At 38.9% G+C, this 115190-nt stretch overlaps 1 protein-coding gene across 3 annotated transcripts; it reads left to right on the top strand.

Annotated features, from left to right (window-relative positions):
- Positions 1-6730: 6730 nt before the first annotated feature.
- On the top strand, positions 6731-88901 carry OLA1 (Obg like ATPase 1). Of its 3 annotated transcripts, XM_015868445.2 has the most exons (11): positions 6731-6829; positions 7057-7157; positions 7514-7657; positions 11661-11788; positions 39571-39746; positions 52079-52159; positions 52418-52515; positions 81100-81240; positions 81988-82084; positions 84181-84303; positions 88376-88901. In XM_015868445.2, the coding sequence occupies exons 2-11, from the start codon at positions 7057-7059 to the stop codon at positions 88475-88477; spliced, it is 1191 nt and encodes a 396-aa protein (XP_015723931.1). In that variant the 5' UTR covers positions 6731-6829; the 3' UTR covers positions 88478-88901. The 3 variants fall into 3 exon arrangements, with proteins under 3 accessions (XP_015723931.1, XP_085408682.1, XP_085408683.1); XM_085552556.1 differs by lacking the exon at positions 11661-11788; XM_085552557.1 differs by lacking the exon at positions 39571-39746.
- Positions 88902-115190: the final 26289 nt, after the last annotated feature.

The raw sequence follows: 115190 nt of genomic DNA, 5'->3' as shown, positions 1-115190 counted from the left end.
TAGTTTATAGACAAGATGTTTAAAATAGTAACATGAGTGTTTTTTATATCTAATTATCTATTTATGTCTTAAATGAATCTTATGTATCTCCAGGTATTAATCTTTAACTGTAACCACGTGTCAAGCATAGGATCTCCCTTAGCTAGAAGCTGAGCAGGTGAGTGCCTCTCTTGACAAACACTGTTCTTCCTGAGGCACTCTGTGTCTGAGGCTGACTCTCAGCATCATAGAGACCCAATCAATTTGGCGGTTTCCCTTATATAAAAAATCAACCTGCTAAAGGTTTTCCATCTAACACAGAAGTGGCTGCACACTTTCCCTTCCTCTCATAGTAGGTTATTGGTGTTATCTCGGTGCCTTCCCTCAGCCCCACAGCAGCTGTTGCTTCCACTCCAAGGCTTGTACTGCCCTGGCTGTGAATATGCTGACCCTTGTTACCCTGTAGTAAAGGCATGATTATCTGTGTGAAGCAATAAAGCTACTTCCCAAGGCAAAGTTTCCCTTTAATCATGAAATAGGTGAATAAAATGTCTGTATAAATGCATATAAAGACATAGATCAGATGTGGCAAAAGAACAGCACTTTGTGGAAGGCCATGCTCTTATTTTTCTTTGGTACAGAGGCACTGCAAGCAACAGACCATAACTAAACTCTGGTTGAAAATCTCTCTGTCGTCTTTAAGGCATAAAATACTTTGTGAAACCTGTATGCAAGCATGCATGCTTAAATCATGCTGTGGTTGTATCCACAGAAAATCAGAATAGTGAGTCTGCTAATAGCTTTGCAATTGCTGTGCATTTTTGATTTGTGCTGCATCTGCCAATAGTACGTAGATACACATTGTTTCCTTCAGACCTTGGAGGTGAACTAAGTAGGTCAGCTGGAAGGATTTTACTGTTGGTTTATGCAGGTCTTTGTCAAGTGTGGGGAATACCTGGGTGCCTATGTTTAATTCATAAATTAAGGTTGCAATTTATACTCATATTTCTGTGTTCTGGAATAGAATGTCACAGAAGAAGTTATGAAGTAGCTAAGAGGTCCTCTTTTGAATGCTGAAATGTAGCTGTGCTGCAGGCTGCAGCTTTTACCAGAGCATAAGGAAATTTCTAGTATTTTGTGAATGATGTTTTCAAACTTTCTGTGAGTAACATTTTTCCCAGGCTCTAGAAAAGTAAATGAATAGTATTAAGGTAATAATTAGTTTTATTGGAACACTTTAGGTTGCAAAAAGTAATAAGCATGTTAAATTAAAAATCCCTGCATGGTGATCTTCATAGTTTTGTTTCCATTTTTCATCATTTTGCAAATTAGACATAGTGTGCAAAAATGTGCAGTTTTCATTTTGCTTTGAGGTTTTCCAGGTAGCTCTATCAGCCTGTTCTTTCATTAAAATAGACTACCAGCCTGGGAAGTAGCTTAATATGCATTATGGTAGGCCCGGAGTGAGATCTGTGGCTTTTTCTGATAGGACATTTTTGAGGTCAATAATCCAGATCTATCAGAACATTTTTGTACTGTAGAGAATGTTGTCTTTTTTTCTCTACAACTTGTTTCTAAACTTGACTTTTTGGGTGAGGTATGAATTGGACGTCACAGCATAGTAACCAAAGCCAATATCAGCTTTGGCATTTAGTCTGGTCTCTTAACTGCTTGCAGCTAAGTCCATTCAAGGAGAGTGGAGTTAGGCCAGTTTGCAAAGACATTTTCTGTTCCTGTTCTAGGGCATAAGAACATTCGTGATGTGTTCCATAGTTCAACTTCTGAGTATGATTTACTTTTCAGTACAGTCACCCCCAGCACTAAGTAACATGGGGTCTAAGCTTTCTTGTAGATCACTACTGTATCTTTCTAGCAGCCTTTTCAGGTCTTAGGGTTTCATTTGTAGAAAGGAGAAAAAAAGGGCTATGCTAGGATGGTCCTAGAATCTGTAAAGCCTGGAATAAGTCTCTTAGACAGTACTGCATGATCAGTCCAAATTTAAAATACCTTCCTCTGTTTTTAGTAGTAGAAATCACAGAAGTGTTTTTATTTTAGGTTGGTACTTGCTTTTACGCTGCCTCTTTGTCTGGGATCAAATCTGTCTTTAGCACCCACCTCTCAGCATGGAAATCTCAGTACTTATTATACCTGTTAGCCTCATCATCCATGCCGAAGTTACAAAATTTGGCTGAAATATCCAGACTCATAGTCTAGGACTAAAATGTTAATGTGGTGGATCAGACTTATGCTTCTGAGCCATTTAAGTCTGTGGCATTGCAGAAAGTGGTAAGAGGTACTTTCTGCCACCGCAGTGACCAGCTGTGGAGCAGTGCTAACATCGTTGACTATCTCCTACATTCTGCCAATCCTTAAGCAAGAGGAGTGAGAATGAATAAATACAAGTTGCAAAGGATAGTATAAATTCATGAATATGGATGATGGTATAAGGCTAGATTCTCTATGGACTTGGATGAATATACACTTTAAAGAAAAAAAACAAAGCAACAACAACCTATCGAATCCTACCAAGCCTAGTGTTTTAAAACGTTGTATAAAAGTACTGTTCAGCTGGACGATGAGAGCCCTTAAATTCTGCAGAACAGCATTTAGTTTAACTGTGCCCTTGGGCAGCATTTCTTTTCAGGGCTGTCCTGTTGCCTCCCAGTGGCAAGGACCCAGGCAACCCTGGGTTGCTGATGTGGAAAAGCAACTTTGTTCTTCTAACCCCCTGGGTTGCGCTGAACATTGCCCAGTCACAGCGAGGATCAAGGGCTCTGTGTTTATTCCTTCAGTTCTCCAAAACCACTTATTTTTGCAGTTAACGGTGGCTTTGCAGTAAATATATGTTCTGGGAAGAAGAAAGCAAAGAGTATGTTGGTGGCACAAACCACAAGGTGTTTGTTTTATTACTCTGCCTTAAATATTGTTTTTAATCGGGTAGAGTTGCTCTAGGGCTGTTTGACTTCTGCACACATTCAGGCTGTACAGTAAGCTATATTTTGGCAGTATGTTTGTGTTGGAGAGTTAAGCTGACATAATTGCATTCTAGGTGCTTTTTTCTGTTAAACTTACAGAATATATTTCAAGTATCAGTTAGAGTCATTATGGTATAAGCTATGTTGGCCAGTTTGAAGTGAGATTTTTCACCTTTATGATAGATCTGGATAGAAACGTTCAACCAAGTAAGGCAAACTGTGACTCCAGGTGCAACTCAAAAATAAGGATATGTTGGGTGAAGTTTTACATTGCCAAGAGAGGGTTTCTAGTGGATGGAATCAAATGCTTTAAAATCCTTTACCTGTAGTGAAGTGGCCATGCCTAATGGTAATTTAGGTGTGGAAGCTGAGATGAATAGCAGGAATTGTTACAGTTAATTGCATGATGAGGTATGAAGAGCATAAGTTAAACTGTATTAAATCCTGCACAGCTCTTGGATGCACAGCACTGGTTTTTGTCCTGTATTAAACACACTGGAGTAGGGGCAGCAGAAGTGATCAAGATCTTAACAATAGTGTTTTCCTCTTCCAGATTTCAGCTGTTTTCTCAGATATCTAAAATCAGAATTACACATGCTGCAGGCTCTCTCTCTCTTTCTCTCTCTCTCTCTCTCTATATATATATATAAATATGTACACACATAGAAATTATTTACACATTCTAAATACATTCCTTCACATAGCAAACTGCAGATACCTGTATTGTGCTCATGAGAAGAATAAATAAAAGTTAAGCTTAACTGGCTACTAGGTAAATAGCAACCTTCTTGTCACACACAAATATTCATCTAAGTAAATTATTTTTGTTTTAAGGAGATGGTCAAAATGTTTATCTTTTGACAGATACGCCTAAATTAAAAGGATGGACAGCAAAATTGACTGACAAAACATTAGGAGGGTGAGGAAATGTATTTAATGGAAGTGTTTCTCCTGTGGAGCCTTTCGGGATGTTTGTGGTCTTTATAACTCAAGCTAGGTGAATTCAATCTTCATTTTTTGCAATGAAATAGCTTTGCATGACCCCACTTTCAGGACACAGAATAGTATGGGAAGAGTGCACTGTCTAGATCTTTAGAAGGGTGGGAAACCAAGATGTATTTATTCCATGCTGAAAAAAACCAATATGCTCATTTTGTTTACCAAAAAGTTTTATTTGTGAATGTGAAGGCGTGTTACCAGCAAGAACAGACTATTGGTGGTTATCATTATACTAATAGGAAAGCTCTGAGTGGATACAATAGTCTTCTTGTCAGTCAGAGTGTAACAAAATCTTTTGTTAATCAGGAAGGAAATAAGTTGTAACTTTTTTTAAAAATTATTTTTGGTATCTAATTCTACATTACATATGAAAACAGGGAAACAGTCTCCTTTCCTACATTCTTTTTTCTCATGTTCAAGATTATATTCCTCTTATTGTGACCTAGATGATATATAATCTGATGATACTCTCACCTTGACTCCTTCACTCTGGTGTTTTTCAAGTTCTGAGAATTTAATCTTGCGGACTTAAAATAGGACGTGTCGTAAGAACAGTTTTTACAGTCTTCTCTCCTTCAATTTTCTTAGCAGGCAAACACTTGATGGTCTCTGTCTGTAATGGTTCAGAGGAACAGAGAGCCTGAGTTGGAGAAAATGTCTTTAAATTAAAAGCCTTGGTCTGAATTCTGTGACTTTCCACAATTTATTTATTTATTTATTAATGGTTTCTAAATGCACCCTCTTTTTTTTTTTCTTCCCCTTGAATTCTCTGCTGTGTTTCCAGATGGGTACTCTGAAGAGGGTTACCTTGTTATTTATTAAGTTACCATATGAATAGTTGTAAATAAATCCTCATGCATTCTTGTTGGGCTCCTCTTGAGCATTTGCCACCTTTATTAATGTAAATAAGCACAAACAAGATTGTATCAGTATGCCTGTTTCTCAGTGCTCCTTCCATCCAAAAGGGATGTTGATGTGCGCTGCATATCCATGGATGCTGGGTGTTCTACCTTACCATTGCCTTCTCCAGTGCAGGATTGTTGGGTCAGGAAGAAGGCAACCAGGAAAAGTGAACCCCCACCTCTACTTGCAATGAACAGGATTTCTCTTTGCACCTCAATGTTTACCTTTCACTCACATTATTTCCAGAAGGGTCTTGCTCACCATTCACTTACAAGCAGAAATCACCCCAGAAAGCTTTTGGAGATCACATTTGACAAAGAAGCCTCTATGGGAGGACATCCTAGATAACGGCATGACATCTTTTGACAGATCCAATTTAGGCTGAGAGAACTGTTGTTTTCTTGCTGATTTATTTATTTTTGGCATGCTGTTTTAACAGAAATTAGATGAAGTTAGATGAAAAATCCCAGGAGGGGAGTAAACGCTTCGAAAGGGCTGACAATAGCAGGACTAGGGGAAATGGTTTTAAGTTAAAAGAGGGAAGATTTAGGTTGGATGTTAGGGGGAAGTTCTTCATTAAGAGAGTGGTTAGGCCCTGGAACAGGCTGCCCAGGGAGGTTGTGGATGCCCCGTCCTTGGAGGTGTTCAAGGCCAGGTTGGACGGGGCCCTGGGCAACCTGATCTAGTAAAGGTGTATGTTTGGTGGCCCTGCCAGGCAGGGGGGTTGGAACTACATTATCCTTGAGGTCCCTTCCAACCCGGGTCATTCTGTGATTCTGTGAAAAATGAATTGTTCTTTGGTTAAAATAGTTTTAAAAACCCACTAAAACTACACGTGCAGCTAAGGTAAATATTTGCATTCCTCTAAGTGTCTGAAGACAACACGAACAAAGATGTATGACCCAAGAAAATAATGATCTGGGCATATAATGCAGCCTGAGTCTAATTATTATGGAATCATTTTCAAATCTTCCTTTTTTTATGCTCAGAAAATGATGCAATCAAAGTAATTTGATTGGGGAATTAGTGGTCTTGATGTCTCTTGTAGGTAGTTAACCACCTTCAGTGCATTCTCAGATTAAAATTATATATTTGTTTCTTTGAAAGAGAAAATTGAAAAATTCTTTGGAGCTACTCTGGTAGTTATAAGAATGAAGTATCCAGGCTGTGTTGCCTTATGCCCTGTAGAAATACTGACTTTGAAAGTCATCCTCTTCTTCCCAGAACTGAGCAGAGGGTCACATCCAGTCCTGCATCTGGAGGTTGAAGGGTCTCTGTATTCCTGCATTCTCCTTCATAGGAACAGTGGAGCTGATTCTGTAGAGTCATTGCTGAAGCAGCGAAGACGTGGATTATTATACTAATGATCACTCATTATAGACTAAACTCCTGTTTACAGGTTAAATGGGACCCCTGCGTGGAGGTAATTTTTCTAGCACAACCGTAACATCTTGCACATCCCTTTTGCTTCTTTCTGCCTTGCCCAGCCCATTTTGGCAGGCCGTGCTGCACAAACCACTCAGTGCTCAATGCTCCATTGCAGGAAGGTAGGGCTGGGGCCTGCAGGCTCTTCTCCCACCTCCTGCTGAGCCTCTGACTCCTCAGGCTTGGGCTGCCTGATACGTGAAACCAAGGTCGTCTTTTGTTTTTATTTGTTAACCAGCCCATTTCTTTGACTCTTTGCTGAGTTCTCTGGGAGGAGGATGCCTGTTTCATCCTGTCAGGAGGATAACCCGTACTGGTTGGTGGCTATGCGAGCTCAGCAAGCTGCTGCCTGTCAGCACTAGGAAGCCGCCCCGCTCCGCCCTCCTCCCTCCGCCGACCTTTCCCCTCTCGTGTGCCCGGCCAATGGGCGAAGCGGCCCCGCCTGTTCCGCCGCCGGCAGCTTCAGGGCCGGCGTGTCCGCCTCCGCGTGTCAGTGCTGCCGTTCCGCTCCGCTGGGCCCCGGCCGCCGCTTCGTCCCGTCCCGCGAGGTGAGTCCGCCCACCCGTCCTCCTGTCTCTCAGACCCTGCCTCTCTGTCCCCCTCCTCCCTTTCCCCTCCCTTCCCTTCCCCTCCCGTGGCGGCGCGGCAGGCCCGGCAGCAGCAGGAGGCAGCAGGCCGCACTGCGCCCCGCACAGCCGGGGGCTGCCGGGCACCTCCTGGGGGTGTCGGCAGGGGAGGTGCGAGTCCCTCACCGAGCGCTGCTCTGCGTCCTCAGATGGCCCCGAAGAAGGCAGGCGATGGGGTGAAGGCTCATCCGATTATCGGCAGGTTCGGGACGTCCCTGAAGATCGGGATCGTCGGGCTGCCCAACGTTGGGTAGGTGCCCGCCTGCCGCTTCCTGCCCGCCGGGTTGTTTGCTTATGGGGAGGAGGGGTGAGTGGCACTGGTAGCAGCAGCGAAGAGGGCTGCCCCTCTTGGAACTTGTGGAGGGATGGTGAGGACAGAGCTCGCGTTTGAAGCGGGGGTGTGTGGGGGAGAGGTGGTGGAAGGTGGCTCCGGTGTGTGCAGGGAGTTGTAAGCGTGTGTATTTTACTAGGGGCGGTGCAATGGGCCCTGCTGCTGAAGTAGAGGAGCTACAATTATAGCTCAGTACTGAGTGTGGTTTGAGGAAAGATGTGTTTCTACCTTGTAAATTCTGCTAATTCGGAATTGTTGAACAACATTTCTTACAGGAAATCCACGTTTTTCAATGTGTTAACAAAGAGCCAAGCGGCAGCAGAGAATTTTCCTTTCTGTACTATTGACCCAAATGAGAGTCGAGTTCCTGTGCCTGATGACAGGTTTGACTTCCTGTGTCAGTACCACAAGCCTCCAAGGTAACTTGAGTTCTAAGTTTGTTCTTTCTTGCTTAAGTGCTTGAAGTAGCGTTACTGAAAACAAACTTTTCACAGATGTTTACTGTATATACAACACTTTTGTTTTTACTGGTGTCTCCTTTAATATGTGTGGAAACTGGATTCTTGTTTGGAAATGAAAGTGTAAGGTGCTATCAGATCCATCATTGATCAGGAGTACGTTTGTTAGCTTGCTTCCATCTATAGTTCCTGTGTACTTTTTTATTGATTGAAAAAATACACTGACACGGAGCTGATTACTTAAGCGAGTTATTGTAACTTACTTTTCAGTCCCAAGTGAGTATTAAGCTTGTTTGCTAATATACAGGTTAAAAATGAGACAAAGCTTTCGGGCTGTTGGTTGTGAAGAAATAATGATGTGGTTTATCAAGTTATTTTTTTTTTAAGACCAAGTTATAAATTATGGTATTATTACTGCTTGGCTACATGAACACTCTTCTTGTTTAGCTGTCATCAGCTACTTATAAATCAGTGAAGTGACCAAGAGATAAGTATTTCTTCCTGCTCACCTCCTGTTGCCATCCTAAAGGAATTCATGGCCTCCCTCTCTGGGGGAAAAAGAAAATAAACACATCAGCAGCACAAAACACCCTTAAGTATTATTGAATATTGTCATTGGATAGTAAGTTGGGTACAAGAAGTAAATCTACTTTCACTTGAATGGTATTTAGGCTTTTATTTTAAAAATAGAGTGTTTGTTACTTAAAATGAATGAGTGTGGGGGTTAGTGGGTAGCTCCTCTGGGTTTAGTTACTTACAGAAGCAGTAATGGTGAGTACAGCCTCCAGTAGCCAGGAGAGATGTTGTGCTGCTTTGCTCTGTCAGGAAACAAGCCAGAATTGGCTTTCTAAGAAGTTGTCATGTTGTAGGTATTTTGTGTTGCTACTTTTATATTTCTGACTTGTCAAGTCCTGAGAGGGTGACTCCTGCTTAAAGCATACAAATGCTTGGGAAGTTGCTCTTTCTCAAACAGATCTGATGTAAAGTTTTTAAAGGCAGAAGAGGCTGTACTGGAACCTGGAGATGAGTAACATCTGTTTTTAACAAAGAGAAAAGAGATGGGCATTTTACCCTGATGCTGATTAATCTGTTCTGTTGCTGTGTCAGACTGTGGAACAGGCAGAACTTGAAATGGTAGATAAATTTATTGAGCTGTTTGGGAAATGAGCACAAAGCAAGAGCTGAGAGAATTTTCAAGCAGGTGTGTTGGAGAAGATCTGCATTATGAGCTTAGTTGGACCTTTCACGTGTCTTTTTGGGGTCTTCTGGTGCGTGTGAGGTTTTGTTACACTGTACTTAATACAGGGAAATTGTTGGGGTGGTGTTGGAGAAGAAAGTTTGGAAATACAGAATAGAAATGAAAGTAGAGCTTTCTGGCTGTGATGCTTCAATGTGAAGTCAAAGCCTTAGGTGCATGATGCCTGCAAAGTCTCACAACTGCATGACTAGTTGTACTGAATGGTTGCTCATGGAAGCTTAGGAAATAAACGTATGCCTTCCTTCCTCTCAAATTTTTGCATAAATACATTTATACAACATTGCAGGCTGTGTGCATGTGTTTGTCTAAAAAAGCAAGAGAAGAAAGTGGTGTTTGTTACCTGGGATCTTCTTATACCTTGGGCTGGAAAATAAAGCGCGCTTAAGATCCAAGAAACTCTTAAACCACCACTGCTTGAGAAATAGACATTGCCTTTTAAAAAACTCAGTTTTTAATAGGAACTTGAAACAAATTGGTAGGAAAGATGCCTATTTTAAATGAATAAGCCTTTGGATGCATCACTCTGTTCTTGATGTAATACACTGACCATCAAATTACAAAGCTGCTCCTCCTTTGCCCCAGCGATTGTTGTGATCTTTGCTATAGTGTATGTTGTACAGTGAGGACAGTGTGCTGGCACTGTTGCTGGATTTCTCAGCGAGGTTAATAAATAAATAGAAATCCTTGCTCCAAGATTGTGTGTGCTTAAAATATAGAGGCACTTCTGGATGCTGCGGTGTTTCGTGTTACAAATCACTGTGACATGCTTCGTGGTAGATCAGTGTTGCACTGATGTGTGCAAATGATCTGTTGGTGCCACCTGTTCCTGGTGATCATGTGAAGCTCAGTGACATTCATCTAATGCTGGCTAACAAATCTTAAGAAATGGAAATTAATCTGTTTAGGGAAGGGTGGAAAAAAATCCAGGAGTTTTTCTTCTTTGAAAGTATTGAAGCACTTGATACGTGTGGCACTTTCTCCCCTGTTTTTGTAGCATTTGTTTGCTTAATTTCATGATGTTTGCTGTCTTTCAGAGCATAGGCAAGTGTGAATAGTTCTTGCATTTTTCTCTTGTGTTTATCTGTGATGAAATAGAGCTTCAGGTTTAGGTAGTGGGCTACTGGGAGCAGTGATGTTTTGCTTTGCTTAGGGTGTTAGTTTTGAGATGGAGAAACCATCCTGGGAACCTGGATATTCTTTGAAGACCTTTGAAAGTCTCTTTTCTATTAGTCAGTTGTGAAATAAATATGCTGGTGTTTGGCTTCCACTGTCTGACAAGTGCAGTTGATTCAGGCGATAGTGGTCTATCTGCATATGAAGAAGGCTGTTTTGCTCTCGTGTGCCATCGCTGTAGTGAAGAGTTCTTCTCATGTTTGGCCAGGAAGCTAATTGTACAGAATTGGTAGAGGAAAGAAAACATTCCTAACACAACCTTTGTTTTTCTTAAAATAGTTTAAAATCGCAATGGGGAAGTGCTTTACAGAGTGGTGTTTCTGTACCTTGCTGTTAAGTTAGTTACCAGAAAGCAAGGAATTCTGATAATTCTGATGGATAAGTTGCTGCTATTTGTAGTGAGGGTTTTATTAGCTCTGTATTTCTATCAGGTGAAAGGAATTAATTACTGTGTTAATGCATTTATGGGATTATTGGTTTCTGCCTTCAGAACGTGTGTTACCTTCGGTAGCACCTTAATGGTCACTGATTGCTGTTTCCATCTGAGCTTATGTACTGGTTATTTATTTAAAAAAAAAAAAAGATGGAATTTGCTAAGAAAACCATTGTGGGACAAAAGTGTGAGGCTTTCAAAGTTTATTTACTTCAAAAGGTATTTAATTTCTTTCTCAAGCTATGTTGTAATATTTTCTTCCGTATTTTCTAACCTCACCATTTTGAGTATTGTGCTGTGTTGTGCTGGTTTCTAATCACATCACGAAGTTACAAATGGTGTAAAACATATCATTAAGTTCCTGCCTAACCCGGCAGGTTTAGTGATGCTTTGAACTTCACCTTAGTGAAGATGATGATTTTATCCAGATCCTGTACTATGAGGTCAGTTTATTACTGAAGAAATCATTTTTCTTGTGGAGTGTTAGAGGAATGTTGAAGACAAAAATGAGAGGCTTCATAGCTTTAGTCACACCTTTTCATCAGCATTATGAAGACTGTGGATTTGGACACCTTCTGTTTCATCTGTGGTTGATAAGATGGTTAACTATTGTATTTATCTTAGCATGGTACTTATGAAATATAAGGGTGACAATTTAAGTCATTAGATGGAAATTAAGTACTGTACCTTTTGTTGACATGTGTTTTGAAGCCACTGGGTTGGAGGTCCTGATGCCTAAGGCTTGATTTTTGTAGCTTTTCCAATGAGGAATTGGCAGCATTTCAGCAGGATTCTCTCTGCCACTGTTAAGGGTTGTATGGCCATCTGCGCAGGTTACATGAAGGTGCTCTCAGTCTGTTTTATCGCAGTTTTGGTGGACGCTTTTCCTCAGATGGATTTTGAGATTGTTTGAAAGAACCAGCTTTACTTGAAGGAGGGGTGGGAAATCTTGGTGCTTTGTAACATGGGTATAGAGTTATAAAGATATTGTTATGTTCAACTTGTCATAGGGAAAAAAGCTTATTTTCATATTCTGGATTTGTGTTGAACATTTTGACCAATGTGCTTCAATAAAGAGACTTTCAACTTTTATCTTCCAGCAAAATTCCAGCCTTTCTGAACGTAGTGGATATTGCTGGCCTTGTGAAAGGAGCCCATACCGGCCAAGGCTTAGGAAATTCCTTTTTGTCTCATATTAACGCCTGTGATGGGATCTTTCATCTGATGCGTACGTAAACTCCATTTTTTAAGTTGACTCTATAGCTTAAGGATAGTATTGCTGTACTTTAACAACTGTTGAACAGTTAGCCAATAAATTATAACTGTTTTTACTTGTCAACCCAAAGTCATCAAGTTCAGGGTTCTCCCTATTCAGTCTCTCCCCCAAAAAGCCCAAAAACACTACAACGAACTTGAAAATAACTAAAGAACCTCATCTTCTGCTAAATAGTGAGTATATCTTTGTTTATGGTCATTGTGCTGAAGACTTAAAAGTGAACTGAATTTTTGGAAAAATTAAGGCTATTCTGAAAGTAATGCCTCCAATTTTATTATATTGGCCCATGACATCAGAAGCAGACATGGGCAGTGTGACAGCAGAGTTTGAACCTTCCCATCAGTATTCCAATACATGCTGTGTGACAGCTGGCAGCAGAGTGGTGGTGTGACAGAGTGGCCTCTGACATCGAAATGTGGGTGAAGAGTGGGTGTGCCCTTGAACTTCTCCATGTGGAATAATTGACACCAGTTGATGTTTATCGATTCTTGTTTAGTGTGTAAGGAGACCAGACAGTGGATGTAGTACATGAGGTGGTGGATGGTGTTTTGGCAATGATGCTGTGCCATAGCACCTGTTGGACAGTGATCACCTCCACTGCTGCAGATTTTTAGGAATGCAGTGTTCACCTGTTCATCACTGGCAAAAAAGTGTAACTGATGATGGTGACTATATTTAAAAACAGGGTTTTGTAGCTGAGGTGCTTTTTGTATGTGTGATAATTTCTGTGGAAGTAAATAGGAGGCATTACTTTTGGAGCAATGTACATAGAAATGGTTGGTAGAAAAAGAAAATGCTGAGTTAGTAGCAAATTCTAGAGCTTTGTTCTTAAGGTCAAGCCTCGCGTCTGTCCTTGTGCTGATTTTTCTGTGACTTTTCCCGAATCCCTGTGACTTCTGAGTACTTTTCATTTAGACCAACACAAAACCTAAAGGCGTGGAATATTACGGTAGTGATTTAGATGGCTAGAACCGTTGCTCCCTTGAATGCAAACATATACTTTGAATAGAATAGAAAATCATGGCACACTGATTGCAGCCAAGCACTTAACGTTATTTAAAATATTGTGAGAAAGTGAGGACAGTTCTTCAGTTGGATAGAGTGAAGTAAGTACTTTGATCTTCTGTATTGCATTAGGAAGTAGTTCCACATGTGAAGGCTGTACCAATATATTCGTGTATTCTGAATGTTCATGTTCTGATATCTGAGAACTGTTACTACAGTATCATTAGGATAAAGGTGAAATAGGGCTCTCTAGTGTCTTGCTGGGTTTTTAATTACTGTTTTGTCTGATGTATGTAAGTTGAGACCAAGTGATGAACTGTTTAGACTTGCTCTCTTTCATATTTGTCATATTTGGTGCTTGCAAAGGAACAAGTTGATATATTATCCAGTACAGAAAATGCTTTTATATATATTTATATATATAGTGTAATCCTATGTGTCTGTTTCAGGCAGCTATTAAAAAGGTTAATGTTATTTGTCATCATTTTTGGGATTTGAAAAAGCAACAAGACTGTTTCTAGACAGAACAATTATCTACAATTTACACAACACAAACTCACGTTAGAATTGATAACTCAGTCAAATTGTTTTATATGTCATGCCAGAGCATAAAAATGTATAAACCTTTTCTATATGTCGAAATGTTTTTTATTCTCTCCCAGCTTTCAAAATTATTTCCACTTTAAAAATTCTTTCTTATGAGTCTGTGGCATGTCTGGTACATGCACTATTTGTCAAAGTTTACAAACCACACAAACTTTGTGTGAATCCTTAAACTTTACAGGTCCTGAGAGAATGAAGCTTCTTTGTTGCCTTTTATTGGAGCTCAGTCCACATTCTTAATGGGCTATCTGCTGTAAGGAGCCAGTGTCCTGGGAGTGGCCATCAGTTCTGAGCCCAGCTCGTAGGCACTGGGTTTCTGTAACAGTGCAGAAGGTGTCTTGACAGCAATCCAAACAGATTGCTTCTGTTATAGGGAGAAGGCTGTGGACTGGTCAGTGGGCCTTTGTGTGCCAGCAAGAAGGGATGTAGGTGTTACTGAAGGTTGAGAAATGCAGGTGACAGAAATGCTCTTGGGGAGAGATGCACTAAAAAGTGATCTGGGGAAATAAGCAGGAAGTACTAAGAAGCTGCTGGGCTATTGCATGGCATTGTCAGGTAAAAATGAGAACAAACCAGTCAGCAACAGGGAGATGACTTCAAAATGGAAAGAGATTTTTAGGTCATCACTTTTCAAAGCGTCAAAAATTTAGTGTTTGCCTTCACTTTTGCTCTGAGTTATCTGGAACAAATTTTCACCTCAGAGCACTGAAACCATTGCTCACAATCTTTAGCCTGTTTTGTCATGCATCACTGCTGCATGTGTTAATGGCTAGCATGTGCAGCAGAGCCTCTCAGAGAATTGGCCTTTTCTTCTCTTTGCATGGCAGGCAGAAGGTCAAAAGTGGGTCACTGTGGGGTCTTCAGTATATTCAGGTATGCAGATCTTGAAGAAAGGCTTGTTGGGCAAACTGATGGGTGCATCATCCTGAAACTGAAAACGTGGTGGCCCAGATGGGTTTGGGTTTTAGGAAACTTACTGGCCATTATCAGCGTAATCATCTAATTTCTCCAAGAGTAAGTAGATAGGTGTGACTTCACTGCAGAAATATATCCTTACCCAGCCATGCAGTTGTGGAGAACAATGAGAGGAGAAGCAGAAAAAAACTTATGGGAACAAAAAGGCTTATCAGCTTCTCTAAAGATGGGATTTATATTACCAGACACCATAGGAACAGGATTGGTGGAAAAATTGTTTTCTTTAGGTAGTGTTTTGCATTTCCCGGGTAGCGTAGGTTTACTCTAGACAAATAAACTTAGAAAGATGTTAAGAGTCATATTGCTGAAGTTCCTGTATGATTGCCATATTTCTTTGATTAAGCATCACAGGTATTTTGAGATATGACTTTATGTGTGTGCTTGAATTTGTAGCAAATGTAGCTTTCTTTACTTGGAAAAATGTGTTAATCCTGGAAAGAAAAACCAGATATCCCATGTTTATAAATAGCTTTTTATGCAGATCTTGCCAGGCTCATTTTATCTTTGTATTGATGAACCCCATTCAGGAGGATTGTCCTTTGCACTGAATTTCTGTTCCTTTTAATTGACTTGCATAATAGGTAATGCAACGAGACAAACTTCAGGCAACTCACTAAAGTCCTAGCGTAATGGTTTGGGTCCTGTTTTTCTTTATTCACTGGGAATATATTGAAAATCTATATTTGTTTTTACATTAAGACAGGAGTTTTGTCTGTAGCTGTTAGCTCCCATAACAGCATTCCCTGGTGCTTCCCCTGAGGTTTCCAAAGAAAGTTGTTGGGTATCAGTTTGCCTACCACCAGGCATTTAGGCTTGACAGCTGCAGCTGTGATACCCGCGTCAGTAATTACAGTTACCTTTCTCTTGAAACTGGAAGTTGTGCATGATGTTCACCTGTGTTGTTTCTTGCATAGTGTTAAGCTGGGATGAAAAGAGATTTCTCTAATTCTTAAGTTTCCTTACTTCATTTCAATACAGGCAAGTACGCTGTGGGCCTTGAAATGGCCCTGGGTTTTCAGTCTTCATATGTCCATATCGTAGGTACACTGTTACCTTTCACTGAAACATGGTATTTGTTTAAATCAACGAATACAATGTTTTCATGTTTTAGCTACACTTTATCTACAATGAAGCAGCAACAAATGGGAGGTAGAGTAATTGGATAAGTAGAAGCCCATCTGTTAGAGCGTGGCTGTATTTCTGTGTGATTCTGCATGAAGGGGTTTCTCTTAGTTCAGCAAATGAGGCATCAAGAGGAGAGCTGTATATATTTCTTGTTTAATATTTCTTATAGTTTTTTTTCCCCCCTATTTAAGAGCACAAACTGAAATTGAATTACATTGAGGTAAATGAGTTGATTTCAATACCTTTATTGTGATTTCAGAGATTATCTCTGGAGGAAAAGGAATATATTTTTTTTTTTATTTCTGGCCAAATCCAAGTGTGATAACATTGGTCCAAACAGTTATACTTGCTTTACTTGCTTATTGTTGGCTGAATGAATGGGGAATTTAATTTCTCTTTTTCCTGTCCTGGTTAATAGTACATACAACATTATTACCAAAATAACCTGGTGTGTGCCCTGGACTGGTTAAGGCCTGTTCCGTTTGTTGAATTTCATTGCTTGGTTTGAAGTGGCTCTGTTGGTTCTGTTGTCTAGGTTTCAGGTGGATTTATAGTTTTAACTGTGGTGGGAATGTTTTCATGGTGGCATGAGGCAGGCTGGGGTGGGCTGTTGTGGTGTTTCTTCCCAGTTATACGGCCTTAATTGCTTTAAACTTTTATGGCGGATCTGTCATGGGTACTTGTAGAAAAGAAAATGACTTCCTTTGAATGGTGGATTAAAAATGGCAACCGTACTAGAAGTGCAAATTTAAGAATTGTCCTTAACAAATACTTCATTGAGGAAATAGTAGGTGCCAGTTATGTCTGTGCTACACCACTCTCAGTCAGTTATTGAGTATTCTGGATGTTACACAGCCCTGTACAGCTCTTGATGTTTTCAGGGTTCCTTTCCTTATGAACAAGCTTGCTTATCATTAGTTCTTTCTCATATAAAAATAAACTGTGATGTGGGAGAGGAGGATATTTTTTCCAGAGTATTATTATTTTTATTTTATTCCAGACTCTTTTTGTATGGATGATATGAGCAGGGGTGCTAGATTTCTTCTTTCTACCTTACTGTGGTTCTGTATCTGCAAGCAGAACTTGAGCACATGGGTAACAACCACATCTGGCCTGTGTAACATTGTTGATCCTGCAATTTGGCCAGCTGTGGAAAACTGCTTAAACTTCCCAAACTTTTCACTTAGATGAATAAAATTAATACTGGAAGGTCAGCAACCTCTTAAGTTAAAGATGGACAGCAGAGGAGTAAAATGTCTTAAGCCATTGCAGAAGAATTTTGCAAGACCTCTCTACCATTAACTTTAAGTAAGAACAGTACTAGTCTCACAGGTCAAGGAAATCACCCTCATCTCCAGTGTTATGACTTATCTTTCTTTCATTTTGGTGAACAAATATGTGTAAAATTCACATTTGTGCCTTAGAACTGTTTGCTGTATGCTCTTCTGCTTTGTCTTCCACAGAAAAATGAGCCTCCTTTTCTGGGCACATGGGTGAGGGCTGTGGAAAAGGTGCTGGAAATTTGTCAGTGCGATAATGACTTATTCTTGGTCTTTGGTGAATAATGTGTCACCAGGCAGAGAGAAAGTGACACCTGAGCTGTAAGCTCTAAGCCCAGGTAACTATGGTTTAAAACAGAAACAAACTCAAGTAAGGTCTTTATTCTTAAATTTTGGCACAAGTAGTTGTTCTTTGAGAGCTGGATGAGCCTGGGTTAGGAAGCAAAAGTTTTGCATTGCTGAGCAGTGTTCTTTTACTCCGTGATGATTAAATAAATGTCCCTCAGAGAAATTTTCTTTCTTCAGACATAGAATGGGAGCTGTGACCATTCACATGTTTTTATTACTTTTCAAAAACTCCAGTTTCTTTTGCACTGAGGTTGCCTCTTGCTGTCCCAGGTTAAGTTTTGATTGTAATGTACCTAGGGAGGAGTACTTTTCAATCTCAGGTATGGTAAATTCTGCAGATTTAGTTAATTACATATGCTCATTGAGAAGGAAATGTATTGTGCTTAAGTTCTTTTCTAGCCTTTATTACAGTTTGATAATGCTAGAATTCAAAGTCTGATGGTACTTGAAGTTACAAAGGATTTTGGATCCTGTTTTGCCATTCATCTTTAGCCTAATACATTGTGTCTCTCTGCATCCAATGTCTTTTTCTCATCAGAAGAGATGAAAACATAAAAATTTCTTATCTAAAGGCACCACCCTTGTTGGAGTAGTAGCATCTAATGCTGTTCTATCTATAGATGGAACTTGTTACATTTCCTCAGCAGGGACTTAAAGTTATGACCTTATAGGCCAGAAGCAGGAGAGCTACCTACTGAGCTACAAGGGCAATCTCTCAATTCTAAAGAATACATAGAAAAATTTCTAATATACTGCACTGTGAGTCATAAAGTACTCGACCAGTAAACCCTCCCTCCCCTGAGAATAAAGACCAGGCAGGTTATCTTGACTGAATCATTGCTATTATTTGACCTACAACTACTTTTGTTATAGATCTGTGTGTCGTGTGGCAGTATATAATTGCTATTTAGGCAATAGAGGTGCGACTTATGGTTTTCCCTGTAGTGTCTTTACGAAATTATCAGGATGTGACAGTGTGTCCAAAAAGAGTCACCTAAACACACTCAAACATTTATCTCCTTAACTGAATGTTGTTATTGTTGGGGTAAGGTTGGCCTTATGTATGGTTTAATATTTTGTAAGTTATTTCTTTGCTGTGGACTTGCTTGAAAATAGCAGTCCTGCAGTATTTAATTTTATTATTTAAGTTCTTGCTATATTATGAAGTGTAAAAAAATAGTTTTTCTTTGGTTGGAGGAATGCCACATTAGAAAACATAAAATCAAGAATTCCTTGCAAAAATTTGGGATTAGATAACTAGCTGGATGTTGATAAGCATCACTTGGTTAGGTACAGCAACTGTGTTAGGAGGGCGAGTAGTTGGTAGACTGAGAACGTTATAGTTTCACATCCAAGAAGTTGCTTTCTCTCAAGAAGCTGTTTCTTTTTTAACAAGTTAAGTTTTCATTAGAACATTTCATTTAATTCTTGGAAGCACTTCTTGTTTCCTAGTTCATCTGTGGACTTCCCAGAAGGAAAGGATGGCTGTGTTTCCTAACCCATCTGAAGACATAGGTTTGTGTTTGTTCTGAAAAGAGCAAAACGTGGGTCATCACTATACCTTGTCAATATGGCAAGGGAGTTTGCGAGTGTGCCAATATCAAATGAGTTGGTTTAGTTATTGCTGAGGCTGCTGTGAAATTAGGTGTCTTCACAGTAAGTGGACAAGGAGCAATTGTGAAAGAGACCAAACTGCAGCATCTGTGGGAGCAGCGGCCTGTAGGTGGGGGAAACTAATGTATTAGCTCCTGCTAGGTTTACAAGCAGTGTGTGTAGGTTTTTTTTGTGCCTTGGTGCCTCTTTTTCTCTACTCAAATAAGCACTAAAGTATAAGATTTTTAAGTCAGAAAAAAAAACCGGAACGGCAGTAATGTAGCTGAAGAAGACAGAAAATGTTTTTTGAAGTACTTGTTAAGAAGGGCTGTGGTAAGCACTGTGAACACTCTTTTGGTCTGGACCATTGTATTTTATGTAAAAGAACTTTGCTGTGTCATGGGCTTGTGTTCAGTTCGTATTCTTAAAACACATGTGTACATCATTGGACATAGGTTCACTGTATTTTCATTTGAATAAGATTTATGCTTACAAGTTGCTATGAGTACAGTTAATGTTTTGCTACATCATCTTGTCCTCAAAAAATGAGTTCTCTGAGTTGTCTGTACTTGCTGGTACAACCAATACATGGTATATTACCTGCAATGCTACTATCTTATGCATGTTCTGTTGTTTGCAGCTATACTTGTGTGCATAACTGTTTTCAGATTTCTCCAACTTGATCACCTCAATTTCTTCCTGATATTGTCTTTGTGCAGGTGAAGTCAAGCAGTATTTCCCTTATATAGAACAGTGAGACTGCTTTGAACTGAGTGGTAGGGAAAAAAATCCTCTAAATGAAGCCCAGTAAATAAATGGATGTATTTATTGTTCTGGCAAGAAGTTACATGTCTTAGACAAACTAAAATTGGGTTAATGTCTTAGTTGGCATATGTAATTGCAAGTCTTAATTAAAGTACAGTTAGGCAAATCTGTCTGAGGTTTTGTGTAATGTCAATTTAATGCTTCCTTTTTCTTTGCCTTTGTTTCTGTGAGTGCTTGAAAGTCACTGACAGCAGTTACTGCACATTATAAAGCCAAACTACATATTTACCCTTACCAAAGGTAAAGCATTAGGAGGTGTATCCAAACAAAATCTCTGCACGGTAATCCAGTTTGTATGCAGCCTTTTTTTTTCCAGTATGAGACTGTTTAATAAGCTGACAGAAAAACCTTTGCTTAAGTTTTCTTTCAGAATTGCTGTTTATTGGAGCAGTCCTGATTCCTACAGTGACCAAAATGCCACTTCCAGAAAAACAAGTGCTTGCCTTACTTTGTGCCTAACTTACACAACTTGATAAGTCTGTCTTTTGGTAGTGTTAACAGCTCCATATTCAAATACATTTTCTCATTTGTTCGCTGCCACTTTCTTGTGTGCTGATGGAACTGGTTGCAGAACCACACAGTAACATGGCTTTGGAAACCAATTTGGTCTTAAAAAATAACCATATTCTTTCTGGTGGGTTATTTTAAACATAGATCACTTTTCTAATCAGATTTAAAGTGTAACTCAGTGAACTGTTGCGCTGTTCTGGCTGAGGGAGCATTAAGCTCATTTGGTGAGTTGAAAAAATGCCCCTAAAAAGTCAACTATAGGAAATCCCTGATGCAAATTGCATACTTTAGTTTTTTTTTTTGTTTTTTTTTTTGTTTGTTTTTTTTTTTTAACTTCCCGAAGCATTAAGCTTTCTCCATGCTCTCTCTCATACATCCAGGGTAGGGATTCCCAAGGGGCAATCCTAGCAGTAAAGACTTGAAGCAAAGGAGTTGTTCAGTAACTGCTTTCTCAATGTCTTCCATTACCAGGCAACCCAGATCATTCAGCTGCAGACCCACATTTTTCCTACTCTTCCTTTTGCTGTTGACATACTAAAATAATTCTTTCCTGTTGTACTTGACCTCCCTTGCCAGATTTAATTCCAAGTTGACTTCAGCCTTCTTGGTTGCATCTCTGTGTGCACGTTCCTATATTCCTCCCAAGAGGCCAAATCCCTTTTCCACGTTCCGTAGACTTTCTTCTTCCATTTGAGCTTACCTGTGAGCTATTTGTTCATCCATGCAGGTCTCCTGTCTGGTTTTGCACTGTTCTGAATGCACCCATCTTGAGCTTGAAAAAGCAGTGCTTGAATGTCAACCAAATCTCTTGGGCCTCCTACCTTCCAGTGCTCTAACCTGCAGGAATACATCTAAATAGGCCCTTAAAGAGTTCAAAACTGTCTCTCCTGAAGTTCAGGGCTGCAAGCCTTACTTTTCTTCTTAGGTTTACAAGTGATTTTTTTCTAATTAATCATTTCTCTATGGTATATTAGCAGAGATTTTGGTGAATTGATTTCACTCCCTCTCTTCCTGCTTTGGAAGTTGTCTGTCCTGCAGTGTAAGGTTTCCTGAAATTATTTCTTAGTGTATTTCTGATTAGACTTTTATTTCAGAATATATTTTTATCCTGTAATCCTGTGTGGAAGAACACAACAAGCATTGGGCTGGATTTAAGTGTTGGATGTTAGCAGCAGTTGCTTGAGCAGCTTTGAAAGCTGTTGTTTTCATATTGATGCCAAGGGGATTCTCTAGCCTCAGATAACACCCTGAAGTCTCATTGCTTGCAGGCAATTAGCAAACACATTAAAATAATAACCCACAAGTGACCATCTGTTGTTGTGGAATACGTCAGAAATGCTACTTTTGGTTGTTAGTTTGGGTTTTGCAGTTAAAACGAAGCTTCAGTATTAGTACAAGGTTTTCAGAACCTCTTTGATATGGAATCTGTGTTCTGAGAATTCAAGCATTATGTGGTTAATTTAATCCCTGCTAAAGGTAGTTTAAAAAAACTTGATGAAATCAATCACTGCCCATCTTCTATCGCTGTTCTTTTTTCCCAGCCCTCTTCCTCCTATTCCCTTACCCCCCACCCCCCTCTTCTCCCCCAAAGGACTCAAAGTACTGTCAGGCAGGTTTTTCTTCCAGTAATGACAATGGCAGATATGCTCCTGTGCCTCAAACCCAGTTTTCTAGTTAAAGTTATAAAAATTGTTTGAACATAGGTTTGCATTTCAGTACTTACTGAGATAGCTGTTCACGAGATAACAGTTACTTGAGACTTACTGAATATTTTTATGCATCAAGCTTTGGTAATTCGATGTGAAATTTCATGTTCAAAAACTAAATAGCAATAGGAATGAGAAGTCATGAGTGTGAAAGAGCTGCAAACAGGGAGGAAGCACATAGTAAGAATGTGCACTACATGGGAGGGGTTGCTCGCATTCAGGGGAAATATGGGAAGATAGGCAGCACTGAGGCTCCAGGGTGAGCTCTGAAGTATTGTAGCACAGAAAGATGGAGTGAGCATCACCATAGAAATTGTGTGTATGTGTATATTTTGTATGCAAGATAAAAAATATTGATGTGTCATGTTTTTTAATTGGTAGGGATGGTATGGCAAAATTGCCATGCAGAGGAAAAGTCTAATATCTTGGTATGTGCATTTAATCTGTCCACAAGAGCAAGTGCTTAAGTGTTTTAATGATAAGCAGACAGTTATTTCACAGTTTAATTACAAGGCAGACTATAAAGATTGTTTCAGTCTGCTTATTGCATTTTTTGCCTTCTCAATTTGTCTTTCAAGTTGTTCTAACATAGCTGAGCCAGTCAATACCACTCCACCTCTATTTTAATCTGAATTAACTGCATGCTTATAGTGTCTTTTTGCTTGGAATACTTTTGTGCTTAAATTCAAGTGAGAAGTTTATCCTGCATTACACAATGTGGACGTTGTAATTATTTTTTAATATCAATTTGTGTAAAGGAAAAAAAATAAAACTTTATTGGACTGTGCCATGTTTAAGGGAAAAAAACACACCCATGTTTCTGTAGTGCTTCTCATGGTCCAGAACTGCACCAAGGAAGAGCTGAAGCATATGGCTGTCAGTTGTTTTAGAGACTTGAAAATGAAGAATTTCCTTCAACTGCTTTGCAATATTCCATTCCTGTTTGAGATGGAATAGAAAAGACAGAAAGAAAAAAGTAGTCTTACGTTAAATTGATGTAATTTATATGTAACAAACTAGTGCTTAAATACGGAGTGCTTTGTGCAGTTAGAGGACGTTCTGAGTACATGCAGAATGCCCGAGTGATGGGATCTAGCCTGAGCTCACTTTTTGGCTTTATCAAAATAATAAGTAATTTTCCCTGAGACATGATCAATCTTTGTAGATAGTACGTTGAGCTTTTATTTGTAGCGATTACGTTTAGTCATTATGATAAAAAGTATAATACAAATTTTGCTAGAGAAGAGTTAAAAAGAGCTCTGTTTTCTTTTTATAAGCCACCTGTTGCCTTAGATGCATAAGTACATAAATTCGAACAAAGTGCTCATCACTTGTCAGCCATCAGTGGCAGCATAGAAATTACTTGTGGTGCTTGCTTTGCAAGAAGTTCTTTTGTGTTTGTGACATCAGCTTTGTTTTATACAATTAAAGTATTACACGCTAGAATAATCTAAATTGCAACCACTAAATGGTGATGTAGTTCTTTTTTCATAGAGCTGAATTTGTTTACTGATTGTATGCAGCTATTGACTACTGTTTAACATGACATGTCCCTTTCGCCTTGAACAGTCTTTGGAAAAGGTGTTTTTTTGTGTCCTGTTCTCGTCTGCCACCCTCCCCATTCCCTTTCTCTTCTCCATTGTGGTAGGCTTTTCGCATGCATTTTTTTCTAAACAAGTAGATATCAATATGTATTAGGCTTCAGTATATATATATAGGTAGCATATGAATTGTACGTAGTGATATTGTGACTGATCTGGACCGCAGGAGATGTTTAGTTCCATAGGAACAGTTTTAGTCATTATTATAGCAGTTATTGTTTGCGTGCTTTAAAATAAAATCCCAAATCAAACCTCAATTTTGGTAATATGCCTTTTTTTGCTTGTGTCCCCACTGTACTAATGGCTGTACAGATAAGATATCTAGGTCTGAGCCTAAACTGATCAGTATTGTGTTTATAAAAACCAAAACCAACCAACCTCTCCTTTCCCTTATTGATTACTTAATGACTTCAATACCTGTGCCATAGAAAAGGAGTAATTTAATTCATCATTTACAAATACACATTCTTGTGTGAAAAGAGAGATTGTTTCCTGGTAGTTGATTTGTCCTGTACTGAAACAAAATAACACTGCTATGCTTGCTTAAATAAAATTGTTTTTCTTCTCTGTGTTTTCACTTTGAGTGGTTTTGAGTATTAATGGCATGCAATTGTGTTCTGTGAGTAAATAATTGGAGACGTTTGTTACATGTATATATTTTCTTTTATACAGAAGCTTTTAACATCTCACTGTTATTCACAGGAGCTGGAAAGGACTGTGTGATTGCGTGGTGGGATGCAGGTGCCCCTCCAGCCCAGTGTGCCAGGCAGCTTGTCAAGCATCTCGCTTGCTGAGCCTCAGTGGGGTTTTAGTTATTAACACAAGGAAAGAACATCCAGAATTATGTTCTAATATGGTTTTAATGAAACCTTCTGGCAGACTCTTCAGAAAATAGGTGCATCATTGTTCTGACCTTCCTGACCGACAGGCTGTGCAGCCAGAAATATATCACAGCTACTCCTAGGCTTGCTGTAGTGGGAAGTGTTCTTGCTCTGTGTTGAATAAGGGCAACCAGCCTAGTCTAGGAACATGGTGACAGTCAGTGGGGTCTGGCCAGAATTTTGTACGTCAGCAGTGTTATTTCCTAGGGCGGTGTTAGTATTTTACACTAGAGTAAGGAAAATGTGGCAGTTTGTTTGCAAACTTGGTTAGAGACGTAAAGACCTCTTTACTGGAAAGGTTTCTTTTGGACCACTACAGCTGTGAGAAACCGAAATGTTAAATTTGGTGGAATTTAATACTTTGATTATCAGTTTAACACAGAAAAACTTCTCATCTCACTTGAAAACCAGCGCAGGTTTATTTTTTTTTTTCCTGTTTTAAGCTTAGATTTTGGAACAAATGGCTGTTCTTTGTTTTAGAATGAGTGTAATTATGTAGAAGTTCATTATTTCTGCATTATGCGAGTGCTGCATGGAAATATTTCCATGTAACTAGAATGAAATATTCAGCATGTTTAAAAAGAAAGAGCCTTTTGGAAGCCTTTGGTAAGGGAAAAATTACTCCTCTGATGCAGTTTGAATGCATAAATCAGTCTCATATGTACAGTATGCCCCCAGTTTTGATTTCGTGATGGAGTGAGCAGACAAGGAAGCAGGACATGTGCATGTCAGCGTGAGAAGGAATGCAGATGGGGAGCGAGGCAGCATTTCCCTGGAATGTAAATGGCTCTAAAGGCCCTTCCTAGGAGGAGATATTGTACGTAATGTTACCAGCCAAGTAGTGCTGAGGGCTGAAAAGCAGTAACTGAAAGCTCATTGTGAAGAAACAGACAATTTTAGTAACTTGGAAAACATTTTTAAGGTTAATAATTGACAAACAGCAAAGAAAATTATGTTGTTAATTGGGTTCTGATTTTTTATTTTCATCAGAATCAAAAGTCCAGTCAAAGGTAATCCGTCTTTGGTTCATTCAACCTGCTTTTTCTTGAATGTATTGCCTATTGGATTCTATAAAGCAAAGGAGTTTATATTTGTATGTACTAGTAAATAAATGATGGAATAGAAGCTTAACAGTCTTACAGCTCTTTGGGAGTAACTGTTTTTTGCAGTGAACATCTCTTAAAGCTTCAGAAAATGATTTCATAGAAGCAAAGTACTTGAAAAATCAGTGTTGAGTAAACACTAGCTTGTTGGTGATGAAACGTGGCCTCTTCATACCATTGCAGCAGCTATACTTCCCCCCTCCCTTTTTTTATGCGGAAAAGTCTTCTGTTGATTTATAGTGGATTTCTAACCTTCTTGAAGTTTCTCTGAGATTTTTGTAAGCTCTGAGCTTCAGGGTTTTCCTGCCAAACAAAAGTGAAAGAATCCAAGATGGATAACATTTACTTTTCTGTATTACATTGTATTAGGTGATACTAAATGTTTTTTATTCCTCATCAAATTTAGGTTAGAATGTTTCATTATGTAATGTATGTATGGTTTTCTTTGTCAGGGTTGGAAATCAAGGGAAAAAATGAGCAGTGAGGTACATCTTCATGCCAAAGTTAAGTGGTTAGAAATCATAAGATTGCTGAAACATTGGATGCGACGTGTAAGAGAACTTTTCCATCAGGTTCTTCTGTCTATCAGGTGAAGTGGAGCGGTGATGTAGTCTGCTAGGACAGGACGGTTGCCTGCCCTGTGGCTCACTCCTTACAGCCCTTTTTGCCATGGTTAAGAGTGCAGGCAACAAGGGGCACAAAACCTATGAGCTGACAGTGCTGTTTGAAACAGAACTGGGGCTGCCTGTAGCAGTAGTGTCAGAAGTGGTTGTGCATGTTATTAAATGTTGTTTATGTCTTCCTCATATCTTTTGGCTGGCATTTGTTTGCTTTTGTCAGCTTGTTTTCATCTAATGTAAAGAAAAATAAGTGTTGTAATTCAGCAGTTTCTGTTTAGAGAGTCTATGAGTTAGAAACCCTGAAGTTAGACCACATATTGCCCACATTCAAACTAAACAGTACGTGATAGCATTTAGCTTGTGAATGGGGGGGGGAAAAAAAAGCAAGGAACCTCATTAAAGTAATTGGGTGAAGATTTTAGTGTATGTTTAAGTGTTGATGGAAGAGGACATCCTAGAAGTGTTTTCAGGTACGTGCTTCCTTGTGCAAAAGGACAGTTTCTGTTGAACTGCCTAACTCTGTTGCCACACAATACACATGTGACATCTGCATGTAAAGGCCTGCAGACCTTAAGGATTTTGAGCAATCCTTTATGTAAGTACTGCTTTCAGATTTCAAAACTAAAACCTGTAGATGGATGTGCATACCATTTCTGGCTTATAGCCATTAGGAATGCTGGTGAGATGGGTGCTCTGCCATCTATTGGGTGGTGCCCATGTCTTGGGGCTTGTGCACTGTCCTGTTTCTGTCTGGCAGCCCCCAAATGCCTGTGGCTGGGTGCCAAACTTTATGGAATGCCTGACCCTTTTATTACTAACCATCAATGAATTCATGGTTCAGTGTATACCCATTTAGTAATCGTGAAGTTACAGTGGAAGTTAATGCACCTTTATATGTCCTGTAATTTGAAAGATTTTAATGTTAAATAAAAAAGAAAAATAATGAGAGTAGAATATATAGAAGCAGGTGAATAGTGGTAGGATACAAATAGAAGGTTAAAAATCAGAAGGGGTTATCACGTGAAAGTATCAATGCATGCATTTTTAGGTTTTTTTTAAGCACTACTGTTAACATGTACTATGAATTAGGATGTTACAAGTAGAAGTTGGGTTTAAAAAGAGCATAGAAAGGGAATTGCTGCTGTTTATGAATTATAATTTAACTGCAAAACATAAAACAATTATCTGACAAAGTGTGCAGCTGAGGTGATGCTCACTGCCAAGCAGAGCACTTAGGAGGACACTGCATGTGTCTTGGCAGCTGTCTCCTTGCTGAAGCCCATGGTGGCATAGCTGCAGCGAGGCTTGTGCTCTGCTGCTTGGCCTGCCAGGAGCCCAGCACGTGCTGGTGGTGGCTGAATATGTCTCAATGCCATGATAACAGCAGAAGTTCCTGCTGAAACTCTGCATCAATGAGGATATAATGTAAGAGGTTAGATGTTTTTAAATGCTGAGCCCTGTTTAGGGGTGCAACTATCTGCGATAGCAGTGCTTGTCCTATGTTAATCATGTGGTGAAAGGGGGGTCCCTAAACCACTTAGCTAACAATTTATTTTTTAGCTGGGAGTTTTTAATTGACAAACTACTGCAATTTCAGATTGCTTAGTTGAGGTTTTTAACATTGTTGACAAAAAGGTTTGTAGCAAACTGTTTCTTATGCTGCTGTACTTTATAACATCTTTGTCTTTTTCTATCATTAAGAAAAGTGTTTCTGTAATGTTAATTAGCTAGTAACTGCTGTTTTCGGTGTGCTTTAATTACCGTATGTTGCTTGATTATATGTTATGAAATAAACTTAAGGTTATCCTAGATTGTTAAATGGTGAGCTAATATGGAACTACTTTGCTTAAGGTGAGGTTTTTTGGGTATGGTGGTAGGGATATTGGGAGGAGGAGTAGCTGGAGAAATGCAGCCTCATTCTTGAGTATTTGCAGACAATTTTAAGAATTGCCTCCTCGATTTTAAAATTACTATTTACGAGAAATATCTGGTAAAATACTTTGAATCATAATTGTGCATAATCATAAGAAAGATTGTAAAGAGGTAACTCTTGGTTGATTTACGCGTGTGTTACTAATAGGCATCCTTTTCTGACAGTCTAATTGTACAATCCAAGATACTTATCATTTACCATCACTTAAGAATTTTGTTCAAATGCTCCTGTTAGATTACGTTTAGTAATAGGTACATTACAAGTGGATAAATTACGGATGTGAACCTCTGACAGTGCATCTGAGTAGCATTGCAGTGATAGCTGTACTTTTTAATTAGTAAATTTTTAACCAACTTTGTGTTCCTAGCCGGTTTTACATTCAATTTCTGATAGAACAGTGAAGCCTGTACTTAAAGATAGTCATGCTTGTTCAATAGTTATTATTAAAAACACTAAAAATTTATAGATGTCCCAAAGCTTCTGATAAGGTACATTTGAGTTTTTTACATACTAAAATGAAAAAGTTGAAAAACAGTTTTTGAGCAGAATTTTTAGTTTTGTTAAATTTATTCTATAACTACTTTAAATCCTGGAGGAGGTTATTTAATTTCTATATTAGCCACTGATATAACTCATCCAATTCTGAAGACCACTATGAATTTTAGTATTGTTCATGTATAATATTTTTCACATGCTTTAATCTCTGTTCTTTGCAGACAGAGGTGTTTTAAATACTCAAGAGCTTTTCCCCCCTCATTTCTTTCTCACATTGCAAGAATAGAATCGGTAGTTGTTTCAGTTAATTGTACACAGAAATAACCAGCCTTCAGTTTTAGCTGATGTATGACTTCTTCATTTTCTTCTCTATATCTGAAATTTTAGCTTTATTCATAGTCAGATTTTGTGCTTATGTTAACATCCCTTCAGCCTAGTAAAATGTGGCATTTTAAGTGCTGTAAGAAAGAATAGGAGTTGTGGATGCTGTCTCAGCTAACTAACTGCTTAGGAACTCTGAATTTGCACTTATTTGATTTTAGAAAATAATAGAATTAAGTGTTCTTACCTCCACAAATACTGTAAAGGAAATTAACAACTATGTTAGACTTTATTTTACTGTTTATCAAAGCTCCAGTGGTCTATTATACAAGCGGGTCCTTATGTTGCTTATTTTAAGAGTTATACCCATTGCCATTGTTGTTGTCTTAAGTCTCATTGTCAAGCTGTTAAATAGTGATTAAATATATATATATATGTACACATTATTGTTTACTAACTAAACTTACTGCAGATCTTTTAAAATACTATTGGTGGCAGTTTTTATATTGAAAGCTGTAAGTCTCTTGAATTCTGTAGCCACTAGATATATTCTGTCTGGGTATTTAGTATTTTTTTTCAGTTTTAAGCATTTTAATGCTGTGTACTTTGACTATGTAGTTGCAAGAATAAAGTATTTCTAGAGTTAACTTTAAAGGGTTGCTTTTGGGGGTGGGACAGAGTGAATAAGTGAATAAGACTGGAGTTTAAGCGAAAAGATTTAAAGCTGCTGTACCCCTAATAGCACTTGTGATTATTTAAGTGACCGACTGAAACATTTAAGTGACAGAAAATGTTTCTTTGAACACAGGGAATTGGGTTTGGGAACAGGGAGGGGAAAATAAAACTTTCTATCTCCCTCTGATTATGATTATCAAACTGAGCTTTGTTTCAAGATCTTAACTGATGCTATGCTTTCATAATTTAATTGATATTTATTTTCTCAGACTTAGCTGATTTGATTTTGTTAGAAGGTGTCTGTAACAAACTGGATCCATCAATAAGTAACTTACGGTGTTATTGTACTCAGTCGTGAGAAGTTTAATTGCAGTTTGCTTCCATCATTTTTTGTGACAGCTGTTGAAAATAATGTGATAAGATTGGATTTATAGTGACTTTAGGAAGCAGATATTTGTTCAAAAGCAGTCGGGGAGTGCAAAGATCCATGCCAATATTCAGAATTCATATTTCCCTTGAATGGAAGGTTGTGATAAAATGGTACATGGTGTGTTTTCATTGCCTGTTGAAAGACTTTCATGCAGTTAAAATAAGCATTTTGATAGTGGTTGAATTAAGAGTTTTTGTCAGTCTCTTCTCATCATGGATGATTAGACTAAAACGTCTGCTTGTCTTGACTTGAGATCACCACAGCTTCAGATAACATGCTTTGTGATTGAAGGTCGAAATATTTTGAATTCTAATAGGCTGCCAGATGAATTGCTTGAAATAGACTGTAAAATTTCAAGGCTTCCTTTTCCATCTGCTGTGAAAAGAACCATTGGGAATGGTTGAGCTTGATGATCATAGAATTACGGGATGGTGATTCTAAAACCCTCAAAGGGAAGTTGCTATGGAGATCTAGTTCCAAACTGTGAAATGATTCACCTCTGAAAGGCTTCAGGGTCTGAGAAGCTGAACACATCATTGTTCAGGTGGTCATTGGTTAGGAAATTGCTGGTGCCTGTGTAATCAGCACTCCTGTGGTAGTTAACGATCTAAAAAGGTTTGTTCTGAATGATGTGGGACAACAGCAATGTGCATAAGATGGCTTCTCTCAATCATAGTTTGCTCAGCCTGGTGCTTGTAAAAATACAGTGAGCTAAATGGCAGAGAAATGAACTGCTTCGTTGAGGAAGTCTTTTAAAAACAACATTTTTTCCTGTGATGGGTTTGACATTTGAAGTAAAAGGAGAAGAAGCATTTCAGCTTAAAAAGCGGTGGTTAGATGTTGCAGAAGTACCACGTTTATATATTTATTTTGCAGGGAGCAGAATGGTGGGGCTGTGTACTTGTGTTTGCACATTAAAGGAGCAGTACTGTCGGAAAGGGGAGATTTCTACCAATTTGCATCTTGGGAGTGTAATGAAGTAGCCTCAATATGCTGATATTTCTCCTGTCTTGTTTTCGGGCCTATCAACTGTTCTGCTTAAACATCTGCAGAAAAGAAGTAGCACCCCCTATGTCCAGAATTAAAATTAATCAAAGCATATGTTTTCCTTCATGGTTTTTAACTTACATGAGGCTCTTCAGGAGAGCATAAAGAAATGAACAGAAACTACTTGCCATATACATGAATAGAGGAATGTAGTAGCGAAGCATTGCTAAAATCTGTGAGCTGGTTCTTAAATTACCAAACAACGTAAAAATACACAAGTATTTAAAGTGCTTTTTCAGGAAAGGCAAAAGGATGTGATTAGATTACTAGATTACTCTAGATTACTGTCTAGAGTTATAAGTACCTCATTCTATGTAAAACACGTTTGACTATGTGAGATTCAGGTAGTAAGAGGGAATTCTGTTCTATTCATTGCACATCTGTTCAGTATCATCTCTTGTCGTAGGTTCTCTTAATGGAATTGTGTAAAGGCAATGCCACTGGCTACTAGATGGTGCCAGATAGTTACAGAACAACTGAAATGTTCCACAGCATAGTTGTCATTGAAATAAAGGCTTGCTAAGAAGAAAAGCAAATCCTTGAGTGTTCAGGATTTCTTCTCAGAAATAACGTATAAGAAAGTGAGTTCTTCACTTTCCATGGAATAAGTGTATACAAGTAACATGCTTAGTTTTGGTGAAAAGTAATTGTTGCACATGAAAAATACTATATGAAGAACAAGGAGTCTCTGAACCAGCTAATGATTTTTTGTTTGTTTTCAATTCTGTTAATATAAACTAGGTGAGCAGAACTCTGAAAATTTAAGTTGTTTTACAGTAGAGATATTTGGATGAACCGTCTTAACATTACATTGTGTATTATGTTCTGAATGTGGACTGGAATGACCAGAAGGGAGGTTGTATGATAAGGCACATTTTTATATAGTAAACTTACTGATAAACTTCTTGTTTTTATTTTTTGGATGGCACTGGTCAAACAATTTTTGCTTGCTTAAGTCTTCATCAGCTGTTGTTTCTGTTATAATTTAATCGGCCTTTCCACAGCTTATGTTTATTCTTCTTCCCTTTCACTGTGTACAGACAGAGATCCTCAAAGGATAAATATTCTCATACATACAATAAGGTTTTATGTCAGCATGTCATAAATTGAGATTGTAACTCCTTATGAATGCTATTTGTAGAAAAAAGAAAGCAGCTATTCTGTTTATAGACGACTCATTGTTTGCCTACAGGTTGCCTTTTTCACTGTGCTTACCTGTGTAATTTTTTGATAGCATTTTGTTAGGCCTTGCATGAAAGTTTGATGCTTTTGTAGTACTCTTGTTTTACTGTAACAACAGTATAATTTTAAGTTTCAGAATGTTTGGGAACTGCTTAGATAACTAAGCTCTCATAGCTGAAATTTTTTTGCCTTACTGAGTTTTGTCTGGGTATTTATACAACTTAAGGTTACTTCAAACATTTCTGAAGTGAAGTTGCTTCATTTGAAATAATTTTTCAGTAATTCTTTATAGTTTTCACCGTGGGTTCCAGGAGGTTTGTAATTTCATGTTCTGTGCTGAACTGAGCTGTTCATTCTCTATTTATTATGTTACAAAGGTTAATAGCACTCCAATGTGTTGAGGACTGTAGAACTGCCTGGACTTTGCAGTGTTAAGGATCCAAAGTGCTTCAGTAGGAGTTGTGGTAACTGCTATGCGGTGCTGTACCATACCCGAGAGGAACTTGAAGGCTCAAGTGTTTTTAGATATCTGCATGATTGGTTTTAAAAAAAAAAAATAAAAAATCAGTCTGTGACCCGAGTGAACTGTGTGTGTGTAAGTAGAATATATGTCTGGTCATTTGAGGATAACAAAGAGTTGTCCTGTGGGTTTCTGCTGATGATTGCTAGTTGGTGTTTGTGACTTTCCAAATAATGTTGTATTAAAAATGAAATTATTAGTAATTAGATTTTGTTACGGTGACTCCAAGGAATTCCAGTTCAGCCTGACTCTCTAGAGACTGGCACATTCATACAGAGAAGTCCCAAGAGACTGACCTTTGGTCAGCAAAAGTGCGTAAAATGTCTTGGAGGTGGTGGTGGTGAGGTTAATATGATCATGCACTTTGGAGCCATTTTCTGTACATTGTAGATGCCATCAAATCACAAATATGTGAATTGCAGTCTCTTCTAGAGTAGAAACATTGTCTTATGTGAAATGTCTGGAAATGTGGCTCCCAGAGGTGTATAAGAAGCTGTCTGAAGGTTTGTAGGAGGATCTTTCCAAGCATGTTGTCTTTTTTTTTTTTTTTAATGGATGATGCTGTTGTGGGAATGCTGAGTAGTGAGGGTGATGCTGTGGAGACTCTCCCTTGTTGCTTTTTATTTCTATTCAAGACTATTCATAGAGAAATTTTTCAATCATTAGAATGTAAAATGAAACATGGCTGAACTCAGGATGACAAGAGCACTCACCAAACATTAGCATTTTTCAGTCTTTTTGGTTTTTGGAAATTTTGCAGTGATCCAGGCTAGATTCCAGGCTTCCCTTGTTCTGATTAACACAGTTGTGTTTTGAAAAACAGTGAATAGAGTTTATTTTTTCCTATGGAATCCTCAAAATTTGTGTGGTGTAACATCTATCTCACAGTTTTACTTTGAGCGCTGCCCTTCATAGAATCTTACGGCAATGAATCCATGCAACTTGCTGCATAATGCAGTCCTAAACAAAGTATCTTGCAAGTTGTTTGTCCCAGACGCTACTTGGTGGACAGTGCAGTGATTGTATTTCAAATATGTGATCAAGGGCAATAAGAGCGAGCCCTCCGCAAATGGAGGCACGAAGGGCTCAAAGATTATTCCTTCAGCTTTCAAATAATGTTCTTTACCCAGTGTGGCCAAGTTGATAGCAAATCTCAGCAGGTAGAAGGTTTTGCCTGTGGAGTGTTGACTACATCCCAGTGGTGCCAGGATGAAAGAGCAATGGCAGGTAAACACATTTTACATCAGAAATAAATCACTAATATTTGTCGCAGGTTTCTGAGGATATGGCCTCTGGAACAGTTTTTATAGATAAGCTCAGTGGAACTACTTTCCTGGTAACAACTTTTCTCTGTTAAAGTTGCTTCCACTAGGAACCAAACTGTGGTTTCCTCTGTTAACTTACACATTCTTAAGAGAATTGCTTTGCTTCAGGTTTTTCTCTGGAGGTTGTAATTCTCATAGTGATTTGGTGAAGTACCTACTTGACAAGTACTTTTATGTAAATATAAATTCTTTGTGTGCTCAAGAAGTTGATACTACAGTCATTTATAATCCTGCGTTGCTGCTACACGCTCTCATTGTGTGTGTGTCTGCAGGAATAGACTTGCCTTTTTTTGTTAGATACTCCCGATAGACTTGATATTGAAAGGATTGCTATTCAACTGTGATTTCAGACTTTTGGGGAGGGGGTCTAGCTTAGCACCCCCTTGACTGGTGCGGTACTAGGGCTCAATAAGGGAAATGTAGCCACTCATCTTTTGTATGGGTAAGTAGTGAATTTGAGTCCTAATACTGCACCAGCCGAGAGAGCCCAAAGCAGCTGCTTTTACCGTCCCATGTCTGTACAGACATATGGTGTGCATAAAATATAACCTCGTGTTCGAGGTAATTAATGCTATGACTAATATTCTGAACTGTTTTTCTCTTACTGGAAATCATCTAAACTTGAGAATAAAAACAAGTGTTTTTAATGGGAATTAAAACCTATTCTTGTTTTTCTGCAGCGCAGGTAAAACAAAATAATTATTGCTACAGTGTCTGCTTGCATTTTAAATACATTTATACATTATTTTTTTACAAAAATCTAGTTAACTTTAAAATATGTAAGTTTTCTTGTCATTTAGGGTTCTGTGAAGCTGATCATCAAGAGGGTTGCAAATCATTGGTGGTTTCTATTTTCAGAGTTCCACATCCCAGAGTAATTTGCTTTAATTTCACCCAATTTAACCTATACTTCACACCATCACCATTCAGCTTTAATAGCTATGTTCTATGCATAAGAAAAGCAGATAAATGTCCACAATTAGACTGTGAGTGATTACAACTAGTTAGGGCTGTATGAAGACAAAACTTAAAGCGCTGTGGTGCAAAACAAAGCCACAAAAGATGTCTGAAAAAATTCTTTCTTCAGAAGTCAAGGTTTACTACAGCATTTTATTTAATGTTTTTTTTTGTAGTTGATTTTGCTTACGTTGACGACGTAGGCAGGTGCATCTTCTTCAACTGAAAATTACTCTGCTTAAGGAATATTGGGTTTGTGTTACAGGTGATTAATTTTACTTGAAATTAGCTTGCAAGGGAAAACATGCTAAACCTACTTTATTTGTTGGTTCTTTATTAATGCTTGTTGCATTTAAGAATCCGTAAATTGTGTTGACTCTGACTGTGTTCTTTTGCCCTTGTAATTGTGAGTACACAGGGTAAAATGTATCGTCAACAACATTTAAAAATGTTAAATATACCTCAGCTAGAAATGGTGGTATCTTTTTTACCATTTAAATCTTCATACCATCAAGGATAATGCCAGACAAGATTAAGTAGAGATGTTGTTTACAACTTTGTTTTTGACATTTGTGATCTTGTTTTGTTCGATAGCTCAAACAAATATTCTGCTTCTATGCCTCCACTCAAGGTACTCTGTTTTGTTTCATTTTGTTCACTCCTCAATTTGTACCCCAGTGAATGGCCGCTAGGTATCACTGCTCGTTTATTTCAGGGCTTATAACAGGGTATGTATCCATATTGTGATGTATGCTCTCTGATGAGCAACTCTTTTTGATAATAGTCATTGAATGTATGTTTTTGCAAGGAAGGGCAAGTATCAATTATTCTCTTGATCTGGTTTTTGGTGGTGTTATTAAACATTCTTTTATAGCTTACTGGAAAAAAAAAAAAAAAGCAAGCTGGCTGTTACCCTAAATGCTGATGGGAGTTTCAGCTTGTAATGCAGTTCAGATTCTGATCAAGTTATGAATATCCCTCTTAATTATAACATAGCATAAACCAATGCAGTTACCTGCCTTTTGCAGATGAATAGAAGACACCAAAATGCTGTTATGTGGGGCTTAATATTCGCCAAATATTTTGTTTTAAGGATAAGAGTAATTAAATAAATGAAGCAACTGACATATCAAGTATAAATTAATCCTGGAGATATTAATTAATTTCCATAATTGCAATTAGGACTGGAATCGGATCTGTCTTGTAGTATCATTTTGATTAGTATTTTTAGCAGCTTGGGGTAGATAGGAACAATAAAGTTCAGATCGTGGTCAGCTTCGTTTTTGCATCAAACTAGTTTGATATATGCTATATCATAAAACTTTCAGTCCAATCAGCAACTACATTTAAATACTGCAAATTGTGGCAGCAAAACAATAATTCTGCTGATTAGCCCCTTTCCATTTCTTGTAAGTGAGCTGTTTATGCTGTTGAGTACCTTTTGAAAAAAGAAAAAGCCAAAACAGCCTTGATTAGTCAAGGAGTAATTGGATGACTTGATTTTAGCAAGAGAATGAATTGGTTGATGATAGCCTGTAACTAAGTGTAGTGGTTCTGTTCAGATGAATACATAACATACAGTCATCAGATCTTGACAGGTATAACATAAGCAATGCAAAAATCTTGGGAGGCTGAGAGGTAAATTTTGTCAAAGAATTTTGAAGCTGATTCTTGAAAGAAATGGAAAAAAACGTGCATGCCATTAGATGATACTGTTGAAAATGTGACTGTTATTACTTCTGAGCCGTATACATATTTATCTGTTATTACTTTTGCATGTGAAGAAGAGATGATGCAGCCTGTGGCCTCACTCCTGGCAGATAGGCAGACCCTTTGCCTTGCCAGTACAAAACCAGTCTGTCTTCCATATCTCCAGGCAGTCATCCTGTTTTCCCAACCTTAGTTGTTCTGTGTTACTTGGAACCAAAGCACAGAATCATCTGTCACTGTGTTACTTCTTTAACATGTCTTTAATACTAGGAGGGAAAAAATAGTTGTATATCTGAACACCTGTAAATAGATGCCATCACTAAGTGCATACTCTAAAGAGTCCTGCCCATGCAAAGCTCCTTGGCTGTTAGGAAAGGGTCTGCACTTCTTGTTCACATAGTTCAGACTTTCCAAGATTGCTTCCTCCCACCCTGTCCCCTCTGCCCTTCTCATTATGAATGCATTGGAGAACAAGATCATTGTCATTTTGGGATTGTTATTTTTTTTTCCTCTCAAAGGTTTCAATCAGGGGTTTTAATTTTAGTTATGATGTGGAATATGGATAGCAAAATTACAAAACCATGACATTCTGAGATGTTTCTTTTGGAAGTTTCTTTTGGAACTTTCTTGAGCAAACCTGTTTTCTGCACTTACCTTTTCCTACCTCTGAAGTAAGCAGATTCCTTTTCTTCATGAAAGACAATACTGGCATTTCCCAGAGAGCATAAAACCGTCTGAAGCAGATTTAGATTCCTAGCTGCTGTTTTTTGCTTTGGAAGGGAGCTTCCTTAAAACCTAAATAATCCATCTGCCTTTTATTTTTATGTTTAAAATATGGAATCTTGAGGCATAGAGCTTTTCTCCTGACTTCAACAGAGTGAGATTTTTATTTTTATTTTTTTAAAAAAACACTAAATGCAGTAGGAAGATGTGAACAACTTGAAAATGTGTTATTTAGATGGCAGTGTAGTCTTTTTTCTTAATACAAGGATGAAAGACGAACTTTTTCCTGTTTTAGCCAGCTAGATACACTTTATCTGTTGAGAAAGCTGGGCTGGTAGAAGAGCTCTTTATCTGTATGGTTACATCTTATTTAGCTTTTTTTTTATTCAGTAATTTCCTTGTAAATCTAAACAGATCTGTAGAATGATGTTTTCTTCTGTTTGTGCACCCAGACATCCCATGTCCTGTTGCTGACTTCTGTGCGCAAATAGGGTTTATGGAAGATGACTATTATGTGCCTTTTTCTTAGCTGCTTTGTACTGGTATGAGTTAGTGTGACAGGCTTTCATTTGACAGAGCAGCCTGTTCTCCCATCACAGCCAGCCTCAGGATTGCATCTGTTGCAGAGGTGCTTTTCTTTGTACCAGGGTACTCTGGGATCATTCTTGCAGAGTGACAGCTGATGGGCAAGGAGGGAGCTTCCCCTTGCTGCTGTTTTAAAGGCTTTTTGTGTATTTGTCTGAAAATGATTTTGATGTTTGACTGCCAGCAACGTTTTAAACCTGTGTATCGTCTGTTTTGCTGTTGAAATCTTTATTGCTAAAACCACTACTTTCACTAAGTTGGAAAGAAAACCAAAGTTTAAGATGTGTGTCAATGAAGAATCTCAGCTGCCTGTCAGTTAAGGAGTTGCTTGCAGTTTACCTTTTTTTTCTATCTTACAGTTAGTACAAAAATTGCCTTTTTTTTTCCTTCCAGAAAAACAGTTTATTTTCATTTGGTAATATTTAAATAAAGTTCTCATAATGACTTTTATTTCTGAGACATATTTAATGTTATGGGTTAGGTGCACAAATACTCTGAAAATGGTTCAAGGAATGAGTAATAACTGTTCATATTTCTATTTTAAAAATATTTATTGATGTTTTTTCATGCTTTTTATCCGATAATTTAAACCCTAGTTGAATTATGTTGCCACGTTGTCTTCAGAAGGGCATGAAGTCAGCACACATGCTTCAGTAATATCTGGTTGTTTTACCCTTATGTTTCCAGTTGGCAATTTGAAATTATGGCTTCAACTGCACTTTAAATATGTGATAATAGCATGTGTTTCTAATAAGGGCCAGCACCATTTTGTTCAGATAGTGTGAATGGTTGTCACTCATATATGACAAATGCACCTTCATCTGCTTCTTTGATGGCCCCCTAAAAACCATACCCTCAAATCAGGCCGATGAAATTAGCTGCTGTGTAAATTGTGTGTCTGAGTGGTTCATTATCTAATCACCGTCAGAACCACAGTGATAAAGTAGATTGAAACAGGGAAGAGGTCTGCCAGATGATTTCAGGCCTTTTTTTTTTCCCTAAACCCCGTTTCCCTTGGAAACACTAAGAGTCATTCAGAACTTCAGAATTCTTTGTCTAGAACTTCTTTTTTTTCCTAATGCATTAAATTGGTTAGCCAGTGAGGGTTGCCAGGATGATTTGTAAGGTTTTCTCTCCACCAGTCATTTACTGTATGTGCTAAAATGTTCTACAATTTTGAATTTGGCTTCTGTGTTTGCTACTGGTAGGTAAGATATCATTAGATACAGTGATACCAATTTTAAGAAAAGTGCTTTAATCTGTTCTTATTAGAAAAAATTCTTAAAGATGGCTTAATCATAGACTCATAGAATGGCTTAGGTTGGAAGGGACCTTAAAGATAATGTAGTTCCAACTCCCCTGCTGTGGGCAGCGTTGCCAGCCACTAGATGAGGCTGCCCAGAGCCCCATCCAGCCAGTCCGTAAGTGCTCTCCTGAAATGGCAAAATGCTGTGCTTTGTATCTATGTGTGTAAGTCCTTGCATTTGGGAGTTTATGCACAAATTAGCAATCTAAAACTGTATGATATATTGCCTATGATGTCACTAAGACAGACTGCTGACTTGACTTACGCCCCAAACTCTTGTGATTCTTGATGGTCTATTTTAAATTGTCTCTTGTTGGCTTAGTATGTATTTATATTTTCTCCTGTTTTAGGAGCATTTGATGATGATGATATCACTCATGTGGAAGGAAGTGTAGATCCTGTTCGAGACATTGAAATAATACACGAGGAACTTAGACTTAAAGATGAAGAACTGATCACTCAGAGTATAGACAAGCTAGAAAAAGTAGCTGTGAGAGGAGGAGACAAAAAGTTGAAACCTGAATACGTGAGTACAAAAGTAGATAATTTATTACTGTCTGCATTGAATTCAAACTTTTGTGTTGTTGGATTTTGCTAATGATTCCCCACATGCATAATACAGAACTCTACTGCTATTTTTGTGTCCTTTAGTGTAAATAAGTATTGAAATTTTTTTGAAAGCCTAAGATTCCGATTAGAAAAGTCACTGGAATAGAAGAAAATGGCTAAGGAAGGTTGGTAGGGACCTTAAACCAAGCACCCTGCCAAGATGGGATGACATGGGGAAGGAAAGTCTGTCATTTTAAACAATTAACTGTAATTTTCTTGAAGACAGATTTATTATATTAGAGTTGCCAGTGCTCCATCAAACTTAGATCAGGGGTTCAGTCATAATTCAAAGTCCAGCAGTCACTTCCAAATTACTATTAAGTTCCATGCTGGTTCCAGTATTCCTGGTGTCACTACCAAGTGAATATACCTTCTTGATCTGGTTGCATTTTGTGTTTTTTGCATGTGTTAAATGAAGACTGCTAGTTGAAATACATTTTCGAATGTAGCTTTAGAAAGCTATTTAAATGAGCTCAATTATCACAGGGTAACAGTGGTGGTTTTTTTGTAGGTTAGGAATATATAATAATTATCAGCTTCAAGTATATTTTTGCAAATGATTATTTTTCTGCCACTTGACTTGTTAGTCAGCTACAATTTGCCAGTAGTCTAGTTATTAATTTTACTTTATTTCATGAATCTTCTAAAGATATTTCTGGTGGTATGTAAAGCATGTTCTGTAATTACTACAACAGCGTATCAATAGGAGAACACACTATTTATGCTTGGTAATTATGAAATAAAAAATACTGGTTTATCCTGCATCTTTTTAGATAGCAATTAACAACAAAAAATTGTCATCAGTCTGTTGGTATTTTAGTTTATTAATATTGCAGTGCTGTATATTTGTTTTGCCCTCGCTAGTGTTGAGCATAGGGTACGATCTGAACTTGAATATCCTTCTCCATGATGCAGTGATAAAAAGCACTTCCTTGGTAGTTTCTGTTGGTGGAAAACTAGTCCTTGTCTGGCTTTAGAAGTATTCTACTCCTTGATTAGTGTGAGGAAAAAAACAGCTAACATTGGACAATTTGAAATCTAGCATAAAAGAGAGAGAATCAGGTGTGCTTCCCCTTAGGTCATCTGATACATCAACCCAGCGCATGGGTAGTGATTTTTGTCTTTTGTATAAGGCTGTATCTGCTTAGAGGAACAGTGCAGCTTATGCCTGCGGTTTCAAATAGCAGCTTGCGTTTTTAAATTCATCTTAGAGACAAACAAAAAACTTTTCCACTGCAAATTCCAAGTTTGAACAGAGGCTGTATTTCACTTCAGGATGAGAAGATGAAACTAAGGTAAGGATAATGCTGTTCTGTCCAAGTTGGTGAGCTCCTATTGCTTACTTCCTTGTGCAATCACCTTTGGAAAAAGCCTGTTTCTCACAATGGAAATGTTTTTGTCCAGATTTTGAGTGTGCTTGTCTGAATAATTCTTTCTGTGCTAAGGAAGAATTCAACAGGTTTCAGGTTTTTTTGATGGCAGGAAGAAGTAATCAACGTGCATTTAAAATTCTTAATGGTCATCATGTAACCGTAATGGATAGGTACAGTTACTGCTGCATAACAGTCTCCTGTTCTTACTCATTTTATAGCTACAGGAAGTTAGCATGTGCTTGAAAACAGAAAACATCAGATTATTCTAAAATGAAGAGAGACAGTAAATTAAAATCTCAAATCTAGAAATGCAATTTAAATCAATTAGAACTTTAACATCTCCATTATTAGTTGATCTCTACTCAGCTTTTGTTTCTTACCCTTTTCTTTGCTTCTCCCTTCAATCTCCTAACCATTATTTAATTTGTAGTTCAGCTGTCAAAGTGACTTTGTCGTCTTGTGTTTGTAATTTAGACTTCCTGTCATTTCTTTGGGGGGTTTAGTCTTCCTTTGTGAACACAAGCACAGAAAACGCAAGGTTTTGAAGTTGCATTGCTCTGCCAGTTCTAACCTCAGTAACAGCTGTTACACTTGGCCAGTTTCAGCTGAGTTTGTCAACAACAATAGAGGTTTCAAAGGTATTAAATTCTTTTGTTTCATGGAAATGGGTGGCTGAACAGAAGGGAGAGGCGCAAATAAAATGCTTCTGTGAAGACAAAGGCTGTAAGTAGGGACTCTGCTCTCTACTGTCACCAGAGAATCTTCCCAGGGAAGTGCCATGAAGCATCAGGTCTTTTGAGTCCTACTGATCTTGGATCTCCTTCTTCGTCTTCCTTTGTGACTTAGATGCTTGAATTGTAAGGTGGGCAGTAGACCTTAGTAAAATGGACGTTTTTAGGGTAAAAGTCTGTGAAAGATCTGCCTGGTTGATTTTCTGGTAAATCAATCCTTAGGCCTGGTTATGCATTTCCTGCCAATAGACTTATGCAGTTATAAGATCATAACAGCATCTCTCTGACTTTTCCATCTACTGGATGAGTTTACTTAGACTTTCAGTTACTGGGTTGTGATTAGCTCCTCTACAACTTTTGTCTTCTTTTTCCTTTACTGTTTTGCACTGCAGAGAAGGTCTGTGCTTACACTTATATACTGTCCTGAAGAATTAACTGCAGTTAATGATGTCCTTGTGGTTTCTTCTCACTATATGTGTGATTTGTGAGGGGAAAAAAACCTACAACAGGCAAAACAGGTAAAGATTACACTTCCATGCAGCAAATAACCTAATGTAAGGTCTTTGCAAGTACCTGAAAGGAGGTTGTAGCAAGGAAAGGTGTCTGTCACTTTTCTCAGGTGACAATGGATATGACACGAGGAAATGGTCTGAAGTTGTGCCAGGGGAGATTTAGATTGGAATATTAGGAAGAATTTATTTATGGAAAGGGCTGCCTATGGCAGTAGTGGAGTTCCTATCCCTGGTGAGGCACAAGAGATGTATGGACGTGGCACTGAGGGATGTGATTTTAGTGGCGGAACTTGGTAGCTGATGTTTATGGTTGGACTTCATGACCTTGAAGGTCTTTTCCAACTTGTGTATTTTGCGCTTCCTCTTTCTAGGGCAGAAAAGTAATTGAGACAGCAGTGTAGAGTGGATTAAGGGCTTTTTTTCTAACAGTTTGCCTCCATAAATTAGGAAAGAATGGAAATGAGAATTTCTTCAGAGTTTTAACTGACGGGAGTTTTGAAAGTTCTGTTTCACTGAAATAAAAACACTGAAAGCTTTCTCAATTGTATCACTTTGAGACCCTCTACTTGCTTTCTTTCCCGAGTTGAACAGAAACATCTTTGATTTGTGTTTTTTGTTACTTTTCGCTGTTTTAGAACACTTTGACATCTATTGAGGAAAAAACACTGTATAAAATTAGGGAAAGAAGTAGGTGAGGGAAGAAAAGAAATATCATTGATCTTAGTTGAGCTTTTTTTTCCTTTAGTTGTTTGCTGAATGTAACAATAAGCTTAATATGAAAGCTGCAGTAATGTTACTGATTTCAGAGACTGTAATCTTCATGTGACCTCTGTAAACTTATTGTTGCCACTGAAGGGGATTTCAGTATGTGCTTTGTAAAACTTAATTGGAAGTAGAAGTTGTTCTTTTATGTCATAAATATGAATTGTCTGTTTTATCAGTAAGCCTCCACAGCTGTAACTCCATAGTTTGAAATCTGTAAAAGCTATAGGGAGGAAAACAAAACCAAAAAACACTTGTCTGTCCGTATCAGCCAGGAATTCTTAAATCAGAGTTTTTTGATTGCCTGCTTTCTCACATCTGTGCTCAGACTTGTTAATTATCATTTTTTCTTCACGTAAGCCCATGTTGCGTGCAGTTGGTAAGTTCACCTTTGTGCAATGACCTGGCTTTGCTATTGAATACAGTGTTAACTGCTAGCGCTGTCTCTCACAGAATTGATTTCTCAATCCCCTGTCAGCAGAAATAAAGTAGCCAACTGCTGTTAAGGAGCCATCAATGAAATCATTTTCAAGTTCTACTTAAAAATCAATGACACAATATGTCCAAGATCAGCAACATGTACTGTTGACACAGGCTTGGAATAGCTTCCTTTACACTGTGACGGAGGTATCACATTTTTGTGTTTTGCAAGTGTTCTCAGTCTACTCAGAAATGATTGCCTGCTTTTACTAAGAATACTGTTCTTTAAGACTCAATGTATCTTTATGTAATATTTTGACTATGACCTTCTAACAAGGTGTTGTAGAACAAAAATATCCCTGATATGTGTGTACTACTATAGCATAAATATAACTTCAGAAAGCAACGAGTAGCTTTGATTTTATCTTTTTGGTACTGGTATCTGCAGAGAGATGAGAAAGAAGTTGAATTAAACTTCATTGTTGTTAGCTTATTCATCTGTCATTTTGGGTAGCAGGAGATTTCAAAGGAAAATTGAGGTATCTTTTATATTTATAGATCTCGTTTTAAATATATATTTATATATGTGTATATATATATGATTTATGGGATTTTCAGTCCTGGAGATGGAGATCTTCAAGTTAATACAATATAATACAGTTAAGTGAACATTATTACAGGATTCTCTTCCATTACCCTTCCTGCATGATTCAATTTTAGTCCTTAGAGACTGACCCACTGCAATTGATAGCTATTCATTCATCCCTTTGTTAGTGCTCCAAATCTTGAATTCCGGCTCAGAATAATTTGTAGTGGTAATGGTATTGTGATTTATATATCTGACCACAAGAATATTATTTATAGTTCAGTTCACACAGACTGTTGACTTCAGTGATACCAAGACAAAATCTTTAGGTCAGTATCAGTGCCTGCAGTGTTTGAGCTTCCAATTTTCAGTTGAAAGGCAGCTTTTACAATAGGTCAGTATCAATGTCCACTGCATTTGAACTTCCAGTTTTCAGTTCAAAGGATGCTTTTGTAAGTTCTGCAAGACGTCTGAATTCTGTTGAAGTGCATCAACTTGAAAATCAGGTTAGTTTTAAAAACTGAATGCAATTTTTAAGACCAAAGTAATTGCTGTTATGAAAATAAAGATGGATTTCTGTGTCACTATATCAGTACCATGTAGTGCAGAAGAACTGCATCAAGCTTTGCTTTGTTATTGCAGTAGATGATGAATTAATTGGTATGTTGACCATAACCACAGTGCATAAATATCCATAAGCACATATGTATCTATGTAATCTATGACCTTTCCTTCCCTCCTCCTTTCTATTTAATATCTTGGTCTTGTCCTTATAATACAGGAGCAGTTCCAAAGATGGTTTCATTCATTTAAAATTACTAATAGCACCTGGGAGATGAATCAGAAACAGCAGAGGGATGGTAGATTCTGTTGCTTCTCATTACTGATATGCTAGATGAAAACAGGGTTTAAGTCTTCCCTTCCTTCAATGTTCTGATGAATGGGATTGTGCTGAGCAGAGTTTGCTGACCTCGTACTGCCAGCGCTTACCAGAGTTCTCACGGATGGATGAACTCTTATTTCATCTAACTGATGATGTCAGTTGGGAATTTTCACCTTTCTTTCATTCCAAGTTGAAGATAAGTACAGTGGTGAATTGGATTTCTTTTTGTCAGTTGCTTTCGTCTCCTTTTGTGAGGGAAGTTTGAGAGGTCAGTTTGTTCCACTGGAAAAAGAAGGAAAGGAAGATTGTACTTGCACATTATTGACACACTTTTTTGCCAATGACTTGTTACAATTAGTAACTTAAATGTTAAATCATTGGGAATCGAGAAAATATTTATATTCTTAATGCATGTAATTATGCCTAAAATCTTCAGTGGACCATTTGCTGTGCTTAATGTGGTATTTAGAGGAAATTAAAGTTCATTCTGAAGAACATTATGAATGTAACAGGAATATATTCATGGCAGATGTTTGTGAATTAATTGGTAGTAAAGCCTGAGGTAGAAGCACATAATGTGTAAATACATGTTTGGATTTCTTTGGGAATTATCAGTAGACAAAGGGAAGTCGATGCTTACTTTCTATCACAGCTGATCTTTCCTGTGTAGATTTGAACAGTGAATTAGAATAATTACTTTTGCAAAGAGTATCTCTCTGGGTATGTCCAGATCAAGTCACAGCTATAGCCTTTAAACAGACAGTACATATGGCAAAACACCTTTGTGTCTGAATAATTGTATTCTGAAAAATATGCCTTTCTCAGTTGGCTTTATTTACTTCTTGGACAAGTATTCTCACACAGAATTTCTTGGAAATGAGGATATGTGTAGACAAATGCAGTAAGAAAAGCTTAGTCAATTTGCGTCAAAGATGTGTCATTTTGATTTTCAGTTCAAGTTCCCTTTCTGATTTTCTAAACTGTGAGAAATAATCACTTGAAGACGAATTACTTTTTGTATTCATGTATACTTATTTTTCTTCTAGAATCTAGGACTCAATATATCTTTGTTTCTTTTTTTTTTTTTTTTTTTTTTTTTTTGTTAGTGTAGTATGCATTTAAACCTGTAAAGCTGGCCAACACAGGAGAATTTGAGGTTTATTAACATGAGTTATGTTGTCTGGAATGCTTTTAGAATGTTTTTAGTGCAAGTACTCGCAGTGGTTCATAAACATTTGACACCTAGCTCTGAGTAAAACTTATACCATGTACAGCTTGTACTGGCTCTGTTAGGATGTATTGAATAGAAGAAAGGATAATACACTTGTCCTAAATCCATTACTTCTCCCATTGTATTTTTATTAAAGTCAGTGAGCAAGGGAATTGTAAGAGATTAGACATTGTTTTGTACCTCAGAGGAGCTCACTGTTGCTCCAGCTGTTGCAGTACCTGACTTGTTCTCTTCCTTGCACCCAGCTGCTACAGCTTATTTAACTGCTTAACGCACTTGGAAAATGTGATATTGTCTTAAAAACTTGAAATTTTATTGTAATTGTCCCTTAAAAGTACAGCTGTTTCTAAACGTTTCTTTCATCATAAATTCTTATTTTATCACTTTAGTCTCTCTCTTATACGTTACCAGAAAGGCTCTAAGGAAAGTGCTGAGATGGGGTTATGCCAGGTAGAGCTGAAAGAGGTTTTCCCAGGAAAGCCGTGAACAGAAGGACATATATGGTTACCATATATTTCATTGTGTTAATGAGGAAATGTTAAATGTTGAGTGGTGTGGGTGCAATAAATTGTTTTTGGATCAGCCCAGTTTAACTAGCTAGGAATACTCTTTACTCTCTGCAGACATGTATAATTTGTCTATGTGTCTGAAAAAACACTATGGCTATTTTGAAAGATGGAATCATAGTGACGATCTGGTTTGTCTTTAATGCTGATAAATAAAACATGTTTTAAAATATGCTTTTATTCTGGATTTGTCAAGCTTCAATTTTTCAGCCACGTGTTTTCAGTGTTAGTGTTTTTTGAGGCTTTTGTTAATTATTTATATATATAAAATGCAGTAAGAATAGAAAAGTAAGATTTAAGCACAACTGGATCTTCATGTATAAGCACTTGCTCAAAACCTTCTATGCCTTTTCTGTAATCTTTAATTGTTTAGTATTTCATCAGAAAGGCGTAGAAGCATTTGACGTTAGTACTTATATACTCAAGTGTTGTGTTAGTTTCTTAGTTAACGTACATTTCATTTGCTTGTAACCTTCAAGTCTCAGTTATTCTAGCAAAGAGCAGGTACTCTACTTGGTAAATACCATGTCCATACTTACTCATCCTCTATCCAGTACTCTGAGCTTGAATTTATTGTACTGAAGCGCATTGTTTGCTTTCACTAAATCTTTGACAGTTCTGCTCACTATTTGTATGATTCATGCTCCTCATAGTCATTTACTCTCATCATCTGTCAACAAAATGGTCTTTTTTGGGTGCTGACAAGACATAGCTAGCAATATGCAAACAATTTATTTGGAGCGTCATCAGAAAGTCAAGGAGTTGTTGATCGACAGTTACATTCTATCACTACTGGTTTAGGTAGTATTGAATCCATTTAGCGTATGCAGTGTTTGTTTTTTAGTTAAACACTTCTATGTGGCCCAGCCTGATTCTTGAGGGAAGTCTGAATGTGTTCACCTTACACTATTACCTTCATTGCTTGTTTGCTGTGACTCATGTATGAAATGCGAGGTGCTAGCTAAGAGCTACAGGAAATGCTCTAGGTAGTTTGTAGAGTTTGTGAGAGGAACAGAGCAATGAAGTTGATAAAATGTGGACAATTACACCTCATTTGCCAAGTTCTACTTGGGTGTAGTGTTGCCTAAGCTGAAATACTTTAATAAAACACGTTTATCTGCTTTTCAAGTGCTGGCAGGTGGCCGGTCAGTTACTGTTACTATAGAAGTATAGTAACTTCCAAGTTACTATACTCTTGGAAGTCCTGAAGCAAATGAATAAGCTGCTAGGAAGCACTCCACATTTCCCTCAGAAATATCTCCCTCTGGGGAAGAGAACAGTGTCATACTCACAGTCACTCTCCATAGTAGCAGAGGCTTTTGCACTGCCTACAGAATCGTGGAGAGTTCACTTGCACTTTGAAGTGTGAAGTGATAATCCTCACGACTGCTTACTTCTTTATTAAATTTGCGGAAGTTAATTACATGCCCTGCTAATTTCCAACAAAAGCCTCACAATTCTCTGATGCCAAGTAGGCAAGTCAGTTTTCCAAGGTTCAGTTTAGTCCCTCATGCTGCAAGAAGAATTTGGCATAGGCACACATTATTACTATCATCCATCCAGAGAGTTTATTAATGTATGCACATTTTTCTACACAGTAGTGTCTCTTGAGCACATCTTGATAAATCTCCTAGATGCAATTTGAATGTCCCAACTTTATAAAATACTATAAATAAGTATGTATTGTGAAATTCCTGCTTAACATTTCTGCATTGACTGCTCATCATCAGTGAGAAATGAGACAGGACAAAGTCAGTATTGCATATTACACCAAGTATTCATGTGCACTAAATGTATTGCCAAGGAAATAGTCAGAAATGAATTGATGTTTAAAACGGTGGTATTTGATGTTTCCTGTATTTCATAAGTTTGCAATTGTGTGTTGGATTTTGGGAGCTGTTTTGATGATGTTTTAAGTGACGCATACTATAATGCTGCTGGCTGAAAAACAAGAGATTTCTCTTGTCACCAGTGAGGAGAAGTGGATTGTTCTGCTGGTGGCAGGCTGACCTCGAAGTGTGCAACTGGGGAGGCCAGCCCTAATGAAACCAAGCAGATCATTGCTCCACGTTCTCTTATTTAAGCATCTTGGTGTTAACTAGAGTAATGACTAAATGTGTTTAAATGACTGTTACGATGATAGTGAAGATAAAAAGGTCAGTTCATATTCTTTCATCGGGCCTAAAAAGAAGCAATTAATAAAACTAAAAATGGTGCTTAATGAATTATAGCTTCAAAGTGTGCTTTTTGTGTGTTTCTTTGGTGTACTAGGGCAGCCAAGTGAACAATAAGTAGATGGGAATAGTTGCCTTCATGTTGTCACAAGAATGTAGCATATTTGTTGCTAAGGGATTGTATTAAACATCATTTGAATATGACACCACCATTGGTGCGGGAGAATTTGAGTTCCTCTATCACTCATGTCATTTTAGCAGTGGATTTTGCCTTATGTTCCACCTGTTGTAGCTGCCTACATATTCCATCAGAAAAAATTCCTTTAGGAATGATTCATTCTTATTTTTCTTCTTTGCATCTTCTTGCTTCAAACAGATTTTCTGTTTCTTTCAAGCTTCTGTTCTTTCTCTAAGTACACCTTTCCAATGCTTTGCTTGTTTCTCCGTAAAACTGAAGCAGTTCTGCGCTCAGACAGCTGCTGGCTCTGTGCATCACCTTGGGTTGGTCAGCCTTCCCTGTTCAGGTTACCCATGGAATTGTTCCTCTTGAACAACAGCTGCAAACTGCATGAAGTTGGGTACCTATAGCTTAACTCTGAAAAGTTAGATTTGTGTCAAAATGGGCTTAGATAGGTTGCTGTAGGAAGCAGAATGTGGAAGAGAAGCTCTGATTTACATCTGTGTGCTTAAATATGCTTTAGAACGAGCAAATATTGTTTGCTGCATTGATTCCTGAATTTTCTGTAGGGCCCACAATGCATTGCACCCCTTACAGCGTAATTAGAAAGAAAACATTTCACTGCTACTTGAGCTTAAAAGATTGTCTTTAACAACTATTGCTATAATGCTTTCTTCTGAAAATCTTTTATCAACTGTAGTTTATATGCAATAATGTTTTGCTGTTTGGGGGGGAATTATAATGCTGAAAACCACATGGTAGGTACCTATAGCATTATGGTAAAACCTGAAATGTCGTGCAGTCAGAATTCCTTCACTGCTGACCAGGAGTCTTTGAGATTGTGCTGATTTTCTTTAATTTTTTTTTTGTCTGTGTGTTTGAACAAAAGCTGAAGATAAAGATTCTAAATGAAAAGTACCTATCGTTAGAATTGCTTCCCTTGCCTCGTTTATACCGATTAATTAAAAAAATAGAAAGCAGATAGGGTTAAAGATAAGATGGCACCACTGTTTTCTTCTTTATGTGTAATCTTGTTGCATGTCTCTACATAAGCTGTTCTGGCCACTCATCACAGTAACCAGCTGGGCCATTTCACCTGCTGGAGCCATTAAAGAGGACTCTCTCCCCCTAGATTAATCCCCTCCGACATTAGTTTTTTGCTCTGACAACTGGAGCAGGCATTCAGAATTTGCAGGTGGCCAGTGTGACGCACATAATTGCCTACAATTTTAGGCAATGAATAAAAATGGTCTACATTACTTGTCAAAGGTTGTATATGCAGTGCCAAGTGAGATCTATGGGAAGCCTTTTAGGGTTTAAAGAACAGTTAATAGCAAAGCTGCACAGTGCTTTTTTAATCATAATGCATTTGTAATATAGCACTTTGATCTTCTCCTTGTAGGAAATGGTGTTATATTAGCCACTTTTAAACGTTTATGAGTGAAATTCAGTTATAGGAGAGTAAAAGTGATTATTCTTCGTCAGAACATGTTAGATTTCATTAAAAGTTTTAGCATGCCCCTTCCTTGTTAAAATCTGTGGGGAGTCCTGTTCCTGGAGGGTTTCAAATCAGGATCTGAAGATTTCGAAGAGCTTTGTCTTTGTTTTTCACTGCAGCAACTGCTCGACTAGAAAAGGCTGTAGTAAATACTGATGTTATTTGTGGTTGTTTATAATGTGCCTCAGCCGTGTAGCACTAAGTGTAAAAAGTGTTGTGCGCTCAATGGTTCAGGGAACGGTTCTTTGTGTTTTAAATACCCTGATTCTCAGTTGCGTCAATTATAACAAAAAATAAAATAAAAAATAAAGTATTATTTAAAGCGTGATCATAAATTATCTCTCAGAAAAATCGACGACTCAGAAATGTACTACTCCTAGAAGAGCCAAGGGTGACCTTTCAGACCCGAGAGCCTTTTATTAACACCTGCCTGTAAGGAGAGCCGTGCCACACGCAGCTTTCAGATTCAGCACCACAAAACTGATGAGGAAAGGCTTGAAGGGTTCAGTTTGTGTCACTTGCTGTTTGCCGTTTCCATTTCACAGATGATTAATCTTTCTGTGAAGAAAGGCCAGAGAAACAAAGCACATTGGGCTCTTCCTGCAGTTACTCCTTCTGAATGCACACTAGCTTGCTAACTAAAAGGCCTTTAGATTTCCTGCGGAGAGAGATGTTCTGAAAGTGAATGCAGCTGGTTGGAGGTCACCAGAGCAAGGCTCTTGCCATTGTGTAATGGAGGCTTTGGCAGGTTTCATTTTGGGGGGGAGGGAGAAGGTGTTGGCGAAAAATTAATGCGGAATAAAAGGGGCTCTGGCCATTTGAATTAATTTTTTGAAGGGTGGATCATCAATAATAGGCTCAATTTCTGTGGCGAACAATTTAAAAAAATATATTTGCGGTGTTTTTTTTCCCTCCCATTCCCTTTTCTTAATGGCATGTTTATATTGTGCGTGGTCTTTCCCGCTGGATGCTGAAATGTCGCGTCTTACTGAGTTTGAAAAGCAATCTAAAATGTACTGATTTTTGCATACATTTTATGAGCTCTGCTAATTTTCCTGATGGCAGGAGATGATACTTGGATCTCATGTATTTAACTTCCTGATGATGGGATTTGTATCGCTTTAATAATTGCTGTTTGTCTTTAAAGTCTCTTAAGTCAGGAATTTTTATTTTTCTGAGATGGTAAAAATTCTGTTTAAGGTATGTTGTCTAATTTTTAATTAGCGTGTTCATGCTGAATTTTAATTTGTACATGTCTTGCTTATGGAACAGAATTGTCTGATGTCCAGATGAGTTTTGACTTCGTTTGTGTTTTTTTCTTTTAATCTTTCTTAGGATGTAATGTGCAAAATCAAAACCTGGGTAATAGACGAAAAGAAGGCTGTCCGCTTCTATCATGATTGGAATGACAAAGAGGTAGGCTATAAGCGTTATCCCATGAAGTATCTAATTTTGCAACCTGTTACTGTCTTTTTTTCATGTTTTCTTAAAGAATTCACATTCACAGTGTGGTGTATGTTATATCTGTTGTCAGTTCTGTGTGACAGTGTGACCTATGTACTAGATTTTAATTCTGTTGCCTTCTCAGAAATGCCTCAAGGAAAATGGTCCTGAATTTAACTCAGGTTGATGTAACTTGTTTTTAAATTTCTCCTCTTACGTTTTCCCTTCTAGATCGATGTTTTGAACAAACATTTGTTTTTCACTTCAAAACCCATGATTTATCTGGTTAACCTCTCTGAAAAAGACTACATTAGAAAGAAAAACAAATGGTAAGTATGTTCAGGTTAAATATCTAAATATGTGTTTCTATATCACATTTTGTTCAACAGTGAATAATTCCTTGCTCATTAAAGTCAAAATATATTAATTCTTAAAGGAATTAAAACTGATGCTACACTTTCATTGTTTGTTATGCTCCCACTGACATGCTGCTTGAGTACAGTACGTGTGGTGAAACCATAAATGAAAGTATGGAATAGAAAAAATATATTTTCCTTACTTATATTTTTATGTAAATCCATTAGCTATGAAGGAAATATTTGTTTTGGAACTACTAATTCAAAAAGTGTGTGTTGCTTGTTATCATGAATTATTCTGTTCATCTGAACACCATCTCTTTCATTCCAAGAGAATGAATTGAATGCCAGAGAACTAATGCTATGTCAGTTGCACAGAGAACTTCCAAACTGGCAAAATTGTACAGTTTAGCAGTGCACTTCTGTTTGCTGTTATCTGGTTTAATTGCTACTGCTCACACTTCGCTTACAGTTCATAGGCCTGTCTTGATGATCTTTAATGTCATGGACAGCGCAGGATTTATTCATGTATTTCTGACATCAATGTGACTTTAAATTGATTTCTCAACCATCATGTATTTATCAGGCATTCAATGAGCTGAATGAAGATTTGGGGCTAGCATGGTAGATAGGCATGGTGGAAATCCACTGTTGAGAAGTACAACATTTAGTATGTCATAGGAAACTCTAGATGGGATAAATATTCAGTTTGGGGAGGAAAGAACAGATTAAATAGTATAGTCTGAAAAAAAAAAATCAGTTGCAGCATGTTTTGTTTATTAAAAAAAAAAGCCTTTTTTTTAGTACTCAGATCTTTAAACACTTGTGAAATACTTTGAGGATGCACAAATGCATGTTTGCGAACAGATATATGTGTGTAGCTCATCCAAACAAATCAAAAGTATCCAAAGCGGAATATCTGAATTCTCCTAAAGTACACCCTCTGTTTCTCCCTGTACTTCATTAAGTACTTAGATGCACATGGTTTCAATTTTCCATTAAAAATTCTCATTTCCATATGATATCAAAGAGTGAGAAGGCTTTAAACTGAAAAATAAACATTCATAGACTGGAAGCCAAAACAATAATTAATGTCAGATGGTTAACTCCAATAAATCATTAGAATAAATTCTGTGAAATTACTGCAACTAAAACTGTCCTTTTGATACTCCCAAGACATTTTGTGTTAGTATTTAAGATCAAAATCTTTTTGATAGCATCCCATCTCAGGCCCAAAAAACAGACTTTGGGATTGAACTCAATAGCCAGTGTTGTAATTGAAGTTTTTCATGTTTGGCTGGATTCTATAATTATTAAATTAGTTTATTTGTTTTTTGAATGTTTCGTAGGTAGGAATGTTTGAACATTAAAACTGTTTCTGTCCAAGAAAGTCTTTAAAATCAGGGTAGTAGTAGTCATTCTGTTATTGTCAGGTGATATTTTTTTCCTGAGTGCAAATGTTGAGGTTTCCTGAGGTTTGCTGAAACAGTACATTCGTGGAAGTTTATGTGAAAATGGATGCATCAGTTTCCTTGTCCAAAAGGGATCCTCACACCTGTATTTGGATGATTACAGGTAGAGCTCGCTGGCTCTAATTGTACAGTAAATACCATTTCCCAGACCCTAATGGTAGACAGACTACTTAGGAGACGCCAGTCTGTGATTTAGCTGTCGCCAGTCACCCCATGTTTTTTGTGAGACTAGTTGTGATGATGACATAGTTAAACCCAATTGAAAGCATATCTTTGTATAAATTACAATTTTTAATTTGCAAAAAAAGATCAGACTGTTGGACTGGGGAGTCATATAATGAAATGGTTTAACTGTTTCTATTACAATTAATAATTTAGTTTTAAAAAAATATGTCCAGATCTCATGGATGTTAGTGTAATTGTAGCCGAAAGATCAAAGCCTGGGTAGCTGAGTGATGTTCCAGAAGAGAATTTACCACATAGCCATTTTCAGTACAGTTTCTGCCTCCTGCTGTTCCTATTTTCCCTCAAGCTAGCCATTGACTACCCCCTGTGCATCCCTGCTCGTAAAAAATGATTGAGGAAGTATTTGTCATGTATTTATGAGTGGGAAACATTGTGTGATAGGGAAAGGCATCTACAAGAACCAAAAAGATTGCCATTTTCCTTCATTCAGCCACTCTGCTACAGCTTTAAATCCTCTGTTTATGCAGCAAAGCTTTTATATTTAAGAGCAGAATAATTTTTTTCTATAAAGCATGCTAACGGTAGGCTTTTGCCATTTGTGTGGTGTAAGCAGATGTAAATGATTACAATATATTTTGCTGTTAGATGCCACTTAATTTGTGATTTTTTGTTATTATTTTGAGGGTAAAGGTACATATTTGAAATGTAAGCCACATTTAGACTAGTCATTCAACTTGAAAAAGTTTATTTCTCAGTTTAATTCGTTAATATTGCTGTAACAAAAGTAAGGGTAACGCAGGAAATGCTCAGCTGTAAAATGTTTTTGTGAGACTTTTACAACTATAGAAGTATTTAGAACAGCAAAGAGGCTTTTCGACTGTGGGTATGAAAGGAGAACTAAAGCTGGCTTTGTTTTACTGGGTCACTCTTTCAGAATTAATGAACATTTTAATTGTTAGTTAAAACATACTTACGTTTAAGTGCTAACATGTTATTTTTCAATCCTAGAAAAGAAGAAAACACAGTGAAAGATAGGACTATTGTGTGTCTGAGTAGGTGTATTGACCTTTTGAAAGATGTAAAAACTGGAATGGCTCCAAGCAGCTACTTGCTGGTTTTAACAATGTTGAATTAGTCATTCCTTTGATTTATGATTAAGACCTAGCCCCTGAAGAGAAGCTGACATGGCAGCTGCATTAGTTGCACTTGTGTTATGATCAGATGACAGTAATCATAATCTTGTATAGAGGAATCCACTGAAACCATTCTTACTACATATTGCTGCGATCTGAGTGAATGCTTAAGCCCATTTTTTAATAATTTGGAATTATTTTCACACGGATATACTACTGCCTTTTCGTGATATATATGAGTTTAATCATGAAAGTGTTCCAAAAAAGCCCATTCATTTACAGTTGAAGCTGCTTTCTGAGTTAGAAAATGTCACATAAACCCTGGACATGAGACTGAGCAGTCTTCACCTAGCTAAGCGTTTACCTTTTAGTCTTGCTTAAAGAGGTTATACTATAGAATCCAATTATGAAATATGTTGAGCTAATTAATAAGCAGGTAAGGCTCAGCATACTGTTCACTGCAGTATTTTGGAATGGTTCTTTGCAGAGGTGCCAGGAACAATTTTGTGTGTCAGGGTTGCATACACTGTTTTTTTTTTTTTCTTTCTTGACTCAACACCTCTGATATAAACAAGTGACATTTTTTTTCCAGGCTACTGCATCTTAGAGCTGATTATGGCATTAAAGATTTTATAATATCAAGTATGAAACTGGGAATTTGTATAGTATCCCAATTAAATTTCTTTTGAACAATGTGTCTTTAAAAGGGTACTGATGGAATAGAATAATTCACTTCACGTATCTGACTCCTTTGTGTTTAAGAAGGTATATTTGTCTAATAAGTAGCCCTTTTCCTGTTAATTCTTGTAGGATTCTTTATGGTCTTAGTCTGAAAAAGCCATAATTAGGTCAGATGGAACATTTATCTCTTCTGGTATCATGCTTCTGACAGTTCACTAGCAGATGTCCAGGGAAGACTATAGGAAGATTAAGCAAACAGGAATATATGAGTATATGTGCCCAGCTTCTTGCAATCTGTTAGTGTAGAACTGGCTAAGCCAGATATGATATACTTGTGTTAGATAATTTGACTGTTTTTTATTCTATGAATATAGCCATTGACCTTTTGAACCTAACTGTACTTTCAGCATCCCAATATCCTGGAGCAGGGACTTCCACAGTTTAACTATGTGTGATATGGAGAAGTATTTCCTTATGCTTGTTTTGGATCTGCCACATCATAATTTCATTTGATGCTCCTTAGATCTTACAGTATAAGAGTGAATTATTCTTTTCTCTTCATCTTTTCCATATTGCTTCAGATGTTCTAAATATAACAACAACAAAAAAAGAAGTCTGACATTAAGAAAGAAAATCAAGAGTAAAGTGCAAGGAAGGCCCAATGGGCTTATGTATGGATTTATCTGACTCACTCTTTCACTTTTGGACTGTTTAGAAAAGAAAGTTTTCCAATAGGTGTGTGTTTACCATCTTAGCAGAACTTCACGTACTGATAGAATGCGGAGAACTTGGAGCAAGAGGACTGTGAGAAGAGAAATGCTATTCAAAAGGTTTTCATATCTTCAGTACACCTGTTAAGAAAACTTAAATTCAGTGACTAAAATACCCCTTAGTTCCCAAACCTCCCCATTCATACTTAAATAATGTCTAATTTTAGAGGAGTATAAGGAAAAGTACTTTGATAAAGAGGGTACTTTTTGTATAGATCCTTCGACTTGACAACAGTAAGAATTTGATCTCTGTGTTTAAATAAAGTTATTTTCTTCCATAGTATTTTATATGTGTTTCAGTTTAAGACCTTCTAAAGATATTTTTAAAAAAGAAAAAAAAAATCATAGTGGAATGGTAACATTAATGTGTCATGAAGTAAAATGTTTTAATGAGCAGAATAAGGGTATGTATATTTAAGAACCCTAGTTCTAATAAGTGTGACTTACTGCAGGGAACCTGCTTGAGCGGGGTGGGTTGGACTCGGTGATCTCTTGAGGTCCCTTTCAGTCCCTGCAATTCTGTGGTTTTGTGAAATTGATTTATAGAAAATAAAGAGAAAGAACAGCTGCAGGCCAGCTCCGTCTCTTTAACAGCTGTAATTATGATGACTAAATAAAAATATGAAACATCTCATTTCCACAAAAACACCATTTTTTCTACTGTCTGTCTTTTAATCCTTTTCAAATTCTGTCTGAGATACGTAGGTCAAAGTATTGCCTCCTGTATATTTCTGTGGAAACTACAACAGATAGAAAAAGCACAATAACAGTATTTGATAGAGCAAGTTCTCAGCTATAGAACTCTGTTATTCAACGTAGTCACCACCACTAGCTATGCATGTTTGCCAGTGACAAACAAGAACCTGCATGCTGTGCTTGTCAAAGTGCACCAGCAGAGGTGACCTGCTGTAGCCACTGGCAAAATGCACCATCCACTGCATTGCTATGCTCACATCCACTGTTTTGGTCTCCATAAATATTCAGCAAACATCAATGAATGTTAATGAGTGTCATTTTTTTCCATGTAGAGGAATTCAGTGGCATACCTTTGCTTCATCTGCTCTTCCATGTCAGACACCATTTTGTTAGACTGCTCCTCTACCCCCATCTGTCACATGGCTACAGAGTGTAGTGCAGTATTGTTGAGTAGATTCAGCTTCCACTGCCACATCACCAACATCCACCTCTGATGTTGTAAACTAATGTAATGAAATGGAAGGCATTACTTTCAGAGCAGCCTTTGTACATGAGCTTTGCAAATTTTGCTAAGAACAAACAAAAAAACTATTTAAACAGAATACCCCCAAATAGTACCTTTCTGAAAGGGGAGATGTGGAAGGTAATAAACCTCTGCAGTGCCGAGGGAAATAGAGATGCATCACTTTAACATGGTGGCTAAGCTTTTAAACCACTAAAGGGTGTTAACCCTTTAGAGCAGTATTTGCGAACATCAGTACATTCATTGTGTAGAAGGTACCTGAATCACTGTGGGTTGCTGTTTTCAGTACCTTCAGCTTCTGAATTAGGTTTGTTTTCTGATACTAAATTGGTATTTAAACATACTGTATGTCATGAAGTTGTGGTTGTTTAGGCCAATAATGTGTATCCTTAACATTTCTGAAGATGCTGAATTCCTTAAATCACGGAATACAGTAATGTCATTGTGGTATGAGTGGTTTCTTTGATATAGCTAAACAGTTTGAAGTTCTCTTCTATGCTGGAAAAAAAGAATTAAAAATATCTAACACTTCTTGTTCCTCTCTTAGAACTGAAATGTTTTAAATATTATAAATAGTTGGACTCATATTTCTGCATAAATGGCATTCTGCATGTATGTGTGCTAAAGTCAGAAGACGTCAGTTAACAAGCTGAGGGTTGAAGCTTTCTGTTGCACTTTTAGTGCTCGAGTGAGACAGGAAACTTTACAGGTTATAAGTTGTTTTTTTGGTGGTTTTCTTTTTTTTGTTTATTTATTGTAACTGGTGGACTGTGTATGTTTTCCATAGAGCACGTATATGTTAGCAGGGAATGGTGTGTGCTGTTAGTTTAATGAACAGTTATTCTTTATTATGGCTTATACAGATTAATGAATACAAATTAATTTCTCACACATCAGACTAATTGCAGTCTCTTTTCCTTCCAACATCTTTGCCTGACATTCCCAGTTGACTTCTTACTTCTCTGTCTTACCAATTGCAGGCACTTTTCCTTCAGTTGTTCTATCTGACCCAGTTTTTTTCCCATCCTTTTTCTAGCGGATATATACCCCTTAGATCCTTACTGGATCATCTATCCCTTTCCTTTGGTTTCATGCCATTCTTACTGGCTTAGTTCCAGTCCAGTCCTCCAGATTGTGTTTCTTTCTCTGGGTTTTGCTTTACTCTGCCTGTCCTGTTGTCTTCTTGAATGTGAATGTGTATTGTTAGGTAACAGCAGGAGCTGGAGGATGGATTCCCTACTCTCAGCACTTGTACATCCCCTCGCTCTAGGCCCCCAAAAGAGGCAGAAAAACTCTAGTTCTGCTCTGGCTCCATGCAGTAATGTGGGTCATGTAACAAAGTTGAATCTTTGAGACTGAGCAGTGTTAATTTGAGCAGTTGCTCCTGAGAATTTGAGTTTCTGTTTTTTGTGGGTTGTGAAAGTTACTGTGTCTGGATGGGTTTTAATAGAAGCGCAATGGTTTATCTCCAGTGCCGAGTTTGCTCTGTGCCAAATGTGAAGTTTTGGCTCCTAAGCTCCTAATTAAAGCTTTTCAAAGAAAATGTTTCTGGGATGTTTTAAAAATGGCCAGTACTGTATGGTGAAGCTGCTTTCAAAACTTTCAGCCCACCTGGCTACAACATGGCAGTTATAAATAGCTTCAGCAGAGTCTGTGAGGACAGGAATTGAAGCCTCAGTGATTTACCTAAGATATTTTGAGTCTTTGAACTGGTAAAATGGGTGTTGGTGCCTTGGAACATCTCTGTTCTTGGGCAAGCCAATCCTAGGCGGATGGGGATAGCTTGAAGCTGTTCCTACAACACATTAAATGCTGCAGGGGGACCTTTGCTTTGAAGAGTTCTGTCTGAGGTGTGGGTGTCAGCCCAGCAGGCTGCAGCTCCAAACACCTGCCTGGCATGGCCAAACCTCCCTGCATTCCCTTGCAGCAAGTCTCACGTGTGCTCCAAGCACATTTGTGTGCTTGGTGATGATTGCACTACCAGGGTGATTCCAAAGAGCTACTCACTGATGGATGCTCCATACCAGTAAGGCTGTGCTCAGTGAAGACATCCATAACTGCTTTTCAACTTTGTTGCTCTATAATGAACCCTGCCTAATCAGCTGCATGTCATCCCAAGTCATCTTTTGAAGAACTCAGCTTTGTGTTCCGTCTTCTTTTTCTTGTTCTCTCTCCCAATGATCTCTTAAGAGTCTTTTTTGGCCGTCATTGCCATAATTTCTGGGCTCTTCATACACAGCTCTGTGGCCACAGTGTATAACGTTGAAAAACTGCAGCTTTGAGCTCCAGCAGTTTTGTTGTTGGCTTGTGTAGTCCTAAGAATTGCTGCCTGGTAATGATACTTTTTAAGTCTAACGTGGCAATTCTGACATTCAGGTAACTTGTGTGATATTTTGTTTAAACGCTTGCGTTTTCATAGGCAAAGTCTTTAGCAGTAGATGATAGCTTTCAACAAGCAAAACAACTGCTGATTCTGCTAACCAAACTGGTGCAGGGTAAGAAGGGGGAGAGGATAATGTGGCAGTGGATTTCAAATCCATGAATTATGCAACTTTGCTTCATTCAGTAAGCAGTGGAGAGGGACATCCACAGAAGAAAGGCGTATGGTGATACTGGCTTGGCTGGCTGAGCAGTGTACTGCTCCATGCTGACATCTCTAGCTTTTTCATACATGCTTTGTTGGAATTCTCATGTCTAAATTCATTTTCTGTATGTTATTGCAGTGTACAGCATAGCTTTTGACAATATACAGTCAAGCAACCTATGCTACTTTTTGCTGACAAGCTATTTTCAGTATCTTGATGTGTTTTCATAGTGTCTATACTGAGATTTTTAACTTTACAGGTCTCTCATCATTGCCCCCCCCAAATCAACTAATAGAGATGTGCAAGATTCATAGAGATTCATCTTTACAAAGAGCAGGGAGGGATTATTTATGTTGATACTAATTGTGTGTTGGTAGTAGTTACTTATTATTAAAAAATGTACTGAGCCATGTGCCTTTCAGAACGAATGAGCGTTGTTAGCCAGTCTTTGTCATCCAGAAAACACAGGATCATGTGAAAGAAAAAATAGATGCTTGGGGTCTGTGTACCCTGCTTTTAACATCTGTTGGGTTGTTATTACTGTTAAATCTGTCATGATACTTAAAATCTGCCAGTGTTTATTTTTGTGCAAGTCCTATTGAGAAGTTGAAAAGTGCAGCGAGAGGCTTTTGATTGACTGTAGAGAAGTGAACAGCTGTCCTTGTGCTTTGGTAGGGGAGCAAATGGACTGCCTCTCATTCCTTGTGTGAAAGCTCCTTGCTGCTTGTAACTGGTAATTTGTTGTTGTTTTTGTTTTGAGAAATAAGACATTCTCACTGTAGAAAAGGATTTAATAGCTAGTATGTAATCTTTCACCTTTGAATATTTCTAAGTAAAGGAACCTCTGATAATATTGTTTCCTATTCTGAAATAACAAGAAAACTGTGTGTATTACCTCTTTAAAACTTCATATGGAAAGATTTGGATTCAATATGGCTATCAGTAGCATTACGATAGTATCTCTTGAATGATGTCCAAATGAGCAAGCAACTTTCCTTCTATAATCTGTTACTCGATGTTAATGAATCTAATTTGCATACAGGTATATGTATCCATACCTCTACTATTCTGCTAACTGAATTGGCTTGTCTGGATCATGTCTTCAGACATTTCTTGCCATTACATGCTGTACAGTTCTGTTAATCTCTTTAAAGTTCTCATCATTGAAATTAATTTTATTTCATTCACCATTCTTTATCTTGCTACAGTTGATATTTGAGATGCTTATGCTTTCTAGCAATATTGCTCATATTGAAATTTTCTCTTGTGAATGGTCTGTGACATCCTCGTTCTCTGGGAGAACATTTAAGGAATATTCCTCTTATTTACTGCAAAAAGAGCTAAATGGAAATGTTAGTCAGTAAAAAATAGTTTATTTTAAATAGAAAAGTGATGTCTGAGGAGAAATCCTTTCATGCCTTGGAAATATAGACTGCTGTGGCTTTGCCACCCATTTTTCAAGTTTACTTTTTGCTCTGTGGTATGTTAATTCTTTGTTTTACAGTTGATGGCCTTTTTTTTCATTGACATTTGTTATTGAAAATACGATGCTTTTTTATGTTCTTTATGATTATTTATAGCTCTATTTTATGCACTAGGTATGGGAGTATCAGTTTTCTTTTAACAGCTTGTTTTTACCAACAAAGATTACTTATCTTATAAAGTTTTTGCAGAGTATTTTATTTTCACAATTTGAGTTTCCTATAATGACTTATGATAATGACTGATGCTCAAATGCTGATTGTCACTGATTCTTACTCTTGTTTTAAAACCAAAAATAGGTGCTGCTTCATGCTTAAATTGGAACTGAAGATCCATAGGTTATACAGTCTTAGTGAAAAAAAAATATCAAACAGTATATTTGGATGGGTATTATATTATCCTTTATTACCAATATTTGACCATAGCTCCTTACTAAATTCACATTAATTATTATAAAGTTTGGGATTCATTGTGCTCTGACAGTAATTACTAAAGCCTGAAGAGACATCTAAAATATAAATAATTGAAAGTAATTGCATGTGCTGGTTTTGTACTTCATTGAGTTGAACAATGAAAATGCCTTTATCAGATTCACCTTATATCAAGTTTCACTCTTGTTTTCATACACAGGCACAGTGTTACACTTCTGAAGTTAAAGTGAATCTAAGTCCAAACAAATGGCTTTTATTTAAAAATAATAATAATAAAAAGAAAATCTTAACACCTAATACATTGGAAGCCTATGAAATGTTGTGGATCTAAAACATGTGATGGTTCTCCCAGCTTGTTTTATTTCGTATGCTCATTAAACCCATACCTGTTTTTATGTAATGAAATCTTTATGTTCCAAGATACTCAGATTAATGAAGTGTGTGCGTAAGTGCATGTGTGTTTGGCTTCCTGTAGGACTTTTAAAATTATTACAATTTAAAACTAACCTTATAAAGGGTAAATGTTTGTCTTTGGCTCCCTCTATCTACCTGTCTCTATTTGTCTTAATTACTTTTTGTAACTCACATCCATCAGATTGGAATCAGCTAGAAAATGTCTATAATTATTCCATATAGGTGTTCTGTAATGTAAGTAACTTGAAGTATTGTGAAAGAGTTGTGGAGAACTAGGAAGGTGTTTAGTTACACAACTTTAAAAAATTGTTAATGCCTTTGTGCTTGGACAGCGTGTTTTTTAATTATTTTTTTCCACTTTGGTCAAAGTCTAATTTCTTTATTAGGTTTTTTTATCAAGCTCAAGGTATATTAAAGAAAAAATGCTAGTTGTCCATCTTGCAGCAGTATGCATTTGTGCAGTATCCTTTTATGTCTGATTTCTAGTTGTGTTAGTGCCCTATTGACATAGAAGGTAACGAGATTGTTCTATTAGTGATTTCTGACATAGAAATGATTTGATATGCTAAAGCTATTTCTGACGGAAGATATAAAGTTTTGACAAACATGCATGGCACAGCAAGTGTCCAATTCTAAAGAGTAAAATAAATGCAAACCACTATTATGGGGAACACAAACAGCCTGAAAGCAAGTTATCAGTAAGCAAATAATTGTTGAACTGTTATGAATGGAATAGGATGTTGAAATAGGGCATGATTGGCTGATGTTACATATGTCCTTGATTACCTTCCTTGTGCTTTTATCCTAATAAGTGACATTCTTTGTATTCCCTTGGATGGCTAGACAGTCTGACACTGAAGAAGAATAAATATTGCATGTGGTACACATTAAGCTGTCATCTAGGACAGCATTTATAAAAAGTAACTAGAAAAATTCATAAGAAATTCTGCAGTGCTACAGTTTCCTGGCTCCAGTCATAATTGTCAAAGTTCTTGACACATTCAGGTCTTCTGAAATGATTTGGGTTTACAGTTACTTGGTGTATGAATAATTATTAAGGATTCATTTTCTATGATGATGCAGACTGTTAATGCTAGTTCCCCAAACGCTGCATTTTCACTAAAGGCCGTGTACTGATAAAGAAAAACAAGTGTGGTGTCTGTAGTTAGTGCTGCTGCAGAAGATAAAGCCGGCAGAGGTGTATGTCTGAGATAAAAGTAACCCACCAAATTTAGAACTCTCTTTCAGATGCTAACTTAGAGTCTCTGGGAAGTCTATGATGAGCACTGTTACTATTATGCTGCTTTGGAAATAGACCTAATGTTTTTTGTGCAAAATAGAGTACTCTGTCTTTTCATTACTGACTTGAAATTAAGATTCAAAAGCAACATAGCAGGATATAATCATCTCTGCAAGGGCAGTGTAGAACAACCCCTTTGAACTATCTGAACGGGTGAGTTATTGTTTGAGTGGCAATTATTTTAACCTTTCATTTTGAGATGTGCAAAATGATGTAGTAGGTACTTTCTTCATACTTTATCAGTTTCTTGCAATGGCCTGCATATTGACCAGATGTGCAAGGGCTTCTTTTTCTCTCCAAGTATTTATCTATTGCCTAGTATGATACTGTATTACTCTCTGGAACTCGACACACGGTTTCATTATATGTATCTTAAATGACCCTTACACTTCTAACGCTGAGCAAGGCAGTGAAGATGTTCTCATTGTATATTGTATTCATGGTATAATTTGGTTTTGCTACATGTAAAAACACAACCTTCTTCCATTTGTTGGCTGTATGTCTCTCTGTGACTGTACTGTCTAGGTCAAGTGATCTTCTTTATTATTTTACTGAATTAAGAATGCCCTCTAAGGAATACAAGATCACTTGAGGACTGTCGTAGTCTTGCAGGTGACCTTGTGTTTATTCTCATGCCTCTTCCAAGTAGCCTATAACTTAAAAGACCTTATTGTGGGCAGCGTGAAGTGGGAAAGTGGTTCCACTGGCTCTTTCATTAGTTTGCATTACACGTTAATTGAGAAGCCTTGAAGTGACTCTTAGAACCACATTAGAAAAGTATATGTGGTTCTTGGGAACAGGTAAAGCTGAAACCCCTGTTTTTGGTTGAAGAAAGTTTTCTCCAAGTATAACATGGCTCAGATGTTACAGGTAACTGTTAACTCTGTAGACCACTACAGAGCACAAAATATTTGCCCAACTGGTAAATTGAACTGTAAGTCCCACTGTGGGAAATTGCTTTGCTGTGCTCCAAACAGCAGTTATCTCAGTAATTGTACCTGAATTCTTTTGTGGCTAATAGACAGTTGATGTCCTTTTTACCATGACAGAATTATTTTGCAGCAAAATTATTAATTGTAAAAATTTCAGATGAGGTGTGTTGATACAGTTTAAGGTGGTGTGAGTATGATTTTTAATTGGTGCTCTGAGTGAGCTGGTTTTTGAGCACAGAACGTACCTACCCTGCGTTTCACATTCTAAACTGGAGCTCGCAACAAGGAGCTTATCAGAGCAAATTGTCTAGTCCATCCCCTTCCTCACTCAAAACCTAATGACCCTTTATCATCATGGTTTAGATTGCTGGACACAGATGTGAGAAAATACAAGTAATCTACAGGTAACTACAGTAGCTGCACTGATGTTCTCAGAGAACTTACTGCTGGGAAGATAAAAAGCTTCCCACAGAGTCTGTGACTTTCCAGCAGCAAAGCACATCATGAGCTCATACATGAAGTTTTATTTGCTGAAGATTCACAATAAGATGCATTAGGACATTCAGCAGGGTCCCTTCTTAGATCAGCACAAGAATTCTGTGAGGTTGTTGGTTGATGCACTAGTGCATAGCATCACACTAAAGCTAGGAGGTCCAACAATGCCAGTAATGTTGCTTTTTGAGAACATCACGGACTCCAGATGCAATGTGAGATTGATATTAATGTAGTTTGTGCCTTGGTTGTAACTGATCTAATGCCATTTGAAATATTTTTCTAGTTATAGGAAGTATTCTGTCAGAGAACAAATGTTCCTTAGGGAAAAAAAAGGCTGCTGGGTATTGAAATACAAAGCTAGGAGTACATGCTAGATATGAAGGGAGAAGTGAATTTTTCTATGGTGAATTATGTGTGATTAATTACTGTGTTTTATCTTAGCTATTTTGTTTTCTGTAATTCTGAAGCAGATACAAAAATTGCTGTATATGTGGTTATATGCTTTCCAAGGAATGAGAAGGAAATGATTGTTCAAGTAAATTTCATGTGCCTTAATGTTAAGAAGGCAGCAATCTTGTTTACTATTTTTTTTTATTTTTATTTTTTTGGTAATTGATGAAGCTGCTGCAATATTGCTTTTGTTTTTAATGATTTGGTAAGGTTGAAATGTATCTATTAAACCAGATGGAAATGATCTATGTGAGTCAGTCTTGAACTTTCATTCTCTTCTATAGTAACTTAAATATAAACAGTCAGTTCCATAGAGGAAAAAAAGTAAGCTGGATGCTCAAATGCTTTCTGCTCCCTCCCTTCCTCCTTCCCTTTCTTTTGTGAACAAAGAGATAACATGGCCACATCAAGCTATGTTTTGTTTTTGTGGTTTTTTTTTCCTTTTTTTTTTTTTTTTTTTTTTTGGTGAGGGGTTGGCATGCGATGTACAGATCTTCTGAGAATAAGGATCCCAAGAGGGCCGTAGTAATTATTAAGCAGACAGTAAGCAATTAATTACATTGGTTCTCTTTACAGAAAATAGTGGTCCTGTGAGAAAAAAAAAATCTAAAACCCAAGCCAAACAATCCCCCCCCTTCCATAAAGAAAGACAAACCTCCAACAACTACCCCAGCAGTATTGCTGAGGAGACAGATGAGTGTCTGGTTTTACTGAAACGCTGCTGCCCTTTTTGGTCACCTTGAAGCTGTTATGGCATAGAGCTTACTGAGCTATGGCTGGCGGGCCTTCTAGGAGAAGCATGGCATTGCACACCAGGCGTTGGGGCTCAGAACTGAGCTGGTCACTGCTGCTACAGCCTGTGCTTTCTGTTCCATCCTACATTGTCCATTGGAGGAAAGTGCAAGACACCAAAAACTGTGTACTGTTTGCTTTTCATCATTGTCTTACGCTTCTGTTTTTCACTTTTTTTAATGCTTATTTCCTAGCTTATTCTGACCCTAAACAGTAGCAAACAAAACTTCCAATTGCCGGGCCCAACAGACTCTTTCAAAAAAATTATTTGGATGATTACATGTGTTATTTGTTTCATTGTAAAGTCATGCCAGAAATATTTTCTCATTTTTAGTAGCTAATAGGAACTGCTGGAAAGGAAAAGCCACATTTATTCTCTTGCGTCTTGATTGAGGAAGACAAAAGAAGTGGTGGTATACACATTGTAAGACTGCTTTCCTCCCTTCTTTTTTTTAATCTTAAGGTTAATTATAGTGAAGTCCGTGTACAAATTGGAGCAAACTAAGTCTTTTTCAAGATGTATACGATTTCATATTCTCTAGTGGCTTTAATTCTCAACTACAGGAGACATACAGAAAAATAGGAAAAACACTGGCTGTTACAAAGTTTTGTTTGAGCTTTTAAAACTGAGTGATTAGCAGAAATAATGACCCTGTCAGCCTTAATCACATTAAAATGTGGTTAACATCATTTAATTTTTTCCACTTAATATGCGAAAATTTCCAGTAGATTTGCACTGAAGGCCATTGAAATTCCATTAGAACAAGAATAAAAATTTCAGGCATCATTTATTCAGAGAGGGAATAAAGGTCTCGATTGGAAACTGCTGAATCTTTCTATTAGAGCAACTATGAATCATTGCATTGAGCGGTATCTTCAGCTTCTATAGTGCTGGGTTTGAGTTGCTTTTGAATGAATGGAGTGTATTTGTAGCGTAGTGCTTTTTTGAAAATTGCAACATACAAGTTCTGCACAGATTTGCTACAAGCCTTTTCCATGAATAATAATTGCATGCTGTTTTGTAACTGCTGTGGAGCTGGGGAAGGACTTCAGTTTTAGGCATCTGGTCTCTGGGAAGTTCTGTACTTCATGTTATGTTCATGTGAACAATATCTTTCTGACCGATGTGTAACACATAGTTTCTCAGTGGTAAATAACAAGCTAAGAACATGTTGTTTAATTCTGCTGCAGTCCTGGCATTTCTCTTTGGGTGTTCCACATGCACATGCCCATACAGTCTCTGATAACTGTATGAACCCACTGAAGAAATACCAGCAGGTTATTCTTATTAGGTTCTTATTTTTTGTCCTTTGCCTGTGAGAAGAGAGAAGACTTTGATAAATGGTGGTTTCAGAAATACAATAAATTCTGAGCTCTTGTAGACTCTTCTGAAGGACTTCCAGTAAATATTTCTTTGGAACAGATATCACTGAATGTATCTGATAAGTTGCAATGCCTTTATAGAACTGTTTTTGTCTCTTTTAGATTTCCATCTGTGATGCCAAGTACATAAACTGTATTCTTTTCACATATTTTTAAGTAGTCATATTCTTCATCTGACCAACTGGGTAATGTTGTCCCATGTTCTCATTAGTGCTATTTAAAAAATTTGTACCTTGCCCAAATTTTGTAATAACTCACTGCGTAGCTGTGATGCAAGTACTGTAGTCCCTTCTTCTGCCTTGTTGGATCCACACCAACCTATCTATTCATGACCCGAGAGCATGATGGCCTAGTTTTGACTTCTGTTGCGCTTTTGGAAATGCAGAGCTCATGGAGCCTAATTTTCTGTGGGTATGAGTCTTGTTTCTTTACAACAGTGATTACTGATTTATACTTGTTCTTTAAAAATGGAACATCTCACTGGACAGCAGGTAGCATCATTCATTTGGCTAGTGAGGACCTTGTGCGTGATATTCAGTCTGCCAGCCTACCACTGTTGGCCAATGAGTTATCTCCAGCTAAATCAAATAAGTGGTGGTGGAATTCTTCCCTTGGTTTGTACGAGATTGAGACACATTTGCCCCACTTTTGCATTTCTGCATAATGTTTATGTACTTCTGAATTCATGAAGTGTAGTGCTCCTTGTAACTATATGGTAATCCCTAAATTACTGTAATCCTTCTGCCTTCAGAACAGAACCAGTTATTGTTGGTAGCTACGCAATGTAATAATGACTTTCATAAATTAAGATTGTTTTTTAACAGTAGCTGATTGTTTTGCAGTTAATACTGAGTGGCTGTTCACAGAACATCACCGCTGTCTTGCTTTGAAGATGTTCTGCTAATATCCAGCCTCCATTTTTCTGAGGCTAGCTTTTTTCATTGAAGAATCTGATACCTTTGTCCGGTAGATTAAGTAGTATCTTACTTAACTGAGGTTTGCCTCATGTGCCTATATTGTCAATTCTCTGTTTCCTTCGTTTATGTTTGATTCTGTTTCCTCTGTTAATCTTTGATCTATTCTGAAAATTGATAGTGCTTCTGTGAATTTAATTGACCACATCTGCACGTGGTACTCATAGAAACATGGTGGTACAGGTATAACACATCCATTTAAAAAAAAGGAATGGTTTCCAGTAGGATCTGTACATTAAATTTGCCTTTTCTGTGTTGTGTTGTTATTGATGATTCAGAGTTGTTCTGAGGGAGACTGAAATATCATAGTCCCCCTATTTTGCTACTCCCAATTGCTTATGATGATGACTTTCCTTGAGGAAAGCATCTTCTGCTTGCAGCAAGTGTAGCATGCAGCTAGTGTTTGTGTTGAGATCATAAATGTAGGTATTAAATAAAATCTATGTACATTTGATTCTTAAGAAACTTAATTAGTTTTTTAAGATTCCTACTTATTTTCTTTGATATCCTTAAAAGCTTATTTGTTCTTAGCCTATCCAGTGCATTGCTCTGTACAGTCTGTGTATATCCACCTTTACTAAGTGGTTTCACATGTAACACCATATCAAATACTTTAGCTAGGCCAGCTTTTAGCCATATATTGCTTACTAGGGTGTTTGTCTTTTAAGTAGGCTTTTTCCAAATATGAATTCTGCAACATTTCTAAAATAGGAAAATAATAGTAATAATTTGGTCATTAAAGTCAGAGTGGTGCTTTTGATTGCTTAACCTTTCCATTAATCTTGCATGCTAAAAGTATGGGTGATTGCAATAAGTAGTTTAGCTAGCGGTAAACAAATGGTGTGTCTTTTATTTTAGTCTTAAGATGCATCATCAGGTGAAGCATTTTCATTTGGTGTTTTGAATAGAAAGAATGATTGTACAGAAGGTAAAAATCAGCTTATGTAGGCTACCAGAGGTATAGATTTTTTCACTTGGGAGACAACAGTTTTAAGTTCATGTTTAGCGATTGCACATTTATGTAATAGACTTTCACTGTCGTTGTAACTGTAGATGCATTCCTTATAGCGTATCCTATGCATACTTGAACTACTTTAAAAAAGTGAAATGATGTGATGTTTAGCTACAGGGAAATGTCAAAAACAATGCATTCGTATGATATGAAAGATTTGCAAGTGCAAACTAGCAATTGATAGTAATATTATAATTAGCTCTTTATACAGCCTGTTTTTTATTCATGAACATTTTCATTTATGTTGACAACTATCATGTATGCCACTTCACATGGAGCCTTTATCTTAGTCAGAAGAAACTGAACATGAATTAGTTTGGTTTGGTTTTGGGCTGATGTTCCCAGTTTTCCATTGAAAAGTGGTTTCAGGGCCAAGTTGTAAAGATTGGAATAGTTTGCGCTTTAGGTCTTGGTTTTTGATTCTGTTATTGTTAGTGCTTGTGTTTGTAAGGGCAAAGCATACCACAGGGAACTGTAACTTAGAGGTGGAACTTCTTTCAGTCAGACTCCTTTGTTGTTAGAATGACTGGGGCTGTTCAGTGTGTTCTGATTCCATAATCAATAAGAAAATGAAGACAGGTAAAGCAGTGGATTTATAAGCCAAGTTTTAGTTTGATGTTAGCAGAATAGAGATATTTTGTATCCGACCATCCACAGAATTCTTACAAACGTAATTCTACTTGCAGCAAGAAAAGTTGTGTCTAAGAGGTCCTTTACAGTCTGAGAAAGTGTAACTTCATGATCCGTGTACTTAATCCTGCTTCTGAAAAGTCAAAGTTAGCATTCACGTATGTTTTCATTGAGGATTTTTTTTCTTTTCACCATAATTGAAGCAGATAAACATACCATGTCTGTAGGACTGAATGTTTTCATGATGGCTTTTCAGCTGAAGGCATCTCAGTACACTTTGAAAATCCCTACCTCATTTAGTGTTTTATTTAAACGTGACATTCCTATGACAGTTCAGTATCCATTGTTGTATTTACTAGGGTGTGTTTGGGGGGAAGTGTATCAGCAGGAGTTGACACTGGGACACACCAAATAATTTGGTCACCTGAGGTCAGGGTTAGTTTGTAGCTATGAGAAGTTAGAGAAGGAGAGAAAAGATGCCTTAAGGAGAATGTGAGACCTGGATCCCTAATGTAAGTGCTCTGAATTGCCCTTGGTAGAGTCTCCTGCTTCATTAACTGTGTGGGGAGCAGAGTGAGGTTAGGCATGAGTGTCTGAAATTAAGCACTGTGTTATTGGAGCTGCTATAGTGTGAATATTAAACGTTCTACTAACTAATTCATTCATTGCTGTACTAAGAGCTTAGATGCTGCTTTTTCTCTGGATAAACATAAAAGTTAATTTCTGATATATTGAGTAGGGAGAGTATGGACCTTGTACGTGATAAAAGCTGTGTGTGTGTAGAAAACAAGAATAAACAGGTTTCATTGTTTTGAATCTAATGCTCTAGTTGTGGTATTGTTTGGATCTTGCAATTTTAATGCCTACTCAGTATTTAACAATTGGAGGGAGGTAGAGAGCATTCCTGTAAGTTCTGTGATATGGAGAGGTCCTGCAGTTAAAAAGTTACCTCACTTTGTCATGTGTGAGCGGGAGAATATGTTCCATTAAGAGAATTGGAGAGGAATATTCTGAGGCAGTTTGTTTAGATTTCATTTAACTGTTGTTCTAAATTGGTGAAAGGCAAAACTAACACATGCTGTACTCTGCATTTATGCTACTCATTGCAGATTTTTAATTAGCATTAGTGGAATATATCCCCAATTGCTCTTTAAGTTTAGTGTCTTATTTCAAGTGTTAGTACGTGTTTATTTTATTACATGGGAGTTTTATGTAGATCATACTTATTTGCTTGAGATTATGGCCTTGTATTTGTATGTATACACATGCACACACAGCACAGAAGAACTGAAGAAAACAAACTTGATGTTGTAGATTGTGACTTGCATGTAAAGTTCTTTTTGTTAGGGCATCGTGTGTTGTAATTTTTAAGAGATTTGTTTAAAAAAGAATCTGTATTTTAGCAATTTTAAGGAATTAGAGCATAGGAATTTGTAAGTGTTTGTTTTCACTCCATAGTACACTGGCTACAAGTGGAGCCTGTTATGCCTGTAGCTGTAAAACGTTGTACATACGATTTGTTGTAGCCTGCATTGTTGTGTGATTTGATCAGTAGTCTTGTCTTCACTGCGCTTTGATGCTTATTGACAGCAACAGCTCCATCTTTTTTTATGGTTAAGATGGAAATAATTTTCAAAATTGGCAGGCCAAGGAAGAACTGCAGACTGTGAGCTTTTCACATGCCAGCAGGTGCTACAGCAGCAGAGTAGTACCGTTCCCTTTATTTTTTAAGTCATAATTGATTTTGATCATTTTGAGGGCTCATAATATAGATAAAGAGATACTGCTGAGGTTGTGAACACTGGATCAGAAAGGAATGTCTTAAAATGAATTCCAAGGTCTTTACTCTTCATGAATGATTCTCCTTACAGATGTTTAAAATAGGGTTACCTTGGTTGACTTTTCATTAGAAAGAGTTTTATAAGGTACTGAAAGTTTCTTCTTACTGGAATCTTCATTGACGATAGAAATCACACTGGATTTTTTTGTATTTCTCACTTCTGCTCTGCAGTCATCGATATATTTAAATTCAGACTCGGTTACAGATCATCAACTTGATTTTTCTGTTTTTCAGGCTTTATTTCTCCTAATTATAGAGTGTTTTGCCCATTAACTGTTGTCTGTATTCTGTTTATAGGTAATGTCATATTCTCTGTTGTTTATTTCTAGTGCTAGCATCTTGCAAACCCAAACTAACTAACTAATGTTTGTGTTAGTTAATTCAAGTCTTGCTATGATATGTGGTCAGTAGCATAAAGCTGCAAGTGAGGTGTTGTGTCCTCATGTGTTTTTAATGTACTGAAGAACAGTGAATACCTGCAGGTATAGATTGTCTAGAGCAGATGAAATGCTGTACTATAGTAGGCAATCTGTATTTGACAATCTGTTAACAAAGTCATATTCTGAGGATACTAACTGCTTTCACAAGAATTTCCAGCAGTATTACCTTGATTATGTATTTATTTATTTATTTTCCTGTTAAATAATACTTTCTGCCTTAAAGAATCTATTTTTAAGTGATCCTGTGCGGGATAATTTTGATCCAAGGCTCCTTATACATGAGCTTTCTCCAGTAGTTAGCACTGAAATTTCTGTCTGAGTATGTAGCTTTGCTCTTACTTGGGTAATAGGCTAACTTAAGGCATCCTGTCTTCAGCTGTTCCTGCACCATCCTTCCGTTATGTTGATGCAACCAGTGGTGAAAGATTCTTGGACAAGTGAATTGGTCCAACTTGAAAGAAAGGAGGTGGTGGAGTAAATAAATAAGTTCTCCCACCCTCCTAAAATGGCATTCTGCCCAATTGTTTTCACTGGTCAATGGCAGCTAGTGCTGCAAAACCCTTGCTTTGTGTGCAGCTGGTAGCAGGAAAGCAGGTGAAACATTTAGATGGATAAGGAATAGGATAAGAATCCCTCATCTAGATTGTAAAGCAAATAAAACCAATAGAAACTAAGTTTCTTTAGAATCTGGGATGTGACCTGAACTGAAATAGTAGATGCAATACTGATCATCCCGTCTACCAAAGGATTTTTTGAAATTATGGGGGCTGTAGAATAGCAGCACTGATCAAGATCAAGGCCATGGGAAAACTGACTTTGACGTGCATGAGGCGGGAAGCCTGGAATTACTTATGTTTGAAGGGAGAGTGTTAAGGAAGGTTATGGAAATATCTGAATAAATGTCAAATGACAGTGCAGGTCAGAAACTTCTTCTTTTCTTAAGATATTATCAGTTGAAATTACGTATTAAGTTAAAAAGTGTGAAATCTAGAATTGGTGAGATGAAGTACTTTTTTTTTGTTACCATTCTGTCATACGATTCCTGAGATCACAGGATGTGCCTTGAGACCCTGAAAATGTTGCAGAAAAGAATTTTAAGGACTCTTCCACTTCTTGATGTAAGGCTCAAGTTAGTCTATGTTGGGGATTAAAGTTGCCATCTGATATGAGATCAGTTCTCCATGTTGGTCACTAGAGGTTCTTTTGGGCTCAGTGAATGGCATGGAGGCAGGGGGATACTAAAGGGGGATATGGGAAGATATAAAAGATTAAAGAACTTAAAGAATTCAGGATGCTCAGAATAAATGAAGTTCTGAGCTCCCTCAGGTCCTGTTGTGATGGGCTGGGAGGAGGCTCCTGACTAGGGAGCAGCCCAGCATGTGGGAAGTGTGCGTTTGCTCTGAAGTGTTGCTGTGAAGTGCTTTCTGGCGTGGGTTGGTGGGGGGAAATGGACCTCCCCAAATCTAAGGATTGCTGTCTTCCTCCTGACTATCTTGGAACTGCAAATAAAATGGAATAAACTCCTAGATGTCACTGCTGATTTGAAATGTGATTGCCTAGGTCAGTAATAGGTACTCCAAAACCTTCGGTAAGTCTTTCTTCTCCATAAAAAGCAAACTGTCACGATGGGGAAGAAAGTACCTTTTTATTCTTTAATATTTCCCAGTTTAGTCTTTCAGTTTTTAGTCCTTTCTCTTCATGTAGGGCAAGAAGAAAGAGATACTAAAAAAAAAAAAAAAAAAAAAGGCAGGTAACAGTGAGAGTTACAGCATGTTAGTCCACTACAGTGAAGTACGGGATCGTGGCTTGTGCTTTGTTTCCCATTCTGAACTTCTGTCACTGACCTGTTTTGTGATACATTATTGTGTACATTGCTTTCATCATTCTCCCTGTTTCAAAATTTGTTGATAATAAAAATATAGAAAGAAAGCTTACTCAGGCAGTGCATTTTTCTTACTTTCTATCTTTACCTATCTATGCATGTGTCTGTATGTGTAAGTGTAGTCTTTTTAGTGTCTGTGGATGCTAATGAAATGGAAGGACATCACCTGTGGACTGGGTCTCATAGACTGTACTCAGATAAATTAAATCTTCCTCTCTCACCTCACTAAATAAGCTAAAACTAATGGTACTGGTAGAGCATCCTGGGAAGAAAAAAATCATTACCCAATTTGTTGTCAGTTTATATAGCTTGTGGGTAGTGGGCGAGGCTTTAAAAGACAAAAGGTATCCACAAAGAGAAAAGAGGAAATGAGCAATTTCTAAGGCAGTGAAGTTTGTGTTAATTTTAAGATGAATCGGAACAATTCAATTGTTTTTAACAGTCTTGAAGCAACCCAGTCAACATATAACAGCCTGTGTGAATTTATTAACACTAAATTTTCAGATGAGTCAAATATTTTGTCTGTGATAAATGTAATGGTCTTGCACATTGTGAAGAAACATACTAAACTGTGTATTGTAATTTTTATTAAGGCTTTAATGCCTGACAGCATTTTCATAAGCAACTTAGGAAATGCTGGCTAAATAGAAACTACTAAAAGTTTGTGTGAAAGATTGGTTGGAAGATAATACACAGAGCGTAGTTATCAGTGGTTCACTTTCCAAATGGAAGAATATCTCATTATGAGATCTGCAGAAGCGGCTGCTGGTTGAATACTGTTATGCATTTCCATTAATGAGCTGGATGATGAGCGTTCTTGTTAAATCTGTAGATGACCCCAAACTAGGAGATATCCAGGTATGCAGAGAACAGAATTAGAATTTGGGAGCATCTCAAGAAATAGAAGAAATCATTAGGTGAAAACGGAATAGGGGGTGCTACTTTTGAGGAGAGGGATTTTATGCAGAATAATCATCTATGCAAATACAGCATGAAGAATAACCAGTCATGTGGAGTCATACAAAAAGTTATCAGCTAAGCATGAGACAAGGTTGCAGTGCTTTCACAAAAATAGCAAATGTATTGGGTTTTATAAACAGGATAATTGTCTAAAAATGTGAGAATTAATACTTTAGGTTTTTGGTTTTGTTTTTTTCTTTTTTAATGCTCATGAGACCTTATTATTTGGATCTCTGAGGAGTGCATTGGGTCCTCCATGCCTCCAGGAATATTTAGACCAACTGGAGGGAGTCCAGAACAAAGCATTGAGAATGGTTAGAAGTTTAGAAACTAAGAGTTTAAAAGCTAGAAGAGTAATACATGACCTACAAAGAAAACTCAAAGAAGGGGAAAAAAGAGAATTAAAGGACATGAGTATGTAAAGGCTGCTGTAAAGAAATAAGGAATGTATACTCCCAGTGTATTGGCCTGGTTGTTAAGTAATACATTTAAATTATGATAGAGGTGGCTATACTTGCAGACACAGAAAGCTTTTCAGCAGCGGGAATGAAGCACTTAAAAGAAGGCTTTTGAAAAGTTTTTAAAATTTCTCAGGACCGCCAAGAGAAAGGACGTATTGGAATTTCTGGGTCCTTGTATTCTCACTCTTATCTGTAGATCTTTTTTTCTTTCTTTTTCCTCCAGTCTTCTGTAAGTTTTTAAGACTTAGTTTGATCTTCTCTTTGTCTACATTTGTCTGTTTCTTGTGGTGCTACCTGGTATTTTCTTCTTCCCTGCCATGTTGTTTTGTTTCTGCCAATTTCTACCCGTAGTTCAGTTGTAGAACAGAAAAGCAATTGTTTCTCCTCCATGAGTTGGATGGGTGGTTTTTTTTTGTCTCCCTTGTACAGAAGTGTACTTTGACAAATCACCTTTTTCTGGTTGGGGTCAGTTTTTCAGATCATCTTGTCTTGCAGGTGTCTGCGAAGCTTACATTTCCTCTGCAGCTTCTCTCTTCCATCACCTCTTCTGTTTCCATCAGAACTCTGTCTCTGTTCCCAGCTGGATCTTTCATGTGAAACTCAGCTTGCCAAATATTATTTGATAGCCAATGTTCATTCTGCAACTGTTGTATCTATTTATTTGGTCTGTCTGCAGGCTTTGATTTCTTTTGCCTCAGCTTTTTGTTGCTCATTGCTTGCTGGCCTTCCCAGTGACTCTCTTGATCTTTAAACCTCTCCCTAGGTCTGTTCTACATCCTGACTTAATGTCAGCAGATAACTCTGGCGGTCATCCTGATCCTTCTGCCCTGGGAGTCATTGACTTTTTCAGTTTGCTTTTTCTTTGTCAACCTAAAGCAGAGTTGAAATCTGGATTCCCCTGACAGATGATGTCTTTGTCGCATCTAGGGTTCTATAATGGCAAGAAAGCATTTAAATCTTCACATCATTTTCCAAATTGGCAGTAGGAAAGCTGTTGTGCTTTTGTCCTGTGTTGCTATGAAAGTGAGTATCTCAGTTCCTCTCTGCCATTTTCCCCGGTCAGAGTTTTGAGTTTTGATCTTCCATTTGTGAGTCATTCAGATCTGGCTTTGTTCTTGTGTCAGGTTTTGATATGGTCTTGTTTTTAGTTTAGTTTAAGATGTTTGTCTTCACCAAAATGTGTGGTGATCTTGCAGTATGTTGGGCTTGTAGTTTTTTTTCCAGAAGGGATATTATTGCCCATTTGTGGTGAACAGAAATAAATTTCAGTTCAGGAGCCACCTGCAGGTGCTGCTGGTACACTCCTCCACTCTACAGAGCCAGCTGGAGAGAACAGCCAAACCATTTTGGTAGACTAACACTGCTGGTTGCCCAGAATGCTCTAAGACATCCCACACTGTCATTGCTGAGTGGAGCTAGAAGCCGCCTTTCTTCTTTCTGCCATATGTTTTATTATCAGAATTTTGATCTGACTCTGCTTGTAACAGCATTTTTGTAAACATGGACAGGGAAAAGGAGTTTATAGTAGCTTTCTGCATGTCTGCTGTCTTCAAGTAGATTTCAGTTTACTTTGTAAAGCGGTGTCTTTATCTGGAGAGCTTTCTTGTTTCTTGAAGTTAAAATAGTTTCAGCTGTTAATCACGGTCACTGATTCTTCTGCCAGTTTTACTGGATTTCTTTTATTTTTCATGTTGTCAGATTTTAGTGTATTTTCTTAATTGAGATTTTCTGTTGTCAATAGTCTTCTCTGCCAGCCTGAAATCCAATACCTTTTGTAATTCATTGTCAAGTGCAGCATGAAAAAATGGAAAAATACTCCAGGATTTGCTTAACACAGGTCCGAGTAAGTTGTTATTGCTGTCCTTTTACAGACATCCTGATACTTCCATGGAAAAAAATGATGCGATCAAATCAAACAGGCTTTTACATAATTTTATTTTATTTTATTACCAGCATGTTAAGGCAGTTTTGTTCTGTTTAGCACACTTGGTTATCCCTAACTGAAAAGCACACGGGCGTTATTACTTTAGCGATCATTAGTCAACCATTTTGTTTTGGGGAAAGTTCTGTTGGTAGTATGTATCAGTATTTATATTTGAGTATTTACTTTTTATTTTTATTTGCTTTGTTTAGGGGAATTCCTGAATACTTTTTAGTGATTCTGTGACATTGGAAGTCAGAAAAGTGAAACGCTCAGGCAGAGAACCTGACTGTCTGCAGAGTACGATGCAGTACCGTATTCTTTTAGCGAGGCTGTAGCAGGTCTGATGTCAGTCACTTCAGAGACCTTTAGACCTCGGTGCTCATTTATTGCTAAAATGTACCAGCTCTGCTCCTGCATTATGAAGATCATCTGTCAACACTTTGAGATATTCTCCTTTGTTATTAAGCTTGTGATGCTCTACACTGTCAGGTTTTTTGCCAATTATAGTTAAGGTACAATGGTGTATTCACTGGATCAAAGTCTCACACTGGCGGTAGAGGAATGATTTGTAAGTCTTTATTCATCTGAATTGTACAATAGAATACCTGAGGAATGCAAATAATCCCTCTAAGGACTCAATAGAAAAGCTGTTAAAATGACAGTCTAAGACTATTATTATTCTGAATTGGTGTTTTAGCCAAAGTAATTATTTCTTATCTTGTTGTTCCACAATAGTTCTTAGTTTATTAGTTACGATGACCATATTTACCAAACAGAGTCTGAATACAATTTTAGACATCAGTTTTTTGCCTGTTTCACTTTTTCAAGTTACTGTGTTTCATTGTGCCTTTCACTTGGTGTGTTATTTAATTAGTCTAAGCGCTGGTGTTAGATACTTTTCAAAGGGGGGAAAAAAAAGGTATGCACAGATGTTAAGTCCTCTTATGAATAGCAGATACATTCCTAGATACATTTTCTATGTAAGGTTGACATTTATAAGCTGTGAACTTTTGGTATCCAGTTTGTTAGCCAAAATAAATTAGTTAACGACAAGTGTCAGTTTTAGAAGTGCTGTTGGATGTCACATGTGGTTTCAGAAACGTGCTTTAATCGTGGTTTTCAATTCATGTGTCTTGGAAGGCAATAGTTTTTCACTATCAGTCCTGGATACCAGACTATATTTTCGTAGGATAACTGGAAGAAGAAAGATTAGTATAATGAGGATTGAAAACCACTGATGGGGTATTTACATAAGTAAATGATAGAAGGACCAGCCTTACATAACAAATGTGTGAAAACTGTTGAGTGAACTTTTATATTCTTTGTCCCATCTAAAGCCCTACTCAGTGGGCCATGCACTTAATCTCATAATAGCCCTGATCCCCTGCTATTTTCTTTGACAAATGTGTGTTGATGAACTTGTGGTTCAGTTCGTTTTTTTCTGAAGTGACATTTGCATTGATTATTTAAAGGTTTGCAGCCACAGTTTCAAAGCACTTTAGTATAATAGCAGTTAAAACCTTGGTCTAAATCTCAGAGATTAGCGGGACTGAGAAAAGAAACTCAGCAAGCATAAAATCTGTTCTGTATGGTGGGTGCTTGGGGCCTGAAACATCTATGGCACCCAGAGTACTGTGTTTTGTACTTTCTCCCTTAGTGTGCAGGAAATATTCTCTTGTCTGTTGGTTGTTGTATTTCCTTCCTGAATGCAGAGACTTGTCTGCATTCCTACCATTCCCCAGGTTCAGAAGTAGTGCCCTGGAGGTGAAACTGATGAGTCATCAGTCCTTCCAGGTCATTTCTGAGTGTCTCTATGAGGTTTAAAATACATAGCATTTGCAGTTATCATTGCAATGTGAATGTGCTGCAAATATTTGTGATTTTTTTTTAATTGAGGTACTGAACTTTTAGAAACCAGTGCCATAAATCCATAGTTCTAAAGGCATAATTTCATTCAACTAAAAAAAAACAAAACAAACAACAAAAGAAGTACAGTAAACTCTTACTGATGCTGCATGTTGAGAAAACAGAAGATGGGGAGAAATAGAAAATGTGGTTCTTTATTTAAGAATAATAGTAACATATTATCTAGAAGCTTTGTCCTGGGGAGATAATGGAAAGGTGGGAGAAACTGTGAGCAATGTGGCCCTGTATTCATTAGCTATGGCATCCTCCAGGATCAATAACCAGAGAAAAGCAGGGTACTGCTTGCTGTCTGAGAGGTTGTAGAATGCAGTGTTCTCTTCTGTCTGCGAATATCAGCTGCCCTCACCTCTTAGGGGAGATCTTAGTGGGGAAAAAGTAAGTCAGAAGAAAAGCTGAAAACCCCTCAATTTTACCGTATTTGATAAAGAATGCCTTTTCAGGTCTCAGAAAAATTATGCCTATGAATGCACAAAGTTTTATTCAGTTAGCATTTGAGATTGCAAGTATTTAACCTCAACCAAAAACCTGGTTATTGTCTCAAATTATGGCTATTTCTAATAGATTAAATGCCAAACAGAAACCAAGAAACAGTGAAATGTTAATGGAGTACACCTGAAGCAATCGCTGCCTGTTAATGCCTTGACCTTGGAAAGCAATACACAAAAAGATGGCATCATAAAACCGTGCAATTCTTATGAATATGTATGTGCTACTTGATAATAATGAATGTGGTACAGCCATGCATGCACTACAAGATAATGTTGTGCCCTTTGTTGTCTACAGGTTGATAAAAATTAAAGAGTGGGTGGACAAGCACGACCCGGGTGCTTTGGTCATTCCTTTTAGTGGGGCCTTGGAACTCAAGTTGCAAGATATGAGTGCTGAGGAGAAACAGAAGTATCTGGAAGAGAACATGACACAAAGGTTAATTAGCATTCATTTTCCCTACACTTTATTATCAACTATTTCCTTGCAGTAATTTAATTGCTTGCGCTGATAGAATAATAAATGACAGAGTAATTACCATTATAAAGAGAGAATCTTCTCCTTTCTTTACCATGAGACAGAGTGAAAAGATTTATTTTAAATTAAGTTTTTAACTGTCATCTGTCATCTCTGTACAGTGTTTTAATTATAACATAGGTATTAGTTATGTATATTTTTGAGAAGGAGCGATCACCAAAACTGTTTCGTCATCCATGGGGAGCAGGAATGGTGGAGGTAATTTTGCCGTAATTTTTCTGAAGAACTATAAGAAATTGTTTCAATATTGAATTTCAGTTGAACAGTTAAGCTTTCATGACCAGAAGTCTTGAAAATTGCATGAGACCAAAAGTGCCGCTTGGTAGGGTGATTTCAATTTATCCCATATTTCTCTATCCTGCCAGATAAACAAATCAAAATACTATGTATATGTTGGTGCAGTAAATGTGTGTGGGGGGGGGGGGGGGGGGGAGGAAAAAAGAAAGGAAAAAAAGAAAGAGAAATAAATAGTTCTTCTGAAGAGAGTTCAAAGAAAAAGGCTACTCTCTGATTGTCACAGAGTTTAAAAGTAGGTCCAGTGTCTTCCAAATATGCGATGTCTTTCAATGTAAATTGATTACATGAGGCATTTAGCTGTTTCATGTGTATATGTTGAATGAATTGGATTCTCTTTTTTTTTCTTCTCAGTGCTTTACCAAAGATCATTAAGGCTGGATATGCAGCACTCCAACTAGAATACTTTTTCACTGCAGGCCCAGATGAAGTGCGTGCATGGACCATCAGGGTAAGATTCATACTTATTCATCAGCTATATCCAGTTCCACACTATTGAATTCAGATTGATATCACTGACTTTGAAGTTTGTCATGGTGGCGGTTAGCTAGTCATTACAGATGAGGTTTTTGTCCAGGATAACTTTAATTATTTGTGAGCTGCTGAACAGTGAAAGTGGAGCTGCATTGATTGAGGCAGGTAACAATTGATTCTGCCTATTACATAGTCTGAATTTCTTCATCCTGTAGAATCTGTCTACCCTCCTCCTGTGGTCAGAGATAAGACGTACCAGTATTGTGCTTGCTTAATCTGTGTGACTGGGTTTGTCTGCAGTGAAATTGATGTTGCTTTTCATTTTGTATTCACTAAGTTTGTTTGGGTTGCGGGTGGTTCATTCCTCCTTTGCTTTGCTCGGATTACATTTTCAGCAATAAAAGCAATATAACATCATTATATTCCTCGTGGATACACAGTTGGGCTCAAAAACCTAAAATCGGTGTGCAGTAATTCAAATCTTCTACTGACTCTAATATTTAGACCTACTTTATTTTGGTAGCTTTCTGTGTTTATCCAGGAACTGATGTCATGCCTAAAATTATATTATGTATTTTAAATATTGATGTAGGATGATTACAGCCATAGAGATTGACTAATTTATTCCCAGAGGATAGTGAGAGCTGAGCTGTAGTGCTTTGCCTTTGAATGAAAATACAGTGTAGTATAAAGATCAGTATTGCAAAATATTTTGAAACACGTGCAGTTATAAGCTCTACCTTAAAAATTACAAAAGCATCAACTTTTGGGGATGCGGGTCTGTTGAGCCTTTCTGATGCCTCAGTACCTTCAGTGCTGTGCAATGAATTTCGGTGCTATGTTTAATTTCATTTCAAAGGAATTAATTTGTTTTCATTAATCAACATAATTTCCGGGACATTTATATTTTTAGCTGATACTGCTGCAGATGTTTGTTGTGTGCATTTCAGCGCGTTAAACTTATGAGTGGTCTTTTAGAAATATGTTTTAGTCTTTTCATCTGTCTCCTTTTCCGTGCTAATTGGCAGCTAGCGCCCTTGAAATAGCTACCAAAATAACAGAGAAGTAGAAGTTCTGTCCTTCTGATTTATGCCAGAGTTTTTAAAAAGCACATTGTGAAACTCCGCTGTTTTCAGCAGGAGAAATGCTTGCTCTTTATTAGAAAATTTGAAAGCTGGTTTATCTTAAGACTGATTGTAAGTGTCTTTGATTTAATGTGCGGAGATATTTAGTCAGGTAAGCATCAGTGAGTAGCCATATTAACCCAATACATCTTTTATTGTAAAAACTGTGCTTTACAGTGTCAGACTCCTTAGCACTTTAACATGCTTTATTAAGCAGCCTTTGGGTCGCCATTATTTCTCAAATTTCTTGCCATGGTTGTATGTGCACAGAATGCATGTCCTGGTAATTTAAGGCGTACAGTTGTAATGCATTCTGCTTTATTGCTAAAGCTTAAATTGTCTTATATTAGTTGCAGTGATTTTAAAATATTTATATACATATATATATTTTAGGTGATGTAATTGTTGACATTTTGGTAAGAATATTCTTTTTTCCCCTCTATATTTACTGTAATGATTCTGGAAAAAAAAAAGTATATAAAGCTTGCAATTCATACATCATTTGGGATTACAAATGTGGTTTGCCAAGGAATATTCCCATGTAGCTGAAATTATTGGGATGTCACTAAAAGTTATGAGTCTTTCAGATTTTAAAGTCATTTTTAAAAAAGATCTTTATTTTCTTGGCTTTCTATGTGAAGAGCCAGGGATCGAAGTGACTCCCACAACAGAACACAGTCATACCTTCTAAAATCAATACTGCTGTTTATGCCTATTGGGAAAAAACAAAGCTGCCCTTCTTTTTAATGTCAGTTGGTTTATCTGTGGTGAAGGCATTTATCTGCGTGTCTCAACTTGGAGAAACACCCAGCTGTATGTGTGACATTCTAACTGATAGGAAACAAACTTTCAACAGATCCAGAAAGCATATCTACAAGGAAGAAACCTCTCTCCTGCAATCAATCTTCTTAAATGCAATTAATTTTCGTCTGGTCTTTCCTGTTGACAGAAAGGGACGAAGGCTCCTCAGGCGGCAGGGAAGATTCACACAGACTTCGAAAAGGGATTCATTATGGCTGAAGTAATGAAATATGAAGATTTTAAAGAAGGAGGTTCAGAAGCTGCTGTCAAGGTGAGCTCCCCATTTTTTTTTTCTTTTCTTTTTTCTTTTCATTTTCTCCCTTTTTTCATTTCATGTGTATTTTTCACTGGGAAGATGTTCTTGAAGCTGGGTGTATTTAAGAGTGACTTAAAGTGACAGAGCAAAAATCCTCTGTCTATGTAGGAAACAGGAAAGATGCACCAACTTGCTGAACAGGAGTGCAACAGTTCCAGCATCCAAGATGGTTTAAGTACTAAATATCAACCCCAACACCAAATGTTGTGCTTTGTTTTCTTCTCAGTTTATATGTTAGTGTTCAGATGGTTGTAATCTTTAAAACAAACCTGGTTTGGAATGATGAAGTTTTTACGGTGATCTAGCAGACTTTCAAGTCACCTTTAAAACAAAGGCAAAAAAATGCAGAAAATGTCTTCCAATAGCCTGTCATCCTGTTTGAGTTTGCTGTGAAGGTATCACAAATGCCAAATGTGAACATTCAAGAAAATATTTCATAATACATATATACACATATATATTTTAGGACTAGTGGACTCCACTTGTAGGCTGTGATAGGCACGATAAAATCTTGGAATTTACCATTTCAGTATTAAGTTCAATTCCCCTTTGATGTCTTATTAAAAAGTGCTATGGCTTGCGCAGTTTGGGGTACCAGTAGTAATTAGTTGGCCTTCTAGAATGTACTACACAGAGTGAAGTTTTCTAGCAACCATCTACTGAAAAGACAGTGAACATTTTTAATGAGAAACTTTTCATGAGCTCACGCTTCTTTGTAGTTATACTTCTATTAAGAGTTTTATCTGCTTTCTCAACACTAGAGGGCAGAGACTGATTGGGTGCCCAAAGTTGTGCCCTTCTTCTGGCTGACAAATTATATCCGATCTGAAGTTATTAAATACAACATTACCTTCTATGTGGCAAATAAATGTCATAAGATCTGCTCTTCTCTGTGTTGCTGTTGCATTATTTCCACCTTCTTTAATCAGAGAGACTTCCCTTTATTTCATACACATTTAGTTTCTCATTTGGCATTTTTGATGCTTTATTAAGATTTCTATTTTATAAAATCTTACAAAATCTCCATTATAGAGAATATTCTTTCTTAAATCCATCTCAGTATTTGAAGGTTCCTATGCACTGTAACGTGCTAAAGAATTTAAAAGGGCCGGCTTTATTGTTTGCTATTTGATAGCTTGAAAGGTATGCAAAACTATGATTTCAGATTCAGCCTATTCTCAGTGGTATCGCTAAGGAAGATCATACTGAGCAGCGGGGCTTTAATAGGTTTGTTTGAACCCCAGGAAGTGGAGGAAAAAAAAAAATCCCAGTATAATTGGTTCGTTGCGGCATGTGAACTGTTTTATGAAAAGGGAAGTAGAGTTGTAGTTGTAAAGTGAAACCACAGCTATAAATAAATCCGATATTCTGTAGTCAGGAACCGCCTTATTTCACCAAGATTCATATTTTGCCAGCATCAGTTTTTGAAGTTCAAATCAGAGCGTTCTCCCCGAGAAGCTGCACCACGTAGTGTCTGTTGAATTCATCTGTTAAGTATTTTGCTCGTGTATTGTCATTTGCTTCTTGCTACGTAAGATTCTAGACAGCGAGCTTCCGTGTTCAAAGTACGTTTAACGAGTAAATGTTGGTTGCTTTGAAGGTACCTGTAATAAAGCAAGAGTATTTGCTTTTGTTGTTCCATTTTTAAGTCAGATAAAAACAAAAAGCCCAGCCAGCAAAACCCCTGCTCTTAGAAAAAGGCACGATATTGCTCCAGTCTTTCTCATTTGCATTTAATACAATGTTTCATGCTATACACATTACTAATTACTTGTGTATTGCTGGTAAATTTCAGAATTAGATTTGGGAGCTTTTAGGAGTCAACTGAAATAACAGCGGTAATGGGAGTCGCCCGCTTTGTATGTTATCAAGTTGATCGATTTTTAAGTTTGATTTTGTGTGTGTCTAACACCAGTACAGCATAACTAATTTAATGCCAGTGCTGTGAACTATACACTGAATAGCTCTGTGTGGGCTTTGTAGTCTACAGGGATATCACATTATTAGCAATCATATCTGCTTAGGCAAAGCTGGCTTCTACAGATGGCTGCTTTCAAGTGCAAATGAACTGGTTAGACGTGTCTTGTTTAATACATACTCAAGATTCACAAATGGGTATTGATTTTTTCAACCAGTGTTTCTGATAGCAATGGAAATGGATTAAATGGTCTCCAGAGAATTTAAAGGAACACTGTCACTTTTAATTAACTGTAAACTGGCAACAAAAATACATAAACTGGCATTAGTGCGTCAAAATGTATTTAATTAAAGTAGTCTGTGCTGCTCTAGCGGTGTGCAAGGATGTGCTGAGTAAAATCTGTATTATTACTTTGTGGGGGTCAGGTTTGTATACCAATGTGAGAGCAGTAAATGTATCTGACTGTATAATGCCTGTGTACCTGTGCCTGCAGCTTCGACTTGCCGATGATTTTTACAGCGCTGCTTTATTAGTGTTTATGCCATCAATTAGTCTAATTACTCTTGACTTTGAGCATTATTGGGATCCTCAAAGGAAAGAGCTGCTAAGACTACTTGAAAGTAAGGCTTTTATAGTCTCAGCAAATTTCCAGGGGAAAAATATAGAAATTGGTAAAATCTTACTTATTATCTGTTGATAGATCAGTTATGCGGTGTAAGGTCAATTACTGCTGCACTAAATATTTGTTGTCTGAGCTGTTGTATCTGAAATTTCCTGCAGGCTAACATTGCTGGTGACATTTAAATAAGGAGTGACAGCGACAAGGTTATTGAGCCTCTAAATTCCTAGACAGCAATATGGGGAATACGTTGCTTTACAGAGCAGGCTTTGTGAAAGAAAGGTGTCTAAGTTAACTATGTACCATTAATCTGATCTGTTCTACTGCAACTAAGGTCATTAGTTAACAGCTTTCCTGTAATGGGATCTTAGCATGCCACCACTGTGATAGTGTCATTGAGAATAATGGCACAGTGAGGTCTTGCATGGAAGCACTTTCTCCTGCGAGAGAAAACTTCAAAACAGGAATGGTTATTGAACTAAAGCAGAAGCTCTCAACTTTTCCATATTGTAGATCACTTTTCAAGATAAATGCTGCTGTAGACCACCTCCCGCCCAGTCTGTCAGTCCTAATGCTGCGGCTTCTCTGTAGCCTCTGTAATGCTGGGCTTAATTACAATGAGATAAAGACAGGAAAGTATAATAATAAATTCTAATGTGGAGTGCGATGATTCTTAATAGGTTCCTTACCTATTTTCTGCTCTCCTCAAGTATAGCATCTCCATAACGAATTTCCTTTTCATGTCTTTGGTCTCTGTGCCATCCCCTCTATCCCGGTTTCACAGCCTATCTCCTCTTACATCTGCCCTTCTGATGTCTGTACCATAAGCAAATTTGTTCTAAAGGAAATTCTGATGGAAAAGAGTGCATTTCAAACTCCTCGGCCCTTCGTTATCTGGGCGCCAGCAGGCGAGGGCCCCGCTGGAAGCTCATGGCGTGTGCAGCTGTGACCTCCTCACGCAGTGGCTCTGGCAGCTGGGGCTGGTCCATGGCTGGAAGCTGCTCCAAAGTTGGTGTGTGAGCCTGGCCGCTGCCGGGCATTGTGCTGGGCATTGCTCCCTCCTGCAAGCCTGGTTCAGCTTCCTGCCATCAGCACTGGCCATCTGAAGGGCTGCTTGGATGAAAAGAAGGGAAGCCTAAAAGCTGGTTTAGTCTCTGTTATCATAAGATTTTCCAGGGTTTGTGTTCTTGTGCGTTCCAGTTCCAATATGGAAATGTTTCACATTGACAGCGTTACGAGATGGAAGGTACTGACATGCCATCAGTTCAATGGTTGAACTATTATTTTATGTTCTGTGTGCATGTGAAACCAAATTGTGTCAAACTGGGCAGTACTGTGACTGTTACTGTGACTATCAGACTCAGAAGCTGAAGCTACTATTATTATTGCTATTTTTTTTTTTTACACCGTGTTTAAAAACTTACAGATAAGAAATGCTGTAAAATGTCTAATGAAATAACCAATATTCCTTTTGTCTGTCATATTTACAGGCTGCTGGAAAATACAGGCAACAAGGCAGGAATTACATCGTGGAGGACGGAGATATTATCTTCTTTAAATTTAATACACCTCAGCAACCCAAGAAGAAATGAGTATCAGACGTTGTTCGTTTGCTCAGAAATAAACTGTGCTGCTTCAAAAAGCATATGAATTTTGATTTGGGATGGAATATCTGGAAACAAAAAGCATCCAGTTTCTACCTAGGGAACCTTCCCCTCCCCCAGTGAAATCATTCTTGTTTGTTTTGAATTAAAATACGGCACCTCCGGTGAACATGCAAGTTCACTAAATGTGAACAGCTTTGCATTTGAAACGATTAAGACCCTACTCCAAATTGTAGAAGCTTTTCGGGAACCATATTACTCTCATGATACTTCATTAATCTCCATCATGTATGCCAAGCCTGACACGTTTGACAGTGAGGACAATGTGGCTTGCTCCTTTTTGAATCTACAGATAATGCATGTTTTACAGTACTCCAGATGTCTACACTCAATAAAACATTTGACAAAACCAGCCTTGGTGTGTTTGGGGATGTCTGTATTGACTGACTGTGGTGTGCTGAATGCGATACGGCACCTGGTGGATGCTGATTACAGAATTTTAAGACGCGTATGATACAGTAACTGGCAGTGTGGGGCAGCTGCAATTGTATCTTGAAAGTGAGTCTTTCATGGGAATCAGAAGATTAGGATGCCGATGATTTGTCTCCAAAAAGTTAATGAATTTGTCGATGGACATTCACTGCGAGATGATAGCAAGGATAATAAAAAGGATGCAACGCGAATGATTTTTACTGGAGAGAGCAAATGTAGAAAAATCATGCTTTGCTTTGAGGCTGTGGCCTTTTTTTTTTTTTTTTCTCCAGTCATTTTTAAACTATTTCTTTCTTGCCTCGAGATTATTAAATTGTGGAGGCTGGAGCAGCGGTGCCTGATGTTGTGTGTTGTCCTCTCGGGTCAGGTTTTCAGGCCAGTGGAGGGTGACACAGATAGTGTTGTGAAGGGAGAGGTCACGCTGTGCTGCAGGCAAGTCGCTGGGCTGACAAAGGCTGCAGATAGGAGTGCTTTATTTCCCCCTCCCCCTGTTTAACCACGAGGGAGAGCTGGCCTTTTTGGGTAACATAGAGCAAGTTTCTAGGAAGAACAAGCTGATAGGATTGCCCTTGGTTGCAGCATGCTTAGTGTATTTAAAATAGCCTGATGATTCTTTCAAGTGCCTGTAGTGTCAGTGCGGTCTCAGCTGGGGGAGATGCTGGTGTTGCTCTTCACTTAAAGCTGTGCCAGGGCTCTTGCATCACTGTCATAAATCTGCTTGTACTTAGCTTTGAAAATCCACTGGTCCCCCTCTGCATTAGCACCAAGCATTGTGTAAAACGGCAAGGCCAAAGGGAAGCAGAACCTGCCCCTTTCTGTGGGACATCAGTGAGGTGGTGGTCATGGAGAAGAGACTACAGAGTTTGCATCACAAGGAAAGGTGAGCGAGAAATGGAGCACTTGTGCTGGGGGGGAGGGGGGAAGCCACCTCTGCTGCTCCAGTACTGGCTGGAATGGGTCATGTTGTCTGCCCAAAGCTGGCTCTGACTTCTATAATGTACCTGTGCCCCTAATTATGACTTAAAAATGAAGAAGTTGTCAGGAAGGATCGTGCCATTAATTGATTCCTTCATATCGTAATTGCACTTAACAAACCATATTTGTTTAAATTTGAGCATACGTACTTTGCAAATCCTCCCTGTTCTATAAATAAAAGTAGATGAAGATTTAACCGTGTTATCCTTGATAGCAGAAGTGTTGCATGTTATTACGGTACTTGTTTTGCCGTGTAGTTTGACACAGTGCTGCTCCTGCCAGCTGTGGGTGCGACAGCAAAACTGTGCTCTGAAAGAGCAGTGAGTGTGGCAAAGTTGTCAGCTTAAATGTTTTCTGCTCAATTTTAATGTTGTGAACTCACAGAGGATGAAAGGAACGGGCGGGTAGCGGGGAGAATCATTAGAAGTTGGTAACTGTTTAAATGTAATATTTGCTCCTTTTAATTCTTACTCTCCCAGTACTAATTCCATGTGTTTGATTCTGCTAGTCCTACCATTTTGCTTCAATTAAACCAGGACAGACACTGCAGGCTGGTCGGGCTTTGGAAGTTTTGAAGTAAATGCTGTGTTTCCAGGCTGTCTTTGAAGCAGTTTTCTTGGCTTCTATCTACAGGTAGTGCCAATTCTTGCTCTATGAGAACAGGCACATATGGCAGCGTGTTGCATATTGTGAAATCAGTTACATGTGCGCTCTTGCTGCCATAAGCAGATGATGTGGTACGTGCCTGCTCATCAGAGCTTGTTACAGCTCTGTGCAGTTGCAGATTGCCTGTAGGATTTTATTTTCTGCATGCAAAATGTATGTGTTTGGCTCAGGAAAACTTTATAAACCAGATAGAAAGTAAAATCTGCTGCTATTGTGTGAGCACATGCGGTGCAGGAGTTGACAAAATATATCTGAGCATGGGACATCACGTGGGGTTGAGGCACAGGCATCTTCCTGCTTTGCTCCTTGGCTTTGAGCCCCGCGGGGCAGGAAATCTGCACAGCAGGAGGAGTTCAGATGGTTGAGGTTATGTGTGGGTATGTCTGAGTGCGGATGGGTTTCCCTGGCGATGCTGATGGCAGAAGCTCTGCTTGCAATGGCCGCAGCTCTGTCCCTGTTCACCTGGGCTGCAGCACAGGAGGAACCAGGTGTGGTGCGTGTGGGCTCTGTGCAGAGCTGACCCCGGGGCTGCAGGTCTCATGCTGCTGAGGGGCCTGGCAGCTGTCCTCTTTCTCCTCCCCTTCCCTCGTCCCTTTTCTGGCAGCAGCACCACCAGCTCCAGTACCGTGTCTGATTTAAGGCTGGGCTTGAAAGCGCAGAACTGAATCACTGCATTGTCTGTATCTCTTGTCCCCAAGCTATTGGGCTGTGTCTTAGTGAGCCCAGAGGCCGTGGCAGTGCTCAAGGAAGGTGGCAGGTTTGTGAGGGGACCTGGGAGAGCTGCCTGCATGCACCTTATGGCCAAGGACACGGAGAAGAGCTGTTGTGTATAAGGCACAGACCAAGGCAAGCACTGTGCAGCCCCAAGCTTGGTTCCTGATCCTTAGAAGCAAGGACAAGGGTGAGGCATATGAAGGCATCCATCGAGTTGTATTGATGGTAAATATGCATCAGTTTAAAGGTCAATGAGGTCCTCCTTTTTGGCAGTCAGGGAGGCCGTTGTCCAGAGCTGGCCCCAGCCAAAGGGTGTCCACTGCTGCAGAAGGGCTGTGCTGTCAGCAGGGCAGCAGCAGGTGGAACTTTTGCTCACCTTTGCATGTAAAGCCTTTTAGCTGCCAAAGGGTTAAACTTCTGAAATGTGAATTGTGTGCAAAGTAGCCCAGTTTGGTTCTAAATGCTGCTTAAGTTTCAAAGCACAGCGTTATTGGAGGTAGCAACAGTAACATCAAACAGCCTCGATAAGATCAACAAATTACTAAGTATAATTGTTTGTGCTGGGGTGTGTGCGAGGAGATAAATAGCTCATAAATTAAACACCAGTGCCTGAGGGGAGTCATTCATGGATTCAGAGCTGTCCTAACACTCTCAAGCAAAAAGTAATTTTCTCTTAGTTCAGTAATTATGCAATTGCAGATCTGAGATCAGCAATCAAGGCGAGGTGTGCTTGCAGAGTTGTAGGTTCCTTTGACTAGTGGAGCTTCCCATCCCTTCACTAAAAGCAAAGTTTTTTTTACTTGTCTCTGTAGTGCAAAACATCCTCACTGTTCTTCAGTGGGATAATTCAGCCTTGCACTAAAAAGGGATTCGAATAGACGAGGGGTCAGTTTTTGCTGTTACAGACGAGCAGCATTCTTGGCTTTAGTAGAGCAGTACCAGTCCATGCTGGTTGAAAACCTGGCTCCCAAACTTTAGGGGCATCGGCAGCCCCAGTCGCTGCTGCCAGGCCTGTGCCTCTTCCGACAGCACCTGGCCCCTTGCTGTCTGCTGCGCTCCTGCACTCAGTGGGGATGTCAGAGCCCATCCTGCCTTATTCAAAAGGCCTATGAGGATCCTGGTCTAATCAGAGCGTTCCCGAGGACAAGGAATGTTAATGTAATCTGTCATTATAGCAACATCATCTTCATCTGCTTTTGTTTACTAATGTTTTGCCAGCCACTAAATATTTTTCTACTGAATTCAGATAGGCATCACGCTGAGAATCTGTGTTTTTGGAAATGCTGTGTAACTCCCACTGCTGTTGGTAAAACATCCCAGAAACAACTGGATATAGGTGTCCGTGGAGTCTTGTGGTTGTGAATAATTAAGAGTAAGGATGGAAAGCCCTTGGGCTGCATTGAAAACAGTGTGGCCAGCAGGTCAAGTGAAATGATCCTGCCCCTCTGCTCTGTGTTGGTGAGGCCTCACCTGGAGTACTGCATGCAGACATGGAGTCCTCAGTACAGGAGAGACGTGGACCTGTTGGAGCAGGTCCAGATGAGGGACACAAAAAGCATCCCGGGGATGGAACACCTCACCTATGAGGACAAGCTGAGACAGCTGGGGCTGTTCCGCCTGGAGAAGGTTCCAGGAAGGTATGATAGTGGTCTTTCAGCATCTGAAAGGGGGCTATAAGAAGGAAGGAGACAGACTCTTAGAAGGGTCCATGATGATGGGACATGGGGAAATGGTTTCAACTAAAAGAGGGAACATTTAGATTGGACATAAGGAAGAAGTTTTTTCAATAATGATGGTGAGGCACCGCAACAGGTTGTCAGGAGGGGGTGGATGCCTCATCCCTGATGACACTCAAAATCAGACTGGATGGGGCTGACCTAGCTGTAATGTCTGTGTTCATTGCAGGGGAGCTGGACTAGATGACCTTCTAACTATGGATGAAAAGCTGGACATGAGCTAGCAGTATATCAGTGCTTGCAGCCCCAAAGGCCAAACAGTATCCTGGGCTGCATCAACAGAGGGGCAGCCAGCAGGTCAAGGAAGGAGATTGTCTTCCAGCTTCTACTCTGCCATTATGAGGCCCAGCACAGGCTGCCCTGTGAAGCAGTGGGTGCCCCATTCCTGAAAGCATCAAGGCCAGGTTGGATGGGCCCCAAGCAGCTTGATCTGGAGGGGGCCAAGCCCTGCCCATGGCTGGGAGGATGGAAATAAATGATCATTCAAGTCCCCTCCAACCTAAGCCGTTCAATGAAAGTCTGGAACCACACAGAGTACAGCTCTCATGGGATGCTCCAAAGATACAGTAGACAGGTAGAAATAAGACAGGTGCAAAATTATTGCACAAAGTACAGTCACCTTCTCCCTTAAATAATGCTTCCTTTCTTGTGGTATCTCTGTCTTGATCCCAGCACTGCTTGGGACTTTGTCCCCAGGCACAGCTGCTGCCCTCCCTGCAGGCTGTCTCAGGCTCCCTGCCCTGATAGCTGGGGGTCAACCCCAGCAGATGCCATTTTGGGAACAGAAGAGAAACGTTTAATTTATGTTTACTATTTAGGGGGGGAAAAAAAGCTGTGAGCGTGCTCTTTTATTCCAAAATAAAAGTGCTGTAATGACTGGAGCGTTTAGCGCATTGGGGATGTCATTGTTTTCAATTACGTGCCATTCTGATGGGAGAGCACAGATTCTTAAGCTGAATGGAGATTTGTGCTGCAGCTATTTGTGCCTTTTAAAACATTTTCTTTACTACTTTAAGAGAAAACTGTAAAATGGCAATAATGACATATTATTACAAGTAAATTACACTGTAAAATAGCATTAATATTGCAGTTGAAACCTAGAATTTGAAATAAGATGGAAATATTCATTTGCACACAGCTTTTGTTCTTATCAAAAGTGATTTGGATTGGGAGCAGGATTTGCACGGTGCTTGATGCTTGCTGGCCTGACTGTGCTGCCTGCCCTTTGCAAAGGGAGATGCTGCATGGGGGAGGCCTGCAGGGAGAGCCCTCCAAGGGTGGCAGGGTTGGCTGTCTTCAAGTGCTGCACTGGCACAGTAGGGTAAGGAATAAAGGCAAACACATTGCCTTTATTTCAGTGTCATCCCTTTAAGTAGATCTAAGGTTGCTCTGGTAGTAGATCTGCACTTCAGTCACCTCTCTTGGTTGCTCTGCCACCACAACTTGCTCGTGTCTGTTACTGTCTTTCAAGTTCAGGGTTCCATTCTGTGTGCAGCTGAGATGAGCTCCCCAGGGAGGTGGTCATGGTTCTGGGCCCAGCACAGTCTGGAATACATTTAGGTGGTGCTCTCAGACACAGGGATTTAATGATCCCAGATGGAGCCAAGAGTGGTCCTTGTGGGCCCCTTCCAGTACAGAAGTGATCATCACGTGGGATGCACTAAGTTTCTGCTAATAGAATATAGTGGAGGGTCATTGGTTTTGATATAATCATTCTTTGCATTGGTGAAACGTCTCCCTCGCTTTCACGGCACATCTGTGCTCCCTCCTGTTTTGTTGCCTTTGGGTATAGGAGGGGATGTAGGAATAGATGTTCTTTGATGCACTTCGAAAGAAACAGCCCTCAGCTGGTCAAGTAGGTTTTGAAAATAACATTTCAATGCATTTTGTCCAAGTTACCTCATCATAAAAATGAACAAATCAGCAAAAATAAGCATGAGAAGTCCTGAGATAATAGACAGAAAGTCATAGAACCCTCTGAGTTGGAAGAGATCCTGAAAGGTCACCTAGTTCTTGTTTTTAGTTCTTGTCTTCCGCACTGGGAGAAGACTCTTCGTACTTCATATCTCAAGCTGAAACAAACAAACAGGAAGACAATGAATGTCTCATGTCTCAGGTTTGGTTTGGACGTGATTGGTCAGTGCGTGTAACTTTAATAATCCTCCTGTATTCAGTGAAGTTGTTCTGAGCTTAAAGCTACATACAGGCTTAAGTGTTCACCTAAAGAGCAGTCCATTTTTATAACCAAATTAAGGATATTTGTATTCTAAGTCTTAGTTATTCTGGTTCCATAGATTGGGATCAAGGATGATTTTCGGGGAGAGAATCAGAATAAATTCATGCATCTTGATGATCTGAATATATATTTTTAATTTGATACTTACCAATGATGAGTTGGGTATGTGGAAAATGTGTTGTAAATGTTTTAGTTTAGTAGCATTCCTGCATACTTAAGGACTTGAGGCTTTTGCTCATTGGCCAGATTTATGAGGCTGCAACACCAACCATGTGTTTGTGCTCTCACTTCTTCATAAATCCACGGAAACTTTTCAGGAAAGTTTTAACTACAACATGTCGATGAACTATAAAGAAAAGGTTTATTTTGTATATACCCTCTTTACCTGAGGTCCACAGTTAGGTTCTGCATTAGAGCTTCTTGCTCTCATGTGCTCAGTTTGTGCTTTTGATCATGCCACTCTTTGCACAAAGCGGAGAGAATTTCTGCTTCATAAAGAGGAAAATACAGACGGGTTTTGAAGTCTATAGAAATGCATGTTTGCTCTTATTTTTGAGGCAGGGGAATGTAGGGTTTAACATCTCTACAGTTCTTCCTAGGTCTCTGTGCAATTAAAGTTTCCAAAGAGGACTTAATGGGGAAGAGAAATCATTTGGTTGTGGTGGCGATGGTGTACTCCATACGTTTTTCTTTAAAGGCTGTACATCGATAAAAATAGTAAGTAACCGAGTCTACTCATAACAGCTTCATCTTTAAGTTCATGCAAGTTTAGGGAGCTGTAAGTGACTAAAAGGATGAGTGGCTTAAGATTCACTGAGTGATACTGCAAATACAAGGACTGAAATACCAAAGGAGTAAAGGATATATAGACCTTTGCCCATTACATCAAGAAAATGAAAAAGTTAGGAAGGGGGAGGGGGATTCCTGTGTTATATTTTTCAAGTCCTACTCCAAAAGGGGTAACCAGCCCATTAGTATAGGTGCCAGGAAGCTCGCTTTTGTGACATCTCGCCAAACACACCTACTTTCACTGGACCACAGAAAGATCAATCCTGTCTGAAAACCACCCATTACCTAAGACACCTAATTTATATTAGAAGCTCTCTAAAAGGCACTGTCTGGCCCCCAACCTCCACTTCCAATGATAAAGAGGATGTTTTACGCCGTATGTGACACTTAATCAAAACGGATATTCTTTAACAAACCCTTAACCTCTACCACACAGGAGTCATATGAGGCCAAGGGACAAGACACAGATCCAGCTCAGGGTGGCATATCCTTTGATTAAGATGATACAGATTTCCCATTTTTATCAGGGTTACGGATTCTGGATATATCCCTTTTTGATTTGTCAGCATTAAATTTCAGTAGAGGTTCAAGCCAAAGAGAGACCAAGACTAGTTCTGTCTTCAACTGTGTATTAGGAGATAATTTCTCAGAATCCTCTGCAGTAATGATCCTCAGATCTTCTGATCTTTCTGTAAGCAAGTTTTTTTTTTCTTTTTTTCTTTTTCTGGGAACCTGGATTTAAACTATGGCACAAACCTTGCTTGCATCTGGGTCCTTTCTTAAGGAGGAGTATCTAAATACACTTATTCTGCGAGCCCCGGAATGGACCTTTTTTCCTTCCCTCAGGTCTTTTTCAAAGAGACAAACCTTCAAGTGAGTTCTTTCACCCTCCCTTGGATTTCTGGGGCAGGAGGTTTTACTTATGGAGTATACAGTACTTCAGATGAGCATTGCAAACTTCAGGGGGTTAGACGGTTTTCACTGCCTGCAGTACATTGGATTCTCAGCACAGTCTGCTTTACTCCCAGGTGGTTTGTTTTTTTTTTGCATAACTCCTTGTCCTAGGGCTTGTATGTGTCTGATTTGGGCACGGATACTTCTCTTAAATTCCCTGATCCAGGGGAAAGTTTGGCTTGCTTCTCCACCTTCCAGTCAAGGGTTTAAATGAGGGGGATTGCGTTTTGTTAGGAATACAGATCTATGGAAATAAGCGCTACTCATTATTACTTGAAGGTAACGTGCTACTTGATTGCTGGTGGGAAAAGGAGGAAAGAAGGCCATGTTTGAGCTGTCAGATGGATGTTCTTAAGCATTGTGATGGCCCGTGTGTTCTGCATGAGAGTTGCCTGGTGCAGACTCAGTCCTTTCAAGTGTGCGATACCCTAATTCAGCGCCTGGAAGTGATTTCTGTTTAGGCTGCTTTCTTTTTTATGATCGTTACTAATATATTTATAGGAAAAGCTCCGTTTGTGAGAACTGCCTTTCCCCTGCAGGAGCAAGGAAGTCACTCCCTCCTCTTGGAGAAGCCCAGATCATCTAAAACTTTCTCTAGCAAAAGCAGAAAGATTTTGTGTGCCTCCAGGATTCCAAGGAAGAGAGGTGAGAGAGAAGCGCTGATTTTCAGAACTTTCAGGCCTTCCTGTTTTTATTTTTATTTTAACATCAAGAGGGAAAAAAAGGGCAATGTACATAGATCACTTTTAAGAGAGAACTTCAGTCTGAGAGAGACCTGTAATCATGTCGTATTATCTTTAAAGGCAACTTCTGTTTCATAAATGCAAAGCTGACAGGCAAAAATCTGGAGGACTGGTTCTAGTTTATGGCATATCACATACATCAAAGGTCAGTCTTTTATTCTCCTGTCCTCAGCTTTTTAAAATCTCTATTAATGAACAGAAACATATTCAAGGAGAAAGACTGTGATCTCAGCTGCTTGTTCCCAGCTCTTTACCCATCTTGACTTCTTAATCAGAAAATTAATTGGGCCTTGAGATCTTAGTTTTTTGCTAAATCTCCGCAGATCTAATCAGGGTGTTCTGCTGGAAGCAATCTTTCACTTAAGATTTCATAGCACTGCAGCAAGAGAAGCCACACCATTTCCTGCATCAAAACTTCAAAGCTGTGGTTGCCTTTTAAACTAAGTATGTCCAAAGGGTCAGTTCTCCACTCTTTGCTCTCAGGGAAGACTCTCCCTTGTTTCTGCTGGTGGTGAAGCTGCTCTATTGCAATGCAAATGAGTGAATTGCCAGGGTGTGAGGCAGGACGCTGTGTCCTTGGGTGGGCGCTGCTGGCAGCATGGAGGCTTTCTGAGTTCCTGGTTGACCAATGCATTCTGCATCATACATGGTGGGACAGGCAGCTGGTAGGGAGTTTTTAGCTGAAATGGAGGAAAGCAGAATTTGGTAGCTCCGTGGTAAAGCTGACCGTGTCTGAAACAAGACAGTAGCATGTGGGATTTTTACTGTGGTCGTTCAGCTTCTGCTCCAAGAGCTTTTTGTCCCTCTTGCTTTGGGTTATTAGTTTGATCTGCAGTGCTGATCCATATTGACTACAAATGTCATTTCAATGTGTTTTAAACATAAAGAGATTTTGTGAGCTACTGCATGGGCCAACACTGTAGCACCCACAGCAAATCCTTCTGCAGTGGTGGGTGCTCCCCAGTGTGCCCTCCTTGCCCCAACAGCTGCTGGGGTTTGGGACTCGCATTGCTTTGACATTGCACAGCAGTGAGACGTAGTCTGCCTTACCTATAACTGCACTTGCTTGCCTATTATGTCCTGGTGAAGATTTTTGTTCTTGGACTACATGGGAGGGTTTTTAATGTTTCCAGATCTCAAGCTTTGCTTTTGCAGAAGTTTGGCTCCATAGTTCACAGGACAAACATGCCTCTAGGGGGCCAGAGGGCTGGATTAAGGCATTTAACAGCTTGCTCAGATTGACTTTCCATATGGGGTCAGTTAAAAACTATGCAGTCCCATGGCAAAGTGCCAGGTTTATGTTTGATTGGTACATCTCAAAGAGGTGTATGAGTGATGGGGGAGGGAGGGATGGTGGGTTGTTGTTGTTGGCTTCATTTTAACCCCCAAATTTGTCCCCATTCTTAAGTGAATTGCTGTGTGATGGGATCACCTTGCTTGGCAACACCAGAGAAGCCCAAGGCCCATCTTGTGCTCCTTCAAGTGGAAATCAGCTCCTGCTCTCTGGATACAGAGACCAACCCACTGCACTGCTGTCCCATGGCTTCTGGCACGTGCTCCCTGCTTTGCAAGGGAAATTGAAAGAGGTAAGAAACCCAGCACCACCTGTCTGTTCCAGCAATCTCAATACCATCCATGGAGCTTGGCCTTCTGTTTGTATTCACAAACATTAATAAAGAAAAACAACTTTCATATTTGCCCAGAAAGCAAGCTGGAGCTCATTATAGCTGCGTGCTTTATGGGAACTTTAAAGTGGTGAGTATGAGATACCTGTTAAAACTTTAACAGAGTGTAATTAGATCCAAGTTGCCTGTTTTCTGAAAAACATATTGCATTTTCAGCCCTCTGATTAGGCTCTAATAGCGAATGCTGAGAGCTTTGAGAAAATTCAGGAGTTGAAAATACAAAACAGCTTGTGCCACTGACTGTGAGAGGAAAAATAACCACAAGGCTGTGTGGAATGATGGTGGCAGGCCAACATCACTATTTAGAAATCAAATCCCAAACCCGCTGCTTGGAATCCCAGCAGCTTATTGCAGGTGCCTGGATTATCACAGGCTTTGCCAGTGCCTTTTTGGGCCAACAATACCTCAGTGATGGCACAAGCCTGTCAGGGGTTCAAGGAGGGCTGCCCTGCTCCAAGTACCCAAACCTGGGTTTGGGTGAGTGGCCAGAAATCTGATGGAACTGCTGTGGGAGGGTTATGGTGACTGGTGATAGCTGGGTTGGCCATGCAACTCTGGCCGTTTTTCCACTCATCCTGGGACTCCTGACCTCACGTTGCATAAAAATGCTCAACTAAAGGGGAGAAAGCTTCCTTTTGGTGGAGAAAACCAGGTGGATGCTGAATACCCATGCTATCAGTTCCCAGTTTGCCATGGTATCTTGGTGCAGAGGAGCAGCTGCCCTGTCCACTGTCCAGGCTTCTGGTTGAAGCATCATGCAACACTGGCTGCCCTTGTGCCAGGCCCTGTGCACCTGCACACCTTGAGGAGATGGCTGTGAGGATCTCTGAATCCCCACCACATGCTTCCTATCCCTTGCACTGCTAATTGGCACTTTTTACCCATTTTTTTTTTTTTTTTTTTTTTTTGCACGTGGAGTGTGTTAGTATAGGATAGGGTTATTATCAAATTAATTAGGAGCTTCCTCAATTATTCCTGCTGTGCCTGACGGTCTCTCCCCGTTCCCCCTGATGGGCTGATTGACTCCTGCCAGTGCCTCATTTCTGAACAGGGGAGCGCTGCTGCCGGGTGCTTGGTGGCAGCTGCATGGCCTTGTCTCCTCTGTGCTGCTTGCTGTCACCCAGCAAAACCTAGTGCCGATAGGAGCTCACACATAGCCAACAGGCTGCAAGTGGCTGCTCTGACCTCAAGGCAGTGTGATGGCTTTGGGCCTTTTCCCCAGCTCCTGGGAAAGAAGAAGGGGATGGCAGCAGTGGGTGAGTGACCCTGCTCCTTGCTCATGTGGGTTTCCAGGGATGGTCTGCTCCCTGGGGCTTTCAGAGCAGGATGGGCATTTAGACACTGCATCTTGTGCCACACAGACAGGCAAAGCCAACCAAGGCAATTGGGGTGCTGAGACTGGCTTAATTGAGAAATGAGCAGATAGCTGTGTGTCAGTGACTACACAGCTGATTGGCTGAGCCTATTTTATTTTGGACTAATTTACAGTTGTTAAATGGATTTGGAAAAGCCTTAATAGTGGTTATTAAACTATTGACTTAGTCTGACGTGTTTGGTGTAGTAATCTGTGCTCATGCTTCTCGCTCAGAGGCTGCTGGCGCTGGGGCAGGTGTTGGTGTGTTGGCTCTGAGCTGGGCTCTGTGTGCAGCCCTCGTCCTGCCAGACAGGGTGGGACACCTGCACAATGCTTCTGATCTTATATGGATCAGAAGCTGTGCTTTCCTTAATTGTTGTTACAAATTCCCTGTCTGCACCTCTATCATCTACTATCTATCAGCTACTGAACCTAGTTTAACTCCAAAAAGCACTCCCTTACAAAGAGAGGCTTTATTTTTCCCCACCTGTGTGGAAGTAGACTCATTTTTCATGTATCTGTGCAACGAGTAACTTCATGTGCAGCACAGAAATGTTACACAGCCACCGGTACCAGCACGGGGCAAGCCGTGCTAAGACTGCAAAGTGGATGCTTTATGATGCTTGGATGAAACCCCTGCAAATGGACAAAACTAAGTGCTTCCAATTCATCACATTTACTGTCCACAGGTGATGTATAGACTATTTTTATTTTGTTTAGCCTCTAATATGTTAACGGTGCTAAACGCTGCTACCTGAGTACCTGTGGGCAGGTGGAGGTGTGTTAGGAGGAGCTTTTCAACTCTCCAACAAGTAAGTTTGTGACTGAACACCAGTAGAAGTAAATTAAGAAGGAGGAACACTAAGCAGTCAGATGAAAAACAAAGAAGTCCAAGCAAAAAAAACAACAGTGCAGGAGCAGAGAGAAGAGCTGTCCTGAGGGCTTGAGTGAGAACTGAAACCATAGAAGTTGGGAACAGTCCCAAGAAAACTTTGGTTTATTTATTATTTTTATGTAATGCATCTGGACATTTTTGCTTCCCTTTGCTTTTCTATCAACGGTTAGTGCTTCTACTATTTAAAAGACTGTTCTCGCTCAAATTGTGCTACAATTGGTTTCCAGTCTTAGACTTGAGAGGTATTTCTGTATTGTATATATATGAATGCACCTTGAAGAAACATATATATTTGTATATATGTGTAATATACATGCTAGACTGGGAGTTGCTGCTTTTGACATGCTTAGCTATTGAATAGAATAATTCAATTTGACAGGGACCTTTAAAGACCATCTAATCCAACTCCCTGGCTATGAATAGGGATGCCTACTGATTGATCAGGTTTCTCAGAGCATGATCCATCCTGACTTTGAATGTCTTCAAGGATGTATCTCCAACAGAAGAAAACAACACGACAGTTTTCTGTCACAAAACATAAAGTTTATGCACTAATGTAGGGGCTCCCTACATATGTATTTCTGAGCTGTGTAATGCATCTGTATTTCCCCCCAAGCAACCTGTGAAGCAGCCTATGTGAGTGTGCAGATCTAGGTAGGTTACATCGGCTGTGAGAATTCATTCCCAGAAATGAACCTTTGCATCTCTTGGAACAGCTGGAGAGGCTCAGGTCCACTCAACCAGCTCAGAGGGGGCATGAGGAATTTGGATTAGATGCAGGTGGAGTGAGGATTTTGTCAGTGGCAGAATGGGAGGAAAGCACTGAACTACAACTGTCTGAATGTGAGTATACAGTATCTGCGTACCTATTCTGATTTCAAACCATGAAAATCATAAATATGCTATCATGCAAGAGAGGCAAAGCGTATGCAAAGGTAACGATATCCCATTACTTCCCCTGTAGAAAAGAATTTCATAACTCATTCATACTCAATTGAATAAACGCTAAGATTCACTGCTGGCTGTTAATTATCCTTTACAAAGACCTGGTTATTGTGTTCAACCTTAGTAAAGGCACAGTTGCTATTGTAGCATACATAGAGAGAATGGTACCTAAGGGAGAGAGGAGGAAACAGGCTCGTGCAGAATTTTAACAAGGAGCGCTGTGTTGCACAGAAGGGATTTGTAGGGTGGGATTTTGATATAATGCGCTTCAGGAAATGAAGCTTTTTGAAAAGACAAAAACCTTGCTGCAACTCTCTGCATTCATGATATCACTCAGAATTTGAAAGACACCAGACACTTTAAAATTACTGTTATTAAAAGGAATTTTGATGATGACTTTGTATGAGTATGAAGTGGTAGAAGGCAGGAATTGGTCTGTTCGTAATCATACCAAGGCAGGTGTATGCAGGAGCTCATGAGGCCCATCTCCATGGGGTTTTTTAGGCGCACCTGGAGGCCTCCATCCAATGGCTGCTGTCTGCTTCCACATTGGCAGGGTAAGGCATGGAGGACTTATGGGAGCTTTTCCTGCAGTTTCCAGCATGACAGCACTGTAGAAGAGTGCCAGCTGGAACTGCCATCTGAGCTGGGTGCAGTGTTGAGCCACGAGGACTCACTGGACTTCAGAAACAGAAGGACTAGGAACAAAGGTAACTTCAGCGCAGTAGCTGAAGCCAGCTTCTCTCCCTATTGCTTTTTCTCATTTCTCCTCCTCTATATTCTTCTCCTCTGTACAGAGAACATGTGCTAGCTTGATTGTTCCAAAAGTGCTTGTTGAAAGGAGAGAAACAAAACAAAACATATAGTTTCTGGTGGAAATATCAGGAACAAGAAAACTGAATATACAAAGCTAAAATGAGCAGAAGTACAACTTCTATAAATATCAAGCATAGATAGGGATGAAGAGAATAGGAAGATGTTGATGGAAGTGAAGCAAGAATATTGGGGTAGGATACAAAACTATGAGACAAAATGTGAGCCTCTGGGCTGCCCTTCCCTGCATGGCTTGTTGCATGTGACTCTGGTAGCCCAGCAATTGCCTGCTCTCTAGTGCTTTGACAAAACTGGGAAGTCTTTTCCGTAGTTTCTTGTGGTTAATCCAGTGTAGTGGGTAAGAAAGCAGAATCAGAAGACCTGGTTCACTTTGGAGTTGCTTGTGTTGAAAGAGCAAGTCCTACCTAGGCTTCCTCCAGAATTCCAAACGTGGTCAGATTGCAGCAGTGAAGTAAATTTTACCTTCTAGCCAACTGGTAGCTCTGTGTTTAGCATTAAATCCTTGCTGACTTTGGTAAAACAAAAACAACAACAAAAAAACAAAACTGGTTTTCTTTGCCACCCTCCCCCCCCCACTCTTGTCGTTAGTGAGACTAGCAAGCTGAGAGATGCCTGCTGTTGGGTGGCCAGCGGGAGCTGTGGAGCATCTCTCCCATGGTGTGAACCACTTTGGTTTAGATCTGGTATTTTCTGCTCGAGTGGTGTACGTGAACAAGCAGGATCCCAATGCATTTTCAGTATTTTCAGCTTGGGAAATTCACAGTAAGGCTATTTTCTCTGTAAATCTTGTTGAGAAAATTGGTTTTGGTGCTGTGACGTGCCCTGGGGGTAAAAGGGAAGTTTGTAAGTATTTCAGGGGTTTTAACAGTGTTACTAAAACAGCATTACTATCCCAATAGCTACTTGCGAAGTTCTTGTTTATTTAGGAATGACCCAAATCACATCTGTAAAACCATTACATGTTTAACACTAAAATATATTGAGGAGATTTTGTTAAGGATTTTCTTTTTCTGTTGATCTTTCTGATGAGTCAGAAGCTCCTTTTGGCTCTGACTTTTTTGACCCACAGCTGTTGTCTTCCAACTGCAACAAATGCACACGGCACCTTGTGGGGTCTTACTTGGAATATAAATGGAAGAACAACCCTTAGTGAAATTCCTTTAGAGATGTGTTGTGCTGCATCAGAGGAGCTGGGGTCTCAGAAGCGTGAACTAAAGCTGTTCTTCAGTTTCTGCAGGGGAGCAAGACTTGTCTTGTCTAGAGTTGCCTTCTAGGAACCACATCAGTAAAAAAGAGTGCTGGCTCTTCCCACTTTCTCAATTTTCAGATCACATTTGTCAGGCATATAGTGAAAGAATACTAAAATGTGTATACAAAGCTGGCAAGACAGGAGTGATCAGCTAGCCAGCGTCTAAGGGATGGATTTGTATTCGTGTCTCAGCAGTGCAAGCATAATGGTAATGTTCAGGCACTCAGGCAGAGCAATGATATGGGCAGTGCCAGGGCTGTGACCAGGGAGCAGTGACAGCTCGCTCTCCCTCCTTCCCTCCCTTTTTCCATTCATTCAACCAAACAGCTTCAGCACTTACTGCTGCAAAATGTTAAGTGCTGTGCTGTCTTGCAACAACCGCATGCAACCCAGGTTACAGGCTTTTTTGGTATATAAAAAAACCATCTTGTTATTATGATGGTCTTCATATAAGTATGCTACTCCCAGAGAACATTTACCATGTTCTTAGGGCTCAGCTCACACTGCCATCAGACACTGCACATCAGAATTGTCCTTTTGCTGGCACAGCCTTCAGTTTCAGCCTGAGCAGTAGCTCATCTGGGCTTTGTCTTTACATGTGAGGAAAACACCAAGACTATTATTCTCTGCAGGTCATAGAGCTGTTCAGATGAGCTGGGGTATCTGGATGTCTAAGCAAATCTTACTGAAGTACAGAATGCCTTAGTGCTGTGGTACTAGTGGTTTTGTTTTTCACGTGTTGTCTTGCAATAGCAGAGGCTGTTTACTCTAGGGCTGTGGTTTCCTGATGCATGTTGTACCTTACCGTGGTTCGTGGTCACTCTGGTGGGAAGGAGCAGTGGAGCCTAGCTGGGATTGCCAGCTCTGAAGTGTTGAGCTCCCTCAGAAAAGCCTGCATGAGCCTGAAGCAAATAGCTTCTTTCCTGGAGGAGTCTGTTTGAAGAGGTAGAAGAAAGGGAAGATATATCCCTACCTGGAGTGTAGGAAAGAGCACTGAGAAAACACCTGAAAAGGGAGGAATCTAAGAAGGGCCAGCATTTGTGGTGCCAGACTTTGGACACACAGGATACAGGGTGTTTGGGCTGTGTAATAGATCTTATACTGGAGTAAAAGCAAGTAAATATGTTCTAAGGGCATGGGTGATGGGCAGAGATAGTAACTTACAACATGTGCAAGGAAAACACAAAGATGAGATCAGCTGTTAGGGAAGGAGAACAAAGACAGGGTAAATGTGGAAAAGAAATGAGGGAGGCAGAATAGGGAAAGTTATCCCTTCTGCTTTGACAGTTCAGGGACTAAAGCCGCTACACATTGCAAGCAATGGATCAGAAACTATATTTGTGTGAAGTAAACTGCGGTGACTTTGAGATCCAGACCTGTTACAAAATAGTGGCACCCTTCCTGGAATAGAAGGGGAAGTTCACATACTGGAGAGTGATAGTGGTATAAAAAGTAGTGGAAGGGAGGGCTTTATCGCTCTACTATTCATCTGTAGCCTTTCCATGATGGGAAATGTTACAAAAACTTGACAACTGTTCTGCTGTGCCTTCTGGGTGAGTGTGTGATGCCCGTGGCACAGCCTTGTTGTGGGTCCTGCAGGGAGCCAGCGTGGGGCAAAGCAGAATGGTGAGGGCTGTGTCTGGAGCCCTAGTGGGAAAATAGACAGGAAAAGAGCTGGTAATGCTATTTCCTACAACAGAATGGCCAAATAGTGTAACAAGTAATTTCTGTAACAGCCAGATGTGACAACAGCAGGAGCAGTAACTAATAGACTCAGTGCATATGGATAATGGAATTTTACATCTTAGTTTTGGTCAGTGTTAATTTCTTCCTGTTCTTGGTAATGATTCTGTCAAATGCCTGTTCCCATCGGCAAATGGGTGTGCAATGAGCCACATTGGCAGCTATGTGTGTTTGTGAGGAGCTGGTTGTATCTCGAAAACCATCTGGAGGAGTAAAGTGAAGGTCTGCATGGCCACCAAGTCAGGCTGTGGGGGAATTTAGATTTAATTGTGTGCCATATATGGCAATGAGTATCATTGTATTTTTCAGCTTAGCTTTTTTCCAACAGTTTTAGGTACCTCATGTGGGGAAAGCAGTATCTTTTAAAGAATGTGTTCTATATTTGGTGATGATTTGAGGCACGAATGTGTCTGAAGGAAGAAGGCTTTTCAAGTGGAGTGCTGCTGGCTCAAAGGTTCCTCAGCAAACTCTGCCGGGCTCTGCCTCTGAGCCGGGTTGCCCTCTCCCTGGCCCGAGCCTTGAGGGATCAATTCGGAAACTGTTTGACACTCTGCACGATATTCTTCAATGGCCTCTTTCTTCTTTGGAAGAAAGATACAGGGAAATGACAGAGAGAATTAGCAACTTGGATGGGTGGGTGGCAAGGACTGAAAACTGTGCAGAGACAATTGAGAGGGGCACTGTCCCACAAGGATGCAGCTACTAACACTGCGCAAGCGGGTGTGAAAAAATTGGTTTTGTTTTGCTTTGAAGCACAACACAGCCTTAAATTTTAAAAAAAAAAAAAAAAAAAAAAAAAAGTAGAAATAAAAGTGGAAAAACAAGTTCTGAATAGGCTCTAATCTCCAGCCACTATCTTGGCAATAGCACTAGCTGACAAAAAATTGAGAATGGCTTATGTTCACATTCAGACTGAAAAGCAACTGGTTGTATATAATGTCCAGGGCTGTAATGAGACATTTCCTATGCACAAATGTGTGAAATGGCCCAATGTGGGGGGCTTGGCCAGGCGGCAGCTCTGCAGTGGGTTTTGCAGCTCCCCTCCAGATACTGAAGTACCCAAGGGGATATCGAGCTGCTGTGCGATTTGGAGCCACTCCCACAGCCTGTGAGCTGGAGGGCCCACAGCGATGCCTTCAGTAGTTTGGCTTCTGCAGATTTACAGGTAGGTGGCAGAGGCAAAACTTGGGCTGGTGGCACCAACTGGCTAATTGTGAAAGCAGGGGTATGCGGAAAATCTACAATGGGATGGAAAAGGGTTTTCCAAAGAACAAAATGGAGCAGCGGACAAATAACTAGACAGTTATTCAAACCAGAGAACAAAGAAAAATGTTCTCTTTTTCTTCTTTGATGTGGGAAGGTGGTGACCTATTTCTGCTGTGAGCCCTGTTGTGTGACCTCTGGTGAATCTCTGGGTACTCCTGCCCATCAGATTCATGTCTATAAAATGGGGGTAATTTCTCCCATGATTAACAGAGACATTAGGAGAAGAACTTCCTTGGCTGTCTGAAGTACTCGCTACACTAGCTCCCATTCTTAGAATGAGTATCACTGAATTAGATAAGCCACGAGCCAGCATTTCAAACAGTTCTGGAGCTGAACTGTGTTAGTATCCAACAAAGAGCAAATGTTTTATACTGGGAGATAAGGATATTTTGTTTCTTACAATATAAACATGAAAATATTTGTCTTTGTAGATTAGCTGCGGCAGTGAAAATATTTCTCATAATCACCAGTTGGGAGTTCTCAGACTGTTGATAGATCTGAAATGGTTTGATAGAAACTGCAAAGTAGGAGTTGAAATAAACACCAGATATCAGACAGGCAGAGGCCTTTTCGCTCAGGGAACAGCAGGAAGCATTGTAGTGAGTTAGAGACCTGGGTTCCAGATCAGAAATCAAGTGCGCATACAACCTTTAGTGCACAGAGCTGTACTGCCCTGGGGCCTTATCCCCTTAGGGAACTGAGCAGCCTTCTTGCTCTTGCATAGAATTAACTTGCAGATTTAACTGGTTTTATTACATGTTTTTATTGCATGTGTTTATGTTGAACTGTCCTACTATAGGAATTATCCTTCCTTTGGGAACAGAATGGCTCCTATGGCAGATTTCAGTGTCACATAAAAACAAAAAATGAAAGTCAATTTGTTAAAAATTTACTGCTTCGGCAAATGTGCAGTCCCAACTTCCTCTATATTTCTTTGAGTAAGGAATGACAGTAGAAAAGTGACAAGTGACTGCTTGTCCAAGTCCTCTCAATGAAGGAAAATCAGGGACTGACAGTTACAATGTACTGAAAAGGATAAATATTTATTTTCCCGTAAGCATGCTAAATGAGAGCCAAGTTGCCTTGCTACCTAATGTTACAAAGAATAAAAAGTTTCTGGATGATATTTTTAGAGATGTGAATGTGCTCAGCAAAGGAGGAACTGAAGTGTGTGGTGCAAAAAAAGAGTTAGAGATGAAAGATGAGGTACTGAGACTAGAACATAAAAAGGAAGGCACTCATCCAGGAGGGTCTGTGAATGCTGCAGTAGAAGTTTGCCCCAGGTTGTGTGAGTGATAGGTGACAAACATGCCACTCTCGGCAAAGTAAACAAGCTTTGTCAAACACACTCTAGCTGTGGGTGAGGAAAGGCAACCAAGACACAAACACTGCAGGTAGTAAGTATCATTTTGAATGCAGAGTGTTTGCTGGTACAGCAATGTTCAGACCCCCTCTCTTTCTTTCAGTTTTCCTTTGGCATCCAAGAGAGACATCAGACAGCTGATACAGGTCCTGAGCAGAGCTGCCACCTGACTTGTTGCTGAATGCCAAAGCAAGCCCCTGTGTTTTACTTAGCACTGGTAAGTCAATGGACTTTCCTCACAGTCACTGCAAAAATAAGACAGCAATGGATTAGAAACCCAACTTAAACCCAACACAGACAAGCACTCCTGTGAGCTGCAGAGCTCATGGCTTCCCTTGGGTGATCTCTTACTTGGATTCTCCCATGTCTAGCAGGCTGGAGGCTCTGATTGCAGTTTTTCCCTGTGGGTGGGTATTCATTACATCTTTCATCTTTATAGCTTTCCTGGTGTTTAAAAAGGGTTTAACTCAAGCTGCAGCGGGTCTCATCTCCCCTACATAGCAGTCTGTTTTCACAAAATGTATAAGAATGTAATTTTTTAGAGCTTTTTATTGCTGTCAGATGTGGTTAAAATTGGCTGTCTGTTCTCGCTCCCCCTTTCTCTTACGTAACACACAAGTATGCACATGCATGTATGTGCGCACGCATGCACACACACGGTGTTCATTAAATCTACAAAGAGAGAATGATCTCAAAAAAAGTTTGACTTTCTATAGGAATCCAGGCAAGGAAGAGTTGTCATATACATTGTTTTCCTCTGGGAGACAAAAAGCAGGAAGGTTGTTTGTTTTGCTGGGTTTTATTTTGGTGGCAGATAGAATATTCAATTAGCTCTCTGTTTATATATCGTGTTGCTGAAAATCTGGCCCTGCTGTGGCAAAGTAAAAGATGTAGTGAAATTCTTGTCCTGGAATTGCACTCTGATGCTACTGCAAGGCATCCAGAGTGAGCATTCAGTGCTCGGGTGGCCCTGCTGTGACTTGGGGGAATGCACAGGGAACTTTGTCTTGCAGTCAGATCCTGCCTCCATTAAATCTTCTGAAGTTCTGCCATGGATTAGAAGGCATTTTACCCTTCATTTGTAAGGGTAATTAGGTGATAGTGGAGTTTCTGAATTTTCCAACTTTCTGAGAACAAACTAATAGCAGCGATCCACTTCAATAATACAGATATTGAGGCGTGTGAAGCAATACATCAAAAAATAATTACGCTTATGTTAATTAATTTTTAGAAATAGGGAAGGACAGCTGAGGCACAGTACAGGTGTTGGCAAGTGTCTTTAGATTGGGAAGGCTGTCTAGTACAGTTCTGGAACGAAAATGGTTCAGAAGAACCACGAGTGACGTGCAGCAGGGTCTGAGAAGTAATGCAAATGATGGGATTGTCAGTGAGATGCAAAAAAGGCAACAAAGACGTGTGGGCTTTTCCAAAGATGACTATAGGAGCTGGAGGTTAATCAGCAGTTAAAGGTAACTGCTGCCATTTTATGTCAGCACCATCAGCACATTAATTGTTGTCATTATCAAGGCTCAAATGTATATCTTCCAGACTGAAGCAGAAATACTGATGATGCTTTTACTGAGGTGTTTCTTAATAAATTTTAAGTATCAGCTTTTTTTCCTTAAAGTTTTCTACAACTGTAACTGGAATTTCAAATCTCACCCAGGCTTTCCTTCCTTGGCATTTCTGATGTAGATCTCCTCCTCTGTGGTATTTACTGCAGGAAAAGAAAGTCGAACCTACATGTTACCAGGGCCCAAATTTTATAATTTTACTTCTCTGTGCTGTGAAGACAGAAAAATCCACAATGAACCATGAAACTTTCCACTTCCTCTTTAAAAGTTAATAAGTTAAAGGCACCAACCTAATTTGTTCTGCTGCTCTTCATGCTCATGTCTACTTTTAATGACATTATGCTTGCAGCAAAAACCACAAAGGTTTTATATGCCACCGTGACATGCCAGAAAGTACGCTGAGCAACATGGGCTATTTGAAGGAGAAGGAGAACAGGTCGGGGGCCCAGCACCAATAGCCCTGAGAGCTGCCAGAGCAGCGGGAGATGCAGCTGGATTGTAGCCCCAAGCCTCTTTCTCCTAGAGGGAGCCACAGAGTCCTGTTTCATCTTGCTCTGGCAACCTGAATTCAGATTGAAGTGACAGTATTTTTAGGAATCTCCCATCCCTCTAAAAATATTTCCTTTCAGAGTATATAATTCCTGCTATTAAGTTTTCAAATTTTCAGTAAACATATGTGCATATATATATATATATAATTTGCCACTCTCTTTCATTTCCACAAAGCCTAATTTTCTGCTATTGGTATTATTAGAAGTATAATGGCAAATTGGGAAGAGACAGAATTATGCCAGACAAGAAGTACATAACAAAACCCTTCTTTTTTCTTCTTTTTCAGGTGAATCTATATTTATTTCCAATCCAGCCTTGTGACAGGCTGTGGAGAAGGATCCTTACGGACCATATTACTGATTCTGCAAGTCATGGTTATAGATTTTTTTTTTCCACCTGAGCAGTTATCTAAAGGATCCTATGTTTTGCTTTTTCCCCAATTATTTCTGCAATTTAATCCTATCTGCTTCAATGACCCTGAAGGATAGGAGTTATGCCTAAACAAGGTACTGATGGGGTCCAACTCTATTATGTTTTAGGAAGCCTGAAAAATAGTTGTTTCTGATTTAAGTGAGGTGAAATGAAAGTTCTCTCTCTACAGTGACATTACCTGCTAAGTGACAACTTCTCAGCTCTGTGTGACTATCTGATATTTCTCACTGGCTTTCTTCAAGTAGGGGAGAGATCTGATGAATGTTTCCTCTTTGAAAGAAACAGATTTTAATTAATTTAAAATGTACCTACGTGGAATAAGTTGCCAACTGAATAAAAAAACCACATCCACATTTTACAGAGTAGATATAACTATAGACTCTTTATTTGCAAGTACATACAAATAAAAACAGGACAATACAATTAATGGGGGGGAAAAAAGCTGTGCACATAGAAATTCTTATCTTTAGTTGCGCAATTTAATGCTATAGAAATTAAAACCAGCAGAATTAATTTTCACTAACATTAAGGATAGCTCCTTTTTACTTAGTCAAATAATATAAAACTTCCTCATGGACTTTAGCAATTGGCATGATATACAAAAATAATGTGACTTAGAAGTTACAGTTGTAATGAACGAGGAAGAATTTCTGAGTAAAATGCAACCATGACTCTTCTCATCCTAATTGCAAAATGACTCGGCAACAAACAACGTATACGATGACTGCCCTCACACACAGGTATGTGCAGAGCTTGGACAGATTTTCTATTGGCCCCATTCTTTGAAGATCTGTCACTAGTGTTAGCAAAGAGTCATGGCTTTCAGATGTGCGCATGGACTGAGTGATTAAACTACTTATTCATAGGTTCTTCCCCTTCTGTGGCTAGGCTGCATGCCTCACATCTTTGGTCAGCTGCAGAGAGAGGCTGGAGCTGGTGAGTTACTGCTGTCAGCTGTACCATCCACTAGTCTGAGAGTGAACAACTTCTGCTGGTATGTGACCACATCAATGGAATCAAATGTCTCCCCTGTGAACAGCTGGATCCAGGTACTGGAGACTTCTCTTTGACCTTTCTTAAATGGAGTTCCTTAATTAAGACATTCAGACAGAAACCAATACTTTTAGAATTGCCTTCACCATTTAAAACAGGAAAACTACTGAAATCCAAAATAAATATAATTTGTCTTCTACAGTGTTGCAGTTGGATATCACTTGCATTTGTAGAGCAGACTATACATGGTCTTTGATAACCATGGCAGCCCTACAGAACAGTAGGCTGTTCAGATGCTCCTGAGTACTATTTGTGCTTCTCGTGATGCTAGGAATCCTGGGCTCCCGATAAATACTTCACATCAACACAGCAAGAGGTCTGGCAACCTCAACACCCCCCAACTAATCTATATTTTGCTACTGAAGGTAGTCCTACCTCTCCTCATTTGCTTCCACCCACGAAAGCTCGTCCAGCCCTGAGCCATTTGACACAGTTTAGCTTGCAATGCAGAGCAGTATTTTTGCAGAGTTGGTTTTCTAGCATATCTGTATGTCAAGGTCATTGAGATGTCAGGTTAGCTCAGCTTCTGGTCAGACCACACCTACTGCTCAAGCCTGCTCCCACCTTGCAAAATTTGTACTCTGGTAGCTACTCATCACAGCACAGGGAGGTGCTTTCAGGGGGATGGTGATACAATCCCAGCCAACACCTTCCTCTAACCATTGCTGCTTCCTTGACAATTGTACACCAAGCAAGGAATAATTCCATGGTTGATATCCAACAGGATGAGCTCAAGGCACGCAACTACCTCCAACTACCTTGTGCTGACTCAAGAAACCTCTCAAGTCAACCTGCCAGTTTGTCCTGCAGTCCTGTCAAAAGATTTTATTCTTAAGCAAATGGGTCTGTATGTGATGCAAAAATTGAGTGCAATCCCTAAGAACAGCAGCTGAATCATTTTTCATGTTTGCTAAGGCTTAAATTGAAGATGAAGGCCGACATTCTGGACGAGGTTGGAATCTAGTAAATGTAAGTGGTCTCATTCAAAACCTTGACATTATTTAGTTTTTATTTGGTGCCACATCAATGTTTTGTGTAAAAACCAGAACCATTTGGCTATCCAGATTTTACTGAAGTTTCTACGCTGGTGAATGCTTTACCTCAAATTCAAAGGACACCTCCCCAAAATTGTTTTTTGTGTCCCAGTAACTTTTTCAGGCCTGTGATTTACAGATACTCTGTTTGTTGCCCTTTTAATTTTAAGGTAACTTGTTGAATTACTTCCTTCAACCTCAGCTTAAATGCCAGCCTTTTCAAACAACTGCGTTCCAGTTTCTACAGCGGTACAGAATACATCGCACCCGCATGCGTTCCGGCCTATCTTGTCCAGCTGCATTCTAGACTTCTGTATGACAAAAAACCACTTTACAGAGGAACAGTGTAACACGGATGTGAACACTGCTCTGGACCACATACCAACAATCCTTTAGTAATACATTCCTTTAAAGACAGGGTCACCGGAAGAAATAATATTTTGTAACTCAGAAGTCTCAAAGGAGTGTACGAACAGAAGGCATTTCCATGTGCTGCTGGCACTGCACCTGATGGAAGTTGAGTTACATGGTGCAGTTCCTTCAGAGCTGGTGCAACTCCAAGATTTAAAGCAACCAGATGCAGTTGCAGTGCTCAAACAAAGCAATGAGCTTAAGACTGGAGAGGTGTCAGTTGTAGCTTTCTTTCCACATTCTGGAGTACCATCAAGTTACTCTTGTCACGTATAGATCAGTGGTGCTTTCTTTTTATCTACATAGCTCAGCTTATGTACAACACATCCTTCCAGCTGGTGATTAATCTCAAGAAAGAGGAAACAATGGCTCCTCTAATTGGGCAAGGAACTCAGTCTCACTGGGGCTCTCAAGTCAGTGCTAATTCAGCAAGAAGACCATCACCTAACAGAGCCCCCATACAGCACAGATACAACACCTGTTACATTCAGGGTTTTCCTAGATTCATTTTATTCTAGTATGCTGATAAACCAAAAGCTACAACTGGTATCTTGTCTTGTTTCCTTTTATTCTTGAGTATTTTTATTTTTTTGCTGCTCATCTCCACTGCAAAGCTGCAAACTAAAGCTTTCTTATCAGGTTTTTATTTGACATTCCTAAATCTTTTTGCCTCTTTTTTTTTGTAATATAGCACACCTACTTATTTGGCAAATTCCTTGTAACTTAACTGTCTCTTTAAATACTCACATCTATTCTATTATTCTTTTTAATCTGAATTGTATATTAACATCACAGTGTCCCTGTAATTTAAGGAAATGGACTAGAAATGTTGGTCCTCACCTGGTGTGAAGCCTATTAACATCTGAGTTTTAATGTGCTATAAAACTCTCAGTGTATAAAAGCAATCCCAACAGTTGTATTTCAGATTATTCTGTCCGAAAGCACTGCAGTCACACCACAAGCCTGCAAACTGATCCATACAGGTAAGCTACTAGATCAGCAATGG

Source organism: Coturnix japonica, chromosome 7, assembly GCF_054131305.1.
Source record: "Coturnix japonica strain WE chromosome 7, WE-NBRP24, whole genome shotgun sequence".
Taxonomy (NCBI): Eukaryota; Metazoa; Chordata; class Aves; order Galliformes; family Phasianidae; genus Coturnix; species Coturnix japonica.
This window is presented reverse-complemented; position numbering and strand designations above follow the sequence as displayed.

What these genes read in the sequence shown, in the direction of transcription:
- OLA1 (XM_015868445.2), top strand. Translation starts at nt 7,057, where the DNA reads ATGGCCCCGAAGAAGGCAGGCGATGGGGTGAAGGCTCATCCGATTATC. An exon ending in ATTAGAAAGAAAAACAAATG is followed by an intron (nt 52,516 to 81,099) that starts GTAAGTATGTTC and finishes TGTTGTCTACAG; the next exon opens with GTTGATAAAAATTAAAGAGT. An exon ending in TGCGTGCATGGACCATCAGG is followed by an intron (nt 82,085 to 84,180) that starts GTAAGATTCATA and finishes TCCTGTTGACAG; the next exon opens with AAAGGGACGAAGGCTCCTCA.